Raw genomic sequence first — 108,928 nt, 5'->3', positions numbered from 1 at the left:
AGTTAAAAGACTGTTTGCAGAGTTTAGCAGCCTGTTTATTGGGAAACATGCAGGTCGACCGAGGGAGACGTCAAAGTGTCGGGACAAGAAACTGGAAGCAATATGACTCGAAAAGGTCGAGTGGACAGAAGCAGGAGACTGAGTCTGTGACCAGACTGAAGGAAACTGATTTCTATCCAAAAGTAAAGCGTCGGTAACGTCTAAAGAGAAGAAAAGCAGGTCACAGCGGCCTAAAGAGAAGCAGCCATGGACTGTGGATGATTCAGAGATGAAACCCCGAACAAGGAGAGGATGCTGGAGCTTTAGTTTGGTCCAATGAAACGCAGAAAGATGACCGAGCACGTTTCCACCATCACTGATGTGGGGTGAAGGACCAGAGGAGATGGCAGCCATTCCGGCAAAATGGGAAAACGCATGGAAAATTTAAAAAAAGGTAATCTTGGCCCTTAACGAGCTTGAAAATGGGCTTTTCAGAGGCCTTATAACTCAGCCAGACAGCATAGCACAGACCTCATTCAAAGTTTGTAAGTGACACGAGACTCTGGGCTTCAGCTCTGCGGGAGATGCACAGATGGACACTTTCCTCATCAGTCTGGTGAAGCTGAGCTCATTTTTCAGGGTAATAATAATAAAGCTCCGTCGGCTCAGGAAGGGACTTTGTGTTGGGGGGTCGTTTTAAACTAAGGAGCTCAGCACAACATTGTCTTTTCTTCTCAATCTATCGTCTCATCAAGATTTTTTTCCTTTTAACGGAGCCGTTGATAAATGCTTTCTGAACGTTTCCTGGACGTTCTGCTAGTGAAGCTTCACCGACCTCGATGCTGATTTTTGCTGCGTCTTGTCGGGTGAAACTGATGGCGGTGACACTGTTTAATTGACAAACCCCCCCCCCCCCCCCCCTAAGTGAAGTCAGATGGCAACAATTTAATGATGGATTCTTTCTTCCTACCAGCCCCCAGAGGCGACCCACAGTGGGTAAAATGCATCTAAGAAGAGATTAATCTGAAGTACGCAGCATCATCGGGCTGATCAGGATAAATAAAGAGTGTTTTTATTTAACTGGCTCCTGAATTCTCTTTCTCCGACAGCTGGACAGTAAGAAGAGGAGGTAACTCGATCATCTTTAACTCAACTGCTGAAGCCTCATATTAACTTTGCCTCTAACGCAATTTTACCCAAAAAGAAGACGGAACAAAGAGGATTCTGTTGTCCGTCACTTGAATGTGAAGGTGCTTTGTGGCCCCGATCCTCAGAACAATTACAGCGACTAAAAGCAGTCGACACACGAGTAAAAAATTAGGGCTGGGCGAGTTAACTCGTTATTATCGCGTTAACTCACTAATTCATTAACGCCGATAAATACTTTATCGCACATTAACGCAGTTTTAAAAAAATAAATTGCATTTTTATTTATTTAATTTACTTTGTAAAAGTCTGTTGCTCACATGCTTTTATTTTGTAAAAGGCTGTTGCTGTCTGCTGTGGAGCCGGAAAAGAAAGTAATCGGCGGATCCACCAAACATGGAGAAGGGTACGGAACTTTTACTCGGCCATTTTCATTTTAAAGTTCTTCCAGACGGCGGAGTCGACAGAACCAAAGTCATCTGTAAACACTGCCAAGTTGAATTGTCTTCTCAGCGTAGTAGTTCCAGTCTAAAATATCACTTAAAGGCAAAACACACAACTGATAGCAGCAAGTCATTCAAGGAAACAGACAGTGGAGCGAGGCTTCTACATAAAAACTACAGAAAGATGCTGATGTTAAAAGTGTGTTTGCACAACAAATGTTATGGCACTTTCATTCATATGGCAGCACATTTAAAATAAAGCTAAATGCTAAAAGCTATACACTACTTTTGGATTCATTTTTGGATTCTGCGTACAAATGCGATTAATCGCGATTAATCAGGGAAATCATGCGATTAATTAGATTAAACATGTTAATCGTTGCCCAGCCCTATAAAATACTGCTTTAAAGACGCAGATTCTGCAGCTTGTTTTTGATCGGTCCGCAGTGAGTAAATGTAACATTTGGTGCCCGGGAGGTGAGAGCAGCAGTCCACACACTCACAGATCGTACAGTGTGTGACCGCGGTGCAGCCTGGCAGATGGACAGTGTGGGCTCCTGGGAAACAGCCAAGCATAATATATCAAATAGGCTCTGGAAACGAGCTCCCAAAACAACAACATGAACACACACACAGTGAGGGTGCGGGGGAGAAAGTCACATTTCCCAGTGAGAGAGCTGGAGTCGGTCCACAGAGGGGGTCCGGGCAGGTCAGGATGCCAACCTGAATTCCTCAGAGAAAGCTGTCGATATATATGTGTGTGTGTGTGTGTGTGTGTGTGTGTGTGTGTGTGTGTGGCGCCATCCAGCTGGTGGGAACCTGGAGGCACCCTAAACCGAGCTGCTGCTGCCTGGCAGTAATTAATGACGTCCCTAAAGCTGCCTGCATTCTAACAGGGCAGCAATTTTTCAAGTCATTTCAAAACAAAGCGTGATAATAATGTTGTGGCCTCCAGAAATCCTGAGTCATCTCTCGTTTTTTTTTCTTCCAGGCAGCCAGACTTTCCTGTAATCTCTTAAAGTGGTCCTGAGCAATTGTTCTCCAGCTTTCTGGAGGTGTTTCTCTTTGGACATTTTCTGCTTTTTCCACTCCTTCTCAGTCCAGTTCTTGTCCCTGACTATTTTCAGAGGAATGTGTTTTTCCAAGCCACTTAGTACAGATCCATGAATCCAAGCATTAAAAGGCACCGAATTCAAGGGGGGGAAACCGGTGTTGTGTCGGCACACAACAGGAAACTTAGCAAAGAACCAACTTTGATGCATCAGACACATCATTTCAGTCCAGTCCTTGTCCCTGATGTGTTTTTCCTTTGTTTAAGCCACTTAACTCTGGCCTATGAACCATTCAGGCAGGAAAAAGGCTCCTAACTCAAGGGATGAACCAGTGTTGTGTCCACACAGAACAGACAACTTAGCAAAGAAGCCGTTTTAAACTGGATCTTTAGGCACTTTGTTACCAGCAGCCTGTCACAGAGACACATCATTTGTTCCCATTTCTTTAGCTGCATGTGTGAAAAACTTTTTTGTACATTTACGTTAAAACTGCTTTCAGCTACCAAATTAATATGAGAAATTCAGTTTAAAAAAAATCCTAATCCCAAAAAAATTAACTTTATCAAGTCTAAAAGTAGGAAAGAAACAGACAAAAATAAGAATTATATTTTATTCAACATCAGGAAAAAGTAAATAAGATTCAATTTAAAGCTTAAAAAAGGAATATAAGATATAATCTAATGACTAATTATGGAACAATTAATATAAATTAAATGATGAAACTGTTTTATGCCACCAGAAATGAATAATCTAGAAGCTCTTTGTGGGTTTTAGAGTGGAATTAAGATTTGTTCCCATTTCTTTAGCTGCATGTGTGAAAAACAGCAAAGATAACACAGTCTGACAGACAGAAAACAGGATTTCTGCAGCAACAAGGTGATTCCCAAAGAGCTGTTAGCTGAAAACTTGGCATATCTCAGCATGGTGTGCAGTGTGTCCGTAAAACATTTGAGGAAACTGGACAAGTGGAGGACAGAAGAAGAAGTGTCAGGGATGAATCCTCCCCAGAGGGATTTTTAGCTCGTCATCATTTCTAGAAAACAAGCTCCCGCTGATATCTCGGGACCATCAGCAGCCCTGAGACCAGGTGTTTTCTGCTGGGAACCAGTTCATGATGAGAAGAAGCAGAACTTGGTGGGTTTTCTGTTGGTTCTGCTCGTTGACATAAAGCCTGTTTTCTCCATCTTCTGCCATGACGGATGTTTGTCTAACGGCGTGTTAAAGTTTCACAGCTTCACGTTGACCCTGACCTCCACACAGTCCTGAGGTTCTCACACCACATCACCCCCCCCCCCCCCCTCCTCCCCCATTCTCCCACTGTACCTAACCTCTCTCTGCTGCTTCCATCATTATAAAGTCAATTTAATCTATAATAATAATTCACTATGAGCATATTTAACAGTCTAGTTGATTCTTGTTTTTGATGACCATCATTAGAACCAGGGGAACACATGAGATGTTTGGTCCTGTTCTCAGGGCAGAACCTGGGGTTGTTGCTCGGTCCTCACATTGTAAAAACATTTTTTCCCACCTCACGGGAGGAACAAAACAGAGGATAATGTGACGTTAAAGGGATAGTTCGCCTCTTTTGACATGAAGCTGTATGACATCCCATATCAGCAACATCATGTATGAACATCTTCTTACCCCCTGCTGCGTCCTGTGAGCAGAGTTCCAGCCTCGTTTTGGTGTTGATGAAGGTAGTCCGGCTAGTTGGCTGGGGTTTAACAAATAAAGCGTTTTGCTTCTCAAAACATTATGCGTTCAAAAGAGTAATACATTTGCATCACAAAATGGTTCTCCAGGAAAAAGTCAGACCTCACAATCGCTTGGCCCTATTTTCTCTCCCTTCGTATCACTGCCTGCTGTGCAGACCGAGCAGCAAACACCGTAACAGGCGCGGCGGGCGGCAGCACGCAGTGATACGAAGGGAGAGAAAATAGCGCCAGATTTTTTTTTCTTTTGCTGTTTTGTTTGCCAAAATGTCAGATTCTCTGGATATTTGTTGTATTCTTGGTTCAGTGCAATTTAAAATCAGTCAGATCCATTTTTTGATTGAGTCGGATGCTGCTCTACATTTCAAAGTATTCCATCCATCAGGACCGCAGGGATTAAACAGTTTCATGACCTCTATGATGACAGAAAAAGCGAACCTAAATGCCTGTGATGTGTATTTTTAGCGTCCTGGCCTCAGATGGCAGAGCAGCCACACCTCTGGTGTTGGGAGTGACACAAATAGACTAATCCCACACAACGGCAGCAGGATCAGAGGCGAAGCGGCCCTCGTAAACCCTGTTCCCAGAACAGGAGGAACAGCATCTGATCCGTGCTCTGCTTTGTGAATGGAACTTTGGATGTGGTTCGTGGCTTTGGTTGGTGTTTACATACTTTTGTGTTATTCTCATCCGCCCTGTTTGGAACCTCGTTTCTGCTTATTGGGAAAATCTGACAGCAAAAACAAAAAAAGGGGGATTTAAGGATGATTTTGTTTGACTGCGCCTGTGATTTTCATTCAGTAAATGTGAAGTTATTTTACATTCACACTCAAACATGCACTTTGATTCATTCCTTGAGCTGTTTTAAGGGCCGGGGATGTATTTCTTGACTACTGTGTGACATAAACACGCTTCGTCTCCTGCGTCTGTGCAACCTCAGCCCGGCCGAAATGTGTTTATCTACATGCGTGTGATTGATTGCACTCGCAGTATCGCCCAGTGTGTCGAGCAGGAGTCTCCTTAAACTGAAGCATGAGGTTTGTAAGGCACACTGAGATGATGTCAGCCTGGACAGATGCTACAGATGTTTCCTATCCAGTCGAATGTTAAAAACACCACCAGGTTACATCAATGTGCGGCCTTCTCTATTGTTCCAGAAATGAGCATGATGTGTTTTCCTCATTTGCATCTGAGAGTTACCGGTTTCAGTTTACCCTCCAGAGTGATGTAAACTGAGCTAATACCCACTCTTTGTGTATTATTCATCATAGTATATGGTATAACTAAGATGTATTTCATTTGTTATTGCAATGTCTGATTGCCTGCACAATGATACCCCCACACAGTCCTTAGAGTCCTCGTGATAAATGTCTTTAAACTGATCGTCATTACATTTTTTTTCACTGCGTCTTCCTAAAAGTGAACGTTCCTACACTGAGAAAAATGACTCATAAGATTTACTTAAAAAACCCTTTGTAAGTATTTGCACACAAATGATTTAAGTAATATTTAATGCTGCAATATCAAGTAACACTCACTTGCCAGTATCAAGTAAATTTTACTTACCATAAAACACAACAGTTTTGAAGATATTAAGTAACATTTACTTAATTACATCTAAGTTTTAAGTTATATTTAGTTAAACAAATTAAGTAAACTCTACTTGTTTTTCATAGGCAGGAACATCATTTTACTCAAAATTTTAAGTAAATTTTATAGATCTGTAGTATTTGCTGTTATAAAGTAACACTTTCAGAGTAAAGTTTATGTAGTATTTCAAGGTTTATGTACATACAACTATTAAAAATTTAAATTGTATGAGGAAACCTAAGTAAAACTTACTCTTCCCCCATAATTCATGTATTACGTTAATAAAATGTTTAATTTTACTTAAGAAGCTCTAGTTCTTACTGAATCTAAAAAATACAAGGTAGAAATGATGACAGTTACTCTAATAGAGTTTACTTCACCAAAAAGTCACTTTTTTCAGTGCATCATTATTGCTCAAAGCACATCTACTCTCTTTTATAGTATTTTTTCTGCCCATTGAGGGCAGTATCAGGAATATGTGGAAGAAAATCTGATCAGTGGCTGCTCTTTGTTGTGTTGTTGGTCCTTTAGGTCCCTCTAGCCTCTTTTTAACTTGTGTTATTTCATTTATTGTGTTTTTAATGTGTTGTAAAGTGTCCTTGAGTGTTGAGAAAGGTGCTTTTTTAAAATAAGATGTTTTATTATTTAGCATCGCTCTGCTGTGGAAAAGACAAAAAGTAAAATTGGTTCTGCTTTGGGATGCAGTTGAACTGATAGTTTAAAAAAGGAAGTTTTTTCCAATCAGTTGTTTTAACTCTACACCAATACGACTTTGATTATTCCATCATTTACAGCACATCGTATCATAAGTACGGCTGGGCAACGATTAAAATGTTTAATCTAATTAATCACATGATTTCCCTGATTAATCGCGATTAATCTCATTTGTACGCAAAATCCAAAAATGAATTCAAAAGTAGTGTATAGCTTTTAGCATTTAGTTTTATTTTAAATGTGCTGCCATATGAATGAAAGTGCCATAACATTTGTTGTGCAAACACACTTTTAACATCAGCATCTTTCTGTAGTTTTTATGTAGAAGCCTCGCTCCACTGTCTGTTTCCTTGAATGACTTGCTGCTATCAGTTGTGTGTTTTGCCTTTAAGTGATATTTTAGACTGGAACTACTACGCTGAGAAGACAATTCAACTTGGCAGTGTTTACAGATGACTTTGGTTCTGTCGACTCCGCCGTCTGGAAGAACTTTAAAATGAAAATGGCCGAGTAAAAGTTCCGTACCCTTCTCCATGTTTGGTGGATCCACAGCAGAATGCAACAGACTTTTACTATAATAAAAACCTGCGTTAATGCGCGATAAAATATGTATCGCGTTAAATAATCAACACGTTAACTCGTTATTATCGCGTTAAGTCGCCCAGCCCTAATCGTAAGATAAAAAAAACTGAAGACATTTCTGTGTACAAGGAACAAAGACGGAAATGAATATAGGAAGGGATCTTTGAGCCCTCAGGCAGCTCTGCATCAACAACTGTCATGTAGGATGGGTGCTTGGAAGGATGCGGACTTCAGAAGTAAAAGCAAACGGATTTATTATTTAAAAAAAACAAAGTTAACACAAAGCACGGGCGGCTGAGCCGGATGACAAAAACAAGACTGTGAAAACAAAACATGACTGTGACAAAAAACACAAAAGACCTGACTTGGCATGAAACTACTTAGCTTGGAGTGACGAGTGAGGATCTGGCAAAGAACATGAATAAACCGGGAGACTAAATACTGAGGAGGGTGACTGGTGAGTGAGTGCAGCTGATGGGAAAACACAGGTGAGGGAAGTGAAGCTGATGTCAGGGCAGGAGAAAGACTGAGGTGGCATAGCATGGCAAAAACTGAAAACAAGACCTGAACCTAAAACTTAACTAAACTAAGACATGAAAAACTAAAACATGGCAAAACTAAGAACTTAAACAGAAACTAAAAACGTGGCAAAAAAACCCAGACATGACAACACCGGAGCTGATTCTGTCCTGGAAATCCCTGCATGGGCTCAGGAACACTTCCAGGAATCACTGTCCGTGAACACAGCTGCAGGTTGGCTCTGCCACATATGAACATGATGCAGAAACACTGGCCTAATTTAAAATGGACTCATGTTAAAACAGAAAATATAAAAAAATCCTGGACACCACATCTGTCAGTTTAAAGAGGAAAGGCTTAAGGCCTCTGCATGCTTCTCCGTCGCTATCCGTTAATCCGTCTCCGTGGTCACGCAGAGGATCTCCGTCCTTTCGAAGTTCTCCGTCGGGATGTCGGATACCCAAGGCAGTTCACCTCCCGATCAGCAGGCGGCGCTACGTTAAACGACCCAATCTGGCGACGTCTATGGTGAAAGTGGTTGATTGGTTGTTCACCTTCCGGCTCCGTTCCACTCCTCACAGTGAACGATGGCGACCGAGAGAGAAAGACTGTTGTTGGAGTTGGAGCTTGTTGATTGTGAAATGCAAATAATTTTGCCCAAATGTTGACCGGCACACAGTAAACTCTTTCAGAAATGGCGGTGTTGTTGTTCTGAGAGGAAGGAGCTAAACCGGAAAAGTGATTCTGGAAATTATGTTGTTAGCCGACCAATCACAACCCTTACGGTCTCCGCGAGTCTCCGTCTCCTCAACGGATAGATAGATAGGAACTTTGGCCGACGCAAGCAAACTACGGAGAGCGTCTCCGGGAGGGTCTCTGTAGGCGACCATAAATCAGGCTTAGCGTTCCAGAGCAACATCTGCTCCCATCCACATACATTTTAACAGGGAAGATCGTGTATATTTCAGCAAGACAAAGTAAAACCACATACTGCATCTATTCCAACAGCACGGCTTCACAGTAAAGAGCCCAGGTGCTGGACTCACCTTTCACCAGAGATGAGACCAAGTCACACATGTGCAAGTCTCAAGTCTTAGCTTTCAAGTCCCAAGTAATTTTTTCTTGGGCAAGTCAAGTCAAGTCAAAGTCAGCTCACCTTATTATTGCACTTTAACCTGCAGAATCTGATCTTAATAAAGTGAAAAGACAAGATATAAGTAACTGTCAGTAAACATCATTGGCCAATGTGTCCAACCTGTCCACCCCGTATCATATCAAGCTAACGTTAGCTAACTACCGACTAGGCTAACAGGATAATATTAGCTAATTTGACAAGCACTTACTGGTCAGAATGGATCTTCAAATGATGAACAAAGTTGGAAGTTGTCGTCTGGCTGTCTGAGATGTTGATGCTGCATGTCTTGCACTGTGCTGTTCGTCTTTAGCCGTCAAAATAGTAATTACGAAAGCCGAAGACAACGACTCTCGGTCCCGCTGACATGTTGATCCTGCGCTCCTACCGGGTAATCAATATTATTTTTTTAATTATTAATTTTATATTCAAACTGAAAACATGAACTGAATAACTCTCAAGTCATTCAAGTGCCGATTCTTTAACTTCCAAGTCCGAGTCGAGTCTCGAGTCTTTTCTTTTTAATCAAGTCAAGTCACAAGTCATCAAAACAGAGACTCAAGTCGACTCGAGTCCAAGTCACAGTGACTGGAGTCCCCATCTCTGCCTTTCACCAGCTGAGAACATTTGGAGCGTCAGGAAACACAAAATACAGCAAAGACGAGCAGAGGTCTGCCGAGCAGCTAGAATCCTGTATGAGCTCCAGCTGCTGGTCTCCCCAGTTCTCAGATGTTTACAGATGTTGTTAAAAGGGGATGCCACACAGTGGGAAATCAACTTTTCATCAACATGTTCCTTTGGACTGAGTAACAAATCCCAAATCTAGCCTGTCTGCATGAATGTAAGTGCACAGAAAATGGAAAACAAAGCATTTTCCGTAATGCGTAACATTTGTTTCCAAAGACTCGCAGTGAAATTGAGCAACGTGTTGTTGTTTCTGCTCACAGTGTGCTGACTAATTCATTCAGAGCAGCTCGGGATTGTTTGGTGTCTGTACATAAACTCCTGTCGCAGATGTTCAGCCTGCTTTACAGAATCCAAACAGTGCCATAAATTTACTGGCTGGTATTTACTGGAGCTTTTAAGTGGCTTTTTTGTGCGTGTTATTTTTCTCTGGTGGGAATGCGGCTGCTTAACTGGCCTGGTGGCTGCGTGTAATGAGTAGTTCTTATTATGATGAGCCGAGACGACACTTCAGCTCTGATGCTGCACACACGGCATCTGGAAAGCAGCACATTTGTTGAGGATTTCGAACCTGAGAGCCACGGTCCGTGCTCCTCTTTCACACCTTCCTGACGGCCGTAAATCAAAGCTGTTCATTTCTTTGTTCCACCTCTGTCATTATGAACTTTATGAACCCCATAAATCAAACCTTTTGAGAGTCCCTGCTCGCTGCATAATCCTGCTGCTGCCATTAAGCCAGCACCACATCCACATCGTGTCATAACATCGCGTCCATGTGCGTGCCGATGTGTTTCCCAGGTGACGGCTGACAGCTGGAGACGGGAGCAGGAAGTGCCTGCAGAGGCTCAAGAAGAGAAAATAAATACCTGTCATGTCATCCAGGTACACCTCTGCTTCAGCTCAGAAACCACCCATAATGTGAGCTGGGATGGTACATGTGTTGACAGCCAGAGACTTCATACTCGTCCTCATTTACTTCTTCTGTCTCTTTGGTTGAACTGTTTATCAGAGATGGAAACTAACTCCTCAAAAGAGCATTTTTCAGTCGGTTTAATCGTTTGTTGGAGCGTCCGCATGCAGCCAATATGAGACAATCACAGGAAAAGTAGTGCAGAGCCCCATCATTACTTCACTGACACAACAATAAATCTATATCTGTGTAATTTGTTAAGCAAAAGTGCAGATCTCTATGGGACGTTACATTTTGTGGTCATCCTAATTTATTTGCATGTTGTTCTATATTGTTTGATCTGCAAATCTCATAAATCGATATTTTATTCATGGCAGATAAAAGAGAAAATGTAACAAATGCTGAACTGTCACGTTCATGGGGTTTTCCCCATGTTTCTTAGTTTAAGACCATGTTTAGTTAAGTTTTGCCATGTTTTAGTTTTACCACAGACTTGTCAAACAAATTTTTTTGTGGAACCTCTCAAACAATAGTCGTTGGACAAATGAACTTTCAAGTATATTTCATGAAGTAGGTCTCCAATACATATATAGAAATAAATTATCCTGTAGTGTCAAACAAATTAAGATGATATTATTTGAAAACTGTAAACAAAATTGGGCAGAAGAAATTCTGTACAAACCTAAACTTAGAATGTATTGTTTGATAAAGTCTGTCTACCAACCAGAGCACTATGTCACCCTGAACCTTAGCAGAGCGCAGAGGTCTGTTTGTGCCCAATTGAGAAGTGGCATCTTGCCTCTTGAGTTTCCTCCGCAGGGTGTCTGAGCTCTCCCTTAGAGATAGGGTGAGAAGCTCGGTCATCCTGGAGGGGCTCGGAGTAGAACCGCTGCTCCTCCGCATCCAGAGGAGTCAGATGAGGTGGCTCGGGCATCTGGTTAGGATGCCTCCTGGACGCCTCCCCGGTGAGGTGTTCCGGGCCCGTCCCACTGGGAGGAGGCCCCGGGGAAGACCCAGGACACGTTGGAGAGACTATGTCTCTCGGCTGGCCTGGGAACGCCTCGGGGTCCCCCCAGAAGAGCTGGAGGAAGTGGCCGGGGACAGGGACGTCTGGGTCTCTTTGCTCAAGCTGCTGCCCCCGCGACCCGATCCCCAGACCAGCGGAAGATGATGGATGGATGGATGGCTTACCAACAGCGCAGGAGCGCACTTTATGTTTGAGTGGGGTTGTTGTTTACTGAGGACTGTATACGCTGGATTATCAATTGTGAAGATGTTCTTTTGACCATTGCTTTTTGTTGCTTGTGGTGTGTCTTGTAAGCCCATGCGGGCTGGGCTCCTTTTTGGTGTATGACACCGTTTAATAAAATAAACAAACAAACAAACAAACCATTATTTTTCCCTCAGTCCCCATGTTCTGGTCGTTAGTTCATTCACTTCACCTGTCCATTGTTTCTCAGCTGCACTCATTTACCAATCACCCTGTTCAGTATTTAGTTTCCAGGTTTCCCCTTTCAGTTTGTGATTTCCTTACCCCGATTTCACCTTCCACGCCACGCCACGCCACGCCACGCCACGCCACGCCACGCCACGCCACGCCACGCCACGCTCTTTGTTTTGCGTTATTCATGTTTATTTTCTCACGGGCTAGTTTTTTCATCCGGCTCAGCCACGCCATTGTTTTGACTTTTGTTGTTTTGTAAATAAAACCAAGTTTGCTTTTCACCTATGAAGTCCGCATCCGTGTCCTGCCAACCCCCCACCTTACATGAACTTTGACCTTTTACTACTAAATATCAGCTCATCTTGAATCTGGTGGCAGCAGCATGTCTCAAAAAAAGTTGGGATGGGGGCCATGTGTACCACTGTGTGGCATCCCCTCTTCTTTTAACAACATCTGCAAACATCTGTAACTGAGGAGACCAGCTGCTGGCCCTTTGGGAGAGGAAACGTTGTCCCATTCCTGTCTCATATAGGAGTCCAGTTGCTCAGCAGTCTTCTTTGTTGTACTTTGTGATGGATGCAATAGATGCAGGACGCGGTTCAACATTGTCTTACTGAATTATGCAAGACCTTCCCCGAAGAAGACGTCATCTGGATGGGAGCAGATGTTGCTCTAAAATCCTGTTTACACCTTTAGTATCGATGGAGCCTTTCCAGATGTGCAGGTTGTCAGGTCCATAGGCACTAATGCAGCCCCCATACCATCAGAGGTGCAGGCTTCGAACCGAGTACAGAAGTGGTGAAAATGGTGATAAAAGTGATACAAATAGATAAATATAGAGGTTTCTTCAAAAAAAAAGAGAGAAAATTCTGATTTTGGCCTAATAATCTGCCGGTTACAGAGAGCAAAGGAATACCTCATGGGGCTGAGGCGCATCTAACGTCTTATCTGCAGCTGCTAAGACCTGGCTCCTCTGCATTCAGCCACACGTTTCTAAGTTTATTTTATTTTATCTATTAATATATATATATACATATTTATTTTATTATATATATATATATATATATATATATATATATATATATATATATTTTATTTTATTCTATTTATATATATATATATTTTTTTATGTGTGTGTGTGTGTGTGTGTGTGTGTGTGTGTGTGTGTGTGTGTGTGTGTGTGTGTGTATGCCGGGGTGGGGCAGGGTGGGGTGGGGATGGGGGCTGCTTTTAAACATGTATAGCACATTGTGCTACATTTTAATGTGTGAAAATTGCTTTATAAATAAAGTTTGATTTAATTTGATTTGATTTAAGGCTAAATGGAACGTATATAAGACTTTTCACACAACCATTCTTTCATTTATGCCTGTGCGGGAAACCCAGTCCAGCCATAAGTTTTCTTCATTTTAACTGGCTGGCTGCCAAGCTCAGAAAACCCTGAAAGAAGTGGCAGGGGTTGGACGGGGTTTGCACCGCTCCACCTCCACCCCCCGCTCTTCATTAATGTCTCTGAGGAGGTGCTGGAGTACCTCTTTTCCTCAGAAGCCTCTTATTACAGAGCAGAACACCTCAGGCTGCCAAATGCAGACGGACACACAAAGCAGGAGCGAGTGTTGGTGCATGAATGTGATCATCACTGTAAACACCGGGCCGTCTCTCTCTCAGTAAACACACGCAACACCGCAGTGTGTTCTGTTCTGGAAAATCTCTCTACAAGCACCGACAAGCACCGAGAGTTCAGAACACTTAACTAATCATCATGTACGGTACACAGGTACCGAGCAGCCACTCACGACTAACGCAAACACTTCTGCTAAAATCAACTGAAGCCACATCTGGAGCTGTGCTGAGTACTTCAATCAACACCAAATAAGACAAAGAGCTTCGAAAAATCATTATAAAACGATCTATATTCTATGTAGGGCTGGGCAACGATTAAAATGTTTAATCTAATTAATCACATGATTTCCCTGATTAATCACGATTAATCGCATTTGTACGCAGAATCCAAAAATGAATCCAAAAGTAGTGTATAGCTTTTAGCATTTAGCTTTATTTTAAATGTGCTGCCATATGAATGAAAGTGCCATAACATTTGTTGTGCAAACACACTTTTAACATCAGCATCTTTCTGTAGTTTTTATGTAGAAGCCTCGCTCCACTGTCTGTTTCCTTGAATGACTTGCAGCTATCAGTTGTGTGTTTTGCCTTTAAGTGATATTTTAGACTGGAACTACTACGCTGAGAAGACAATTCAACTTGGCAGTGTTTACAGATGACTTTGGTTCTGTCGACTCCGCCGTCTGGAAGAACTTTAAAATGAAAATGGCCGAGTAAAAGTTCCGTACCCTTCTCCATGTTTGGTGGATCCGCCGATTACTTTCTTTTCCGGTTCCACAGCAGACAGCAGCAGACTTTTACAAAATAAAAGCCTGTGAGCAACAGACTTTTACAAAATAAAAGCCTGTGAGCAACAGGCTATTACAATAATAAAATAAATAATACAACGGGTGGTCTGTGGCGTAGTGGGTTGAGCAGGCGCCCCATGTACAGAGGCTATAGTCCTCGTGCAGCTGGCCCCGGTTCCCGTCCGTATCGGACGGCCCTGTGCTGCGTGTGGTTCCCCCTCTCTCTGCCCCCTGCTTCCTGTCTCTCTGAACTTTCTTATCCATTAAAGGCACAAAAGTTGTCGTCTGGCTGTCTGAGATGTTGATGCCGCATCTCTTGCACTGTGCTGTTTGTCTTTTGCCATCAAAATGGTAATTACGAAAGCCGAAGACAACGACTCAATTCAATTCAATTCAATTCAAAAATACTTTATTTATCCCAGAGGGAAATTAAATGTTGATGTAGCTCAATTAAATCAAGGAGTTATTATAGATGCTGATGGCTGTGGGCAGGAAAGATTTCCTGTAGCGGTCCGTTTTGCATCCAAACTGAAGAAGCCTTTGACTGAAGAGACTCTGTTTTCTGATAACTCTCGGTCCCCCTCCCGCTGACATGTTGATCCTGCGCTCCTACCGGGTAATCGATATTATTTTTTTAATTATTAATTTTATATTCAAACTGAAAACATGAACTGAATAACACTCAAGTCATTCAAGTCATCGTGTCTCAAGTCAAGTGCCGAGTCTTTAACTTCCAAGTCCGAGTCGAGTCTCAAGTCTTTTCTTTTTAGTCAAGTCAAGTCACAAGTCATCAAAATGTGTGATACTATATTTATCAGCATTAAATAGTTAAGGAGTTAACGCGATAATAACGAGTTAACTCGCCCAGCCCTAATTCTATGTCCTCTTAATCCAATTCAGGGTCGTGGGGGGGGGGGGCTGGAGCCTATCCCAGCTGTCATTGGGAGAGAGGCGGGCTGTACCCAGGACGGGTCGCCAGTCCATCACACGACACAAACACATTCACTCACAGTCAATTTAGAGACACCAATTAACCTAACATGCATGTTTTTTAAACTGAAATAGGGTATTTACCTTGAATTTCTCTATTGCAAGAAGACCAGAAAATAAAAAAAGATGGTCACTAAATATTGCACAATTCATCTTCTGGGGACCAATAATCTCTTTACTTAGTAAATCTGATTTGCTTCAGTGGAAAATAAACTTTTGTGAATGCATTTGGATCATTTTGACACGATTGTGTCACAAGATAAATGATCAGGAGATCAGAAAAATCTCCTCCCGATAATTACAGACGTCAGTACGAAGCAGATGGTTGCCTGGGCAACAGCCCTACGGTTGAGTGAAGTTAAAACTAAAGATTCTGAGGAGAGAAAACGTTTTTTTTCTTTTCTTGACTCCTCTACAGCATGAAGCATCTGTTCAACATCAATATAAAGTGATATTATACTGCTCCCATACAGGATGCTTTTTAATGATTTACATGCTAGCAAATATGTATATCTAAGGCTTTTATTTTGGTAACAACAAGAGTATTTTTCATCCAAGATGCTTTGGATGGAAACAAACTTCTCTGTCACTCAGAGCTCACAGCTGGTGGACATTTGGTTTCACACTGCTTGATAGAACAGATTTTAAATAAACTTTTTAGCAGTTGACAACAATATTTTTCTTTTTTGTTCTTTGAGGGACTTTGTCAACTTACTTTTGAAGAGCCTGACAAATCAAAGTTGACACTAAGAATACATGCTGTTGCATCTTTGCCAGTTTGCCAACACAGACATGATAATCACGCCTCCAGAGGAGTTGACAGATAATTGATTCTGCTTTCATTTTAAAGACCCAAACTTGTAGAGTCCCCGGAAAACTCTGATTTTCATTTAAAACATGTCATATTTGTTTTAATGTGACATTTTTAAGCAGAACTCTAAACTTTATCATACTTAAACAAGCTTATTTTGGGCCTGAACATGCCTGAAATGTTCCTCAACCCGACAAAAGTGTTCCTTCATCACATGTCATTGTTTCTTTTTTAACAGCTGTGCATCTGCTTTATTTGAACCTTAGATTGTCCATAAAAATAAGACTTTTGAAATGAGATAAATCAGTTTGGCTTTAATGATGAGCAGAAGGAATGAGGGAGAGTTTCTGTACCAGATACGGTCTGAGAGTAACGACTCCTCAACACAAGGCCGGATGATCAGCTGTAAATGCAGGACAAATATGAACTAAACTGTTTAAATAAACACATTTGTAACGAAGTGATCAAACAAACAGAGGCTGATTTGAGTTTCCACTTTGTTGCTCTGACAATGAGCAGCACTCAGAAATATTCCAGCCGTTCTCACTCTTCCACATTCAGACTGAGCAGCTTCTGTCTGTATCATTATCTTGTTACAACACCACAGTCTCCATGTCATGTCTTTGTAGGTTTGTCAGTAGCTTGACATTTGCACAAATGTGGGCTTTGAGTGACTGCATCCTCACATCTTGTATTAATCAATTAATGTTCAAAACATTCCCTTTTATGCTAAAACACGAGCTTACAGCAGCAGGAACCGACACTTGAGACGCTTTAACAAGTCAGCGCGGTCCTGTTTCCTCTGTTATGTCTGCGCGGCTCCCCATGATAGTTCAAGGTTGCATGTTGAAACTGTGGCACAGCTCGGATGGATTGTCTTAAAGGGGCTCTGACAGACCGAGGAGGAGACAGAAAGTTCACAGAAAGGCCGTGCATCATACGAGCGTGAAACCAAACCTGCTCAAAGGGGCTCGAGCATGTCGAATATAACAACCAAAGAGAGATAAAGGAGATGCCTGAGGGATACAGTTACACACAGCTACAAAACAAAATGATGTTTCTGTGAAAAAGTCGGGCTGGAATGGGGTGATTAACAGAGAGAGGTGTTCTGACATGTAGGTGCACACTGGAAAAAATGCCCCTCCAAAAATAAGTAAAAAAACAGCAAATACAAGATGTTTTTGCTTGAAATAAGCAAAAAAATCTGCCAAGGGAACTAGTGAAAATCGGCTTGTCCAGATTTCTTGAAATAAGATGTGATATTTGGGACTTTTGAGATAAAAGTGATCTTGAAATTAGCTTAAAAACCTCTTCAAATGAAAATAAAAAGCTTGTTTCATGTGAAATGTCACTCAAAACAATTTGTTTTCAAGACTTTTTCACTTAACAAGATATTCCAGATGTATTGTATCAAAACAAGTCCCTATATCTGGCTGAAATAGTACTTGTTAGGCAGTTGTGTCTTATATCGAGTGTAATGAGATACTCAATGAGACAAATATACTTGGTAAGATTTAGATTTTTTCCAGTGCAGATGAGGTGCAGAAGGAGACGCCTGCTGAAACTGAGGAGTCACAGACCTGGGGGGGGGGGGGGACGATGATGAAATGAGAGGAAGTGCATGAATAATGGAGGAATATACGCAAAGAGGAAGTAAAGCGAATACGAAGCAAAGAGTGGATGACATGACAAGGTGGCAGAAGCAGTTAGACACCATTCTGTTCTCTAATTATTTATTTAATTAAAGTGAACACAAAGGGAAAGAATCAACGGCTGCATGCTGCAGAACTCAAGAGTTTAGGTGTTGGAGGTTTAAGAGCGAAGCCAGAGAGAAAAAGTCTGTGACTGAGGGAGCTGCACAGCAGGCCTGGAGTTAAAATAGTTGTTAGAGCCTTCACAGAGTGCTGCTCACTGAAATAAAAGGGGCTTCATGGGCCTAAAGAAAGGCCCAAAAAGGAAAGAGTAATTATTGTAAGAGGAGATTTATTTTGGTGTGAATACATATTCAGCAGATTGGCTTATTTTGCATTGTTCATTATTTTGAGTCCATATAATTTAACTAATTGTTTCTACATTTATAAATATTATATTCTGCTGTTTAAGTGTCATCTGGAACTATATAATATGGCACATTTTACGTGCAGGTAATGTGAGTGATGATTAAGATTGGCGGAGTGATATGTAAGAGGTGAGCGTTGATGTTTTTGGAGATTAAAGTGGATCGAGTTATACGGCCGAAGTATGGTTTTAAATTCCTCAGGTCATACAATCTTATTCTTGTCTCATAAAAGTATTTAATCTGACACCATAAAGAAATCCTTAAATGTGACATGTACTTGTTTTTAAATGTCATTTCTCCCCTCGAGCTTTAATTAATAACTGGATAACTGATAATTGCTCTCTCTTTCTTGGTGTTGGAGTGCTGATTCATCTTTTTCCCTTTAAATTGTGGATTATATTTGCTTGTAAGTGTTGCTCCCACGCGTGTTCCAGGACGGCTCGGCAGCACAAAGGTGAAGCCTGATAACTCCTGAGGAGCTGCGGGGCTGTGATTGGAGCAGAGAGGCGTGTTCATGGCCGGAATGCGGCGCTCAGGTGGAAGCAGAGGCGGACACACAGCTCACAAACCGCGCGGAGGACAAGCGGAGCGCAGCCCGAGCTCTCAGCTCCTTATCGGCCGTTCCCTCCGCCCTGTGCGCGCACCGCAGCTGCTGTGGACCGAGAAGAAGGTCACAAAGAGAAGGGAGAGAGCAGCTACCGGAGAGTTTAAAACCACCTGCCTGCAGGCGACAGGGAAACTCTGTCACACACTGTAGGAAGTAAGTTTATGTCTCATTTTGAATGATTTGCATGCGGCTCAAAGCTGGAGACAGAGACCATGATCTGATTCCAACAACAACTCACTTGTTGCACCTGAATGTCCACCAGAAGATGCATATTTCTCTCTTTCAGCTTGTCCCGAATGACATCATCTGATGTGATGTGTTTTGGGAACTGATCAGCAGCTGTTTGGATGCACGAGCTCTGCAGCTGAGAGCACACAGAAACACATCCCTTTAAAGCTTTTATTTCTCCCCCAGAAGAGAACCGAAGCAAGAGGGCAGGACATGGCTGGTGTTTGGGGCTCTGATCCCCGCGTGTCGGCTCAGCCCGCAGCAGGGATGCACCGTGCGTCAGAGGCGCGCGGCGGATCACCATGATACGGGATCATAACTGCACCTGACCGCGAATGGAACTTTGTTCGAGTCCAACTAACCCACAAGGATCTACGATGTCCTCGGCGCAGACCAGGTGAGACAAAAAGGCAAAAAGGCGTTTTTCTTCTTCTCTGATGAGGTCAGCGGGGAATTTAATTTGGATGATTTATAGGAGGAGCCCAGCTCTGATGGGAGGTGACACATTCCCCAAACTGTAGGAGGCTGTTTGTACTCTGATTGAGCTTCTTTTCGGGGAGGAAATATGTGGTGGCTTCAAATATTTACCTTGAGGTGATCTGCTTGCAAGGAACTGCAAAGCCTTGAACTTTTTTTTTTGCAGTACAGTGAAGTATGGGAGGTGGTAAATTCCAGGGACAGTTTGAGTTTTTTTCCCTGTTGGAAGCTGTTTGTTTTGTGGTTTGCTTCATTAGATTAGATTTTAGATTAGTTTGCAAGGAAAACTGTGTAGCTTTAAACATTTTTCCTTAGATTTAGTGGTGAAAAGGTTGATTTTTTTTTTGGGCCCTTTGTGCCACGCATCGTTTGCCTTCTGCATATAAAACACCTGACTTTCAGAGAACCCTGCAGCCTGCGCAGCTTTAATGTTTTCTCTCAGGCTACTTCCTGCCAGCGGCTGAGGTAATCCTCCTGCCATATCTGCCATATTACAATTCCTGCCTCCACACTCCACACATCCTGCTACACTACGATTATCTCCTAAATGTCACCGGCTATAAATACCCCGCTCACATTTGATCTGATCCCACCCGTGCAACAGAGAACACAAACACAAACAGAGGAGCTGAAATCTGTCTCTTATTATCATTCTTCCTTTTGAAGCCATAAAGTAAGAGTGTGGCCTTTCTTGTTTTGTTGTTTTTCTTTTCTGGGCTGTATTTGGTGTAATGTGTCACAGAAATGTGCAGGCTGTCAGTCAGATGGACTGCAGTCAACCAAGCCGGAGGAGAAAGATTTGGCTCAGGGCACATTTTCTGTGTCTCTGATAACTTTTTTTTTAGAGGAATGTTTGTTTGGGATCCAGCCATCAGCCTCATGAACAGATTTAATCTACTTACCATGGAACACCGAGCATACGGCTTCAAAAACGAGGACTCTAATGCGGTGTTACACGCAATGATGTCACTCTCTCCTTTGGGGAGGAATTTCAATCCGTTTTCTCCCAGTCGGATGTGAACTTTGAGGACTGGTGGTGGACGTCAGTATTATGTTCTGACGACTGTTAAGTCAAATAAAGTCAAAATGGTTATCGGAAACTTTGCCACATTTTTTACTGAGTAGAACAGAAGAAGCGTATTATTCTGCAGATGTTCCATGGCGGCTGTAATGGGCCCCATATGTGGGCTATAGATGCTTCTGATCCTAACGATAGTCAGACAGCAGGTTTTGATTTCAGGTGCCCCAAAGTATGCACAAACTGAAGTTACTCAGGCTCTCTGCGTCTCTCCTTAATGAGACGATTCAGAGACGACACATTTCCAAGCAAAAACAATTTGGTTAGACTCAGTTCAATCAGTCTGATGTAGTTTCTAACATTTCTCTAACATAGATATTACTTTTCCATCCGAAATGAAAACAAGTCATTTCTTAAATGTGGCATCGGTAAGTTACATTCAGATGGACATATTTGATAAAAGGCCAAGTATTCAAAGTGTGTGTCATCGTGATCATACTGCTAAAACTGATGATTTTTAATGATTAATTGATGATTTAATGATAAATGAAGCAGGAGTTTTTAGTCAAGTTATCATGAACTGCCAAATGTTCACTCTTTCCTCTATTGTTATTTTTGACTATCAGTCTGGAGAGTTTTGCCTTAAAATGCCTCAGCTTTCTACCACATAAGGGTGTCTGTGCAGAAAATAAACAGGACTCTTACTCCCCTGAGCAGATTAGACTTTTACTGTGCTGCTTCTCCTTTTTGTGGGTATCCTTTGTGCATCTTCGTGAAACAAAAAAATGGAGCTTTCTGCACTTCTTTTTGAGAAGTTATGGCGCCATTCCAGTCAACATGTGTCACATGTTAGCAAGCAAAAACTACAAAGGTGAAGAAATACGTGGTTAAAACCAGGCTGACAGAAACAAAGAGATTGTTCGCACTCTGGATGCACATGGTGCACCGATCCCTTTTGTCACCTCCGATATCTGAGGTTTAGTGTCGGCCGATCCGATACAGACAAACAGCGCAGAATTATGGTAACAAACGGTAAGCTTCGTTGCGTGGAAAAGACTGGGATCATTCTTCTGTGCATGGCAACATCAGACTTGACTTAAACATTACTTTCCTATTTTTTTTAAAACAAACAAACAGATATAAATGTACTAGAATTACTTATTTATTTAATAATTGTGCACCAGCAAAACAATCTGAACCATAAAAATATAACAAGTGTAACTGGTTCAGTCAGTGCAATTAGGGATTCAAAATCCAATGTAAAACAAAATATTAAATAATAAAGGAGCTGAAATTGAGAAAAAAAACAACAACTTCACTAGCTTGGTTGGTAGACTTTCAAAATAAATAACAATCAGCTCTTTATATATTTTAGTGCAAATGGGAATTAAACATCCGTTAAAAAAGCATCTGAACAAAACAATAGCTTCTCTAGCTTGGTAAAAACTAAACAAATCAGAGGTAGTCCCAACTGAACAAGTTTTTTCACCACTGGAAGGGGCTGAAGGCCAATGCTGGACAGGACGAGGGGAAAATAAATAAATAAAAATGGGCCCATTGTCACCGATACCCGATCTCGAATTTGCTTCGATATTGGTACCGATATCCGATCCAAAAATTGGATCAAATAGGATTTGAAATGACTCAAATGATAAGATATTCAACTTGAAAGCAACTGAGAGACTGTCGGTGCCCTAGCAACAACCTTTTGTACTCAACAGGTAAGCCTCTCCTCTCTGGTTTCCTCTACTGCCTTAAAAAGACCTTATCCACTCCCATATTCCACCGCTGTCAGAGTTACAGAACAGATCGGATAGAGTGAAAACCATTTCTGTTCACCCAAGCGCTGCGTCCGGGTCACTTCCATCCACATTCTGAACTTGACTGCTCAGAGAAAATATTTCTATCAGTCAGCAGTAGCACCGATAGACACCCTCTAGTTTCAAGGTTCAGTCAGATAAGACTTTACTGCTGCGTGTTTTTGCATCTCCCTGCACAAACCGGATGAAAATGGTGGACTTTACTGGGTTAGGATTTGTGATTTCACCCATTTAGTGTGTCACCCTGTAATATACTTTCCATGAAATTTGATGGACATGTTGGCTTTTTGCCTGGGAACAACTGATGTGGTTTCGGTGGTGATCCCAATCTGCCATTTCTGCCGTTAGACCAGCAACTTTATGGATTTTAGCTCCAAAAAGCTCACTTGGTTTTGAATTGAAGGTGTTTTGCAAACAGATAGGATTTGCTGTCTGCTTATGTCTGTTGCATCTCTTATCACGATAACAATTACGTGCACACCGCCACATGTCTCATGTTGTAACATTATGACTGTCGTAGCCTCAGAGGTTCTGCTTCAGTCAAAGTGACTGTGAAGAGATAATCTCATAATCCCTGAGGTATGATGCTGTTCCGAGATTGTGCTCCCTGTCATGGAAAGACTGAATGAAGTGAAGTGAAGCAAAGCAAAGAGAAGACAGGAAAGGGAACCAAGAGTCTGAGTCCAGACATTTCGGCAACGACAAAAACAACAACACCACGACTAAATGAATGTTTCATTTAGTCATTTACCACAGTCCCTCGGGTGGTTTGCCCAGACATACAATGGCATTTCATTTCTTTACTCTAAAAGGTTTTACAACATCTTCAAGTGAAGCAGCTGCCGAGGCACAAAAAGCCTCCGCTTTAGATCCAAAGAGCCTCGTTTTGTTAACGCACTCTGACAAAAGGGCACCGAGCACCCCGATTGTTGCCGCCTCATTCATAGTCAATACAGTTGCAGGGGTCAGAGCTGACCACAGAGGCCTCAGACCGCACATCTGTTCGTGGCTGTGTCGGTTAATTCAGCGGCGTGCTCCATATAACCATCAGACCCTCCACCAGGAATTCCCAAACACTGGGTGGGTCGCAGCTGAGTCTCTGAGAGGGTCAGAGGTCAAGGCCGACCCCCAGTTGGATGATGTGTTGCGTTTCCGAACGAGGTGGGTGTGCAGACTTTTATAAAAGGGGACGACTGTGTGTCACCACATAGAAACACTTAGGCTGTGTTCGAAACCGCAAACTGCATACTGCATACTGCATACTACATACTGCATACTGCATACTACATACTGCATACTACATACTGCATACTGCATACTACATACTGCATACTACATACTACATACTGCATACTGCATACTACATACTACATACTGCATACTTCATACTGCATACTGCATACTACATACTGCATACTACATACTGCATACTGCATACTGCATACTACATACTGCATACTGCATACTACATACTGCATACTGCATACTACATACTGCATACTACATACTGCATACTGCATACTACATACTGCATACTGCATACTACATACTGCATACTGCATACTACATACTCCATACTGCATACTGCATACTGCATACTACATACTGCATACTACATACTACATACTGCATACTACATACTGCATACTGCATACTACATACTACATACTGCATACTGCATACTACATACTGCATACTGCATACTGCATACTGCATACTAGATACTGCATAGTGCATAGTGCATACTACATACTGCATACTACATACTACATACTGCATACTACATACTGCATACTGCATACTACATACTGCATACTGCATACTACATACTGCATACTACATACTGCATACTGCATACTACATACTGCATACTGCATACTGCATACTACATACTGCATACTACATACTGCATACTACATACTGCATACTAGATACTGCATACTGCATACTAGATACTACATACTGCATACTACATACTGCATACTATTTACTGCATACTGCATACTACATACTACATACTGCATACTACATACTGCATACTACATACTGCATACTACATACTGCATACTGCATACTACATACTGCATACTGCATACTACATACTGCATACTGCATACTGCATACTGCATACTAGATACTGCATACTGCATACTGCATACTACATACTACATACTGCATACTACATACTGCATACTACATACTACATACTGCATACTGCATACTACATACTGCACACTACATACTGCACACTACATACTGCATACTGCATACTACATACTGCTTACTGCATACTGCATACTACATACTGCATACTACATACTACATACTACATACTACATACTGCATAGTACATACTGCATACTACATACTGCATACTTCATACTACATACTGCATACTGCATACTGCATACTACATACTGCATACTGCATACTACATACTACATACTGCATACTGCATACTACATACTACATACTCATCGATCAGACAGTATGCAGAGCGTTTACCCACCCTGTAAACTTTAGCAACATTTTAAACATTTTCAGGCAAGAAAGTAGTCGTTTAGATCCCCAACGTGTTGAAAACCTGACAAAATACTGGCTATTTACAATTTTGTTCCCACGAATTCGGAGCTACTAAAGCTAGCCGCAGTGAGCAACGCACTTCCTAGTCTAGTATAATCTAGTATGCATCCGGGAACTTAAAGAAAGTTAAAGTTAGTAGGAGTAGTGGGACTAGTAGGAGAAGTAGGCGGTTTCGTACACAGCCATACTCACCGATCAGACAGTATGCAGAGCGTTTACCCACAATGCATTTCGCTCCTGCCCGAGCCGAAATCAGCCGGCCTGAAGCTGATTTCGCTTAAACTCTAAACTCTGTAAACGTTAACAACATTTTAAACATTTTCAGACGAGAAAGTAGTCGTTTAGATCCCCAACGTGTTGAAAACCTGACAAAATACCGGCTATTTACAATTTTGTTCCCACAAATTCGGCGCTACTAAAGCTAGCTGCAGTGATCAACGCACTTCCTGTTATTTTCACAAAATAAAATACCCGTTGCCTTTTATCATTGGGAAAGCCATTACGATACAATTGGTACTTTTGTTCTGAAAACAGGAAGTGAACCTACCCACGTTGTAGCTAGCTTGAAACTGCTGTTTTGACAGGAAATGACGATCGGTGACGTCACGTTACGTTGCATCTTTGGTAGTTTGAGTATGAGTAGTAACCTCATGATGCATACCCAACATTTCGGCAAATTTAGTATGCATGCGGGAACTTCTCGCTTAATCAAACTCGCTTACTAACTCAAAAAGTTAGTATGAGTAGTAGGAGAAGTATGCGGTTTCGAACACAGCCTCGGTCTAAGATCCCACGTCAAGGCACACAACGAGGAAAGATCTGCATTCAGGTGTCTCCACCGTTGACTCATACCTCCTTTGAGGTCAAAGGACACATTCTCACCTGTGATGCAGGCAGGCCAGAGGAGTGTAATAGTTTCCATGTAATTGCGTGATAACAGCGTGGAGCGGTTGTTTATTTGTGCAGGGTGGGAATGTGAGAGCTACCTGTCTGTTTGGGCGTGTTTAAGGAACGGTTTGTGAGTTTAGCCGCATTACAGAGGAATTAAAAAACGAGGGTGGAGAGGCTGCAGCGGGGTTTATGTCTGCCTGTGAGGCCCTATGCAGATGTGTCCGACTGTTTGTGGAGTGATTTGGGATTTTCTGTGTCGTCACAAGGACTGAGCCAGATAAGGGTGTTCCTGCCAAGAGTAATACAGAAAGAACCAAAAGCCTGTAATCCGGACTGATTCTTGTCTCCCCAGACTTTCCCAAAATTTTTCTTATGTCTTAAATGTAAATGTAAACGTACTTTATTTATACAGCCCTTTACAGACAATCCTTACGGTGTACCAAAGTGCTTTACAGCAGGTAATAAGTAAAGAGAAGAATAAGTAAAAACAAATAAAAACAATAAAAGAACAGTGAAAGCCATAAAATACAACAAAATCAAATAAGATAAAATAAGATAAAAGTGTCATCAAACTACTGGGTATTAAAAGCCATCCTAAATAAGTAGGTTTTTAGCCCAGATGTGAAGAGGCCCAGGTCAGAAATAAGACGCAGCTGGACGGGGGGCTTATTCCAGGGCAGCGACGGAAAAGGCTTGGTCACCCCAGGGTTTGTATTCTGACCTGGGCACTTCCAGCAGAAACTGATCTGTTGACCTCAGAGCTCTACCAGGACTGTTAAAAGCTCAGATAGATATGATGGGGCGAGGCAAATTAAGACAAATTTGATCTGTTCCAGCCTCAGGAAGATTAGACGGAGGTCTAAAGATACTAGTTTTAAATATTGTGCTTATTGAGAAGTCGAAGGTCCCCTTCATCTTTAGCTCAAAAGATGCTGCATCCATGATTTAAGAAAAATAATAATGATAAATTGAAAATCTTAATACTTTAGATGACAGGACTGTTTCTTACTTTGTCGAATATGAACTGAGTCGATCTTAAAGTTCCCCTTTCAGCAGCTATCAATCCCTAAAAATGAATCTGTGTGCAGCTGATCTTAGCAGCCGCTGGCCAACCTGTCCATGGATGCTAATGGCCGCCGAGGCTTCTAGGCAGACCAGAGCACAGCTGTAAACAGCTGCTCGCTTACTCAGCCAGTCAGAGCACTTCTTGTATTGTTAAAAACCATAGAAAGTGAATACATTACCAGTTTGCGTGTAGCCTTTGTTGTTTAGTATGTCTGGGTGTGTACGGTCTTTGCTGTAGAAGCCGCAGATGCTAGCAGATGCTAGCAGATGCAAGCAGCTGCTCAAGTTGTTGAATTTCTTCCCCTCATAGTTTGCTCTTGAATTGTAACTTTTGACAGAGTTTTTTTAAACAGAATCTTTTTTTTTAGCGCAGAATCATTCAGTTTTTAACACAGGATTGGTTGACGGCCTGAAGATCACCGACACACAATACTGGTTCAAGCCTCATCGAGTCGCTTTAACTCTAATTAGATCAACTTATTTGTTTGTCTAATTTGTTTTTTTTACCCTGTAAAATTACACCTGCCTTCTGATTTTCTGCTTTTCATCATATCCTGTGTGTTATCTGCCTGACGATAAAACTGGGCAAGCGCAGTTTTGTTTCCTTCTGTCTTTCATTTCATGCAAGCGCTTGATGTCAGTCAAAATAAACGGCTAGTCTGGTGTCGATTAAAGCCATTTCCCTCTCCTTGCCCTGGAGCTATTCACTAATGTGCTGCTATAGTCCTAATGAGAGCAGGAGGAGGCGGACTGACCCCAGTTCACCTCTACAAAGGCCCCCAGAGTGAGGGGGCCAACCAGTCAGTGACCACATCTGCTGTCTTTTCATGTTCCAAAACCGAAGCCAAAGATTAAGTGAAACTGAGAGGAATTACTCCATCTATGTAAACTGATTTAGTTTCTAACATTCATGCGCACGCCTGAAGTCTAAACTATTATTGTGTTGGAAAAGTTGTTATTTTTCTCTATGACTCACACCAGTTATACACCAAAAATAGCACAAACTTGCACGTTTTGTTGGTAAACCGGCTAAATAATAGGATTATATATCATAGATTGCTTGATTCCTTCTCTACCGCTACCAAAAAGTTGAGCTTTTTTTTCCCGTTTGACATGTTTAAACCTACAAACCTGATCAGAAAAAGGGCTCGAAAAGGGTGCAGAGCGACAGGGAGTCTTTCACTTCACCCTCCTCATATTCAGCTCTGACTGAATTATGCCAAATGCTGAGCAAAGGTCGATGGAGGTTGTGGTCGTTATCTCATAAAATCCTTTTATGGGTATTCTGACGCTACGTTTTACTAAAAGCGAATAGAAACAGTTCCATTTTGTACATACTTTGGATAAAGAAATGACTCGATTAGTGTGGTTTATGCCACTGAATGATTTACAGGATGTTTTTACAGTGAACCTGTTCACTCTTCTGTTTTGATCTGTTTTGATTCCAGCCACTTTTCATACCATAAATTCAATTCTTATTGTGTTGGCAGTATGGTTTTATTGCTATTTATCGCCGCAGTAGGACTTTTAGCATTGCCTGCAGATCGTCTGCAGAGTCCTTATTTTGTAGAATACCACAGGGATCATTCTTTGGCCCCCTTCTGTGTTCGTTCTAAATGAGGTTCAGATCCGGACATTGAATTATGTTCTTCTACTTTAAAATACTAAGTGTGAAGTCATCATCATAGGCCTAGACATTACAAGTTCTAACCTTTCTTTACAACTTAGTTTATCCTCCACTTGCCTCCCCTCCAGCCATAGAAATCTTAATGTCATCTCTGATAATAATCATGATTAATGTGTGTCGGAAGAATCAGAATATCAAAAATCTGCTCCTTACTGTGTCCCAGAAACGTAATAAAAGTTATACATACAATTTATTACATTGTGGCTTGACAACTGTAATTCCCTCCATACATGCTTTAGTAAATATAACCTTTCCAGATTTCAGAATTTCCTCATTTTACGGCTGTTTTAGCTACAGTTCGTTAGGCAGGTTTATTTGTACAGCACAATTCAACTACAAGGCGATTCAAAGTGCTTTACAGATACATTAACAGGCGGCCGTGGCTCAGTGGTTAGAGTCGGTCGGCCAATAACCGGAAGGTTGGCAGGTTCGATTCCCACTCTCGCCACTCAAAAAAGATTGGTGGAGGGGTGTCAGTCCACCTCCTTGTCACGGCCAAGGTGCCCTTGAGCAAGGCACCATACCTGCCCACCGCTCCAGGTTGGCATCTGTCTCTGAGTGTATGACCCTGTGCGTGTGTAAATGTGATTAAGTTTTGAAACTCAAGCTTCAGATTTGGAGCTTTATTCAAGTTAGTACGTTAGTTCCCCATGCATTTTTAAATGGACTTTAAAGGGAAAGTTCCGTTTTTTTTAAACCTGGACCTTTTTTCTAGCTGTATATACGTTCATTTACTCATTGATAAGATTTTGGTGTCACTCGGAGTCATTCGAGAGCCGGATATATTATAACGGGAGTGAAGGGGGCAAGGCCAATGCAGCCTCTAAATAAGGCTCGATACTCCTTAATTTCACCAAGACTTTAATACGAATCTCCAGTACTATTGCCCTGTGAGTTCAGGGGTGCCTGTTGTTGATATCGGGGGCTTTTGTACACATGCATATACATATACTCTCGAATGATCTAAAAACTTGGGGTGACCAAGCGTTTTTTCTTTTAAGAGTTTAAATAAACAGTCACCCAACAGCCATGCACCTCAGTAGCTGATATATAAAGTGTGTGTGAAAATGGGAAAGCCTCTTAATTCAGTCCTGATTTATGTTCTCTTTGCCTCTTTTGGTCAGTTCAACCTTCTTTGTTCCTTTGATTTAAAAACTCCTCCATGTAAGGCCAGGACGGGAGCCGAGGGCTCTGGAGGGCAGGGCTGCTCAGTGGAGTGTGAGGGAGATGTGTATCCTTTAATTGGACGGGGCAACTTACTGACTTGAGACCGAGCCAAAAAGTTAACTCCAAAAGCTTTGGATCAGATCTGTGTTTATGGCCCAGGGGAGAGATAAAAGGGACAAAAAGAGGCAGAGAGAGAGAGATAAATGACCGACAGGCTGGACATAGAATGAAACAAGAGATGCGAGAGCAGGGCACAACAAAAGGAGGGGAGACAACTGAGCTGCTGTAACTAACCGAATGCAATCTGTCCTGCGTAGTTTTCCTAAACAAGTGTTAATAAAATCACAAAAGCAGACCCCTGAACGCGTGACACGGGGCGGCTATCAGCAAACCAGTGCCAGGAAGCAATCAAAGAGAGGGATTTTCCAAGAATCGCTACAACTTCTCAGAAGAAGCTCTCGTCCTTTGATGAGTCAGATGGAGAAAAAGGAGGCAGAGAGTCTGTGTCTCACTGTTTCCTTGAAGTGTTTGTTTGAAGGAAAAGGATAAGACAGATGAGGCAGTTTGTGAAGAAAGCACACACTCAGCGTAAAACTCCTCTGAGATCTTATCTGGGTGCAAGCGACTCACGGTGTTTCGACTCAGCGTTGATATGAAAATAAGTGTTATTATTCATCAAAAAGTCAATACTTTTTATTCCAAAGTATTATCTGTCCTGATTAACTGAATATATTGACTTAATGTAGGTCATTCATGACAAACTAATGCTGAGCACAAAACAAAAGCAGAAGTTTTGGAGCATTCAGGTGTGTGTTAACACGATGCCAAGGAGGAAAGACATCAGCAATGATCTGCCCATCAGTCTGGGAAGGGTTATAAGGTCATTTCCAAACTATCTGGAGTCCATCGTTCTACAGAGAGAAAGATTATTCCCAAGTGGAAAACATTCAGGACAGCTGTCAATCTTCCCAGGAGTGGACGTCCCAGCAAGGTCACCCCAAGGTCAGAAACCCAAGAGCTACATCTCAGACTCTGCAGGCCTCAGCTAGCATGTTAGAGGTTAAAGGTCATGACAGCACAGTTAGAAACAGACTGAACAAGTTCAGCTTGTTTGGAAGGTTTGGAAGAGAAGTGCACTATTTTCAAATAAGTAAAGAGTTATAGTCTCGACCCAACCTCGGATCAGCCAAAGATAATAGATGAACTGACTGGATGAAAGTGGTATCGACTGAAATTTTTCATCATCAAAGGATCTGAGGTCTGTGTGTTTCCTGGCATTTAAACCGTTCTTAAAGGCCAGCCTCTATTCGTTGTGTGAACTTCATCCCCGCCCACTATAAGAGGCCTCTTTGGGGAAATATTGTTTACTTTATGAAGCACTGATTACTCAGCAAAACGAAAGATAAAGACAATTTGAAGATTGAACTCTTCCCCCAGCTGAAGTCTTTTAGCAGTAAGTCACAGTGGTACCACAAACTAAAACAGAACCTCAGTAATAACAGTTCTGCTGTTCTAAATGTGAGGTTTATGCACCTGTGGGGACATAGTTCTGTTTTAGAGATTTCATGCTCATCTAAATGTGGTCGTTTGACAGTTATCTGTGACATTCTTTTATATTTCAATCATACCGATTTACATTATATTTCATTAAAAAGTATCATACGCATGCTGTATTTTAGCTGATTTTAGCTAAATATTTACTCTGTATGGGAACTACTTTATGTGGCGCAACACTTTTCACCTCAGAGATGGGTTCATTTCCTCTTCGTAAACATGTTAAAATCAAGTGAGAGCTGCAACCAGTTTTCAACTAATCAAGTAGTTGGCAGAAGAGTTATCACTGCACATTTAGCAGCTTTTCAGCTGTTCGGACCTGGTGTGCCATCTTTGTCTTTGCAGATTTATACAAAGGCAAAAAAAAGATTGAATAATTGATATTTCAGCTGTAAACCAGACCGTGTTTGAACTGTATTTTTAGTAGGGCTGGGCAACGATTAAAATGTTTAATCTAATTAATCACATGATTAATTAGTACGCAAAATCCAAAAATGAATTCAAAAGTAGTGTATAGCTTTTAGCATTTAGTTTTATTTTAAATGTGCTGCCATATGAATGAAAGTGCCATAACATTTTTTGTGCAAACACACTTTTAACATCAGCATTTTTTTAAAATTTATTTTGAAATACGTGCTTTTATGTTGAAACAAGTAAAACAGGAGGTAGCGCCGGTTAAATATAAAATATTTATCGGCGTTAAATAATTAGCAAGTTAACGCAATAATAACGAGTTAACTCGCCTAGCCCTAATTTTTAGAGCCAGAAATGTGCTTTAGATGAGCTGTAACTGAGATGATATATAAAGCAGGTTTTCGAGCATGATCTTATCTTATATAAGGGGGTCAAAAGTTGGACAGGAGGTGAAGAGCCTGGAGTTGGGGCATTTGGGCCCTTCTTGTCAGCTTATGTGGGAGTTTGTTTTGGGGGGGGGGGATTAATGATACTTCAAGAATCAAGAATTAATGATACTTGCTGGACAGGGGGCAATCTTGACCTCTGCTCCTGCTCACAGAGGTTTGCAGTGATGCCTCAGCTATGGCCTTGTCCAACTCTGCTGTAACAGCTTCACTCCTGGGGTTTGGCTGTGCTCGAAGTCTAACAGCACAGGGGTGACGTCACCGAGCGACTGACACTGCTTGCTTCTCTCTCCGTGTCTCCAGGAGGCCGACTCTGCACCAGGTCCTGACCTTTGCTCTGCTGCTGGTCGCTCCCGGCTGCCTCTCCTCTCCACAGAACGTAAGTCTAACCGAACCATTTCAACACAAATCACTGCACAATGTTGACCAAAATGCCTTCTACTGCATTACACCTGAGTAGCTCGTCAACTCCGGTTCCTTTTAAATTACATGGATGGATGGATCACAGCTAAGCACAGATGTTTCCATGAAATGATTTTAAACAGAATGCTTTAAATTGCTTTTAAAGTGAACCAAACTGGGTCTGTAATCTTTATATAATCCATCTGATTATTCCACTGCTTTGGTCTCCAACAACGAAACCATCTTCACTGCCAAATGTTCTTTGCTTGCCACTGATTTGTTGCTGGACTTATGAGATATAATAGTGTGAGTGCTGAGCAAGTCCAAAAATAGTCTAAAAAGAGGATAAATACCTCTTTTTTTCACTCTTATTTACTGTTAGATCCACATCATTTGTAGGTATTTATTGCTAATACAACGTATTGATATCAGATCTTTGAACCACATCTTTATTAAAGAATGTTTATCTTATTTGGTCTTTCAAGCTGGACTTGAATTGTTCTCAGAAAGTCCAACAACCTGGGTGTTAAGCTGAGCAAATATGCACAGCTTCAAGATGAATGACAGTGTTTCAACAAGTGGCACCAGTCTGTATTTATACATCGAGCCTTGTAGTCCCAACCTGCCGGAGCCCCGAGGCCACTTCCCACCTCGCCCCCACTTTTTCCTGCCTTTTACGTCTTCATTTTCTTACAACTGACTGAGTTAAATGTTATGATTAAGGTCATTTGCGTGGAGGAAAATCCCTGCTCTCAAAGGAAAACCTTGCTCATTTAGATAATAAACCACTCAAAGGCAATTAACGGGGCGCTGAAGTCTACGGGGGGGGGTTGTTTTTGCAGGGTTTTTGTCTCCTGATTTTGCCTGACACTCCTTTTAGCTGCCATCCTCTTGGTTTCTCCATGTTCTGCTGCTGCACCCGCCTTTTTTCCTACAATTGCAGTCCCATCTGTCATCACTATAAGTCTTGCTGTCAGACTGACACCCATCAAACTCCCCCCCAGGCCTGGCTGGAACAACCGACTCCCCCATATTTCATTCATTTTGCATTGTTAGGAAAAAATGTTAAGCTGTCACTGAAACAAAACCGGTGTGTGGTTAGGGTTTACACCGCGAGGACGCTCCCACCCTGAACGCTGGACCTGTTCGCTCCACGTCTGAATGAATAAAAATCATTTTTAAAGTTTGTGTTGGATTAATTTAGATTGATGAAACATGTTTTGCATTGTTGCAGCTGCTCTGGCAGTGTCCTCAACATTTGTCCGTTTAACGACGGGAAAAAGTATTGTGAAATTCAGAATATGGGTGGATTTCTCCTTTTGTCACAGAGGAGCACATGAACTGTTGTACTGGTGGGAACTGCTCTCATAGGAAAATGTTGTTTATCACTGCAAGAGACGGTTATTTTGATTATTTGAGCAAATTTTGGTTGCACCTTCTGGTGTGTGGAAGTTGGAATTTATAGTTTGTTGACAACTGAAAACAAGTTTAAGTTAAATAGTGCAACTTTTAAAAAGAACAAACTTGTTCATATGTGTGATTGATGCTTTGAATTTAAACATTAAGCATTTAAATCAACAAGTAGGACTGTTTTCAACCTGAATTTGTTCCATCAACATGTTTGATTACATGATACTTGACACTAATCCTGATGGAAATGTTTTAGAGTTGCAACAAAATATGTATGATATTTAAATAACTGGTCTCCCAGCCTGTGCTGTGAAACGTCTGCAGACGGTCCAGAACGCGACGGCCCGTCTGGTCTTCGATCAGCCGAAAAGAGCACACGTCACCCCTCTGTTCATTGAGCTCCACTGGCTACCATAAAGCCTCTAGCATGGTTGCCGCGTCTGCTAGCGCGAGCGGTGTTGATGACGTCACGATTTCGTGTCGGCTATATACGGTGGCACAAGTCGATGCGCCAGTAGTTTCAATTTTCTCCGTCACAGAGGTGTTGCTGCTATATGAAGGTTACCGCTACTCTACAACGAAGAAAGTCGAGAAGAAAACAATGAAGAGCAGGAATACTGTCATCAATGATGCTGCTGCAGTATCTGGATAATTTTTATTTTTTAATTCAGTTAATAGAGGTGAATGTCTGAAGCCCCCCGGCATCACCACTGGGAGTCTCTGCCCTCCTCTTTGCCTTCACGTCTCTGTCCACGAGTTTTGGAAGTTTACGTGCTCCCTGTGCTGTTTCACTGCAGTTTTGTACAGGTGCCTGTACAAACGCACCTCCTGACTGAGGCCGGTCTCACATTGGTCCATCCAGTTTGTCGTTCTCGGCACAGCCGAGTTACAAAAATCGACCGGTGCACGACAACGCGGTGCGCCGTCTTTTCAAGGCAAGCGCCAGGCCTGAAACGGCATTTTGACGTCACAGGCCGGCACCGCTGTGAGTGATGCGTCAACTGTAAATATGCCTTCAGCCGCCCGCATCAAATTCAAGTCACTGATGTCAGCCTACAAAGTCCTTAATGGAACGGCTCCCATCTACTTGAATGCATCTACTCGCAAAGGCTTACGTCACAACTCGGTCGTTCCGGTCGTCAAAGGATTGTCGTCTAGCAGTGCCTACACCACGCTTAAAGGCCTCGGTATGCTTCTCCGTCGCTATCCGTCAATCCGACTCCGTGGTCACGCAGAGGCTGCTAAACCTTTCGAAGTTCTCCGTCGGGATGTCGGATACGCAGGGCAGTTCACCTCCCGATCAGTAGGCGTGAAAGTGGTTGATTGGTTGTTCACCTTCCAGCTCCGTTCCACTCCTCACAGTGAACGATGGCGACCGAGAGAGAAAGGCTGTTGTTGGAGATTTGCTCCATTTTTTAAAATGTTGACCGGCACACAGTAAACTCAACAACACCGCCATTCTGAGAGGAAGAAACTAAAATGGAAAAGTGATTCCGGAAATTATGTTGTTAGCCGACCAATCACAACCTTTGCGGTCTCCACGAGTCTCCGTCGCCTTTACGGATAGATAGGAGAGCGGAGAGGGTCTCCGTAGACAACCATAAATCAGGCTTTAGACAATCCAGACTCTTTGCATGTGTCGTTCCACGATGGTGGAATGACCTACAGAGCGCTACCAGAACAGGGGCGTCCCTGAATATCTTCAAATCAAATCAAATCAAATTTATTTATATAGCACATTTCATGTACAAACAGTTCAAAGTGCTTCACATCAAATAAAAGCATTGCAGCGGGGAGTGCAAGAAGCATTAAAAATACATAAAAGAATATAAAGAGAAACAAATCAAATCATTTAAATGAATTTAAAAACAGGCAACAGTCTAGATAAGTTAAAAGATATTTCATGCATAGACACATGAGAAAAGAAATGTCTTTAACCTGGATTTAAAAATGTCTCCATTTGGTGAAAGTTTAATCTCCACTGGCAGTTTGTTCCACTTGTTTGCAGCATAACAGCTAAATGCTGCTTCTCCATGTTTCAAGAAACTCTTAAAGACCCAGCTCTGCAGAGAGCTGTAATGTTATATCCATCCATCCATCCATTTTCTTTACCTGCTTAATCCATCGGTCGGGTCGCGGGGGGGCTGGAGCCTATCCCAGCGGTCATTGGGCGAGAGGCGGGGTGCACCCTGGACAGGCTGCCAGTCCATCACAGAGACAAACAACCACACTCACACTCACTCCTAAGGACAATTTTAGAGACACCAATTAACCTAACATGCATGTATTTGGACAGTGGGAGGAAGCCGGAGTACCCGGAGAGACATTTGTAAGTCGTTTTGGATAAAAGCGTCTGCTAAAGCCTAATTTATGCTTCAGACGCAAAGCCTCTGACGCTCGGACGCATAGCCTCTGCGAGCGTCAAAATCTTGACCACTCCCCCACCCAGAGGCTCTGCGCGCGTTCTCGTGCACCTCAAAAAAATCCTGACTACGCGACAGACGCACGCAGACCACCAACGGAAGTGCGCAGACAAAAGCGGCTGTGATTGGTCCTCGCTGTGCCTTTCCGGTTGTCTGTATACACTCCCCCCACCGAAGTTCTCGCGACTCGCGACTCCTCGAATGGACTCCCACTAGCGTTTTGGCGGGAAACTGCAATGTGTCACTAGAAAATTCTAGGTCGAGGTTGCAGAACCATAACATGAAAAGTGGTTCGCGACCAGAGCAAAGCAACACGTCAAGACGATAGACGCAGAACTGTAATCTGCCCTTAAAGGCCTAAACATAAACATAAACATAATATGCTTCTTTACCTGTGACCAAATGATCCATGTGCCAAACAAGTTTAATTCGAGTGTAAACAATGGAAATAAGAATAATGTTTTTATTCATCATCTAAAACACACTCCTCAGAATCATGCCTCCATTTCCAAAACTTCCAACTTCCATTTCACAACCCAACTCGGCTCCAAACCAATAAATATTCCTGTGAACCAAACTCTGACCTCAGACATTACACCGAAGGACTTAAAAACACAAACATTACAACACCGTCTTACACACTGGCGTGATCAGTTTAAAACAATTCTGTAAAACCCTGCGATGAGTAATGGTGCTCATGGTTCTGCCTCATAGAAAAAGCACAATGAACACAATAAAAGACCTAACAACTGTTTACATTTGCACATTTTTAGTCCTTAATGTACCGCTCCAGGCAGTACGACTTTAGTTCAAATGAGGAATAAAACCAAAGGTAGAGAAATGGGATGTTTTTTTTGGTAGATTGCATTAACTTTTTGACTCTATGGCTGATAAACTTGGTAATGCTCTGTAAACGATCAAGTAAAACGGTAAAACTAATCAGACTAATTACATTTGAATAGTTATTTATGAGATGCTTTGATCTTATCAGTGAGGAACGCTTGTACAACATAAATCCCTGGAGGTCAGAGTTGATCAATTTTGTTACGTTATTTGTTGTCTTTGTGTCCCTTAAATTTCCATATTTGGTATTTTAGTGTTCCTTATTCCTGTTTTACCTGCACATTATTCAGCTTTAGCTCATGCAAACTTGATCTTTTGTGTATTCTGATTAGTTTTGCTCCTCAGCTGGTCGTAGTTTACTGATTGCCACACACCTGTACAGTGATCAGGAGTCAGATCCTTGTTTAAGCTGCCTTCCATGTGCTTACAGCCGTTGTTCTTTCTGTGTTTCTGTGGCAGCTCAGTTTTCTCTCTCCCTTTGGACTCATGCATAGACTCAATTTGCTTTTGGTCTTCATTTGGAGGATTTTCTATCCTGCAGCACTTTGCCTGATAAAATCATCCGTCTTTTGACCATGAGTTTGCATTTGGGTCGTTCACCATCAACTACTGGTGTCGGCCTGGGCTAAATAGATCTAGATCTATCTAAATTACAACACACAAGCAGAACAGGTAGAAAAGTGCAAAGTGCAGGCTGAGCGAGTTAGAGGTGTTAGGAAAGGTGGAGTTAACTCGTTATTATCGCGTTACTTAACGCCGATAAATATTTTATCATGCATTAATGCAGGTTTTATTTTTTTATTTAAAAATTGGGGGGGGGGGGCTTTTGTGCGTTTAATGGATAGGAAAGTTCAGAGAGACAGGTAGCAGGGGGCAGAGAGAGGGGGAACGACATGCAGCACAGGGCCGTCCAATACGGGACTCGAACCGGCTGCAGCGAGGACTATAGCCTCTTGTACATGGGGCGCCTGCTCAACCCACTACGCCACAAACCAACCGTTTTATTGATTTTTTTTTTTTTTTTTTTATTATTGTAAAATCATGTTGCTCACAGGCTTTTATTTTGTAAAAGTCTGCTGCTGTCTGCTGCGGATCCGGAAAAGAAAGTAATCGGCGGATCCACCAAACATGGAGAAGGGTACGGAACTTTTACTCGGCCGTTTTCATTTTAAAGTTCTTCCAGACGGCGGAGTCGACAGAACCAAAGTCATCTGTAAACTCTGCCAAGTTGAATTGTCTTCTCAGCGTAGTAGTTCCAGTCTAAAATATCACTTAAAGGCAAAACACACAACTGATAGCAGCAAGTCATTCAAGGAAACAGACAGTGGAGCGAGGCTTCTACATAAAAACTACAGAAAGATGCTGATGTTAAAAGTGTGTTTGCACAACAAATGTTATGGCACTTTCATTCATATGGCAGCACATTTAAAATAAAACTAAATGCTAAAAGCTATACACTACTTTTGAATTCATTTTGGGATTTTGCGTACAAATGCGATTAATCATGATTAATCAGGGAAATCATGTGATTAATTAGATTAAACATTTTAATCGTTGCCCAGCCCTACTCACAGCATTTGGTAGCTTTGCTCTTCATCGGTTTTCCTTTGGCATTGAAGATATTTCTCTCTTTCTTTGAAGGAGGGAGAAGGAGTGCATTGCGAAGGTTAAAGGTTTCTTTCATTACTCTGAAAGCCAGCTAACCCCATCTCCAACTGTTATCAGCGCTAATTTGACCGGCCGTAGCACTAATGAGGGCAGCCTCAGGTGACCCTGCCAAGAAAAATGATGAATTCAAAGTGCAGGTCTTAGCTGGGTGAGTGTGTGTGTTTGTAATATAGAAGTCACAAAGTCAATGAGCCTCATTTAGTTTAGTTCTTTTTCCCATCTCGCTGTACCTCCCATTAAAGGTCAGATTGGTTAGATACACTTGATGTGCTTTGATGTTTTACGTGGGAATTTCATGACCTTGTTGTAGAGAAATACAGTACATGTTGAGAAACTACATCTGAGGCATAATAGCTTCAAAGAATGAACCATTTTAAACTCATTTAAAAGTTTTGCAGTCGTTCTTTTTCATAAATCTTTCCTCTCTGAGAAAAACAGAGAATTATTAACAATCAAACTAGGCTGCAAAAAATGCTTTTACTTTTACTTTTGTGTCTTACACTTACATTCGCTCATTTGGCAGAGACTCTTATCCAAAGTGAGGAACAACACTCAGGCTTCAGTTCAGTAAATTACTTCGGTGTAACATTAAGTACTAAATCTGTTCAGAAGGACAAAGTGCAAGTGGCTCAGGTAAATAACTGCAAAGTGAATGTGAGCTGGAGTCAGATGTCACCTTAAAGGGGAAGTTAGTTTTTTTGTTTTTTTTAAACCTGGACCTTATTTCTGGCATAAAATACGTTTATCTACTCACCGATAACAGTTTGCTGAAAGTAGGCGTCCTTCGGAAGATATTTAGATCCCTGGAGATCGGTGTATATCCATATAACGGGAGAGAACAGGGCAGAGACAATACAGCCTCTAAATAAGGCATTATCTGTTTTTATTTCACCAACACTTTAAGACCAATGAATGAATGAACATGTACTATTGCACTGTTAGTTCAGAGCTGCCGTGTTGTTGTTACTTCCCCTTTAATTGCATTTTCTCAATATTTTGTCTCTGTGTGGTCAGATGGTGAAAATCAGATAGAGATAGATAGATAGATAGATAGATAGATAGATAGATAAATACTTTATTAATCCCAATTTGGGAAATTGTTTTGTTGCAGCAGCATACAGTAAAGATATAGAATAGAATAAAATAAATATAAAATAAAATACAATAAATAAATAAAAATAGTGAATAAACATTCGCTATGTACAAATCTACAGTATTTTTTGTTTTTTGTTATTGTTTTTTTTAGGAGAGACTTCAAGCCTATTGAGGTTGAAGTTCTCTTCCAGCCAGAGGGGTGGTGTTGTATATGGTGATGGCTGCTGGTAGGAAGGATTTCCTGAAACGGTCCTTGTGACAGCGGAGCTGGATGAGCCTGTTGGAAAAGGAGCTCCGCTGTCCAACCAGCAGCTGGTGGAGAGGATGGGTGGGGTTATCCATGATGGATAACAGTTTGTTCAGTGTCCTCCTCTCCACCACCGACTCAAATGAGTCCAGTTTGCAGCCGATGACAGAACCAGCCTTCTTAATAAGTTTATTAAGCTTGCTGGCGTCACCGGCATAAAAAAAAAATCCCTCAAAGAATGTTGTGCACGAACTCAACGCTTATACTGCGCATTCGATTCCCCTTTAGTTTAGCTGATAATGTGGTGACATCACTGAAAGGTCTCTAAAGGTTAGATGTGTAAAGGCAACCCAATCTACTTCCTCTCCCATTAATGGTTCTTTAATCAGATGAGGAATATGTCGCCATCTCACAATTTACTATCCTGAATTACTGTCTGACACAACGTTTCAAACGTGGAAAAAAAACGTATGAAATGTTTTCTGGCGAGACTGAGCTGGTTGAGGAGGGTTTGGGAAGAAAATGTTTGAGAGACACTTAAACAAAACAACAAAGGACCCTCTTGCATCCTTTCTTCACTCTTTGCCTACAGCAGAATCTTGCTGCAGATGTTTGTATTTGTTAGAAGGAGCAAAGTTTTACTCCTTCATAGACTTTATTGTTAAAGACATTTTGTTTTTCAACTTGTTCCAACACTTGATTCAATCTAATGTTCAGCTCCTTTTGTATTGCTGCCTTTTTTAACCATTTCACTTGAGCTTGAGCCTCCTTTCGGAATGAATTATCTGGGTTTATCTCTGGATTCAAAGCCACTGACACGAGTTAAAAACCTTTTGTCTTAATTGTCTGATCCTGGTTTGAATGTAAAACACTGCTTATTATAAGGCTCGTGCATGCTCTTGCATAACATGCCCTTGACTTCAGCTCTTTCTAACAGCCAGAGCAGTTGTTCTAAAGTGTGTCTAAAGAGTTAAAAGTGTGTGTGCACTCCAGCTCCTGTGTGAGAAACCTGTGGGACAGCTGCCAGTTTCAGTCCTCCTCCAGGGCAGGAACTCTGGAATGTGTTTGAGGAACACCAGTGAGATTTCTCTAATCACTTTTATTGTTTGGCTCTGTTGATCCTGATCCTCTAAGCTCATAAGGGTGTCTGTTATTTTTGTACCATCTAGATTTATCTGCCTGTTAGATTCCTGGCTATAAATAAATCTTATCACGATTTCTTCTTTACAAAATGATATCCCATTGCTCTGTACTCTGTTTGTCTGCCATACTCGACTGGCTGGGATTATGACCTGCTGACAGCTTTGAACGCGCAGCACATCGGTGCAGTGGGATGCTGCAGAGTGGTTACAGAGCAGAGAAACGTGTTGTCTCTGTAGCTGTTTGCATTCACTGTCTCACAGCATAAAAGAGTAGAAACAAACACAAAGGCAAGTTTTTATATGATGCAGTTGCAAAGAAGATTTAACATTTTTGTAGCAAGATAATACCAACAAACTGTCCGTTATTTGATCCAAAGAGAACATTGAGTTTGTGAACGTAACATCCTTTGTGCTGCCATCAGGGTTCTTACGTGGTATATTCTGTTTATATTAGGGCTGGGCGAGTTAACTCGTTATTATCGTGTTAACTTGTTAATTATTTAACACCGCTAAATATTTTATCGCGCATTAATGCAGTTTTTTTTTTTTTTTTTTTTAAATTTTTTAATTATTGTAAAAGTCTGCTGCTGTCTGCTGCGGAACCGGAAAAGAAAGTAATCGGCGGATCCACCAAACATGGAGAAGGGTACGGAACTTTTACTCGGCCGTTTTCATTTTAAAGTTCTTCCAGACGGCGGAGTCGACAGAACCAAAGTCATCTGTAAACACTGCCAAGTTGAATTGTCTTCTCAGCGTAGTAGTTCCAGTCTAAAATATCACTTAAAGGCAAAACACACAACTGATAGCAGCAAGTCATTCAAGGAAACAGACAGTGGAGCGAGGCTTCTACATAAAAACTACAGAAAGATGCTGATGTTAAAAGTGTGTTTGCACAACAAATGTTATGGCACTTTCATTCATATGGCAGCACATTTAAAATAAAACTAAATGCTAAAAGCTATACACTACTTTTGAATTCATTTTTGGATTTTGCGTACAAATGCAATTAATCGTGATTAATCAGGGAAATCATGTGATTAATTAGATTAAACATTTTAATCGTTGCCCAGCCCTAGTTTTTATGTATCATGTGAGAAATCCCTTTGGATTCATGCTTCGACTCAATTTGCTTTTGGTCTTCATTTGGAGGATTTTCTGCCCTGCAGCACTTTGCTTAATAAATCATGTGTCTCTTGACTGTGAGTTTGCATTTGGGTCGTTCGCCATCAACTTCCGGCTTCTCTGTTTTTTTTGATGTAACGTGTGTTCAGGGTCTCTGTTTCCGACTGTTTCAGGCCTCTTGGGTTTCTTCGTGGAGTCCTGCTGGTGAGACTTTGTCGGGACGCCCGGCGAGAGCGCGGCGGCAGCTGCACTTCAGAAATGAGTGGGCGACCTGGAGCGGCTGGTCCGTCTGCTCACGCACCTGCGGGGGCGGAGCCTCTGTGCGGACGCGCACCTGTATCACCAGGTGAGAAAGGATAAACTCAAAGAACCCGAACAAACTGATAAATAAGGCTGGCTCTGAAAAAAATGGCATGAAAAGTCCCTGAGATGTATTTTTCAGAGAAACACTAAATAAAATAATAAATAAATAAAAAAGTAATAAAATGATTATTATCAAATTTGGATTCATTTCTTTAAATACACATTTCTTTTACACTGAGGATCCAGTCTGAGTATTTTGTTCAGTTTGTAAACTACAAAGTCTTAAGATTTCTGCACTTTAAGTATTTTAAGATCATAAATCAAAATCAAATCCAAATCAAATATTTTAAGTATTTGATTTGTATATAAGTATTTGTATATAAGTATTTTAAGATAAGTTTTTCATAGAAAAACAAAGTATTTCTATAGAAATCTAGTTCACAAACATTTAATCTTATTAAAGAAGCAGTAAAGCAGGATTCACACAATCTATCTTTTCATTTACTTTGAGTAGGATGTCTTGGGTTGAGGAATTAAATCCAGCCAGTCAGTTATATTTGCTTTGCTAGCGTAGCCTGCGGTGAAAAGTTGAGAAACTTTTTAAGACTTTTAAAACTTCATGTGTCAGTACAGGCACAAGCCAGTCAAAATGCCTGACTGGTCACATGTCTGATCTTATGAACAAATTCTACTTAACTAATTAATTGATTTTGTAGATCTTTTTGTCTTTAGTAACATTGTTTTCATTATCTTAATTAATTTAAAGTCCATTTGTGATAAAGAAAATGTAAATGCTTTTTATTCTGAGTCGTTTTGAGACCTCAGAAGAGCGCGCTACGCTGCGTAATCTGTCTTTCCTTCTGTGTTTGGCATCCTTCATCCCACTTCATTCTCTTTTTTCTGTGTTCCAGGAACCCAGTTGGTGGACCATGTGCAGGAGATCCAAGACAATACAAGATCTGCAACACCAAGGTCCTTTCAGCACAACTGTCATCTCTGTGTGAAGAATTGAGCGTTTTTTTTAACAATGGCTGATGTTTGCTCTACGAATTGGTCGCGTAGGTGTGTTCAGCGAAGGTGTAACAGCTGAGACCTTTCAGGGTGTGATCTGGAGTTTCACTCACATATTAACCCGAGTTTTTTCCGTGCCGCTCTGGAAATCGACTCAGAGCCGTAACGCTTTCATGCTCCAGTCAGGAAACTTGCTGTGAGGTCACTGGCTGTGTGTCAGACTTGTGCTGCGTGGGCGTGTGGGCCATCGGTCCACGGGGCCTGTATTGATTAAAGGAAAAACACAGATGTGTCGCAGCTCGTTTAGGCAAGTTTGAATGTGTACGTGTGGCGGTTTGTTCATTTGTAGTCTCAGATTCTCCAGTGAACAGACTTTTCTTTCAGCTATACTTTATGTTTAAAGGGATAGTTCGCCTCTTTTGACATGAAGCTGTATGACATCCCATATTAGCAATATCATTTATGAACATTTTCTTACCCCCTGCTGCGTCCTGTGAGCTGAGTTCCAGCCTCGTTTTGATGTTGATGAAGGTAGTCCGGCTAGTTGGCTGGGGTTTAAAAAATAAAACGTTTTGCTTCTCAAAACAATATGCGTGCAGACCGAAGTAAACAGTAAACACAGTAAACACCGTAACAGGCGCGGCAGGCGGCAGCACGCAGTGATACGAAGGGAGAGAAAATAGCGCCAAGCGATTGTGAGGTCTGACTTTTTCTGGATGAACGATTTTGTGATGCAAATGTATTACTCTTTTGAACGTATATTGTTTTGAGAAGCAAAACGCTTTATTTTTTAAACCCCAGCCAACTAGCCGAACTACCTTCATCAACACTAAAACGAGGCTGGAACTCTGCTCACAGGACGCAGCAGGGGGTAAGAAGATGTTCATAAATGATGTTGCTAATATGGGATGTCATACAGCTTCATGTCAAAAGAGGCGAACTATCCCTTTAATGTGCATTTACGACACTCTGAATGCAAACACCTGTTTCACTGAAACACCTCGAAGCCAGTTAAATGTTTTCCATTAACGTAAACCGTCTATTTTTTAAGTTCCCAAGGTATCACGTGGAGTAAAGGCCGTCGGAGACTGAGCTCGCCACGCAGAATCTTCATCACGTGTATCTTTGTGTGTGCAGGAGTGTCCCCCTGGCTCAGAGGATTTCAGAGACATGCAGTGTGCTGCCTTCAATGACAGACCACTGGTGGCAGGCAACTCCTTCAGATGGACCACTTTTCATGGAGGTCAGCAAGACTAATCCCCCCTTTTCCACTTAGAGAAACAGTTCAGTTGCAGAGGTGGGTAGAGCAGCCAAAAATTGTACTCAAGTAAAAGTACTGTTACTTCAGAATAATATGACTCAAGTAAAAGTAAAAAGTAGTCATCCAAATAATAAACTCAAGTACTGAGTAACTGTTGAGTAACGTCTGATTTATTTGTTAACACAAGCATTCAATCAGACAGACAAAAATACTAAATAATCATCTTTAGGCCAATTAGAGTTCATCCAATTGATAAAATAAATTAAAATGAATTAATTAATTACAAAATAGCTTAAATTAAAATAATCCAGGTGAATTCAAGAACTTCAATAAGAAATAAAAGAGACTTAGGAAATGTTTAAAACATATGTAACCCATATGTAACCTAAAAAACAAACATTCACCTATCCATGGGGGGGAAAAACGAGTTTAGGAAACTTAGCGCTACATGTTTCCTCAAGTTAGATGTTGAGTTTCTGCTGAAATGTGCGTTTGTTTTGGTTGACACAGAAGACACATAATGTAGCTGCTGTTTCTCACTCTTTGTAAGGTAAACATGCTTTCAGTATGAGGCCTCGTCTGCGTCTTCATTTCCCACCGTTGGTTCTGACATTTTTCATCTGTTTCTTTGTTTGTTTGCTACGACTGCTAATGCTAAAGCTAACCCGTCCCGCCGCTGAGATTGAGTACGGTCACGTGACCAGACCGCACGGCTGCGTCTGATTGGTGGAACACAGTCAGGTGGTAGAGCCTTTGGCGGAAGTCTCTCTCTCTGTCAGAATAAAACATTAAAATGAGGCGTACGCGGGGGGATAAAAATAATGAGGCGTAGAATACCAAAGAGGTAAGAAGAAAAGTAACCTGCTCATTGTAGCCTAATGTAGCGGAGTAAGAGGACAGTTTCTGCTGCACACATCTACTCAAGTAAAAGTAAAAAGTATAGAAATTTAAAACTACTCCTAGAAGTATAATGTTTTCAAAAACCTACTCAAGTAAATGTAACGGAGTAAATGTAACTCGTTACTGCCCACCTCTGCACAGTTGTCATTACCTTCAGTAAGTGTCTGTATCCAGGTTAGAAGGGCAGATAGGAATAGCTATGCCAGAGCTATAGGGCTCGCATCAGGGCTGGATTTTCTCCATGTTTCAGTAAAATCCTGTTGTGTTTTTCACAGAACAGCTTTTTTACAAATGTTGAAACCACCATACAATAAATTGTTACTAAAAATCCTAGCACAGCATACCTGATTGAGCCATTAAATGCTGTGTATGGGCACCCTTAACCACTTGTTTAGGCTACAGCTGACCAGCAAGTCCCATTTTCTGCCAGTTAAAATGACTGTACCTCATAAAACCCCACTTCAAAGAAACCGAACCACCCAATAAAACATAAAAGTTGTTCTAAGATACATTGCTCTTCCACACTGGAAAAAATGCCCCTCCAAAAATAAGTAAAAAAACAACAAACACAAGATGTTTTTGCTTGAAATAAGCAAAAAAATCTGCCAATGGAACTAGAGAAAATTGGCTTGTCAAGATTTATTGAAATAAGATGTGATATTTGGGACTTTTGAGATAAAAGTGATCTTGAAATTAGCTTAAAAACTTCTTCAAATGTAAGAAAAAGCTTGTTTCATATGATATGTGACTCAAAACAATTTGTTTTCAAGACTTTTTCATTTAACAAGATATTCCAGATGTATTGTCTTCAAACAAGTCCCTATATCTGGCTGAAATAGTACTTGTTAGGCAGGTTTGTCTTATATTAAGTGTAATGAGATATTTAGACTAGAAATGAGACAATTAGACTTGGTCAGACTTTGATTTTTTCCAGTGTGTTTCCAGCGGTTGTGCAGATACAGAGAAATTCTTCATCTTGAAGTATTAAAGCAGCTAAGTGTTTACGCCCCCTTCCAGGCTCCAACCTCTGCGAACTCAGCTGCTTGGCTTTGGGACACAACTTCTACTACAACTTTGGTCATGTGCTCGATGGCACATCCTGCGACAAAGAGCCAGGGGCGGTGTGCGTCAACGGACGCTGTCTGGTGAGTGGCAACATAGCTGAATGTGTGGGCTCGTGTTTTCTGTAGATATCGTCCTCCTTCATTCTGTTTTCACCACAGCTTGATATCGCTTCATAAGTTTAGTTGATTTTTCACTACTAATGAGACGCCTGAGTCTGTAATCATGTTTAATATAGAAAAATATGAATTTGTGTAGCTTTGAAAGGGATAAGGCAGCACTTTTCTACAATATATTGAATATATGACACTCATTCTTAAAATCATTTATCTTAGAATAACTGTTTTTTGGTTTATGAGTTATAGATTCTGGTGACAACCTTAATTAAAGTACAGCGTGCAGATTAAAGTGCAGAAACACTTAGGAAACTAATGCTGGTGTGTAGCTGGTCCTCCACTGGTTTTTATTAACACCACAAAAGAATTTCCCTCTGATGGATGATATTTTTCCAGATCCTTGTCCTCCTCCTGCTTCTCTGGCATCTATAAGGCTAATAATTAGTAGGCAGCGGTGAGTTATGTGGTGGTACATCTTTGGTCCTTTAAGTCTCAAAATCCCAGATGTTGTACTTAAAGGGATAGTTCGCCTATTTTGACAAGAAGCTATATAACATCCCATATTAGCTATATCATTTATGAATATTTTCTTACCCCCTGCTGCGTCCTGTGAGCCGAGTTCCAGCCTCGTTTTGGCGTTGATGAAGGTAGTCCGGCTGGTTGGCTGGGGTTTAAAAAAATAAAGCGTTTTGCTTCTCAAAACAATATGCGTTCAACAGAGTAATACATTTGCATCACAAAATGGTTCTCCAGGAAAAAGTCAGACCTCACAATCGCTTGGCCCTATTTTCTCTCCCTTAGTATCACTGCACTAATTCTAAAACCTGTGAGGACCATAATTTGGTCCTGTGCTTACAGACGTGCACACATGCAAACAAGACAGAGGTGGTGGGGTAGGGGGGAGGCTGCAGGGTTTAGAAAGTGGTAATAAAGGAGGCTACAGCCAGTTGAAGAAACACAAAGCATAAAACCCAGATGCATCAGTGAGGAAACAGTCATTTCAAGTGATTACTACCTCTCTATAACACTCACACCTCTGCCAGCTGTTGGTGGATGTAGCCCATACACAAAAAAGAAAGGAAATACACGCAGAAGGCAGAGACAAGGTAAATATATAACCAGACACTTTTAGTCTCATGAAAAATTATTAGGACACACTTTGAAAACAGTGTTTGTAGGACTGTTTATTTCAGACAGAAGCTGACTTCTAATTATAAGATGAAAAAGGGGTTTTGCAGACCAAAGCTTTTGACTAGAGTAACTGTTGAAAAAACTATTGTTTGGTGTTTGTTTTTGTCATGAAATGAGAGTTTATGTGTAAGCTTTGGGAGTGCTTCAGCTGTTTGTTACCCGCTTATTAAGAAAATCAACAGGGTTGAGCCTCTTTTTCTCTCTGCTCCATTACTATGTTGAGGTATTAGGGCTGGGCGAGTTAACTCGTTATTATCGCGTTAACGTGTTGATTATTTAACGCGATACATATTTTATCGCGTATTAACGCAGGTTCTTATTATTGTAAAAGTCTGTTGCTTTCTGCTGCGGATCCACCAAACATGGAGAAGGGTACGGAACTTTTACTCAGCCATTTTCATTTTAAAGTTGGACATCACCGCTACAGGTGCTCCTCGGTCTCTGTGTGAAGCTCACGGAGCTAACCGGCACTACTTCCTGTTTTACTCGTTTCAACATAAAAGCACGTATTTCAAAATAAATTTTACAAAAAAATTCTGCATTCACAGCCAAGTTGAATTGTCTTCTCAGCGTAGTAGTTCCAGTCTAAAATATCACTTAAAGGCAAAACACACAACTGATAGCAGCAAGTCATTCAAGGAAACAGACAGTGGAGCGAGGCTTCTACATAAAAACTACAGAAAGATGCTGATGTTAAAAGTGTGTTTGCACAACAAATGTTATGGCACTTTCATTCATATGGCAGCACATTTAAAATAAAACTAAATGCTAAAAGCTATACACTAATTTTGAATTCATTTTTGGATTCTGCATACAAATGCGATTAATCGTGATTAATCAGGGAAATCATGTGATTAATTAGAGTAAACATTTTAATCTTTGCCCAGCCCTAGTTATAACTGATGTTATAACTGAAGACAACTCCATCCTGAGTGTTTGGACCAAAGTGTGCTCATTAGTTTGGACTCACTCAGCATTATAACAGTCCCACTCCTCGCCCGTCCTCTGTTTATCTCCATCACCCTCACACAGATGGGGATGCTTCACTGTGAACATGTGTCCCGACAGTCCTGCTGCTGTAATGACACATCTGCTACCAGAGTCACAGTCACAGGACTGATATGTGTCTCTGTTTACATGTGCATGTGTCTGTATATGCTCACATGTGGCATGTAGTGTAAATAAGTGGATTTATGGGTCATAGGCTCAGGCTGGTCAAGGTCAGAAGAGTGCAGGGCTTAAAACAGGAAGCAGATGCATCAGGCAGCAATCTGAGATCAGGATGCACAACACGTGGATGATTTGGACACAGTGCATGCATGCGTGGATACTCTTTCACATCATATTTTGCTGTTTTATCAACACTTTCCCAGAATAGTTGAGAGACTATAATTGCGTAAAAATGTTGATCAAATCAGAATCCAATGTTCTGTCAGTAATTCAAACTCTGTATTTAAGCTGCCACGGGGACAACACTTGAAATAATGTGTGCTGACAAAGAGAAAACACCCGAGGGAACATCTCCAAGTCAATATTGGCAGCATGTTAGTAACAGGATTGGATGTAAAATTAGTATCCCAGCTGACATGTCCTTTGGACATAGAGGTGAGAAACGGTTCACCATCTTTGAAGGACTGTGAGCAAACAATGCAACATGGAATTACAAAAAAAGTGTGGTTATTTTGTGATCTACTGCATAATCATCAAAAGATTTAGATCATCAGTTGACACGTCGTTCATCCAGACAATCTGTTTTCCCGGAAGGATCTTCTTAATTTTAGTGAGACAAAGCCAAGACACATTCTGTACCTATTACAGCATGCAGAGTCCAGGTGCTGAACTGGCCCCGCCTGCATTCAAACGTCTTCCACCAGGAAGCAACTAGAGCATGAAAAAACAACAAAAAAACTAAGAAATGACAGCTGGACGGAAGCCCCTTTGTGTTGAAATCATATGTCAGGCAAGACTGGGGAAGCATTTCAGTTTCATCTCAACACATAAGCAGTGCGCGGTAGATAGGACACCACTTTGGGTGCACTTTTGCAAGTCATTTACATGCTTTTTAAGCTTTATGCTGGTAAAATAGCACATGAAATGGTTGAGGTTAGGATAAAAGCACAGAGCGGGATTTCATCCTGTCATTGCTCATTGTGTAAAATCACCTGAGAACAAAGAGACGAGATTTGCAGGAGTAACAACTAAGCCGTCCCTTCAGTCTGCGTGTCTGGCTGTGACACACAAAACATCTTTATCTATGTGCTGTGTCATGAGACCAGGCTGTTGGTTTTATCACTTCCCAGATACTAGCTATTCTTGGAAAACTGTTCAATTCCGAAATCTAACAAATATTCTCATATTTAGCAAAAGTTTTTCAGGTTCACTATCAAAGTTTCTATCTAATCAGCACTCAGGAGTGTACAGCAGGTTTGTGGGGCGGTCGCCTGTTTTTAGGGATGAAATAAAATTGAATAACTGTTTTAAATTCTACTGGTAGGTGATCAGTAGCTGAAGGTATCTCAGTGTGGATGACAGTGACCAAAGGTGGGTAGAGCAGCCAAAAATTGTACTCAAGTAAAAGTACTGTTACTTCAGAATAATATGACTCAAGTAAAAGTAAAAAGTAGTCATCCAAATAATTACTTGAGTAAGAGTAAAAAAGTTCTCGGTGAAAAAACTACTCAAGTACTGAGTAACTGTTGAGTAACGTCTGATTTTTTTTGTTAACACAAGCATTCAATCAGACAGACAAAACTACTAAATAATCCTCTTTAGGCCAATTAGAGTTCATCCAATTGATAAAATAAATGAAAATGAATGAATAATTACAAAATGGCTTAAATTAAAATAATCCAGGTAAATTCAAGTACTTCAATGAAGAATAAAAGAGACTTAGGAAATGTTTAAAACATATGTAACCCATATGTAACCTAAAAAACAAACATTCACCTATCCATGGGGGGAAAAAATGAGTTTAGGAAACTTAGCGCTACATGTTTCCTCAAGTTAGATGTTGAGTTTCTGCTGAAATGTGCGTTTGTTTTGGTTGACACAGAAGACACATAATGTAGCTGCTGTTTCTCACTCTTTGTAAGGTAAACATGCTTTCAGTATGAGGCCTCGTCTGCGTCTTCATTTCCCACCGTTGGTTCTGACGTTTTTCATCTGTTTCTTTGTTTGTTTGCTACGACTGCTAATGCTAAAGCTAACCCGTCCCGCCGCTGAGATTGAGTACGGTCACGTGACCAGACTGCACGGCTGCGTCTGATTGGTGGAACACAGTCAGGTGGTAGAGCCTTTGGCGGAAGTCTCTCTCTCTGTCAGAATAAAACATTAAAATGAGGCGTACGCGGGGGGATAAAAATAATGAGGCGTAGAATACCAAAGAGGTAAGAAGAAAAGTAACCAGCTCATTGTAGCCTAAAGGCTGATTCATACTCGGCGCAAATGCGCAACTGTTCTGGCTCGAGAACCATTAATGACGTCATCGAAAGCGCCAGCCCCTTCACAGTTCCTTCAGCTCATAAGCGCAGTTTGCGCCGAGAATGCGTCACATTTGCAGTTCTCTCCAGACCAGCGGGCGTCACTGTTGAGGAAACAAGCTGAAAAGCATACGAAGAAAGCATACACAATGCCACCTGTGGTGTCACGTCAGCAGAAGCTGGCACATCTGATGCGGAATGAATTTACTCTGGGTGTAGAACTGTATATGTATCTCAGAGCTAAGCGGCTGCGGCAAAAACAGAAGAGAAGGTGGAATGTTTGTCCTTTGCAACAAGACGAACTTTGTCAAACGTTGTCCCAGTGTAACTTCATAGACGTGTCGTACAGATGTTTGTAGAGGCGCACCCTCTCGGTCACCGCGGTCTCTGCAGTGTTCATTTTTTCTTTTTCTTGGTCAGCTGTTTCCGGTTGAGCGCGCGCGAAGTCAGAAAAAAAGTTGTGTGCGCGCCCTTGCGCCGCGCGAGGATTTTCTAACTTGCGAAGGGGGGCGTGGCGGAATTTTGGGACACGTGACCATTTGCGCCATTTGCGACCAGCTAGTATGAGCGAGGTCGCGCCGAGTAAGAATCAGCCTTAATGTAGCGGAGTAAGAGGACAGTTTCTGCTGCACACATCTTCTCAAGTAAAAGGAAAAAGTATAGAGATTTAAAACTACTCATAGAAGTATAATTTTTTCTAAAAGATACTCAAGTAAATGTAACGGAGTAAATGTAACTCGTTACTACCCACCTCTGACAGTGACATATGAGAATTGCAGACTCAAAAATCAGTATTAGATCTATTTGATTCTTAACATGGAGGATTTTTCCCACAAACGCTTGAGAGTTTCGTGGCGTTTCACTCCCTCAGTGGGGCCCTCATACACCTGGCCACCGAGGATTCATTTCCTGTTGTGCTCACATAGATGCTTGAAGTGTTTTGTGTGTTCAAAGGAGCTTATGGGAGTTGATTATAGGTTCACTGGATTGTTGCTCTCTAGCTTGGGAACCTCCCCCTTGATTAACTCGCTCTGCAGAGAGGGAGATGGAGACCAACAGAGAAAGCAGCCGCTGGAATCTATCCAGCAGCAAGATTCTCCTCCACACCGACACCCACCCGGTGCTCCTCTTTGCTCTTTGCTTTGACGTTTTAATGTTTACAGAGACAACTCACCGACCTCCTCTCCCCTCACGAGGGCCCCGTGTGCTGTTTTTCACCAGAGTAAATGTTTGTGAGAGGGGGAAATGACAGAGAGAAGCAAACACGGGAAGAAGACTGAGGGGGGAATTAGTTGAGGCCTGACAGTATTAAAGGTGACTGAAAGACAAAGCCAAAGGAAAGGTTAGGAATTTCTCTAAAAGAATACAGCATGGAATGCTGGTCGCGTCTCATCGACCTCCAACGAGACCAAACTCTAACTGCTGTGTGTTTGTGTGTTAAACAGAAGCCTGGATGTGACTCCATCTTGGGTTCAAAGCAGCAGGAGGATGTCTGCATGGTGTGTGGAGGACACAACACCTCCTGTCTGCACCACAAGAGTGTGTATCAGAGCAACGGTCAGGAGGCAGGTAGGATGCACACACGCGCACACACGTGCACGCATCCCACACACAATCATCATCGTTTGTCCCTGCAAAGAAGAAGCAGTTTCAGACCAAACAGTGTGGCTTTAAAGGGATAGTTCGCTTCTTTTGACATGAAGCTGTATGACATCCCATATTAGCAACATCACTTATGAACATCTTCTTACCCCCTGCTGCGTCCTGTGAGCAGAGTTCCAGCCTCGTTTTGGTGTTGACGAAAGTAGTCCGGCTAGTTGGCTGGGGTTTAAAAAATGAAACGTTTTGCTTCTCAAAACAATATGCATTCAAAAGAGTAATACATTTGCATCACAAAATCGTTCTCCAGGAAAAAGTCAGACCTCACAATCACTCGGCCCTATTTTCTCTCCCTTCGTATCACTGCCTGCTGTGTAGCAGCACCGTAACAGGCGCGGCTGTCAGCAGGCTTTTGAACGCATATTGTTTTGAGAAGCAAAACGCTTTATTTTTTAAACCCCAGCCAACTAGCCGGACTACTTTCATCAACACCAAAACGAGGCTGGAACTCGGCTCACAGGACGCAGCAGGGGTAAGAAGATGTTCATAAATGATGTTGCTAATATGGGATGTCATACAGCTTCATGTCAAAAGAAGCGAACTATCCCTTTAATTCCAGGACCTCTTTTTTTTTTTTTTTTTACTCATGCAAGCTTAATCAAGATGGCGTTGTTCACTGATGAGATCAACAGTAACCATGGTAACGGAAGCACTCTGCTGCCCATCAGGAGGTCAGCTTTAACAAATAACAGATTCAATATTACCGGGGTTAAGTTTTCAGGAAGGAAGAGGAGGAACACAAACTTCTTGGAGCCATTCTGGCTCAATGCCACCAAAACATTTAACTTTATTGGCACCTGGAGGATAATGTGGGGTTAGACTGCATGTAGCGAGGAAGTCTGCCAGCTTTTCTTCGGTTTGCCCGTGTGCAGTAAACACTATCATAGAGGAAGAATAGCAGCTTGTAAAGAGCCCTGATGAATGATCAGGCGGACCATCTCTCACAAGTTTGCTGTACAAGCTGCTTGGGATTGTGCAGGCTAAACTGAGAGAAACCAGTGTCAACACTGAGTATTCAGCAAGTCAATTCTGCACAAATAAGGGAAAATCTTCGATTACGCGATGATGGAAAATGTGCTATGCTGACCACTGCAGGTGAATCTATCAAACATAAATCCCCAGTTTGATCAGAGGCAGTTCTGTCAAGGATTTTGTTTTCATAGAAAAATGGAAACTGAAAACGATCCACGATTAAAACCTCATCATTTTCCAATTAGTACGTCCTTCATTCCTCTCACTGAGTTTTACTCAATGCCACCTGAGATGCAAGTAAAGGCGGTAGGAATTATATCAAATCTTTGTTTCTTTGCTTTTTAAAGCAACACTGACTGTGTGTCACAGCTGCATTATCGTTTGTAATAGGACGTCACTGTGTTTTACGATGATTACTGCATGCTAAGAAAAGCTCAGGAAGGGTTTAGAGAACAAGTCAAAGAGTCTGAGGTGTTCACTGATGGTTGGTCATTATGTTGTGGCTGACAGGTAAATACATTCTTAACATGGCTGGAAAGAATAGTGAAACTAAGTTAGGTAAACCTCATCCTGAAGCTCTGTGGGCGTGCCACCGATTTAGATTCAGGTCCTCAACATTGGAATTATATCATTACGGTTAAGCAGCACAAATAATTTACGAGGAAATTAAACGATTTCAGTTATAAAACAACTCAGTGATGTAGTAGCAGTAGCTTTTTAGCTTTTTATTACATTTGCTTCACCATTTGCTGATTAACGGCTGTCTGTACATGTCCTGCATGCACCGTGAGTAGAGCTGGGCGAGTTAACTCGTTATTATCGCGTTAACTTGTTAATTATTTAACGCGATAAATATTTTATTGCGCATTAATGCAGGTTTTATTTTGTAAAAGTCTGTTGCTGTCTGCTGTGGAACCGGGAAAGAAAGTAATCGGCGGATCCACCAAACATGGAGAAGGGTACGGAACTTTTACTCGGCCGTTTTCATTTTAAAGTTCTTCCAGACGGCGGAGTCGACAGAACCAAAGTCATCTGTAAACTCTGCCAAGTTGAATTGTCTTCTCAGCGTAGTAGTTCCAGTCTAAAATATCACTTAAAGGCAAAACACACAACTGATAGCAGCAAGTCATTCAAGGAAACAGACAGTGGAGCGAGGCTTCTACATAAAAACTACAGAAAGATGCTGATGTTAAAAGTGTGTTTGCACAACAAATGTTATGGCACTTTCATTCATATGGCAGCACATTTAAAATAAAGCTAAATGCTAAAAGCTATACGCTACTTTTGAATTCATTTTTGGATTTTGCGTACAAATGCAATTAATCGTGATTAATCAGGGAAATCATGTGATTAATTAGATTAAACATTTTAATCGTTGCCCAGCCCTACTCACAGCATTTGGTAGCTCGTTCCACAACCATAGAAGAAGTCCTGCTGACTCCTAAAACAAGTAAAAAAGATATTATAAAGATTTCAAATTGTAATCAATGTTATCACAACTTCATACAACAGACATGTAATATCGTGCTAAAACAGACAAGTTCAAGTTTTGAAGAATTAGTTGACTTGATAAAGTTTTTACTAAAAAAAACCTTGCATGTCTGCTGATATGATTTGTTCAGATGAATGAGGGACACTTTGCTCTTCATCGGTTTTCCTTTGGCATTGAAGATATTTATATATATTTATTAATCGTGAGACATGTTTTACTACAGAGTGTGGTCAATCTTAACAGGGTTTCATAGCTTTTTTTCATCTCACTTGTTTCTACATTTGCTTAGTAAACTCGCAAAGAACAGTTAGTGGTCGGCTGGTGATTTAACCAAAAGATCGAGCCTGAAAGAAAAAAATAAAGTTTGTAAACTTCTGAAATAAATTCATATTAGTCTGAAACACTGTAAAAATCAATGGGTCAGACTGTGATTGGAGGTCTGTCACAGACCGAGGTTGAACAACGCTGGCAGAGATGTGGGCAGGACGGGAAGGCGAACTGATGCTGTGCACGTGGGTGCCTGACACTTGTGTTGTGTGACTCGGCTCTTTCTCACACTGATCTGTGTGTAGGTCGAGCAGAGCTGACAGATGAGGCCCCGTGTTATGAAGGCTCAGACAGAGCAAGAAGAAACAGGCTGATAATGGACGCTTTGTTTTGGCGACTCGGCGGCCTTGAGAGGTTTTCTCTCCTCCTGCAGCTGTGTTTCTCAGCGAGGGGGGAAGTGACGGAGGGGAGCTGACTAAGAGGCTCCTCTGAGATCGGAAGGCTAATGGCCTCAGTCTCACTGCTGTATAACGCTGACATCTCCTCAGTTGCAGCTCAGCATCTTTATATAACAAATGAACTTTGTGCATTGCTCCTCTGTGGGAGCAGGAGGAGCCACAGTTGCCTCTGAGACTGCGATGAATGGACTTCATCCTGTGGCTGCTTTTCAGTCCTGAACAGCAGGGGAGCCATAGAACCCGTCTCTGTTTTTACTCATTCTGCTCTGAATGGTTGTGATTTTCGACCGCCTCATAGATTCTCAGGCTTTGTGGTCAGAAACCGAGACTTCAAACCATTTATCATTGTCGGGATTGTTGTTGATGCCTCTCTGATTGATTTTTGCATCGTTTACTTCCCCCAGTTACAGTAGCTTCACTTAGGCTTCGTGCTCTTATCTCCGTCAGCAGCACTTCTGCCCTTTTTCTTTTTCACGCCAGTTCTACCCTCACACTTCTCTTCAGTTAGTCATCTCACACCTCAGTGAATAAATGAGCTGTCTTGTCTTCTTCCTTTTCAGTCCAGCTTTCTGATCACTTGCTTTTGCATTCTTTTAGCTACCAGGTGAGAATCTGTACATGACCTTTGCTTTGTGTAAGAAATTCAGGATTTTGGACATTAATCTTTTCCCAGAGACCTATATATAGATCCCTTTTCCTTAAAAATCATCACATTTACCATCAAGGTGTCTATTTGGGTGGGTGCGCGGCGTAAAAGGACACGGATGCGGACTTTCAAAAAACAAACTTGATTTATTCATTTAAAACAAGGTCGAAACAAAGCGTGGCTGAGCCGGATACCAAAAGTGGCGTGGCGTGGTCAAGACGGAGTATGGTGCAAGGATCTGACAAAGTGCAAGTGGAAACCTGGAAACTAAATACTGAGGAGGGTGATTGGTGACTGAGTGCAGTTTGAGGAGAAAACTACAGGTGAAGTGAATGAAGGTGGAAGAGCAAACAGAAACTGTGGGGAAGACAATGGCAAAACTAGAACTAAACATGACCTCAAAAACCAAGACATAAACAACCTAAAACATGATAAAACATAAAACTAAAAACATGGGGAAAACCCCATGGACACAAGGTATCACACCACCATAATGAAACGATCCACAGCCGGCTATTGTTCGGCAAGATCCTCTCAAAGCGACATGTTAATCTTCACTCATTTGATGTGTCATTCACAGATAAACCCTAAATATAAAGTGCATTGTACACGCTGAAGGCCTGCAGCAATCAGTTTGTATAGAATTAAAATAAAAACAGTGAATATGATACTAATAAAGTGAATTGTCAATGTTAAATGTTAACTTTGCAGCTGTTTTGAGTAATTTACAAATACTCAGAATCACTATCTCTTGCACACATTTGTTTCTGCCTATGTTAAAAGTCGAGCTACAAGTTCACTTTTTTTTAGAGTAAAATATAAAGACATTTCCAACAGGCTTACATTGAGACAGTGTGGAGATGGCAACAAGTTGCTCTCTGACCTCATATGAGGTCATCGGGGCTCTCAGGATGGGAAAACAGCTCGTTGCCACGGCTGCTTCTTCTTCCATGATGTTTACACGTGTACCATAGTAAGCGCCATAGCTGACATTGTGATTGGTGATGTTTAGAAAGTGTGAAATCGAACGTTCCACATTAAAATCCACTGATGTCATTTAGTTTTATCCATCTGCCTACAGACAGGCTTTGATAGTCCAGGTTCACACCAAGTGCACAGGCCCAGTGATGCAGATAAAGCCATTAAGGGATCCTTCTCGTGCACTTTTTTTTATTTTGCAGTCAGTCGGAGGGAAGCTTTAGCCCAGTGTCACCAGAAAACGTGTGCGAGGTTTCATTTGTCCACATATAAAAGAACAAGAAGTGCCACAATCCATGGCTGGAAATTGCGAGATGGTAACATTTACCCAGGCTTTTGTTTTCTGGAAAGTGTACGTCCACTTGCTGACGAATCAAATTTATGCTCCCCACACTGTCTGTAGGGAAAGTGTAGTGATAGTATATTGTTTAGCCTTTGCTCCAGTGACCAATGAAAACCTAGAGCTTACAAATACTTTGTACATATATTTTTACTATTTTACATTTTATTACTTTATGTAACCGGTATGAAACCTCTGCGTTGTGTTAAGGTTAAAACGAATGGAGACCACACCGCTGCTCTTTTGAAGGTCTTTATTTTCCAAACTTTCCTCACCAAACATCAGAAAACTGGGAACCTTGCTGTTCTTTGCGCCCGTGACTCTGTTGTGCTCACAGTTGCGTCACGTTTGTGCTTAAAATGTGGCTCCCGTGGCATCGTGAGGCCTTATGCACAGCACGTGTTCTGTGTTTAGGGACAGATGACCCTGTTGTCATGTTGAAGAACTTTGGAAGCAAGAACTTCCTTGATCTGGTTGCCAGACTGAGTAATCAGACTCTCAGTTCAGAGATGATTGCTCAATGATCATTATGAAGGAGATGCAGGGTTCCTATTTGGAAACAGGAGAAGCTTTGCAGAGGGACAACTAGTGATGCGGTACACCACCAAATCATTATGGTATATTAGTAAAGAGCTTGTCAGGGACTTAAAGGAGGATAGAGGCAAAAAAAATAGAGCAGTTCTGAATTAAAACCTTTCCCAGAGTGCTCAGAATCTCAGACTGGAGTGAAGGTTTGCATTTCAATGAAGGCATCTACACACCGTGTCATCTTTAGACATCAGACACAGTTTACTTCAAGGCACACTGTGGCAGACTTGGTCATTTTTTTATGTTTGCAGACCAGCTGAATCATAGTATTCTGTGAATGTGAAGAGCAACACATACTTTAAGCATTACATTCAAGCATAGAATAGGTTTTATGAGCTGACAGGCTGAAAAGCGACTGCTCAGTTGCCATGGTTATTTGTTTCCATGCTGCTTCCTTCTTGGTGTGGTCATGGTATTGTTTATTATTTATTGTTTGTTTGCACTTCAATAAAACATTACAAACAAGAATATATCACATAAAAGAAATATATAGAATAAAATAAATAATATATATATATATATATATATATATATATATATATATATATATATATATACACAATAGATAATAAATGATAAGCTGCAATGAATCAGTGCTGGAGAGGTTAGAAACCCTGGGAGGGCTTATCGAGAACCTCACCATTAAGATAAATAAACACGATTAAATGCATCTCATCAGGATCAAACAACAAATGGATTAATGAGAAAGAAAAAAAAAACAAAGAATAAAAACAACATCACAAAAATCAATAATCAAGCAATGAATCAAGAAATAAATTACAATAAATCAAAAGACTAAATTGCAATGGCAACTAAACAAAAAAAGAGAAGAAAAAGTATTAAGACAGTCCCATAGAGTACAGGTGATCTTTTAATTCCCTTTTATAGATGGGTAGGGAGGAAGAGCTGTTTGTCAGGTGAATACACTTGTTCCATAAAGTTACACCTTTATATTTGATGGAAAATTTTTGTATGAGCTGGAGGAGGCTTTTTCTGCCACAACTCAATCAGATTTTTTTCTAAACTCCAAGTTATATTTATCTTTTGGCTTTTATAAGCAGTGTTCTGGCTTGTTTTTCAACCCTAACACATCACTTCGTGGTGCCGGTTAGTAGCTGTGGGTTACAGGAGCTCGGCTACTGTTTTTAGCCACAATCAGATGTATCCCTGTGATTCTTTTTATGTTGTTCATCTTTCATCTCGGAGTGCTGAAAACCGCAGCGTATACCTGGCTTGAGATAATGACTGAAAGCAAACTGCCAAGAAAACACAGGTGTTGGATTCAGCAACAGTGTTGACCTGAATCCAGCAGAGCGTGTCTGGAGATGCTCGGAAAGCGTTTGCACGCTCACATTCACTGTTCCACCCGGTGGAGCTTTGAAAAGAAAGTTATCCTTCTTAAGAACACCGTAGAACACCATCTCTGTCGATGGTTCTTTAACCAAGCACAAAACGAGGGGTATGGACATTTCAGGCTTTTAACTTTCAGCTAATTTACTAAAGTCTCCAAAAAATGCTTTTGTGAAGTAGTTGGTCAACAAAAACTATCAATAAAGCCAAGCCTCTGAATGGCTATCTCTGTTTTGCTAGGAGGGCGTTTTGGATACAATGAAGTGGCCATGATACCAGCTGGAGCCACTCATATCCGAGTCACTGATAACAGCAGGAATTATCTTGGTAAGACTCAGATACACACACACACACACACACACACACACACACACACACTTGTTATTACTTCCTTTACCCAGAGACAGGAGGGGCCCAGTCGTCCCATCTGGTTTTTTTGACCCACTGTTTGTTTTCCAAGCAACAAAATCACTAGGGGCATCTATTCTCATCCTTGTTTATGAGATCTAAATAAAACAGGACCTGAAATGGCACACTCTGTGGTTTGGAAAGTGATGCTCATAAAGACTCTATCTAACCACAGGGATAGAGCAGGTGAAGGTGCTCGTTTCCACCTCGTGTCATGGAAAATCCCGCTCCCTGTACCAGGGGGAGACGGCTGCCTTACATAGACTGTTGGCATGTTTCTGCCTCTGACGTCCCTCCTTTACTTCACCTTCACCCATGTTAACACATGTATTATTTAAAAGTTATTCAATATCATTAAAGTCATGAGGAGTATTTGAGCGATTTCTCAAAACATCACCAAAGTATTCCCTCTCTCCTATTACCTTCTTCCTTCACGCAGCTCTGCAGAATGGTCGCTCCCAGTTTCTGATCAACGGCAATTGGAAGATCAACGTCCCGGGAGAGTATAGCGTAGCTGGGACCAAGCTGCTGTACCGGCGCTCAGCAGACACCTGGGAGAGCTTTGAGGTGCCAGGGCCAACCCAGGAAGACCTCCATCTAATGGTAATGAGCCCTCAAGATGCTGCAGTAGGACAGATTAGTAACTAAATTTCCAATAAGGCAAGGCAAGTTTATCTGTACAGCACAATTCAACAACAAGGTGATTCAAAGTGCTTTACAGAGACATTAAAACAGTAGAAATAAAAAGCACGATTTTAATTTTTTAACAAAAAAGAAAGAAATAAGAACAATAGATAAAATCAGGAGTTAAAATGTGATTAAGTTTTGAAACTCAAGCTTCAGATTTGGAGCTTTATTCAAATGCAGATGAAAAATAGGTGTGTCTTAAACATACTGAGTGTTTCAGCTGATCTGAGGCTTTCTGGGAGTTTGTTCCAGACATGTGGAGCATAGAAGCTGAATGCAGCTTCTCCACGTCTGGTTCTGACTCTGGGAACTGATAGAAGACCGGATCCAGATGACCTGAGGGGTCTGGAAGGTTCATACTGGGTCAGGAGGTCACTGATGTATTTTGGTCCTAGACCATTCAGAGCTTTATAGAGCAGCATCAGAACTTTAAAGTCTATCCTCTGATGGACAGGCAGCCAGTGTAAAGAGTGTAAATAAGATCAGCTTGTGTAAGTTATTGCAGAATCCCCTCACAAAATTTGGCTAAGTAAGGGGCCCAGTGTCACAATCATGTGCAGCACAAAAATCTTTTCGTCAACTAGCAGAAACATGCACTCAGCAGGTCTGCAGAGAGGAAACTTAGGAAGGTAAAAGAAGCAAAAAATGTCCAAAAACCAATCTTTTATCTCGACATTTTTTACTAAAAAACCAGTTGAGGGTTTCTGGCGATGCTTTTTGCTGTGGTGTAGATGCAACTAAGCTTGCTAGCTACAAGCTAGCTCCTGTTAGTTGTGTTATCGCCTAATTTCTATACATTTGGATGGTTTCTCAACATGCATGCTTCCAGTAATGTTAAATAACTAATGATGCAAGGTTAGGCTTCACTAAAAAATTATTGAAAAAAAAACAGTTCAGGAACAAGACTCCAGGAAGAACTTCCCATGGGGACATGAGCGGAGATAGCGAGAAAGGGTCTTGTGATCAAAAGCACAATGTTTAGACATGGTAGAGGTAGTGTGGTGGAATGGGATAAAGTTGCTGGATGAAATTTGGACCAAATAGAGTCATATTTTCTGATTAAATTAATTTATGTTAATGTGTGTAGTTGCAAAGCTTACACTCAATAATGCACAGAGAGAGGATATGGACACGTTTGCATGCTCTTCTTTTGTGCAGGTTCTGGCGACAGACAGAAATCCAGGGATCGAGTATGAGTACTGGCTGCCACCAGACCTGTACGCCCTCTACCACGGGAGGAAAAGCCCACTGCGACAGGCCCACCACACTGCCAACTACTTCCCCTGGAATCAACCAACCACTTCAACCACCACTACTACTACAACCACCACCACTACTACCACCACCACTCGTCCTCCCCCAAACACCCCCCGACCTCACTGGTGTAAGACCCGTCCTGACCTTCATTTAATCAAACCTTATCGCTACTGAAGTTAGGAAAAAAATCCTCCAGCTGTGATAAATCTTCATCTTTAACTTTATCTCATTTTTTTCCCCAATGTATTGCTAATGTGTAGTGTTTTGGTCTCTAAAAGACTGGAATTTGGATGTCGATCTGCGACTTAAATCTTCCTTCCGATTGCATTTTATAATCTTGAGTACCTTAAGAAACCCCCCCCAGGTTTAAATAATCTGCACCCTAGTTTCCTTTAACCATTTAAAATTGCATTGGATGATATATTCCCAAAGCAAGAGAAAGCCAGACAGCTGGAAAACTTTGACCCCCTCCCCTCAGAGCTCCTTCCAAAGCTAAACTTCTACTAAATGTTTATCCATGCCTCCCCAATCAGCTGGCAGAGCAGAGAATTAGCCTAACACCAGAAACTGGGAAATACAGTCATTGACGAACACACAATGTAGCTACAAAGCACTAGCTGCAGAGGTCAGCCCATTTGGCCCAAATGCACTTTTGTCTTCCTCGGAATGATCCTACAAACCTGGCATACCTGCCCTTTGGCTGTTTTTACCTTTATTTCTGTCAGAAACTATGAGGCTGAAGCCGGCTGGATACAGACCATCAATGCAAAGCCTTTTTTAGGTCTCTCTAAAGATGTTCCACTGGGTTCAGGTCAAGACTCGGGCTGAATCACTCGATGACTTTCACAGTGTTTCTTTTTAGGGCCACGTGGTGTTTCATGGGACTTCAGTGCATTACCTTGTTTTAACGATGACTTTCACTCCATCTTGATTTCTTGAGTACCCTGAAAGAGAGTCTTGCTCAGGGTTACCATTCTTCTACGTCCATCTTCCCCTCTATCCTGATCGTCAAAAAGCATAGCCACACCATGATGTTTCCATCCCCATGCTTGACTGCAGGAGTGGCTTTTATGAGATATGCCTGTTCTTTTCTACACGTGTCGTGCGGTCAAATCATTCTATTTTCATTTGATCAAATCAGAGTATTTTGTCTCTTCCCAGCCCTTTTATTGAGAAATGGCTCCTGACTGATCACACTACTCTAATGTCTGACGAATGGTGTGCTGCCCTGATAGTTGTCTTTTTGTAACGTTCTCTCATCTCTTCAAACATCGGGTTGTTGGTTAACTGGCTTACCAAAGTACTTCTACCTCCATTACTTAGCTTGGCTGGGCAGCCTGGTTTATGGTTGGAAGTCTGTTGTTCTTGGGTCATTCCCCTGCTCTGTGCATTGACACCATCAGATTTACATATACTCATAAAATAGACAGATGGTGTTACTTCTTAGCAGTGTCCAATAGGCTAAAGTGGACTCAAGCCAAGTTGTGGAGGCATTTTAAGAACCACTGATAGATGCAATGATTGATGTTCCCGGGATTTCTCAGTCATTTATTTCTAATGAATTAACACAATACTTTAAATCTGTGGGGAGATTGATTATCATTCAAGATAAGTAAAAAAATATGGCATTTGGGAAACTTTCTGGCCGCATTTTCTCTCTTTCAAGGGAAAAATATCGAGCTAAGGTAAACACACGAGGGCATTGTACTGCCTGCAAATTAGCTAGCTCACAGTAGTACAAATGAGCTGAGATCCACTAAATCTCAGTGAGTGAAAACATCTGTGTTGTGTGGATGATGGGTTAGAAATGACGAACCTTAAGTTTAAACCTTCGTTTATGTGCTCGCTGACCTCCTGAATGCTGCTGAGGAATGCAGCTGGTTCACGTCTCCCGATAAGCCGTGCTGAATCTCTCCTTAAATACTCATAGTCACATGGAAATCTGAAAACTGCCCGAGGACTTGTGCTTTCTTTCAGGCTCCATTCAATAACGTAGTAATTCTAAGTAGCCTCTCGGGGTAATATTTTCCAGCTGGTGGAAATCAGCCAAACAGAACTGATCCCATATTGCTGCCAGAAAAAAAACTGGGTTGAGTGTTTGGCAACAAAGTGAACTTTTCGGTCACGATTTATCATGTTGGAGCAGGATATAATGAAGTTATTATCAATTTAATCTAAAAATACAAGGAGCTGTGCTGTCTGCCTCCCATGAGAACTGTCCCACGTTGTATGTTTCAGAACACGTATCATTTAAAATCTGCTATTAGATTAAACCATAACTGATGATAAAACATGTCACTCTTAATACTGTAGTCTGTTTTAATCCTGTTATGCACCTCTTTTGTGTGTCCACACACAGCAAATACATACTGGGGGGTGTGGCTTCCTTTTTGTTGTTGGTGGTGGTGTTGGGATGTTTTTTGAGGCAGCATATGCTGATATAATATTGAATTGAACTTACTAGTACCCTATTAATCCTCAATAAGTAGTTAGACTGTTGCAGTATAGATTACCGAAGGAGAAGAAAGAAAGAACAGTCATAACAGGTGTGTGCTATTTTGAATTTTTGAGGGTTTTGTCAGTCTGCTCCAGGATGACTCATGCAGAACTGATCCAGGTTAAGGCACCAGCTGCATTGGTTGGAAAAAGCCTAAAATTTTGTTTTGGGAAGGCATTTTTTTCTCTGTGAAACTGGACTGTTGAGACACTGCAGGGATTTCGAGGGTGTTCCTGTTTAGTTAGAATCAGATCAAGGTATCTGAAAGCAGTTTCTACTTCATACTAGGGCTGGGCAACGATTAAAATAATCTAATTAATCACATGATTTCCCTGATTGATCACGATTAATCGCATTTTTATGCAAAATCCAAAAATGAATTCAAAAGTAGTGTATAGCTTTTAGCATTTAGTTTTATTAGGGACCGAGCAGTGAAACTGCAAGGACCCTATTGTATCTGTAAGGATTATTATTCCGTCTTCCTATACTTTGCAAAAGGTGCTCGAAAACTCAGGAAATTTTGCGAGCGCCACCTGCCAGTCGACGACATGAAAGAATCTAAACTTTATATTTTTGGGAGTCGCTCATTGACTCTGTAGCGCCCCCTACGATGCTTAAAAATGGTCCCCTTAATAGGAATAGTTTCGTGTGGGACGACGAAATTCGGTACACTACTTCATCATGGCCAGACGCACAAAAAAGTCTGGGGTCACTATGGTCCCACGTACACAGGAAGGCGGCCATTTTGGATGGAAAGTCAGTTTTTGACCGATTCCACGCCTTGCATAAGATCAAACTTGTCCTACAGATTTAATGCTACAGACTTCAAACTTGGCCAGGTTACTCTTAAGACATGGGGGGGGAGAAATCATGGAGAAACTTTTTCAAAACTTAAAGGGCGTGGGCGTGGCGACGCCTCAAAGTTTGATGACTCGCCGTCACTCGCCACAAAAAATAAAGCCGCTTATAACTCCCACAAACATTATCCAATCTGTCCCAAACTTCATACGGTGAATGCTGGACCCAGCCTGAGCGCGTACATATTATCATAGTGACATCCACCTATAGCGCCATCTGCTGGTGGTTGGAAACGTCTTTTTTTTTTCCACACCTCGCATTTGATCAAACTCCTCCTACATATTTAATGCAAAAACCTTCAAACTTGACCAGGTTACTCTTAAGACATGGGGGGAAAAAAAATCATTGGACAACTTTTTCAAACCTCAAAGGGCGTGGCCGTGGCGACGCCTCAAATTTATGACTCGCCATGAAAAATTAAGTTGCTTATAACTCCCACAAACATTTTCCAATCTGTCCCAAACTCCATACGGTGATTGCTGGACCAAGCCTGAACGCGTACATATAAAATAGTGATATCCACCTACAGCGCCACCTGCTGGTGGTCGGAAATGTCTTTTTTTTCAACACCTCACATTTTATCAAACTCCTCCTACAGATTTAATGCTACAAGCTTCAAACTTGGCCAGGTTACTCTTAAGACATGGGGCGAAAATTCATGGAGAAACTTTTCCAAACTCTGAACGGTGTTGGCGTGGCCAGGTGGTGAAAATCGTGTTATGGCGTTTGTGATTTGAAAGCCTTATCATCATCTCAAGGTCATGAAACTTGGCACACACGTCCACCCTGTTGACTTTGTACGTATGTAAAGGGTATCGTGTGTGGGTGGAGCAAAATGGCTCAGTGGCGCCCCTAGGATACTTAAAAATGGTCCCCACATTGGGGTTATTATGTGCTCGTACATATGCAGAGGGTATAGTGCGTGTGGGCAGAGCTGCGGCTCCAACGTCCAGCGCATGCCCCAACGTACGCACACCTCGGTCCCGCCTACAGCTGCTTGCAGCTTTCTAGTTTTAAATGTGCTGCCATACGAATGAAAGTGCCATAACATTTGTTGTGCAAACACACTTTTAACATCAGCATCTTTCTGTAGTTTTTATGTAGAAGCCTCGCTCCACTGTCTGTTTCCTTGAATGACTTGCTGCTATCAGTTGTGTGTTTTGCCTTTAAGTGATATTTTAGACTGGAACTACTACGCTGAGAAGACAATTCAACTTGGCAGAGTTTACAGATGACTTTGGTTCTGTCGACTCCGCCGTCTGGAAGAACTTTAAAATGAAAATGGCCGAGTAAAAGTTCCGTACCCTTCTCCATGTTTGGTGGATCCGCTGATTACTTTCTTTTCCTGTTCCACAGCAGACAGCAACAGGCTTTTACAAAATAAAACAAATAATAAAACAGGGGTGGTCTGTGGAGTAGTGGGTTGATCAGGCACCCCATGTACAAGAGGCTATAGTCCTCGCTGCAGCTGGCCCCGGTTCGAGTCCCGCATCGGACAGCCCTGTGCTGCGTGTCGTTCCCCCTCTCTCTGCCCCCTGTTTCCTGTATCTTTGAACTTTCCTATCCATTAAAGGCCCAAAAGCCCCAAAAAATAATTAAGAATTTAAAAAAAATCTGCGTTAATACGCAATAAAATATTTATCGGCGTTAAATAATTCACGAGTTAACTCGATAATGACAAGTTAACTCGCCTAGCCGTAATTTATACACAATCAGAAACATGATTTGTGTCAACACCATGTCAGGAGCTGGATCAGACTCCCACCGACTCCCTTAAAAGTTGCATCAGGATGTTGTCATGTGTTTTACAAACATAAAACCTACATATGACAGGCTAAAGTTAGAATTAGGCTTACTGCTTATTATTTTTCAGTCCTGGTCATTTGCTTTAAAACTTGTGTGTTTCCTGTCTTGCAGTTTTAAAGCATTTGAAGCCACCGCGACAGCCTCTTCACTACAACCGCCCCCAGCACCCTCACCAGCCCATCCCTCGCCTGGAGCGGGAGGACAGCCACAGAAATCTTCTCCCTCAGCCCTCACCTGGAAGTATGTTCCCCACATTCCCACCCCATCATAAACAAACAACTAACCATAACCCCAATAAATGTAAGAAGAATGGGTTTTGTGGACACTTCACATTCTTATCATTCTTATGCAAAACCATTTAATAAGGAGCCCAAACATCCCAGAGTCATAAAGGAGCTCTGTGGATCTCACCTCACACATTCATGGTGAATTTTGCTGCTGTTCTGTTGCCCCACAAACACAACTTCTCTGTTATCACGCTGTGGAAACGCACTAATGAGCTGGACACCAAACTTGTTTGATATGATTTTGGGCAGAGGTTCAGTGACCTGCAGCAAGGCTACACTGGAAAAAATGCCCCTCCAAAAATAAGTAAGAAAAACAACAAATACAAGACGTTTTTGCTTGAAATAAGCAAAAAAATCTGCCAATGGAAGTAGTGAAAATCGGCTTGTCAAGATTTCTTGAAATAAGATGTGATATTTAGGACTTTTGAGATAAAAGTCTCTTCAAATGTAAAAAAAAAAAAAAAAGCTTGTTTCATATGATATGTGACTCAAAACAATTTGACTCAAGACTTTATCATTTAACAAGATATTCCAGATGTATTGTCTTCAAACAAGTCCCTATATCTGGCTGAAATAGTACTTGTTAGGCAGTTGTGTCTCATATTAAGTGTAATGAGATATTTTGACTAGAAATGAGACAAATTTACTTGGTAAGACTTTGATTTTTTTCCAGTGTAACTGATGTAACTGCCAACAGGAAAGATGTGAAGAAATGAAGTCTTACTTGTCGGGTAGTGAGCTTACTTCTGCTCGGTTTGTTCCTCAGGGCACTGCGGCCAGTGTCTGCGAGTTAAAGGTCGAAGGGAACGGCAGAGACAGTACTGCCAAAAGGACTTTGGTGAGACCCATTTTGAAAATTTTACCGGACGAACGTTTGACATAATGCTAACATGTTGCGTCTCCATTCTTTGCCAGTATTTCGGGCCAGGGTGTTTGGGAAGCTGTACAGAGGCGAGGAGACTCGTTATGATGTCCAGATCCTCCACACCTACCGGAACCGCTTCCGCCTGGAGCACCGGGAGTTCCTCTGGGTCCCTAACGTCTGTGACTGTCCTCACCTGGAGGTGGGGAAGCAGTATGTCCTGATGTTGCGTCGCCACATTAACTATGAGCACACGCTGAACCGCATCCTTTTGGAGGAGGACAGCTACGTGGTGCCGTACAGACCCAGAGAGGATGAGCTGCTGAGACAACTGGAGAGGCTCTGCAGCAACAGAGGACCCAAACAGCCCGCCGAGCTGAGGGGAAGAGCATAGTTTTCTGTGTGTATCAAAGATTTGGGGGCTTGTACATAATTCGTCTGCCGTGTTTCATTTGTGGACTTTCAAACCGCTGGCCTGATGAATTCTGCAAGGCGTAGCGTGACCGGAGGAAGGGTTCAGTCTCATCTGAAACCCGCCTCATTAAGAAAACCAAAAGGAACTCCATGTTTATTTAAAAGCCTGACCAGCTTACTGTACCTTACAAAGCACTTTAGGTGGATGCTCGTGCCCACCTTAAACAAATACCAAAGAGAAGAACACTGAGTGAAATAGCCTTTTTGTTATTGCTGTTGTACCACAGCAGTTTTTTACATTGTATTTGTCTGTTTATGAGTGTGTGTGTGTGTGTGTAAACTTAAAAGAAAAAAACTTCTGCATTGAACTCGACTGAACACAGTTTTTACTTTTCTTCTGAGGACACGTTGCCGAGGTCCATCTGATGTTAAGAATCATTCATTTATTCAGCTGCATTTGTGCAGCAGGAAGTGTTTGTGAGACAAATGTGAGCAGCAAAGACTGAGCTGAATAAGTTTGTGCAGCCCGAGTCTGATGCCTTTTTTTAAACTCTTTCCGTGGCAGATATTCACACGGCCTGAGTTAGAATCGAGCTGTTAAAGATTGTAATTTTTGGTCCTTTCATCTCATGGCAGTAGAAAAAGTATGAAGACTAAGGAGAGTCACAGAGCTGGTCCCAGAGCTACAGAACCATCCCGTTTCCAGGTGTTTTTCAGGTTTTCCGTGGTCCAGTTGGATGTCCCGCTGGCAATACTGGAACATTTCAAAATATTCCACCTGTTTTTGGTCAAAGTTTTCTATTTTTACTCATTTCTAACAATATATCGCTTAATATATATTTCTGTGTAAAAACAAGCTTAAATCGTAACACGTCATTTGTGTGTAACTCGTTTAATGACTTTCATGTTTTCTGTTGCTCATTTGTGGTATTCATTTTCAGCTCTTTGATGCTTTACATGAAATATATTTTTAGAAATACGGTATTTTATTGTGTGGCACTGATTAGCAGCAAATAAACTTTTGTATAACTTTACTGCAGTTGTTCTGAGAAAGCTCGCTGTCTGTTAAACAGTCAGTTGAATCTTGTGCCTTGTTCTATGCATTTGGAACCTCACATTTGCTCTCAAACCTCACAAAACTGCGCCAAAAGAGTCTGAATCGTTATTACACTGGAAAAAATGCCCCATTAAAAATAAGTAAGAAAAACAACAAATACAAGATGTTTTTGCTTGAAATAAGCAAAATAAATCTGCCAATGGAACTAGTGAAAATCGGCTTGTCAAGATTTCTTGAAATAAAATGTGATATTTAGGACTTTTGAGATAAAAGTGATCTTGAAATTAGCTTAAAAACCTCTTCAAATGTAAAAAAAAAACTTTCTCATGTCTCATGTGAAATATGACTCAAAACAAGATGTTTTCAAGACTTTTTCATTTAACAAGATATTCAAGATGTGTTGTCTTCAAACAAGTCCCTATATCTGGCTGAAATAGTACTTGTTAGGCAGTTGTGTCTTATATTAAGTGTAATGAGATACTCGATGAGACAAATATACTTGGTAAGATTTAGACTTTTTTCCAGTGTACTCACTCAAATATGGGAGTAAAGATATGCAAACACCAGTTTATGATTAACAAACCAGACATGGAAACAGCAAGATTTGTAAGAAAAACATTATATTTACAAAAAGCTTTAAATCTACAACAAAAGAAACACTACATTTAAATGCAGATAATGTAACAAACTATTGATTTATATTATGATCCGAGACAGATTTCTGTTCATTAACTGTAAAAAAACAAATAAAGTCCTCACTGACTCGGACTCGGTTTCCTTTCAGGAGACAGTAGATTAGTGGAAGTCAGCAGGCTTCACGTGTCAACACGAGGATGAAGGGGGGGTTAAGATTCACAACGTAGTCCTGCACAGCAAAGTCTTAAAGACTTCATCTGGAGCCGTGAGACACAAAGCTTCACCCCCACCTGGAACTCACTGCTTTTAATCTTTTGTATTTTCAGGAAAAGTTCCGTTATCGAAATTCCTAAACGCGAATGAATCCAAGCCGGACGTAACTTTTAGAAGTGAACGATGTACCGTGAAGCATCATACATTTCTGTTTAGCTGCCTTTAAGATGATCTAGAAAAATCTAACGTAAGCATGTAAAACTCAATCTGCAGAGATGATGCAGGGTTGTTCCTGTGATCTTGGACACTTCGGGTCGTATTTTAACACATGAACACATTTTTCTTTGGTTCTGGGCAGGAGTTGAGAAACAGAAGCTTCTCCGTGAACAGGAATGTTGAAAATTGATCAAAAGATTCAATTAAATCTGTTCTGTCTGTACATATGCTGGTTTGTAACTGTCAGCAGTAAATGAAATAAAGCTCTGTGTATCTACACGGTTTTCTTTTCATTTCAGCTCCATCAGGTTGAATTTGAATTCTTGGACAAACTTGAGGTTGTCGAACGATTTCAAACATTAGTTCTAATGACAGTTGGTTTTGCAGCTGATTGATTCATTGATTTGCCTACAGGATGATGTGAGAGTCGCATTATCACTTACAGACACACAAACCATTCTTTTTATTAAAAAAGTGATCAGTATTGAAATAAATCTTCAATAAATCAGAAGATTTAAGCTTTCAAAAGGTTTTTCCTGAATATTCCTCAGACTTTAAAGGGCTTTTTAGGGATGTGGGCTATTTAGTGACATCTAGTGGCATTAATTAAAGATTGCAACTAACTGAGTCATTAGTTCACTCTTCACTTCTTTGTAGGGAAACCATAATAACCACTGTGTCCGTTCTGGGTTACTGTAGTAATGTGGGGGGAAGGCATAGAGCTTAAATCATGACCTCTTTGATCTAAGGTTATAAAAAGATCGCAATTCTTATTCAGATGGAATCAAAACATGGTTCCGAATATCATATTTTACACACTGGACCTTTAATAGAGCACAACTGTCCAGATGTGTGTGTTTAATGGTTATTAGTCAGATCCCTGGCTTGTTTTCATGGCATAAGCTGCTTAGACCATCTGTTTTAAACAATCTGCTGTGTCATGTTTCAGCATATGATATGATATTGCAAAAATATGAGCACTTTTTATATATATATCTATCAATAGTATTTAAGATTTCTTTCTGACTATTTCAGGGATTGTTTCTCAGATTTTTATGATGAGGGTTTTCTACACTGAGTAAGGACCAGTTTTTGTTTTGTAGACGAGCTGCTTGTGGTTGTTGTTCATAGCTTTCGGGAAAAATTTGTTCATGTTTAGAACCGTCAAATGTTTGTCTAAGACCAGAGGACTAACAAGGTTCTCTGCTTCAGGGCAGGTTCTTCAATCTTCTGAGAAAAAAAAAACAGCTATCTTTTTGGAATGCATGCTTTTTATAACAATGATATAGCAAATATCTAGAGGTTTTTTTCTCCGTTATAACATTAGAAGTCTAAAATATTGCAAAGATGAAAATAAAAAAAGAAAACTAGAATTAAACAGTAAGAAATATGAAATGTGTCCATCTTGATGCCTTCTCACTTTTTTCCCCACATCATACGGAGTGAAGAAATTCACTCCTTCTGATCCCTTTGGCAATTCATTCTGTAAATGTGTTTTGAAACCACCGTCACATCCTTGTTAACGGTATCAGTTCAGGGTGTCCGGCCTGTGACCTCAGGGCCAGTTCTTCATATCTCAGCAGGGCACCAAGCGCTGAGCTGAGTCTTCTCACACCATTGTGAGTCCTTGATCCCTGAACCCAATAATGTCCACTCGTAAAAAATGTCCACCTGCAGGGCACCGCCGGGAGCTCAATCATCTGACCTCCACATCACGTCACGCATGCTTCTTTCTGCCCGGACACTCGTAGATAGCGTCAGACACTGACACTGATGTGGCGAGAGGATGCTGTGCGCCGTTTGATGCGTGAGCGCCGCGGCCTCGACTCGTTCTGGCAGCTGCACAGAGGACCCAGCAGCAGCCAGAGGTAGAGGACCACACAGGCCCAACAGGACGACATCTTCACCCAGAAGGTAGACCAGCTGCCATGGGTGAAGGTGGTCTCCAACACTGCTGACTCATAGCTGGAAGACGACAGCAAAGGTTACAAAAGGAACCGCGTAGAAATCTTAAAATATTAGTGCTGGGCGAGTTAACTCGTTAATTATTTATTTTGTCGTGCATTAACGCAGGTTTTATTATTGTAAAAGTCTTTTGAATGCATCACATTCACACAGTTACAGCAAACACCACGAAGCATGGAGGAATAAAATAAAAATAAACTAGCAGCTAACATCACCGCTACAGGTGCTCCTCGGTCTCTGTGGCTGTGTTCGAAACTGCATATTTCTCCTACTACTCCCACTACTCATACTAACTTTAACTTTTTTTAAGTTCCCGGATGCATACTAGATTGGCCGAAATGTTGGGTATGCATCATGAGGTTACTACTCATACTCAAACTACCCAAGATGCAACGTAACGTGACGTCGCCGATCGTCATTTCCTGTCAAAATGGCAGTTTCAAGCTAGCTACAACGAGGGTAGGTTCACTTCCTGTTTTCAAAACAAAAGCACCAATTGTATCGTAATGCTTTCCCTATGATAAAAGGCAGCGGGTATTTTATTTTTGTGAAAATAACCGGAAGTGCGTTGCTCACTGCGGCTAGCTTTAGTAGCGCCGAATTTGTGGGAACAAAATTGTAAATAGCCGGTATTTTGTCAGGTTTTCAACACGTTGGGGATCTAAACGACTACTTTCTCACCTGAAAATGTTTCAAATATTGCTAAAGTTCACAGAGTTTAGAGCTTAAAGCGGCACAATGCAACTTTTTCATGGTCATAAAATTGCTTGGCAATCATCAGATTGCTTGGCTGACCCGTTCTGATGAAAACGGTGACATTTCCATCTCCATCTGGTGGCCCTAGACCGAAACAGCGCTTGCAACTTTGCCTGTGGCGCCGCGTGCTTTGTTTACCTCTGGAAGTCTCGCGACACACGAGAGCTGAGAACTACTGCTTCACAGCAGGTCGTAAAGGGCTCTGAGCCGAGCCAGGTCACAGCCCTTTTACAGATAATAGAGACTCTCTGGCCAGGTAGCCTGATAAGACACACCCCCTCTCCATTAGCTGTCGACGGCTCTCCAACTCTCTGCCAGTGTCTTGAAAAATAAACCGTAAATTGCCTCTGGTGGGTTTACGACAGTCTGGCTATACTGTCGCCTTATTTTCTACAGAGCTCCCCCTACAGCTTTGGGGTGTGTATTGCATGGTAAACAAACCCCGTATTACTGAAAGTTGCATAGCGCCGCTTTAAGCGAAATCAGCTTCAGGCCGGCTGATTTCGGCTCGGGTAGGAGCGAAATGCATTGTGGGTAAACGCTCTGCATACTGTCTGATCGTATGCGGTTTCGAACACAGCCAAAGTGAAGCTCACAGAGCTAACGACTTCCTGTTTTACTTGTTTCAACATAAAAGCGCATATTTCAAAATACATTTTTAAAAAAACTCCTGCATTTACTGCCAAGTTGAATTGTCTTCTCAGCATAGTAGTTCCAGTCTAAAATATCACTTAAAGGCAAAACACACAACTGGTAGCAGCAAGTCATTCAAGGAAACAGACAGTGGAGCGAGGCTTTTACATAAAAACTACAGAAAGATGCTGATGTTAAAAGTGTGTTTGCACAACAAATGTTATGGCACTTTCATTCATATGGCAGCACATTTAAAATAAAACTAAATGCTAAAGGCTATACACTACTTTTGGATTCATTTTTGTATTTTGCGTACAAATGCGATTAATCGTGATTAATCAGGGAAATCATGTGATTAATTAGATTAAACATTTTAATCGTTGCCCAGCCCTATAAAATATCAAATCAAAGCAAAAAAAAAACGTGTGGGAATGCCTTTGACTAACCTGAACCAGTTAGTGAGGGTCATCATGACGTACAGCGAGGCCAAGAAGAAGACGAAATGGAAGAAGAAGTAGCTGTATGCCACTTTCTGCGTCTCGTTGTGAATAACCTTCTGACAGCCTTTGTTGTCGTCATCAATCACCAACTCCTCTTCAGCTGGAAAACAGAAAAGTAAGAAAGTCTGTGAGGACGACCCCTCTGTCTGTATTTGTCCTTTGAGATCTCGGTGCTGCATTTGATAAGCTCAACCACAGCTTGAACATGTTGTTGGGATCAAAGGAACCACAAAGTCATATTGATCTGATAGATTCCAGTTTGTTAAAAAAAAAACAACGAGTCATGGAGTTCCACAGGGCTCTGAGTCTGGAACGGCATTGTTTACTTTATATATGCTTTTATTAGATAATAAGCGGTTAGAGTTCAATAACCGGAAGGTCGGCGGCTCGATTCCCACTCTCTTTGAGCCGCTCCTTGCCACGGCCTTGAGAAAGGACACCATACCCCCATGCTCCCCGGGTGCTGTGATTGGCTCCAGTGGCATGTGCATGCGTGTGTTCAACAGGTGCCAACCTGGAAAATCTAATCACCTGACTAACATGACAATAAAGTAATCTTAATACGGCATAAAGGTGCAGCTTCCGTTGCTATGGTGATGCTACTCCACTGTACATATCCATGAAAACAATCCCTTAGAGTACGTGCAGGTCTTACGGGAATAAAAGCCTGGTAAATATTTTTGGTAAATATTATAGTAATGGATGGCTCAGGTGATCCTGAAACATCCCTTTAATTAGTTTAATTAGGCCTATAAACTGCTGGTGCTCCCATGATGCACTGGGCATCTTTTATCTGATACGACAGACTTCTGAGTCTGGTGATGCTGAGGACTGTTCCTGTTAAAAGGAAATCATTTGCTCATTATCCTGTACATGCTCAGTATGGCGGATCTCATCGAATGGAAGATGTTATGTAACCCGTTGGTTTTCTTGGTTAAGACTGCTTTTGATTAAACTGAATTGGACTGAATTTAATTGAAATGGACTTACTTTAATTGGACTTGAAGTGAACTTGCTCACTTTTTTTGCAAAGTGCCTAAAGACGACTTTGGTTGAAAATTGGTGCTATATGAATAAACTGAATTGAACTGAAAGTGAGTAAGTGAGCAGTAAGATGCAGCCTCTGGGGGACCATTATAAATAAGAAACATCCAGCCGACATGTGCAATAGATTCTGGACCTCAAACCCATTTCTGACTTATCTAAAACAGACTCGAGTTTGGCAACGAATACATTTCTGAAGTGAATAAAGGTATTTTTGACAGTAATCTCTTAAAGATCATCACGATGCTTTAAACAAAGCTCGACGAGACACAGACACGATGACGCAGACCGTGTTGAGAGCATCGGTACCAACCTGCTTCCTCCTCTGGGCAGCAGAAGCAGCAGGTTGCTTTCTGGAACTCATAGCGATAAACTTTGATCATCCAAAATGGCCCAAACACCTCTGCCAGGTAGGAAGCTTCGTTGCTGCAGGGAGAATAGATCTGAGCTCATTTATCTGCACAAAATAGCACTCATATTCTGTCAATTCTTTGGAGACATAAATGTGTCTGCTTACCATGCAAAGAGGACGCAGCAGTACATGATGGCAGCTCCTATTATAGCCACAGCGTTGCCTTCGTTCTGGATGCCATCTTGTCGCACGCTGGGGTAACAGACGGTCATGTTCATGCCCTGATACACCACTGACAAACAAAAGAACACAACTCTTTGAGTTACACTGCAGAATAACAGAAGAAAAACACTCCCTGGTTACACTTTTATCTCTAATTCATGCAGAGTAAATGAGACCCGATGAATATTTAAAGCATTTTTTTTTTAAAGCTCTCATCACTGTCACAAAAAGCAAACTTTCTTTTGATCTTCTACTTTAAATCATTATTAACTGAATGTAGAAAATCTGCAAAGTGAATGTAAGACATTCCATAAACAAAGTTTAAGGCCCTTTAAAGCCTGGGATGCTTTATGAGACAAATGTTTGAACCATGTTTAAAGCAATGCATCAGATGTGTTAAAAAGGTTTAAACAGAAATAAAACCAAAGAAAGATTTAATCTGGAGGCTGCCTTTCTCCTACACTATGCAAGTTGCCATCATCCATTAGGAAACCTAACTTCTGATGGTGTTTTCTTTGATTTCTCTGAGTTAGAGCGGAATAAATATGAAGCTATAAATATGAAGGTTATTCCTGTTTTCTTTCCATCTGTTTTCAAATATTACAATCTTTGGTTTGCTATTTAAATAAGTGAATAAGGTATATAACTGTTTTTTTTTTGCTAGATGTTTCTCATTAAAGATATATAATACTGTATTTTGCTTCATTAATCAAGAACAAAGAGAAAAGGTGCCACGTGTTGTGTCACTTTCCTTCATTCTTTCTCCTTCATTTCCTTCCCTGGAAAATTCCTTTCTTTCTTGTAAAAAAGGGCCTCGGCTGCATCTCTTTCTTATAGACTCACCCTCTGGACACCCTAACATATATGCATGCACAAACCCTAACCCACCAGTACACACACATAAACTCAGAAATCCCGTGAAGCCCCCAGAGAAACTTTGTGTTTGTGTGTCGTTGAGCTCAGTGAAAACACTGGCTAATTACAGGATTTAGAGCGTAATATGCTCACACATGCATTTGTGTCCTGATATGCTTAAGGACTTTGCTTTCCCTTTATACCATCATAAGTAATCACAGAATCTTTATCTTGGATCTTAAATCCTTTTTTGGCAACGTGTCCTTATATCGTCCTCGCTCCCAGGGCCCAAAGCTTAAATCATTCCTCACAAAAGCAGACGCACACGTGCACAGTTAAGGTCAAGAGTCGTCAAGGGGGGAGAGAACAAGTCCTGCTCTTTGTGTTGCCTTTTCAGTTGAACTCCTGACTAATTCTTCTACTGAAAAACAAGTGCACGGAGAAGAATGAGCTCTCCGGTGACAGACTCTGCGGCAAACAAAAACCATAAGAGCGCATTAATGAAGATGGTTCGCACCATCAAACATGAAAATCTGCATCAGAGCAGATGAGGAAAGAAAACTCAGCAACAAAAGGTGAAGATTGGGCATCACAGAGCTACTGACTGTGTGCTGCTGTGAGAGTGTGTCCCAGTCTGTGGTGAAAAGGTGCTTTCATAACAGGCTCGGCGCATATTTTCTCAACAAGTTGCTACAATGTCCTGTGCTCCCACAGGGCTCACACACACACAGACTGTGCACGCTCATCCTGCATATTCACACACCTTCAACATGACTGTGAGTGTGCCAGTAGCCACGTTTCAGCGTACTTTAACAGCATGATGAAAGGTGGTATTAGGCTCTAATTCAGAGATACTCATTGCACGGCCATAGTAGCTTATAACAATATGGTAACAATAACAATACATTTTTTCAAATAACATACAGAGAATACTGCACAGTATTAAGTATTTTTATTAAGTATTAATTAAGGCTTAATGGTGTTTCCTAAAGGGGGCTCTGTTAAACCTGGCAACGCAGCCCGCTTAAACCACCGTCACACTTGACCGCAGAGCACGCTAGCTCCTTTAGCCAGCGCGAGATGCAGGCACAATGGATCGGTTTTTAATCAAAAAAGGGCAAAAACCAGCACAAAAACCATGCTCATCCTGAATGTCTCACTATGATTACAACAACAAACTACAAATACAACATGAAGAAAGTCAAGGACATGCATGTCAGCTTCCGCTCATCCTAGTATTAAGGTAAATGTGGTCTTAACTGAAAATGTATTGGCTGTGTTGTTTCTTTTTCTGTGGGATGTTTTATATGTAGAAATGCACATTTGCAAAAGGGGACTTTAGTATGTTGTGGTAAAAGTGGCTCTTCCCATGATTTTGCTGCCAATGTGGCTCTTGTGAACAAAATGGTGAGTATCACTGCTCTAATTAGTCTCTAATTATTCTCTTTGAGTGGACAGAGCTTCTCTAGAACATGTTTTAAATCTTAGTAAGACCAATATACACAAACCTTTGTATCTTTGTGTTCCATCAGCTTCGTATTAATGACACATTTTTAATGCTTTGGGATACTAATCTGGGTCCATTCCTGCTGAATCCAAGATTTCCGCTGCTCAACAGTTGTCTGATTGTTGTTGTCTGGTTCTCCTCTTCATGATGCTCCATACATGTTCAACAGGAGACAGATGTGGACTGCACATCTGTCGAGCTCACACACTCTGTGTGTATGAAGTCCTGCAGAATGAGGTGTGGCGTCGTCCTGCTGAAATAACCACGGAGCTCCCGGGAAAATGCCTGGATGTCACCTGGATGGCAGCATCTGTCTCTCCAGAACTCCAACATCCAGCTCTGCATCAGGGGCACCTTCACACAGATGAAGCCCTCCCTGCCATGGACCCCGATGCCCCCCCACACCTTCACACAGATGAAGCCCTCCCTGCCATGGACCCCGATGCCCCCCCACACCTTCACACAGATGAAGCCCTCCCTGCCAGGGACCCTGATGCCCCCCCACACCTTCACACAGATGAAGCCCTCCCTGCCATGGACCCCGATGCCCCCCCACACCTTCACACAGATGAAGCCCTCCCTGCCATGGACCCTGATGCAGCCCCGCACCATCACAGATACTGGGTTTAAACCTTCCTCTGAGAACAGCCTGGATGCTCTTTCTCAGCAGTTTTTCCCAGAAACAGCTGAAACGTGGACTCATCTGCCCACAGAACACGTGTCCACTGTCTTTCTGTCCATCTGAGACGAGCTGGTGTCCATAGAACTGGGTCGTGGTCCAGAAACTCAAAGAAAACTCCAGAAAACTCCAAGAAAACTCCAGAAACTCCAAGAAACCTCAAGGAAAACTCAAGAAACCTCAAAGAAAACTCAAGAAAACTCAAAGAAAACTCCAGAAACTCAAAGAAACCTCAAAGAAAACTCCAGAAACTCAAAGAAACCTCAAAGAAACTCAAAGAAAACCCAAAGAAAACTCAAAGAAAACTCCAGAAGCAGCTGAAAGGTGGACTCATCTGCCCACAGAACACGTGTCCACTGTCTTTCTGTCCCTCTGAGACGAGCTGGTGTCTGGAGAACTGGGCCGTGTTCCTGCTCAGAGCTGATATATGGCTTCCTCCTGGTGTGGTACAGCTTCAGGTCACATTTCTGGATGCGGCCATGGACCGTGTTGAGTGGAAATGGTTCTCCCAGCTCCTCCTGAGCCCATGTGTCTGTATGGATCATGGTGGCGTGGTGACGGTTTCTCCTGCAGAGCTGCCTGAGGGCTCCCAGCTCATCCAGCAGGGCTTTCTGTCCTCGGCCTTTCCACGCTGAGGTTTCCCCAGAAAGACCAAAGTTTTTGCAGTCTTGCATTGAGAAATATTCTTTTAGGAATTAACGCAGGTTTTATTATTGTAAAGGTCTGTTGCTTTCTGCTGCGGATCCACCAAACATGGAGAAGGGTACGGAACTTTTACTCGGCCATTTTCATTTTAAAGTTGGATATCACCGCTACAGGTGCTCCTCGGTCTCCGTGTGAAGGCGCTACTTCCTGTTTTACTTGTTTCAACATAAAAGCACGTATTTCAAAATACATTTTTAAAAAAACTCTTGCATTTACAGCCAAGTTGAATTGTCTTCTCAGCGTAGTAGTTCCAGTCTAAAATATCACTTAAAGGCAAAACACACAACTGATAGCAGCAAGTCATTCAAGGAAACAGACAGTGGAGCGAGGCTTCTACATAAAAACTACAGAAAGATGCTGATGTTAAAAGTGTGTTTGCACAACAAATGTTATGGCACTTTCATTCCTATGGCAGCACATTTAAAATAAAACTAAATGCTGAAAGCTATACACTACTTTTGGATTCATTTTTGGATTTTGCGTACAAATGCGATTAATCGTGATTAATCAGGGAAATCATGTGATTTATTACATTAAAGATTTTAATCGTTGCCCAGCCCTACTTAATAGTTTTTCAGTAAGTTTTGCAATAATCCAAACAAAGCAGCAAGCTGAGTGGTTACACTGATAGCTAAGTGCCAAAAACTGGTATAAATTTAATTTCCTTAAACCTCAGTCCAACTCAGGTCCAAACCACTAAAATCAAAGTTTAACCTGGTAAAAATTGGACATTCAAATCATGAAGGGTGGCGTCCAGATTTGGAGTCTAACTCTGTCCTTTTTCAGCCAGTTCAGTGAAAAAACAGACAACAAAGGAACGTAGAAGCTGAACCTTAAACAGCTACATAAAGAATAGCTGCATGTTCTCCCTCTATCTGCTTGTGTTGTCCAACCTACGTAAAAAACAGGCCGGCTCTGTTCCTGGAGGTCTGAACATCGTTTTGCATTTTTCCTGCTCATGAGGACAAGCTGTTTGAGAACATGTGTAATAACGCTGCCAGGCTGTCTCTTTGCACTATTATGTTGTCAATGGATCCGTGAAGAATGTGAAACAAATATCTTTCAGTCTGTTCTCACCACGGGCCACCGGCTCAGCAGGCGGCATGTCAGAGCACATCTCATCCCAGATTATCTCTGTGTGTGTGTGTGCATGTTTATGTGCCTGCATGTGTGCACATCTATATTTACATGCGTGATTCAGATGTAAAGCCCGGATAAGACTGACAAACCGCTGCACTAATGTCTCAGTCATGCGGGGGCGCTTTCTCCTACCTGAAGCCAAAAGGTGAGTCATTACGAAAGAGGCAAAAGTAAATGACGGAGGGTGTGTGTGTGTCTGTGAGAATAAGAGTGTGATTGGGTGTTTTTGTACGTGAGAAGGGCACCTCTGTAATAAATCTGTTCAGCCTGGTATTGGCTAAATCCTGGCTAAATGGGCATGAAACAAAAATCATTGTATTCACGAAGGAGGACTCGACTTGAGTCTTTTCTTTTTCCGTGACACCCAGCACGACTGTCAGAGAAATGGATTTTAGTGGGAGGTTTGTTTGCACCTTTGCCACATTTTTCATGCCTTGTATATCATTTCCATCCATCCGTGTATTTTCTATATCCACCCATCCATCCATCTTCTGTACCAGCTTAATCCAATTCAAGGTTCCAGGAGGGCCAGAGCCCATCCCAGCTTGGTTTGTCTCAGTTATAGTCAGATCCTTGCCGTTACTGTCTTCTTGGTTATTCTTTCCAGCTCTGTTCTCAGTGTCTTTTCTCAAAATGATACCGTTGATCACTTCTGGATGTTTGGTCCTTCTTTTGTTCTTGGATTCTGCTTTTGTTAAACTCTCGTCTTTGATGATTTCCGAGGCAATCCACTTCCTTGTTTTGACTCTTTCTTTGCCAGTAATTTCATTTTTTTGGAATTTCCTCCCTGCATCTGTCCATTCCTGGACCCAAAACAAAGGGGATCTTTTGCAGATGGAGCAGGACTTGTATCCGGTAAGCCAGAAAAACAAGATATGTGGAAACTTCTTATTCAAGAGAAGTCATAAACATGACAAACTGAGGGACCTAAATCAACCTAATCATGTGGTTTAGGTCCCTAAACCTAATCCTTACCAAAGAATGCGTAAAAGTAAACGGGGAAAACAAAACGGTGGGCGAAAGCAAACATTTATGTCACAATACCTGACCACACAAAGCCATTTGGGGTAAATTGGGCTGGTCATGCACCTGCTTATTCTTATACCCCATCATACACCGTACAAGGAATATGGATGAGCTGCAGTGAAGTGTGTGCAAGCAGGTGCGGCACCACAACCCCATCCAAACAAGAAATTAGGTCCAAAAACATAAAGTCACTTAAAGGGATAGTTTGCCTCTTTTTACATGAAGCTGTATGACATCCCATATCAGCAACATCATTTATGAACATCTTCTTACCCCCTGCTGCGTCCTGTGAGCAGAGTTCCAGCCTTGTTTTGGTGTTGATGAAAGTAGTCCGGCTAGTTGGCTGGGGTTTAAAAAATAAAGCGTTTTGCTTCTGAAAACAATATGCATCACAAAATCGTTCTCCAGGAAAAAGTCAGACCTCACAATCGCTTGGCCCTATTTTCTCTCCCTTCGTATCACTGCCTGCTGCCACCTGCCGACAGCCGCGCCTGTTACAGTGTTTGCTGCTCGGAAGCAGGGGACTGCTCGGTCTACACAGCAGGCAGTGATATGAAGGGAGAGAAAATAGAACCAAGCGATTGTGAGGTCTGACTTTTTCCTGGAGAATGATTTTGTGACGCAAATGTATTACTCTTTTGAACGCATATTGTTTTGAGAAACAAAACGATTTATTTTTTTAAACCCTAGCCAACTAGCCGGACTACCTTCATCAACACCAAAACGAGGCTGGAACTCTGCTCACAGGACGCAGCAGGGGGTAAGTCAATGTTCATAAATGATATTGCTAATATGGGATGTCATACAGCTTCATGTGAAAAGAGGCGAACTATCCCTTTAATAATAACAGCTGAATTTGTAATTCTGCCTGAATGATGCATGTTTTGTAGTGCTGTTCCTGTTGTGTCATTTTCTCAAAGGCAACATTTTCTGTTTAGAATGAAGATCGCGTGGGATCCAGCATGCTTCCAGTTCAGGTGTAACCTGTCAAAGCGCTGCTCTGCCATCCCAGTTTGTTGCAGCAGCAAACGATGCATCGGTGCTTCAGTGTCTGGACACATGAGATCCATGCTCCATGCTGGAATCATCATATCATGCTTTAAAAGAAGGCCGACGCCTGTTCTCCTGTGTCTGAGGTCCAGTAACTCTGATGGTTGGCTCTGGGCAGCAGAGTAACAAGAATCATTATGACAGACGCCCATCTTCTTCCAGCACAGTTGCATTTCATTACCCCGGACACTCCTCAGGAGGTGAAAGGGAGGTTTACATTCAGATAAAGTGTAAGAACTGGTTTGACTGGGTATACTGGACGACGGCCGTGTGTGTAACTCTATCACCAAACCTACCAACTTCCAAATGGAAACCGTTTCCTGCTTTATTAAAAACTGTGTGTTCCTATATGCAGTTATTTTCATAGAAACGGTGAAAATCATGTCTGAGGTTATGAATCAAGTTTATATTTAATGACAGTTTTCTGAACTATCAGACTGATACATGTACTGTATTCAAATCTAGAGTATCGGTGGGAAATCCCTCCGAATGCTCATCAGATGAGCTCTAACTGACAGGATGGATCAGCTGGTTGTATCTGAGTTCGCTTACCTTTCTCCGGCGGGCGGCTGGACAGCGCAGAGAAAGTGAGGTACATGACATAACAGCTGATGATGGAGGCCTGAAGAAGCCCAGATCGAGGTTGTTCTGCCAAGACAAAGACGATAACACCATGTGATCATTGTGTCATTTAGCAAACATTGGCCTTTCTTTGAGAAGCCGTGTCCTCCTCGGTCTCAACCCAGTGAGTCCTGCTTGGTTTGCAAACAGTGTTTGTTTGTTTATTCAGTCACACAGTAAACAACAAATGTGTTCAGTACATTCATAGCATTTTTTAAGCGTAATGCTTATATTTAAGCCTGTCCTGTTGAACAAAATTAAGCTACCCATCAACCTATATTTTTTATAAATACTAAAGTAAGAAGAAAAAAGTAATAGTAAAAAGAGAAAAGACAAAAAACAGAATTGCATCCAATAAAGTGACAGTTAAAATAGAAGAATAATGAAGCAAAATCATGAAATAAACACGAAATCCTTCACAAATTATAAATACTTGTAGCCCTCAAAAATTGCTTTAGAAACCATCCTTTTGAAAACCAAAAATGTACTACAATTTCTTACATTTATATTAGCATCATTCCATAATGAAATCTCCTTTTCATTTCTTTTTTGGCCTTTGGTACAGTAAATTTGCAACATGTCTCTTAAATTATACTTTGTTTCTTGAGGTGAGAAAAACCTTTGTATGCTGACTGGGAGTAACTTTGATTTAGCTCTATAGTACACATTATTTGCATTATTTTGTAATATACTAGATCATTGAACTTCATAACATGTGATTTCATAAACAGTGGGGGAGTATGTGCATAGTAATGAACCTAACCTTCATTTGCTCATGATCTTGATCACTAAGCTCACTTTTGTTTGTATTGTTTATTTTTTATAGGTTATATTGGGAGCCAATTTCTTCTCAACAAATGTTTTTATCTCACGATCACAGAATAACCGAATAACTGTTGAGACAACAGCATCAGAATAAATAATTGTGGGAAAACCTGCTCTCAGCTTCCTTATTGGACAACTTTGGATATTATATGTAAATATTCTGATGATGCAAATTTGGTTGATGTGCAATATTTCTGAAGACATGTTCTGTAACTCTGCACTGAATGGAACTGGTGTTGATTGTTGTCCCAAATGCTATTTTTAAATGGACTCTAATTGACTTAAACTGCATCCCTTTTGGCTTTTGATACCAAAAAAGTTTGCATATAAGCTCTCAAACAGACAATTTGAACTATTATTTTCAGCAGCGCTGGTTTATAACAGGCAGATGTTTCTTGTCTGGAAGAGGACTGAGTGTTGACAGACACGTGAACGCCTTTCATCAACTCACTCTGCTTCACGCATGGCGTGACGGCGATGAAGGACATGAGGCCGCAGAGTCCCAGGTTGACCCAGAGCAGGACTTTGTTGAAGTGGCAGGCGATGGGGTGGGTGTAGTACTTGTACATGAAGGTGAAGGCCATGGTGGCGATGGTGTAGAAGAAGAGGGTGGCGCACATCACCGCCAGGTACCAGCGTTTGTTTTCTGCTGCTCCGGTCAACCTGAGGAAGGGGGGGGGGGCACAGTGATGGTGTTAGCTCTGCATGCATCACTCTGCATCCAAACTGCATGTGTCAGAGCAGCTTTTAAGACAATCATGTTACAATAATGTTATTTCCAAAAAAAGTAAAGTAAACATAGTAAAAGTCACAATAAAGGTGCAAAAACTGTGAGATGGTAATGTGTTTTAATGCCCGTTTTGATTTTGAACTGCAGGCATCCAGGACAATGTGATGCAAACCTTTAACAATGTATTTTTTTAATATTTAATAAAAGTCTGCAGGTCATTCAGCAGCAAGTCATTCAAGGAAACAGACAGTGGAGCGAGGCTTCTACATAAAAACTACAGAAAGATGCTGATGTTAAAAGTGTGTTTGCACAACAAATGTTATGGCACTTTCATTCATATGGCAGCACATTTAAAATAAAACTAAATGCTAAAAGCTATACACTACTTTTGGATTCATTTTTGGATTTTGCGTACAAATGCGATTAATCGTGATTAATCAGGGAAATCATGTGATTAATTAGATTAAATTTTAATTGTTGCCCAGCCCTAATCTAAACCTAACATGTATTGGTTATTCCTTTTCCAGACCAAGTAGAAATGTGCAAAGTTGTTTTTAACGAGGTTGGGAGTGAACTCGGTTCTCTTTTAAGACAGTCGGTTATATAACACCACAGGCCACACTTTCCTCATTCCTTACACGACAGTTTGGAACATCTAATCATCGTGTATTCTCACATTTATGACAGTTTCATGTAATGCAAAACACATGCAAAAACACTCATGCCATCATGTTAGGATTTTCAAAGGCAGATGTAGGCACACGATGATTTTATTGCCCTCAAATTGAGGTCATTTTTCTTTTTACGAGCCCTGATTTGAGCTGCTGGGTTGTGCTGCAGATCAGCGCAGCTATGGCTACTTTGTCATTTCACATTTACTCACCACAGATTACGCAGCTGCTACATTTTTGGACTAACACACCAATTACACATTTTCTGTTTGTGCTTTCTCTCCTGTGCATGTGCTAAGCATCTGAGCCTTTCCTTCTCATTGGATCGTTGGATCAGACGGCCTTTCGTTGCCTCTAACTACAGACTGTATATATGTGGATATGGACGCTGTGATGTCACTCGCACATATTCTGAATGAATGACCAAGTTCGATGGCTTGAGTTTTATCTTTGAGACCAGATATTCAGTGATGGGCCTTGTTTTTTTTTTTTTTTTTTTAAAAAAGGACCCTCATCACACTAATTAGAGGGAGTGAATCTATCTAATTGCTGAAAAAATGACTTGTTGGAAAAATGCATTGAGTTAGTGCGAGTGAGGCGCCAGAGGACACGATGTGCAGCTTGTTAAGAGTTGATTATATCAAAGCGTATTTCAGTGTTCAACCAGTATTAGAAAATGTCATTTTTGTCTGACCTGAAAACTCCAGGTCAACAAAGAGGAAAGAGATTGACTTTTTTTTTTGGGGGAGGGGTAGATAGATGAAAAGCTCGCACCACTATGAAGGGAATAAGAGGATTTTCTAGTTCTGTGCGTTTGCCTTGAAAAATGTCCCGCACGAATAAATCCTCTTAGTAGTTGTAGCTACAACTCTGCCGTGCAGCAGCAACGTGCACAGAGGTAACTGTGGGGGACTGGCAGCAACATCTGCATACAGTGAAGCACATCTGGGACCAGTTTGGCTGATTGAACGAGGGCATGAGAGGAAAGATGCAGACGGAGAAGAGGAGAATAACAAAGTTATTAAACAGGCCGAAAAAAAGCAGCAAACGGCCGGAGCTCTCAGTGTGTTTAGGTGTAACTGAGGCAGAACATTGACTGACTGGAATCAGCTGATAGACTTGTGCTGACTGGCTTTATATATCGATCATACATGCAGATTTAGGCCTTTAAACCTAAGAGTCCTGCACATCAAAGCTCTGATTTTTTTTTAAAAGACTCAAACCAGCTTCATTTGAGTATTAATAAGAGATATCTGCTGGTTTCCGACTCAAAATTGAGAGTTTTCTTTTAAAATCAATAATATTCTGGGGAACAATGCAGAAGCTGACCTAAAATGATAATTATTTGATCTGCTCACAGCTGATTGTGTTCAAAGTCATTTCTCCAAGAACAAAAGTTATCTCATTAAATGATATTTATCTCTGGCTGAAGATAATTAATAAATAAAAAGAAAAGAAAACACGTTTAAAAAAAAATCCCAACTACAAAAAGGCGAACAAAACAGAGACCAAACATTAGCAGAAACAGGCAGTTAGTTGTGCTTCTGTGTTTGAACATCTGTCGGCCTTAACGGATGATGCTGCAGTCGGCGTAATTTACAGAACTCTGCAGGACCGATGAACTCATCATCACCTGTAGAGAGGAGCAGATCTCCTCTCCAGATGTTGATCAGGCTGCAGTGATGCTGCTTTACATGTGAGGACCAGAGCGTGTGAACGGAGCGTTTTGGTGTGACTGAGCAGGTGGAGCGAACACCTGGGTGAGCGAGCAGCGGAAATCCTCACCGCTCAGCTCCGTCCACACGCTCTGGTCAGGACCATGTATCTCCAAAATGTCAAATTTGCTAAAAAAAAAAAAAAGTTAGACTAAATATTTTTCAGATTGAAGTATTTGTTTGTATATTGAATAATTCTAATTTGTTTTTTTTTGTCTTTTTTTTCTCATAGGTAGAGAGATGAGACGAAACAACAAGTGTTTGTTGCTCTATTATCTAAAACTTAAATCAGGAAGCTTTGGTGTTTTCTGTCTTCAGTCTGCATCCATATCAACTATAGAGCGCTTATTTATCAGATCTATTTTAACTGTTTCATTTGGAAAAGTGGTGAATCGGTCTCATAAAGGCGTAACTACGTGCGCGCCTTGAAACAGAGAGCGTGTAATTCCAAAAGCAGGTGCTGATTTAGCAGCTCCAAGTCTTCCGGGTTCACTTTTTCCACCAGATGTTCAGCGTAGCTGCAATTACTTCCATTCAGGCACAATAACATCAGTAAGGTTCCGCAATTATGTGGTGTTAAGGTCTTTGCATTCCAGTTCATCTAAAAGGTGTTAAGTGCTGGAGGACCAGTCAGAGTCTTCACACGTTAACAAGGAAAGCGACGGTTCTGGCTTTGTGCATGAGCTCAGACACTGCAGGTGAACAGGGTAACATTTTAAAATGATAGATATCACCATGAAACTTCCTCAGTTGATTACTTATACAAGTATGAAAAAAAATGTATTACAAGTTTTAGAAATGTGTATGTTTAATTATGCAAATGAGGCATTATCTCATTAAATATGCGCACATTTGCATGAATATTTCCGGAAGCTAGATCTGAACATATGATAAAGCCAGGTGCAAAATTCTTTTTTCATTTTGTTTACACACAAAATGAAAAGAAAATTACAGAGGGATTTCAGGATATCTGCTTTCATTTCCTAGGAAATCAAAATATACTGCCCATAGCCTAAAAAAACATCGCTTTTCGCCATATTTTTTTATTATAATGTCACATAAATCAGGCCAGGAATGATTTATCAACAAATCCTTCTGTAAATATCTTCAGAATACTGCTAAGCGTACAACTGGAAATTTTGGTGTTAGTAGGTGCTCCATAGGCTGAGATATTGATACTGGAAAAACACAAAAAACTGATTTTGAGAAAACCGCATTTAAAGGTTTAAATAAGGGAATTCAATACATTTGTATTGGAAACAATTGCTCAAAAACAGAATAAATGGTCAGGCCCTTAGTAATACTAATATTGCATAAAAATTCTTTATAGCAGGTTGAAAGAATAGCACTAGACTGGCCCAAAATCTCAAAATTGACCACTGCACCAGAAAAAAATGCCCCTCCAAAAGTAAGTAAGACAAACAGCAAATACGAGACGTTTTTGCTTGAAATAAGCAAATAAATCTGCCAATGGAACTAGTGAAAATCAGCTTGTCAAGATTTCTTGAAATAAGATGTGATATTTAGGACTTTTGAGTTAAAAGTGATCTTGAAATTAGCTTAAAAACCTTTTCAAATGTAAAAAAAAAAAAAGCTTGTTTCATATGAAATCCGACTCTAAACAATTTGTTTTCAAGACTTTTTCATTTAACAAGATATTCCAGATGTATTGTCTTCAAACAAATCCCTATATCTGGCTGAAATAGTACTTGTTAGGCAGTTGTGTCTTATATTAAGTGTAATGAGATATTTAGACTAGAAATGAGACAAATATACTTGGTAAGACTTTGATTTTTTCCAGTGTGCATGAAAAATCCCTGTTTTTGCTGCCGTGTCTCGCCTTAAATGAACTTATGGAGTCTTAACAAAGAGCAAGTGTCCGCATACTTCACCTGCAATCAGTTTGTATCGTTCATTTTCAATTTAAATCCACATTTTCAGTCATAAAACATTTTTATTCACGGGACCTGCTCACTCACCAGTTCTTGTTCCAGGTGTGTGCAAACGCTGTGATGAGGATGAGTTGGATGAGGATGAAGGCAAATCCTCCCACCACACCAACATAATGCCAAGCTGAAAGAGGGAAAGAAGCCACGCAATGATTGATTTTGGGGAAGTGATAAAAAGGAGCAACAAACAGAGGAGATAAGTGCGGATCGTAAATCAGCAGTGATATCAGTCGTGTATCACCACCACATTTATTGTTCCAAAGCAAAGTGAAACCACACTGCGGAGATTTATGGGCCCATAATCATTTCCCTGCAGCATGAGGAGGACATGAGGAGACTTTTCAGGAGCAGGTCGCTGCTGCCCTCTAGAAGCATTCAGAAGGAGGTGCGTTCACACCGTCGTCACTGTGTTTGTTCTTAGCCCTGTTTTTAAATTTCAGCAGCCGAAACGCCTCACCGTGCAGGAAGGACTCTGTCGGGATGAAGAAGGCGGCAGTGCACATCCCGAGCAGCGTGATGAACTTCAGGAACCAGAAACTACACAGGAGAGGAAACAGGAAACAAAAACTTCTAATCAAAGCAAAATTTATGTGTAGCACATTTCATGTACAAAACAATTCAAAGTGCTTCACATAAAGGCAAGGCAAGGCAATTTTATTTATAGAGCACAATTCACACAAGGTAATTCAAAGTGCTTTACAGCTACATAAAATCACAAGAAGGCAATAAAATCATTAAAAAATAAAATAATAATTAAAAAACATAAAGAATAATCATTAATTAATTAATTTAAAAGTGAAGAGTGCAGATAAAATACTTTCAGGTGTCACATGCTACTCCTAAAAAAATTTAAAAAAATAAAACAAAAGCATTGCAGCAGGGAGTGGAAGAAGCATTAAAATACATAAAAGAATATAAAGAGAAACAAATAAAATCATTTTAATGAATTTAAAAACCAGCAACAATCCAGATAAATTCAAAGATATTGTGCAGATGTCATGCATAGACACATGAGAACAGAAATGTCTTTAACCTGGATTTAAAAATGTCTACATTTGGTGAAAGTTTAATCTCCACTGGCAGTTTGTTCCACTTGTTGGCAGCATAACAGCTAAATGCTGCTTCTCCATGTTTAGTCTGGACTCTGGACTGGACCAGCTGACCTGAGTCCTTGGATCTCAGAGCTCTGCTGGCTTTATATTCTCTGAACATAACACAGATGGATTTTGGGCCTAAACCAAACTTATACATAAACTATTCAGTTTTTAACGGTTTATAGTCGTTTTTTTACAAATTGTCTGTACAAATCACAAGCTATTTTCATTATATGTTAAAGGAATATTCTTTTATTTTTCCTTATGTGAGAAACAAATCCTGTCGGACAAGCTAAAGCTAAGCTACACTTTGTCCCTCTTTTTAACCACGGAACGGTCTCATTGGTCCGCAGTCCATTGAAAATATGAAAAAATACTTTTATTTGTCTTTTGTTTACGGCATTATGAAAAAATCAAAGTACTTTTATCGGGGTAAAATGTTAAAAAAAGATGTCTGCTTCTTTGTTTTACATGACAACATTTTAAGAGTCCATATGATGCTTATTCACAGGCTCCTAATTCTACTTTGGGAGTGTCTACAAGACTAAGTTTGGATGCTTAAATGTTCAGGGAACGCATTATTTTTCTCATTTTGTATGTTGCTGCAGCACCTCTTCTCATCTCCTGTCTGAAACATTTTTGTTTTAGCCACTGTCTCTTTATGAATCCCACTTCATTTTCAATTGGAGGCTCGGAGGGTATATTTTATAAGACCTGGCAATCCTTTCTGACCTATTTCCATGATTCCTACGCGGCATAGATTACAACATGAGAGAGCAAATGTTGTAAGGTTTTGATTTTAATAAGCCCGCCAACTACTTTTAATTAAAGAAAAATTCACGATCTTGTTTTCTTCTTTTTTTGTGCCCTTTACTTAACCTCTTTAAAGACTGGGGGTGTGTGGGGGGGGGGCAGGTCGGGTCAATGTTCTACCTCAAGATTTCTGTAAAAAAAAAAATCTTATATATATTAATATTGTACTTTTACAAAACTTTGATACCATTTAGAATCACACCAGCCCAACCTTGGGGTTTGTTTTGTGGAGGGTATTTTTGTTATTGTTGTGATACTCATCTTCAATGTATCATTGTTACTTGTATATTCATTGTGGAAATAATAGTAAAAAAGATTTGAAACCAAAAATCCCACTTCAAATGGCCCAGTCTGCTCTTGTTCTGGAGAGCAAAGCATCGAACATCCACGTGTGAACCCTGGAAGCTTCACTAAAGCACATCAATATGCATTAGATGCATTATATGCTGCTATTTGGGGCATTCTTATTTATTTAGAACAATATGGGGTGTTTGTTCTTGAGTGTTTTTATGTCCCAGTTCCTTTATAATGCAGATTTTACTTTAAAAGTCAATAATGAACCAGTTTTTTTCTATTATCAAAGGATTATAATCGGAAACATGAAAATCCCAAAGCAGAGCGAGCAGCTTCGTAGCCGCTGTGTAAATGCAAAGTTTTTTCTTAATCTCCCTTCAGACAGTCTCCATGTGACTGTGTCTGGTCTGTGTGAGGGTTTCAGCAGGGCACTGGATCACTCACTGTCCCCACCCAGCAGTAACCTCTGCCAAAGACCCTGCAGCCTTTCACTGATGCACCAGTAAGACTCTTATTCCAGAGAGGAGCGCCGACCCAGTCGGTCAAATCCTAATCCCAGCCACGTCACGCCACTAATCGACTACACTGCGATGGAAAGTGCGACGACAAGAAGCTTTAAATAGACCCACCCACAAGCCCGGTCAGGTGAGCTGGTTAATACAACACTTTCCCCTCGCAGATTATAGTAACATATGTGAAGAAATGTCCTATTTCAGGTTGATTATTTGATTTATTTTTGGTTGTTGGGTGAACATGCAGATAGAAAAGTCCTGGATTATGATGATTAAAACTAAAGTGAGCAGTCCAAACACAAATTAGGGGGGCAACGACCGACTGACCCGTTGTGTATGAGCGCCCTGAAGTCCTGACTGGACTTCACGTCTATGAGGAAGATGGCCATCATCAAGTAGAAGCAGGAGGTCCCGAAGCAGACTCTGTACACCGCCGAGTAGCCCACCAGCATCTCACAGTGGCCCCCGCCGTGCGCTTGGTCACACATCACATTGAAGAAAGGCACCTAAAACATGGTGATCACATACATGAGTGAATTCAGGAGTCTGAGGAACAGATTGTCCCAAAAAAAAGACAAAAGTTTGGTCTTTTAATATAAAATGAGGGCTTATATTTAAGGCGGGTTTATAGATAATATTTAAATTCACATCGTTTTAGTTTTTAGTGTTTCACATTTTTAAGGTAAGTTAGACAAATCTTATTTCCAGAAAGGTTTTTGACATTTTACAAACGTCATTTTGAGTAAAATTTTTGATTTTTTTTTTTTTTTTTTTTGAAAAAAAAGCACAGACGTTATTCAAAGTTTGTATGTGACAGGAGACTCTCGGCTTTAACTGAATCAAAGGGTTTGTATATATCTTATACAGCTTTGACACAACGGCAGTTTACGTTTTAGGCAGACGACATCTCAGCTCCGCCGTCTCTCACACTCAAATCCCCACTGTTAAATTGATACTGCACCAATTCCTCAAACAAATGTCTCTCATGTCCAAAATATCTGGCCGATCTGGACTTTTACTTCAAAACGTAGGCATTTTTGTCCTCTTTCACACAAAGTCACACTCATTGACCTCTGCCACACAGATTTATCAAAAATTGCCTCTGAGCGCAGAGAGTCATCCCTCCAACTTGACATTCCGCCCATTAAAAACGCCTGAAATGATAAAATTAATGTGTGAAAATGATTTTAAAACTGCCATAAAAAACCAGCCACACATAGTAGCCGAATGAAAATTACACCTCTGGCTTCTGCTATCTCTTGGGGTGCTGACGGTTCAAAAATTAAATGTCAAATTTTTAAATGCATGTAGAAAATCGTACTAATAAATCTCTATTTTCTGTTTTAACCCTCCTGCTGTCTTGCTGGTCAAAAGTGGAGTAATGGGGAGTAAACAGAATGTTAAGACCGCACCTTTGTTTCACAGAAATGATTTTCAGTGTCTTCACTGATCAGCTTCATTGAGGAAGACAAAACAAGTTTATTTTACTCTACAGTAACAGTGTTCTGGAAGACTCTGGGATCAGCAGATTCATTGCAATTGGTTGTGAAAGAACAGCCTATCACTTCGTGCCACATCCTGTTAGAGAATCATCAATATTATAATATAATATAATAATATAATTATAATAATATCAGACTGTAAAGAACTTTAGTCTTTTGAGATCTACAGAGCAGAATATTGTGAAAGCATTCAGGGAGCCTGGGTGAAAGGCCAAGGACAGAAACCATTGTTGGTTGACCCTGCATGAGACACTGTTGCATCATTTATTATCGATATGGCCACAAAGGGCTCAGGAGTAACACAGAAAACCATTTGGTGCCAGTTAAATGTGCTATCCGTGCATGCTGAAATACTAAAACCAGTTTGGGCGCAGCGGCTTGGTGACAACGCCTCAACGCGTCCAATCAGAGGAGCTTCTGGATGAGCCTAAAGTCTCTGAACTCCTGTCTCGTCCTGAGTATATTAATAAACTCAAACCCTCTTAGCTGCAGCTCATCTCCTCCTCGTCATCATCATCATCAGAAAAAGTAATACCAGGGCTTTGTTTGTGCTATCAACTTGACATAAACAGGATAACATCCAAATCTGAAGCTGGAAAACCTGGCTACTTACTGGATATTTTTTACATTTACTCATAACCAGTGAATGAATTTGCTGCCTTCTCTCCTGGTCTGCAGCATAAACCATACAGTGAACATACGTATCACATCCTATGTGAAAGAAACTTTACACAAGATAATATCAGCTCTGAGCAGGAACACGGCCCAGTTCTGTGGACACCAGCTCGTCTCAGATGGACAGAAAGACAGTGGACACGTGTTCTGTAGGCAGATGAGTCCACGTTTCAGCTGCTTCTGGAGTTTTCTGGAGATTTCTGGAGTTTTCTGGGGTTTGATGGAGTTTTCTGGAGTTTTCGTTGAGTTTTCTGGAGTTTTCTGGAGTTTTCTTTGAGTTTCTTTGAGTTTCTGGACCACGGCCCAGTTATGTGGACACCAGCTCGTCTCAGATGGACAGAAAGACAGTGGACACGTGTTCTGTGGGCAGATGAGTCCACGTTTCAGCTGCTTCTGGAGTTTTCTAGAGTTTTCTTTGAGTTTCTGGAGATTACTGGAGTTTTCTGGGGTTTTCTGGAGTTTTCTGGAGTTTCTGGAGTTTTCTTTGAGTTTCTGGAGTTTTCTGGAGTTTTCTGGAGTTTTCTTTGAGTTTCTTTGAGTTTTCTGGAGTTTTCTTTGAGTTTTCTTTGAGTTTTCTGGAGTTTTCTTTGAGTTTCTTTGAGTTTTCTGGAGTTTTCTGGAGTTTTCTTTGAGTTTCTTTGAGTTTTCTGGAGTTTTCTTTGAGTTTTCTTTGAGTTTTCTTTGAGTTTTCTGGAGTTTGCTTTGAGTTTTCTGGAGTTTTCTTTAAGTTTCTGGAGTTTTCTTTGAGTTTCTTTGAGTTTTCTGGAGTTTTCTTTGAGTTTTCTTTGAGTTTTCTGGAGTTTTCTGGAGTTTTCTTTGAGTTTCTTTGAGTTTTCTGGAGTTTTCTTTAAGTTTCTTTTAGGTTTCTTTGAGTTTTCTGGAGTTTTCTTTGAGTTTCTTTTAGGTTTCTTTGAGTTTTCTGGAGGTTTCTTTGAGTTTTCTGGAGTTTTCTTTGAGTTTCTTTTAGGTTTCTTTGAGTTTTCTGGAGTTTTCTTTGAGTTTCTTTTAGGTTTCTTTGAGTTTTCTGGAGTTTTCTTTGAGTTTCTTTTAGGTTTCTTTGAGTTTTTTTGAGTTTTCTGGAGTTTTCTTTGAGTTTCTTTTAGGTTTATTTGAGTTTTCTGGAGTTTTCTTTGAGTTTCTTTTAGGTTTCTTTGAGTTTTCTGGAGTTTTCTTTGAGTTTTCTGGAGGTTTCTTTGAGTTTTCTGGAGTTTTATTTGAGTCTCTTTTAGGTTTCTTTGAGTTTTCTGGAGTTTTCTTTGAGTTTCTGTAATGGTCTCTCCCCTGGCTCCTGGTAACAAGCACTTAGTGCTTTCAATGAACTCTCACTCTGGTCTGCTTAATTGCTACACCTGTTTTCACTCTGCTTTCACTCCTCAATGGCCACCCAGCTGCACTGCATTCAATCTGCCGTTAACCTCTGTATATTAAGCTCTGGTTTTCAGTTCCACTCTGTCAGACCGTCTGCGAACACGCTCCTGATTCCTGTTCCCTGGCAAAAGAACGCTGACTCCTGTTGACAAACCCGGACCTGCTCTGAAACCCTGCCTGCTCTCCAGTCCTTGAAAACCTGACCTGCCTTCTGCCTGAAATCCTCTCTGATCTCCTGCCCCGGTAATGTTGACCTGCCTTCCGCCTACCTACCACGATTTCTGCATTGCCCTTGACTGTACTGCCACTTTGGTCATCTTTCCTGTTGTGTGTGTGTGTGTTCTCCCCCAGGACTCCCAGCCCCGTGGCGAGTGAGCTTGGACCTACCACCACCACCTACACGAGACGCCGCTCAACCACTGGGGAACACACAGGCACCTGGACCATAGCATAGTGGTTAGCACACCACCCTGCCAAGCCAGCACCCGGGTTCGATACCCGAGTCGGCCCCAACTCCCTTTCCCTGAAACCTAAATAAACTGTGTAACGTGATGCATTTGTGGTCCTCCTCTGTCTGGTCCTGACAGTTTTCTGTGAGTTTTCTTTGCGTTTCTGGAACACAGCCCAGTTCTGTGGATACCAGCTCATCTCAGATGGACAGAAAGACAGTGGACACGTGTTCTGTGGGCAGATGCGTCCACGTTTCAGCTGCTTCTGGGAAAAACTGCTGAGAGAGCATCCAGGCTGTTCTCAGAGAAAGGTTTAAAGCCAGCGTCTGTGTCCATGGCACGGGTGGCTTCATCTGTGTGAAGGTACCACTGATGCAGAGCTGGATGTTGGAGGTTTGGAGAATCCTAAGTAGTTCTTTTAATTTTCTTTTCCTGGGAGGTCCGGGACAAAGTCACACCTCATTCTGCCTAACTTCTATAAGCCTGGCCTCGTACACACTGAGTGTAACCGGCCTGCCTGCAGTCCACATCTGTCTCCTCTTAAAAATATACGGAGCATCATGAAGAGGAGGATAAAATGGCACCGATCACAGACTGTTGAGCAGCTGAAACCTATTTTCAGCAAGACTGGACCCAGTTTCCTCTGAGAAATTGAAACTATTAGTATAGTCTCAGTTCCCAAAGCATTAAAGTGTCACTGAGTTCAGAGGACTGAAGCGGCTCCTCGTTTGCCTGCAGTGAAAAGCCTCAGGAGCGCTCACGTTTCCGTCTCATTTTGTGTAAACAAATTACAAATGTGGCAATCTGTGTTTAGATTGGATCTGCAATTTTCATGACGTTTGAGTTTGGATGGACCTCTGAGACTTTCTGCCATAATAAAAAGACTTGCTGTGGCAGCTTCACTGCTGTCTGAAAGTAAAGGTTTAGTTTGGGCCATCAGCTGTAAATCTCAATGAAACTCCTGATAATCACAAAACAACAGCTGGTGGGAACTTTTCACCTGTGCATCACCAGCATAATTTTCTGGAAACAATTACATCTGAGAAGACACTGAAAATGGTTTAGTGTTAAAGGTTCGAACCACTGAACAAATCGCATATTTAAGTATTTTTGCATTTTAGAAAACCTTCAAATTTCCACTGAAAGCGGTGGAAATGAAAGGTGGCGAGCTTACCACTTACAGTCCCAAAATTTGTTGTATAGCTAGTTGATGTTTTATGTAAATGTATTTCATTTATACAGCTCTTTACAGACAATCCTTACGGTGTACCAAAGTGTTTTACAGCAGGCAATAAAGAGAAGAATAAGTAAAAACAATAAGAGAACAGTGAAAGCAATAAAATACAACAAAATCAAATAAGATAAATCCTATGCAGGCTTTAAACATTACAGCATCAACAGGTATTTTATAAAGGCACGATCTTTGGTTTATGAGGCCAACGCCTTACCGCTTGGCCATCATGCCTCAGTGTGGAGCACTTCTATTACATCTATAGTGTAATAATGTTGTGTATATACTCACATTTTCCCTGACGAGCTCAGAGACGGTGCGGGAAAGCATGAGGCAGGACACAGCGCAGGTCATGATGTGAAAGAGGGTGTACATGATCCGCGTGCTGGTGGAGGATTTGACCGGAGGGCAGAAGGCACAGCAGAGCGAGCAGGGAGCCGGTCCACAGCAGCAGCATATCTGTGGAGGACAGGAGGAGGAAGCTCAGCATCCACACACAAAACACACACAGTCCCACTAAAACAGAGGAAAGGTTCAGCAGCAGATTATCTGTGGAGGACAGGAGGAGGAAGCTCAGCATCCACACAGAAACACACACAGTCCCACTAAAACAGAGGAAAGGTTCAGCAGCAGCATATCTGTGGAGGACAGGAGGAGGAAGCTCAGCATCCACACAGAAACACACACAGTCCCACTAAAACAGAGGAAAGGTTCAGCAGCAGCATATCTGTGGAGGACAGGAGGAGGAAGCTCAGCACCCACACAGAAACACACACAGTCCCACTAAAACAGAGGAAAGGTTCAGCAGCAGCATATCTGTGGAGGACAGGAGGAGGAAGCTCAGCATCCACACAGAAACACACACAGTCCCACTAAAACAGAGGAAAGGTTCAGCAGCAGCATATCTGTGGAGGACAGGAGGAGGAAGCTCAGCATCCACACAGAAACACACACAGTCCCACTAAAACAGAGGAAAGGTTCAGCAGCAGCATATCTGTGGAGGACAGGAGGAGGAAGCTCAGCATCCACACAGAAACACACACAGTCCCACTAAAACAGAGGAAAGGTTCAGCAGCAGCATATCTGTGGAGGACAGGAGGAGGAAGCTCAGCATCCACACAGAAACACACACAGTCCCACTAAAACAGAGGAAAGGTTTGTGCCCGTCATGCAGGTTAATGTAGGTGACGTTCGCCTGCACAGATGAAAGCCAGGGAGAGCAAACTGAAACCTCAGTTATTCAGGATAGTACCGGTTAGACAGAACCCTCTGCTGTGCGCACCTTTGAGCCGAGCTTCCACTAAAAAGCACATCCAATTGACCTCAGCCCTGCAGAAAATGAGCCCATATTCTGTCTTATTTTGAAAGGAAGCCATGAGAATGTGAACAGTTGAGCTTTGATCTTTCTGCTCAGTCCAATCCTACGCATTCATCTTGGGTGTAGGAACCAATACACCATCTACAGTATGAATTTAAAATACGTGTTACATGTGCTGTATATGCTCAGGTACAGCATGTGTGTGTCTGCTTCTGACTGAAGCACCTGAGTAGCACCTTGCTGTATAAAGTTAAAGTCTTGACTGTGGGACCCCTTTTATTCCCTACTCCACATGACTTGTCATTGTATAATTTGCTTTACATGCACATAAAGGTGCATTTCCACCAACAGCAGCCAGACCTTAAACACCCCAGGGCCTTTTTTTGCAGGGAGGAAAATATCATTTCAGTGTTGGGCATGTTTTATTTCCACTGTAGTCTGAGGTTCAGGGTAGATTAGGTCCACAGAAGTGTGTCGCTTCACCCCGTCAGTGCTCAGAGTGTCAGTACTGCTGCACTGAGCCTAGTGAAACCATGACGTCTGCTTCAGCTGTTATTTGGGCCCTGGAACACAACCACTGGGTTTTTTTCTTATGTTTGTCCTCCCGGTTGTCTTCATGGTACAAACACGAGGATGGGCTAATCAACTCTATTTACTTAAAACTCTATTAATGTCACACATTTCTTTAAGGTTTTACGTCTTAGAGCGTTTCAGCTGTGAAATAACAATAGACAACTGTTTTATTCCCCTGATGTCTTTATTTCTCTTAGCCCAGTCCCCTAACAACTATTTCTGTGGTACAGCTTACACTTAACAGCTTGTATGAGCTATTGCGAGTACTACACCTGAAATGACAGAAATGCATAAATACAAAGCTGGGAATACTCTCCCAGTCAGAAACGTTCAGCTCTGCAAGCCCCACCTCAAAACGTTCAAGTTTTCAAAGATATCATCTCCCTGCGAGGACCGGTTTTTATTCTTTTTACCTCTTGATTCCCACGGTCGAATCAGAGGGAGCCAAGGCAAGACCCCCCGGCTGCTACATGTTGTGGAAAGGCAGCTTAAGTGCGTTCCCTCTGCACAAACTTCATTGGAGGAACAGGAATCTTTGAAGGAAAGCTTCTGATCTGCTTGGGCTGCCATCAGAGAAACGGGGCTCTTTAAAGGTAGTTTTACCCCCCTCCAAGAGTCCCTCATTGGGCAGCAATCTTAGGGTATTCAACCACTGAATATTGCTGGTTTGTGAGTTTAACTGCTTTTCTTTCTGAGACCCTGAACGAATCTAAGCTGCAGACAGGTTTTACTTGCAGATTGTGACCAACAATGATGCGACATTCCGAGAGATTTTTCAGCTGAAACACAAAACTGTTCAAATCTCAGACGACTGCGTATTGGAGACGACAGCAAACGGTCCACTTCTAGTTGTACAGAAGCTTGTTATGATGAATAAACCAGTTAAATTAATTTATGCAGAACAGACTGAAGACTTTGGAACTTCGACATCCCATAAAAAAAAAGATAAGTTGATGACTCGTATTTTTCAAGCTGGTTTTGGACTGAAACGCCCTGACTGTTCTGTCACCTTCAGTCCATCCTGCGCTGTATAAAGTCAACCTAATAACGATGATCAGCTAATGAAACGCTCCATCAAATAGTCCTGGTCACTCTTTATCTGGACAGGGAACACTTCAGATTGGAAAAAGCTGCTTATTCAAAGTCCAGGCTTTAGAGGCCAAACCGTTCGGAGTGATTCTGAAGTTGACCCGGAAATAAGAACGCTGGCTTGGTGCCAGATAACCTACATTATAGTTGATGTTTTGGTGGACGTTTAATCTAATGAGTCCGACAGCATCTGGACTGGATGTATGCCCAGCACCACTGATCCTGGACTCAATCTAAGGAGGCGAAACCTGCATGTTCATCCGTCTGATGCCTCTGCAGATTGCTGTGCGGAGGTCTGTCTGGCTTATCGGGGTCAAAACGTGACCAGCGGGATGGGAAGAACTGTTCCGGCTAAACGCAGTCGTACTTTTCCGATTTCTCTGCAAACTGCCGGTTGATTGACGACATCTGGGACAAGACGGAACACTGCGTGATGTGTGAATGCATGCCGGTGCGGTGGATCCCCACACATTAGTACTCATCACATGCAAATCATAATCTGGAGGATGTTACAGAGAAGATTATCCAACATCGTCTTGCTGAGGGGAAGATTGAACGAAAATAGATCTTAAACTGTTTACGGTAGCTCCAAAAATTGATTTGATGCTGGGAAATGTGCAGACAGTTTGCTTAAATCTGCTAAATACTGGCCACCCCTCAGGGAGATGTCGACACAGCTTTTAATGGCTGCTCTCACTGCTGCTTTTCATTACATTAGTCAGACTCTTCCTCTCTCTTAACTCATCTTTTTCACTACTTTTGATTTATACATGTAAACCAACAACTTGTTTAACATGTCTAATGGGGAGATTATCATTTTTATTTATTCTTATAAAATACCAACTGAATTGTGACTGAAATCGTAATAACTGAACACATAAAGACCCCTGCATCACTCATCATGTTATTTTGTTGAAGAAAGAGCTTTTTTAAGTCAAACAAACAGTGAAAAAACTTGATAAAACTTTCAAAACTTGGTTGAGCCATCTCAGGGATAAACAGGTGTCTGCCCTGTGGCCTAGTTTAAGGTTCATAATACAGGATTACTGCTCGCAGGGTGAAGTTGTTGCAGTGAGGAAGGGAGATTATCTGCTATAAACACAGAATAATCAGATAGATTTAAAAATAGCCAAATGATGGAGTAGGTCAGAACGTGTACCCTGACCAAATGTCAGTGTCAGATCTGATGGGAAGACAAAAAAGAGGCAGAAATCATCGAGTTCTTTAAAAATCCAAGGGAAGTAGAATTAAAGTGCGGTTAGTCTGTAAGCCACCTGAACCTTTAATGTTTACTGTAAACAGAAACGCGGAGCAGAGTCACACCTGTTGCTCCACGGTTTTGAAGCTGATTACATCTTCGTGTTTTTCTTCCTTAGCTTTCAAGGAAGCTAATCTGAGCAATAAGCCTGCATGAATCACCACTGATCCATGTTACTTTTCACCATGCTTTGTAAAAACACCGCCAGCAGGATTCACTTTACCTGTAGGTGTTTAACACAGGTGTGAGAGTAACTTTTGAATAAAGAAATGCAGGTTTTTCTTTCATTATTAAGATGAAGCAGACTTGTATTGAATTTCACTTTTTAAGTTATAATTTATATGAAATAAAAAAGTAGAATATTGAGACACAACCACACGTAGTAGAAGATAGAGCGTGAGTTTGTGAATACAAAGTAAACTTTCATGCGATTTTTATCAACTTTTTATGTTATTACTGTTTATTCTTGCAGAATTTTTACTAGAGTTCTGCTCTTTTCTACTTTATTTTCACCCACAAATAGTTAAAGTTAGAAAAAAGGTTGTGTTAGTCATGCATCATGGCACAAACATAGATTAGATTCTACTTTATTCATCCCACAACAGGGAAATTCCCTTGCCACAGCAGCAACAACAGCAAGAAACGCAACAACAGACATGAACAAGAGATTAAAAAAAGAGAAAAAGTAAGTTCTAAAAAGTAAAGTGACCTAGTATAAATAATATTGCACATTATGAAGTTGAAATGAATAAACTATAAATAAATACGGATAAAGAAAAATCTCTATGTGAGTGGTGGATTGTCAGGGAAAGGCAACAACGTGATCAGTGGGTGCATGTGTTGAAAAGTATTCCAGGTTTTCTGGTGAGACTTTGGTTTTATTCTCAGCAGATTATTTCTGTTTTTCCAACCATGAGGACAAACTACAGTTCTGAATATGTATCATAACAACTGGATCAATCCAGAAACTTACTTCAGTCATGTTTTCAGTTATTGGGGGAAATGTTACTATGATCTACTGTTCTTCACCGACAGAATCAAGTGTTCATTTACGTGTGAGGATGTGAATTTATCTTTAAATCATGATGCAATGCTGTTAGATGCTGAAGTGTAACTGCAGCACTAAAACAACCCACACTGTCACGTGTCATGATGTCTTACTTTAAAGAATAAGGTTGACAAAGTTATTTCCTTTCATAAAATCCAACAAAATTGAAAATCCCAACCATGAAACTACAGAAGAGAATAGTCCTGCTGGAGGAAATATCCTCTGTCTGTCTTCAATCCACAGCTGAACTGAACTATGACATGTTATTCTATAAATACCACAGAAACCAGTTGTGTTAAAGAACTGCGAAAGCCCCATTTTTGAAGGAAAAATGATGAGCTGGCACCTATAATTGGTTTATAAGCTCTTTTTTTTATGTGATTCTCCAATTTCCCCCCAAACGTTTAGGGTTTTCTTTATCAGAAACAAGTACAAAGAAATCCTTTTCAATGACCTCACTGACCAGCTTCATTGTATTTAAAAGATATAAACAAATCTAGATTTTCATGCTAACAACATACTCAATGACTCTTTTTATCGCTTTGGGAACTGAGGACACTGACTCTTGCAGTTTTTCAGAGGAATCTGGGTCCATTCCTGCTGAATCCCAGATTTCAGCAGCTCAGCAGTCCCTGGTTGTTGTTGTCTGGTTCTCCTCTTCATGATGCTCCGTACATGTTCAACAGGAGACAGATGTGGACAGATGTGGGCTGCAGGCCGGCCGGTGGAGCTCACACACGGACCACGGCGCTCCCGGGAAAAGACCTGGATGTCACCTGGATGGCAGCATCTGTCTCTCCAGAACTCCAATATCCAGCTCTGCATCAGGGGCACCTTCACACAGATGAAGCCCTCCCTGCCATGGACCCTGATGCCCCCCCACACCTTCACACAGATGAAGCCCTCCCTGCCATGGACCCTGATGCCCCCCCACACCTTCACACAGATGATGCCCTCCCTGCCATGGACCCTGATGCCCCCCCACACCTTCACACAGATGGAGCCCTCCCTGCCATGGACCCTGATGCCCCCCCACACCTTCACACAGATGAAGCCCTCCCTGCCATGGACCCTGATGCCCCCCCACACCTTCACACAGATGATGCCCTCCCTGCCATGGACCCCGATGCCCCCCCACACCTTCACACAGATGATCCCCTCCCTGCGCCCTCCCTGCCATGGACCCTGATGCCCCCCCACACCTTCACACAGATGATGCCCTCCCTGCCATGGACCCTGATGCCCCCCCACACCTTCACACAGATGAAGCCCTCCCTGCCATGGACCCTGATGCCCCCCCACACCTTCACACAGATGATGCCCTCCCTGCCATGGACCCCGATGCCCCCCCACACCATCACACAGATGAAGCCCTCCCTGCCATGGACCCCGATGCCCCCCCACACCTTCACACAGATGAAGCCCTCCCTGCCATGGACCCTGATGCCCCCCCACACCATCACAGACGCTGGCTTTAAATCTTTCTCTGAGAACAGCCTGGATGCTCTTTCTCAGCAGTTTTTCCCAGAAGCAGCTGAAAGGTGGACTCATCTGCCCACAGAACACGTGTCCACTGTCTTTCTGTCCCTCTGAGACGAGCTGGTGTCCACAGAACTGGGCCGTGTTCCTGCTCAGAGCTGATGTGGCTGTATTGATCATGGTGGCTGTGTGAGCCTGAGGGGTCGAAGGTCATCCAATGGTGGTTTCTGTCCTCAGACAAAGCGATTTCCCCACTTTCCTTGGCTCTTTTTCACTATATTCTGCCCTTTTAGATGTTGAAAAACCAAAGTTTTTTGCAATGTTGCATTGAAAAATTAACTTATCGGTCTTTCTCTAATGGAGTTTCACACAAAGTGGTGGGATGTGACACATCTTCACTCTGAAAGTCTTTCATAGCTGCTCCTTTTATAAGCTCTGACGCCCTCCTCTGTCACCAGTTCATCTGCTGAGTGTACAATGTTTTTTTCTCCCATTTAAGCATCAAATCTAAAAAAATGTTTTTTTTTCTTGGCAAAATAATGCTGGTCAGTGAAATGACAGAAAATAATCTCTTTGGACTTGTATCTGTTGCATAAAGATTGATACAAATCAACAAATTATAAATGTATTCATTTATTTGACACATTTTTGTTAAAACCATTGAACATCTGGACTTAGAGGCACTTTTTGATAGTGGGATTAGTTTGTGTAGTTGTCTCTGATATGCCGTCAGACTTCTAAAAGTCTGTTTTCTATTTGCTCTGCTTGAAAAGTTTCCATTTTGAGGTTTTAAACACTTCAGGTTCACTACGTCTCACAGGAAAATGTGTCATATTAATATTTTACAACATCGCTCATAACAACACTGGAAAAAAATCAAAGTCTTACCAAGGATATTTGTCTCATTTCTAGTCAAAATATCTCATTACACTTAATATAAGACACAACTGCCTAACAAGTACCATTTCAGCCAGATATAGGGACTTGATTGAAGACAATACATCTGGAATATCTTGTTAAATGAAAAAGTCTTGAAAACAAATTGTTTTGAGTCATATTTCATATGAAACAGGCTTTTTTTTTTTACATTTGAAGAGGTTTTTAAGCTAATTTCAAGATCACTTTTATCTCAAAAGTCCCAAATATCACATCTTATTTCAAGAAATCTTTACAAGCCGATTTTCATTAGATCCATTGGCAGATTTATTTGCTCATTTCAAGCAAAAACGTCTTGTATTTGTTGTTTTTCTTACTTATTTTTGTAACTGATTTAATGAGCCATTCGCAGTTTCACTGTACCGGCCGTGTGTACTTAGACTTGCATGGCTTAATCTTTGAGACAAGCATATGCTACTGGTTTCCAGTGCATTTTTTTTCCAGTGAATCCAATGTTATGATATGAAGTAAGAACTTTTTCTTTAACTTCTTCCTCTTCTAACAAAGTTTAAAGCTTTTGCATGTTGATAAAATATCTAAATACTTCTTCCAACTCTTAATAAACATCTTGCCAATACCCGACTAAGAATAAATCTGAAACCTATTGGATAATCCATCCCTTCTACCAACACTGTTGCTGATAAAAGCAATCCCAGACTTATGTAAGAATATTGTGACAAGTAAAAACATATTTCACACAGTCGGTGCTAATCTGAGTCAGCAGAAACCTGCACCTTCCAGCTGCCGCTCATCAGCTCTTACCTGATAGGCCACCATGTTGAGGAAGTAGCTGTAGACGCTGGTGCGGCTCATCCCCTGCGTGGCCGACATTGTGCCTTTAAACTGCTTTTCCTCTGCCACCACAGTTCTACATTTGGCCATGAAGTTCCAGCACGAGCAGGTTTTTTTCTCAGAGCGTCTGCAAAGATGGCATCCTCACATCCTCAAAGAGGCCAGAGCACAACCTCTATAACAGGCCTGTCAGAAAAGGAAAAGTAAAACCCCCCCAAAATCCCGCAGGTTGCTCCCACACACTCCTTATGCTGGATTAGCAGTAAATCTCGTCCGGCTGTGCTCCCTGCAGCTGAGATCCTCAGCATGAGCCCCACTTCAACTGCTCTCGCTCCACACTCACGGGGCAATAAGTTGTTTTTTTGCCCATATCCTGCCTGCCTTTGCTCTGCGGCTGTGTTGGTCGCTGCCAGAAACGAGGGGAGAGATGGTGGCGAATGCCTGGTGCCTCCCTCCTCCCTCCCCCTGTCCCGCTCAGATTAGGCAGAGAGTCAGTGAGGAGAGAGAGAGAGGCGGGGGGCGGGGGAGGAGGTCGACGGGGACCATGTGTCCGTCCCATCTGTCCATCCCGTCCCTTCCCCCAGCGTTGCACAAACCACTAAGTACAATGGGATTGGACATTTCTTGTATCTAATCCGGATTTCCAAAATTAACCAATTATCCCATTTGATTTCTAGATGCTGAAGCTCAGCAGCCTCCGCGAGATCTCGTCCAAGCCTGCGTCTGTGTGCCACTCACATCCTTAAGCTCAATAAGTTGTCATAATTGCATTACGACCCAGAAACGCGGAAATTAAACTGACTGAATGAACGGAACGGCCTGTTGTGGTTCCCGACAGAGTCGTGGTGTATTAGTGCATGTTCTCACAGCTGATAGTAAACAGGTCAGGGGATTTTTTGCCCCCTTGAATGGAGGGCCAGAAAAGCTGCAGCTGAAAGTTCACCCTTCAGATGATTTGCACTTTCAAATCAAATCAAATCCAATTTATTTGTATAGCACATTTCATGTACAAAACAGTTCAAAGTGCTTTACATAAAATAAAAGCATTGCAGCAGGGAGTGGAAGAAGCATTAAAAATACATAAAAGAATATAAAGAGAAACAAATAAAATAATTTAAATGAATTTAAAAACCAGCAACAGTCCAGATAAGTTCAAAGATATCGTGCAGATTTCATGCATAGACACATGAGAACAGAAATGTTTTTAACCTGGATTTAAAAATATCTCCATTTGGTGAAAGTTTAATCTCCACTGGCAGTTTGTTCCACTTGTTTGCAGCAGAACAGCTAAATGCTGCTTCTCCATGTTTAGTCTTTGTAACTTGTGTGTGTGTTCTATGCTGCGCAGTGAAATGAAACGATGTGCGTGGGCGCTGGCATTTATGAGGAGAGAGTCAGATTAGATTTAGGTTAGTGTGCGGGCCTCAGCAGCAGGATAATCCCGGCGCAGTTCAGCTCTCCTCTCAGTCAGGATGACCTTCATCAGCACAGACAGGACCTCAGGAGCTGCAGCCCGTTAGTCTCTCTGAGCGAGCCAGAAGCACAGACCGAGCAATGCTCTGCATCGCATATATCAAGCTGCATGCAACTTAGATTTAATGCTACACGACACCTGTTGGATTTAGAGCACCTGCGTCAGTAAACAGCGATTCTTAAGAGGAGCCACAGTGCACATTCACTATCTTAGAACTGAGAAAGAAATAAGAGACTAAATAAGAGGAAACATCAGAGGTTAGCCTGGTTCACTGAATGCTAAGAGGCTTGGCCTTACAAACCCAGAGAATGGAGACT

General features: G+C 41.4%; 2 protein-coding genes across 3 annotated transcripts; one reads left to right on the top strand and one right to left on the bottom strand.

Annotated features, from left to right (window-relative positions):
* The first annotated feature begins 18,715 nt into the window (after positions 1 to 18,715).
* adamtsl5 (ADAMTS like 5) lies at positions 18,716 to 72,038 on the top strand. 2 transcript variants are annotated; one of them, XM_075466935.1, is made up of 14 exons: positions 18,716 to 18,941; positions 19,206 to 19,413; positions 32,442 to 32,517; positions 42,664 to 42,836; positions 43,705 to 43,765; positions 44,942 to 45,047; positions 46,983 to 47,110; positions 53,259 to 53,382; positions 60,804 to 60,890; positions 61,411 to 61,574; positions 62,817 to 63,042; positions 68,188 to 68,316; positions 69,130 to 69,201; positions 69,279 to 72,038. In XM_075466935.1, exons 2-14 carry the CDS (start codon positions 19,352 to 19,354, stop codon positions 69,617 to 69,619), a joined length of 1,749 nt encoding a protein of 582 aa, XP_075323050.1. In that variant the 5' UTR covers positions 18,716 to 18,941; positions 19,206 to 19,351; the 3' UTR covers positions 69,620 to 72,038. The 2 variants fall into 2 exon arrangements, with proteins under 2 accessions (XP_075323050.1, XP_075323049.1); XM_075466934.1 differs by having other exon boundaries at positions 19,203 to 19,413.
* On the bottom strand, positions 71,347 to 107,531 carry serinc4 (serine incorporator 4). Its single transcript, XM_075466937.1, has 11 exons — positions 107,108 to 107,531; positions 98,936 to 99,103; positions 93,747 to 93,925; positions 91,164 to 91,243; positions 90,737 to 90,830; positions 86,093 to 86,304; positions 84,748 to 84,843; positions 77,177 to 77,303; positions 76,973 to 77,085; positions 75,562 to 75,715; positions 71,347 to 73,726 (listed from the first exon to the last, which is right to left on the bottom strand). Exons 1-11 carry the CDS (start codon positions 107,225 to 107,227, stop codon positions 73,519 to 73,521), a joined length of 1,551 nt encoding a protein of 516 aa, XP_075323052.1. The 5' UTR covers positions 107,228 to 107,531; the 3' UTR covers positions 71,347 to 73,518.
* Positions 107,532 to 108,928: the final 1,397 nt, after the last annotated feature.

Source organism: Odontesthes bonariensis, chromosome 1 (assembly GCF_027942865.1).
Source record: "Odontesthes bonariensis isolate fOdoBon6 chromosome 1, fOdoBon6.hap1, whole genome shotgun sequence".
Classification (NCBI taxonomy): Eukaryota; Metazoa; Chordata; class Actinopteri; order Atheriniformes; family Atherinopsidae; genus Odontesthes; species Odontesthes bonariensis.
The sequence above is the reverse complement of the archived record's forward strand: the minus strand, read 5'-3'. Positions and strand labels throughout refer to the sequence as shown.

Coding starts and splice junctions, on each gene's coding strand:
- adamtsl5 (XM_075466935.1), top strand. CDS start 19,352: ATGGAACTTTGTTCGAGTCCAACTAACCCACAAGGATCTACGATGTCC. Junction 47,111..53,258: donor GCGTCAACGGACGCTGTCTG/GTGAGTGGCAAC, acceptor TGTGTTAAACAG/AAGCCTGGATGTGACTCCAT. Junction 60,891..61,410: donor TAACAGCAGGAATTATCTTG/GTAAGACTCAGA, acceptor TCCTTCACGCAG/CTCTGCAGAATGGTCGCTCC.
- serinc4 (XM_075466937.1), bottom strand. CDS start 107,227: ATGGCCAAATGTAGAACTGTGGTGGCAGAGGAAAAGCAGTTTAAAGGC. Junction 84,844..86,092: donor CACGCCATGCGTGAAGCAGA/GTGAGTTGATGA, acceptor TTGTCTTGGCAG/AACAACCTCGATCTGGGCTT. Junction 77,304..84,747: donor CAGCCGCCCGCCGGAGAAAG/GTAAGCGAACTC, acceptor TTTGTTTGTCAG/TGGTGTATCAGGGCATGAAC.